Source organism: Triturus cristatus, chromosome 1_2 (assembly GCF_964204655.1).
Source record: "Triturus cristatus chromosome 1_2, aTriCri1.1, whole genome shotgun sequence".
Lineage (NCBI taxonomy): Eukaryota > Metazoa > Chordata > Amphibia > Caudata > Salamandridae > Triturus > Triturus cristatus.
This window is the reverse complement of record NC_140580.1, coordinates 458,820,706-458,964,884: the sequence shown is the minus strand read 5'-3', so window position 1 is coordinate 458,964,884 and position 144,179 is coordinate 458,820,706. Positions and strand designations below refer to the sequence as shown.

The window sequence follows — 144,179 nt, the reverse complement described above, 5'->3', positions numbered from 1 at the left end:
TAAAGTCATGACGGCCGAAGAGGCCGCTTCTGTGAGTTCTTTATAATAAGCCGTGGAATTCTTACAGGGGTCAGGTAATTGTAATTTTAGCGCGAGGACTTCACTCCTCTTCCAGGGGGTGTAAACCCATTGCTCCTGTACTCGGGAGTCTACACGAGGTCTAGTCACCACACCGTGGCCATCCGTTAGTTCCGGTATTTCAGGATGAAAGATAGGATGAACTTCTCGCATAGGATGCTGTGTGTCCCACGAGGGACACTTTTGATGCATCCGTTCTCGATAATTTAATAAAACCTCCACATTTCTATACACTTCAGACTTATGAGCCCGGTCCCGGATGTCATACATTACTTGGGGGGCCATCCCTCCTGGAAAACACTGTTCCCAGAGAGTAATAATACGTGCAGCCATGTGTTTCAAGGCATGTTGCTGCATAATGGGCTCATAGTCTCGAAGTGTGTTCCATATATCAGTTATAGTATAAATAGGCTGTCGCATCCACTGGGATGACTGATCCTCAATCATCTGTTTCTCATTCGGTCCTACAGCCGAACGGGTAAACAACTTCCGTGCGTCGAAATCCCCCGAAGCACGAAATGGAGTCAAAACAGCTGGAGATGGGGCCGTGCTCGCAGAAAGGGAAGCCCACACAGGGGTGGGGGGAGACAAAACAGCTGTGGACATAACAGAAGACGGCATGGTAACAGGCCATAAAGTAGCCGTCTCAGACACTGAGGGAGACAAAACAGAAGACGTTCCCGGAGAGGCAAGGGAAGAGGAAAGGACAGGGGCAGAAGCTGAAGAGGCCTGTACTAGAGTCGGGGGAACAACAGGATATATACGCTGCGGAGCATAAGGTGGAGGTGGACGAGTATCCAATAAATCCTCTATCTCATCCTCCACTTCAGTCCTAGCCACATAGGTCTTATCCACTTGCAATCTAAATTGTCTGTCTGCACAATCAATCCTTTGTTCAGTTTGTGCTTTATCATAAGCTATAGCTTCCTGCGTAATCGTCTGATTTTCTTTCATGCTACATACTTTCTCCTCCCGCATATGTCTACGCTTTGCTTCCTTCTGCCCCATGCTTAGGGAGTCAAACATTGACTGTCAGCTTCGTTTAGAAAATAATTAATCCTGCAGAAAATTGATCTTTTTCTCATCAAAGGACCCGGTTAAGGGCCATTGTAATTCCACATTATCTTTAGTATATTTATGCCATAATGTATTAAACAAAAGAGGTGTAATACCATGCTTTACATACATATCATAACTTGGGCTGCCCTCAGGCGGGGCAGGTTGACTTTCAGCCAAACGCGTATAATTAGGGCGGCAACAACATCCAAAACAACTCAATTTGCTAAAACACTGCATGGTGATTCTCGTCACGCGTTCCTCATTCGATCATGAAAATAAACTTCCAAACATGGCCATGTTCAAACATTTGCAAAACATACCACCTCACGCTCATTCAAACGTACACAAGACAATAACATATGTATACATACAAAGATATTCAAATTGACGTCTTTTCAAACAAAGAACAGAGCCCGTCAACTCCTGTTCATGGAGAATCAATCAAATTCAGATTCCAAGACCGACAGATACCAAAATCAAGCAGTCCAAAGACTACCAAGAGACCGTCAGACAGGTATAACAACAGACCAACCTACAGACCATCCCACAGCCTTCCTGGTTCACTCTTTGGACTATTCTGACTAAGCCCGCTTCATTAGTGTTGGACTTGGCCCTTTTGGCAGGCTCACCCCTAAACTTTTTGCCATTATCTTAGCTTTTTCCCTACGGAGTACTAGTGGTTTTAGGCCTCTAGGCGCTTTCACACTGTGTCCCAGTGGAAAGCGCATGCGCTCTGTGTATGGTTTAGTGAGACTGACCTACCCTCCCATAGGAATGCATGGAGAATGTGTGTGCCCATGGTAGTTCCTGATGCGTGGGGAGTGCAGGGCCGAGTTTGGTATGTGCGAACTCGTGAGAGTGAATGCTGCGCGATGATGTGTGCGGCGTCACTGTGGCTAGTGTAGAAGTGCCACTTCTAGACACTAGCATAAATGTGCAGTGACTGTCTGGCGTGTGATTGGCTGGTGTGCCTGGCTCCAGGAGTCAGGATGGGTCTGCCCCAGTGGTGAGTGGAGAGGTCTGCATGTTGATGAGTGGGAGGAGTACAACTGGGACCTGAATAGGGCTGGGCTTTCCCCACACAATGCTGGCTCTGCCCCCTGTGGTGCGACTGATGACCCTGGCCTGTTCTGTGAATAGGGAGAGGGGCTGAGCAAAACAAAGTGCTCAGGAACCAGTTGCATCTGGTTCGCCCCTTCCCTGCACCTGGAAACAAAGGTAACCTGTGTATAAAAAGGGGCTGTAACCCCAAGTAAAATGTTCTCTGCTGATCCTAACTGGAGGGGCCTGCTGCTGCTGCTGGGCGCCAGGAGAGACCGCCACTGGGGACTGCCTCCCTGCCTGGAGGGCCCTGTGAGCTGGCCCCTGGGCCCAGCCCTTGCCCCCCTGCCTCCTAGAAGAACTTTGCTCCTGAACCTTGCCTTCAAGCGCCTGGGAAGCGCTATATCTTTATTTGCTGGTGAGCGCTCTGTTTGGTGGCCCAAGAGGAGCAGCGCTGCTGGTGTTCCACTGCAGCCCCAGGCTGCGATCCTTTTTGAAAGGATGTGTGGGGATTCCCCCGTGATTGTACTTATTAACGGCACGGGAGCCCACCCCGCATTGCGGTGCTCGTTGGCGGGTGCCCACCCCGCTTATTTCCTCATCTTTAACGTTAAACTGAAGGCGAGAGCCCACCCCGCGCTTCGGTGTAAGGAGAAGAAAGAAGATCACCGCCGCGGCCGGGCGTACCAGGAAGTCAGGCGCCTGGTGTTGGGACGTGGGTGGGCTTAACCAGGAAGCGGACGGGAGCCTACCCCGCACTCCTGTGATCACCGCCGCGAAGAAGCAACCTCGGGATTCACCGCGGCAGCCCGGGGGAGGAAGACCAAGCCGGGAGCCGACGGGAGCCCACCCCGTGCTCCGGGGAACTGAGGAAGGCCGTCCAGAGAGAGAGCGAGAGAGCCCCCGAGGAGCGGGAGCTCTCTTGTGACTCGTACTGTCCCAGAAGAGTCCGGTGTGCCTGGAGCCTCGAAGGCTCCCCAGGAGAAGTACAGACCTGCAAGAGAAGGCGGAGGGGGCACAAGGCACCTTGTCGGGTGCCTGGCCCCGCCGCGTATCAGCCCCGTGCCGGCCGCCACCAAGGAGCGAGACGCCACTGCGGGAGACCAGAGGGAGCACCCTGGAGTACAGGTGAGGCGCCCTGTTGTGCACAAAGTCCCCGTGTGGCTGGGGACATTTCCTGGCGCCCCCAGCCTGTTCAGTGCCAGTGAAGGCACAGTGCAGTTCTGCCTCGCTGTTTCTGCTGCGTGCGCAGCCCAACCGAAGGGGGCATTCTCAGTTTAGAGCTCAGAGAGGCTCCAACGTTTAGGGCATTGTTACTTCCAGAGCCTAGGTGGCTCCAGTGCTGCATATGTTATTTAAAAGGCACAGTGGTGCCCAGGCTCATTTTCCCAGCTGCCCAGCAGTTAGTGGGCAGCTGCAATGTTTAGGTTGTGCCCTGTTGTTTCTGGTGTGCGCAGTCCAGCCCTGACTCTGTGGACAAAGGGCGTTTGAGCCCCTGAAAGGCCAAGTTGGCCTGGGGACAGTTTTCTTGTGTTGTGCCCTCTCCTAGGGTACATGATTATTTTTACATATGTACTTTTGTGCCTGTGCATTGCCTGTATGCTTATGTTCTAATTCTAACGTTGACCAGTAGTTACTGGTTGTGCGCTACATTTCAGATTGGTTCTACCTTTTAATGTGCATTACCTTGATGCTATTTTTATTTCTAACTGTGCCTATGCGTAGGAGAGGGTTTTTCCTAGTATAGGTTATGCTAGTGTGTTCATGGTTCCCTGCGTGACATATGCCTAAGGTGTTTAGGGTTACGTAGGGTGTACTTACCTTTTACCAGTGGTTACTGGTTGTGCGCTACATTTATTATTTGTTCTACCTCTCTACATTTACAATTTGGTGATTTGTGATGATTCGGACAGTGGTCCATGTGGCCCTGTCTTGTGTAAATAGTCCCCTGTAAATTCCGCCCAGTGCCAGTGGCACAGTGTAAATTGTGTGAATATTATCTAATGTGTTTATTATAATACAAAGGCTATTTTTTTATATATAACCTTGTGTGGAGTTTCTTTTGTGGTGGGCCTTGGGTGTTGTTGCTGGGTGCGCGCGCAAACGCTTTACACATTGCCTCTGGGATAAGCCTGACTGCTCGTGGCAAGCTACCAAGGGGGTGAGCAGGGGTTATCTTTGGCGTGTAACTCCCCAGCCCTGACTTAGACTGGTGGCTTCTGCCTGGCTTTGGCGCAAGCCCTAGCCAACCAGAAATACCATTTCTAACAATTAGCACCACTTCAGATGTGTTCCCAAGGCTACCCAGGTACAGCCACAGGCTTTTCCGAGAGCAGTCCGGCCGGGCGCGCACCGCACGTGCCACACCGGGCATCCGATCGGCGTCTATATTATTCACAAAAGGTCCGTGGAGCATCTATACGTGCAGCCACCACAGTGCTGCCCCGTCAGACCCTCAAGATTCTCCGTGGTACACTGACCACCAAATACTTACACAGTTAACTGCTTCAAAAGCACTGCTCAACAGTGCATGCCAAGAACATCAAAACAATTCCACTCACCTGGTGCACACAGGTACAATTGCGTGTTCTCCACTGCCAACTCCTGAAGACCAACACGGTCAGTTCCTGGGTTACGCCCGTAGGACTCCGGTGAAGGGTCACTAGCAGCTGGGGATACTCTGATCATGAGAGCGGAGTAAGTTCATACCAAAGATGGCTAAATTTCAAAAGGATCCTTTTTCCATCCACCCGCTCGACCAGAATTACCCCTTGTCCTTACCACCCGTTTACGGGGAGGACGACCCAGTCACGGAGTCCCACCAGAGTCGCCAACTGATGTACCATAAAATTAAACTAAAGGACTATACCTACCAATAGTCCCAATACCATTACCCAATAATCAGTCGGTTGGCAGTGAAGAAGATTCAATCATTTATTCAAACAAAATACTCTATAGAGGAGCCTCTCCGAACCTCACCCATCAGTTGCGCCGAGAAGACTGTTGGCTCGTATTCAAACATGAGGTTATATACTTTTCGGTTCAACACATACAATCACTGTAAAAGGAAAAACACCAGTTGGCCCTCGAGCTCCAGGAAAGGACCATATATGGCACACATCAGACCAGTACAAAGGCTTGACTATCTATTGCTGAAGAGGTCAGGAGGGGTGACTCCCTTTCGTCTTGGTGCCTGGGAGTGTAGACACGGCGCCTCCAGTAATACGCTTATCACCCCCAAAGCCAGATGCGACCTTGAGTCTTAGAACAGTCAAGTAAACAGCCTACCTTCAGCTGCTACCAGTAACTCAGATTAACTGGGGCCTGACAACTGCACGTGATCAACACGTGATCACGGCCCGTGCTCGAGCATATGTTCGGAAGATGGCATCTGTATAGTTCTCGGCCTACTCTTTCAGCAATAGATATACAGGGAGGAAATAAACGAGTTTCCTCCAAGCAAAAGCATATATATAAAACATGGAATGTACGTATAGATGCATCATGCTAATATAATATAGGTCCGATACTCCTTATATACGGGAAATTTACTTTTTTATCCCTCACCAACCCTAATAAGACTGGGCCAACCATCTATCTCTTATAAACATTTCTCATGACCAGATTATTGTGTGCCCCTAACTCGAAGCAATCAGTGGTTATTTTTTCTTTTATAAGAAGAAAGACCACTAACTTAAAAAAGGGTTCATAAAGAACTTAATTTCCCATTTTCATGTCTCACAATCTCAAACTATTGGGTGGCCCTGCCTCTAAGAATTACTTGGTTACTATCCTCTAAGAATCACAATGAACTTTGTTATCCAGAATTCCTCACAAGAGTATTATTAAACTAATGAGAACTGCAAAGTTTCTTGAGATGTACATTTTGTATAATTATTTAGTCTGTTACAAATTGTGTATCTAGTTGGCAGAGGTATGCACCATGTCCAAGTAGGGACCACAGTCCTAGTCAGGGTAAGCTAGATACCCACTAAAAAATAACCTCTGCCCACCATCTAGTAGCTTGGCACAGAGCAGTTAGGCTTATCTAAAGAGGCATTGTGTAAAGTATTTATGTACACACACACACACAAAGCAACACAATAAATACACCACATTAGACTCAATACAGGTTTTGAAAAATCGAGAATATTAATCTGAGTAAATCAAAACAAAACTGACAAATCCTATAAGTAGAACTGGAGTTATGATTTTTTAAAGAAGAAACCAAAATAGTGCTTAGAAGCCAGTAGCACTAAAAGGTTACTTGAGGTCACACTAGACCGAGGTAAATCCAAAGTTCAGACCGAATGCTATGAAGGGCAGGCTGGCTACAGGACCTAAACAGGTCCTGCTGACAAAATACCTTGGCTGTAGCAAAGCATTGTTGTCGAGAGTACAATGCACCGGTTCCGATTCATGCAGTTGGGCCGATATGTTGAAGTCAAGCCTCACAGTCGGGACCTCGGATCGCTGCCGTGTCAGGGTTGAGCCACAAAGGGATATCTTTGGATCAGTACTGTATCGGCATCGAAGGGGACTGAGTCGGTTCCTATATGCGCAGTGGTGATGCGTCGGTTTTGTAGCAAAATAGAGGCAGAACCCACTTCTGAGGTCCAGGACTGGAGGGGGCACCCCAGGCAAGGGTAGGACTCATGGATGGCAGAGTCCAGTAGCATCAGCAGACTAGCAAGAAGTCTTTTATGACCCTATGGCTTCTGAAATCAGGAGACAAGCCAGCAAGCCTTTGGAGTCGCTCTGGGTTCATGTGAGATGGGTCCAGTCCTTGTCCTCAGCAGGGTAGAGATCAGCAGGCAGCAGGGCAGCTCAGCACAGCAGTGAAGCACTAACTTAGAACAGTCAGTCAAGCAGAGTGGCAATCCTTGTAGCACAGTAGCCCTTACTTCTGGCAGAGCTTTCACAAGTCCAGTAATGTAAAGTCCAGTAATCTGGTATGGTCAGAGCCCCAGTACTTATACCCAAATGTGCCTTTGAAGTGGGTGCGACTTCAAAACAGCCCATTGAAGTGCACAGGTCCCTTTTATCCCAGACCTGCCTGCCAGGCTATCTCTAGGGGGTAGTCAGTCCTTTGTGTGAGGACAGCCTGTTCAGAGGTATCTGCAAGCCCCCCTTCTCTTAACTTCCCAGGAAAGCTATCAGAATGCCGATGAGTCCTCTGTCACACTCATCCTTCCTGTCTGTGTGGCTGTCTGGAGGGAATGCACAAGTGTAGCTTTTACCTAGCCCAGACGTATATTGGAGACAGGCTGCAGGTACACAGCGCTAAGCTAAGAGCAGAGAAATGTTCACTCTCTAAAAGTGGCCTTTCTGAAATAGTAATGTTAAATCCAACTCTACCACTAAAGAGGATTTATGATTTTCATTCCAAAGATATGAAACATGATTCAGCTACTCCTTTATAGTGAGTAATTGCAGCTTAAAGGTGATATAAGGAATTGCCAATGCTAGCCTATCAGAGGAGTAGGCATCACCGTAGTGATAAACGAATGAAGCTGTTTGCACTACCAAGGCATGTACAACTTAGAAGTACATGTCCTGCATTTTACTTACAGAGCACCCTGCCCTTCGGGCTAGCTAGGGCCTACCTTGGGGATGACCTATGCGTAATAAAAGGGGAGTTTAAGGGTTGGTAAGTTATTGTAAATGCCAAGTCAATGTGTCAGTAAAGTGCACCCACAGACCCTGCAATGGTAGGCCTGAGACAGGTTTGAAAAGCTACTTGTGTAGGTGGCACAACCTGTGCTGCAGGCCCACTATTAACATTTAGATTACGGGCCCTGGGTATATGGTATACCACTTTACAAGGGACCTATAAGTAAAGTAAATATGCCAATCATGTATACATCAATGTCATAATGTTTCGGGAAGAAGCACATGGGCTTTAGCACTGGTCAGCAGTGGTAAAGTGCTCAGAGTCCTGAGGCCAATGAAAAGATAAAGCAAAAAGTGGAGGTAAGCAGGCAAAAGGTTGGGGGAAGACCAGTTCTAAATCAGTAATTAGTGTCAATTCAAGCCGACTGTCTTCCTCATTAATATAGATTCATTCCATGCTACACAAAGCATTTAGATGTTTTATCTTCTAGCCAGCTGTAGATCATGGTTTACAAAATTTAGATGAGCACCTTCTTTGCAATATTCTTGAGCACATGTGTGGCAGTGTATGGTCATCAGTGATAATAGAAGCAGTCACTTATTACTATAACACATGTTTTGTCCCTCTTTTTTTCCTTACAGGACTTATTCCTGGAAATTTGATCATTCTGACAGATATATAATTCAATATTTTTTTTGTAGCCCACGTAGTTAAGATTATAGGCTAGAGTACAATTTATAGAAGATTCGCAAATGTCCTGATGAAAGCCTAGTGATGTGTTTGCACGCTAGAAAGGGAAACAACGTGTTCACAGTTTATCAAGATATGATGGAGGTGTCCTAAAATATTATTAGGCCCGTGCTCTATACCTCTGTACCCATAAGTCACATGTAGAGTAGTATACCATATACTATGGCCTGTAAATGAAATGCTACTAGTGGGCCTGCAGCTCTTATTTTGCCACCATTGTGCTTGGTCAGTGGAGTTGCGGCCACATTCCACGAACCGCTGTGTGGCGCAATTTTTTCTCGTGCATGTCTCACCAATGGTAAGTTAAGGCGAGCGAGATTTGACATCCTCTAGCGTGAGTTTCAGTTGCTAGGAGGGCACCTGGTGAGAACTCCCCAATACAGGCATCGCGACCATTCAAGGTCAGAAAGCTGCTGCTTGAGTAGAAAATCTACTCCAGCATCAGCAAAATCATCTACTGAAGCAGCGTCCTCCGGCGCGCTGTGTGGGCCATAACCATATATTTTTCAGCAGCACTGAACGAGCTCCCGGTGCTAAATATCAGCGCGAGCAGCGTAATGTGCCTAATTTTGCCTGTTTGTGGAACTCCACAGAATCTCGCAGAAGTTTCATGTAGTTCTGCGCACCCCTACTTAAGAAATATTCCATGTCTGCCATTGTACCCTGAATGCAGTTGTAAAGTGTTAACTGGACTTGGCATTTAAACCCCTTGCCAAGCCTTAGACTCTCCTTTTATTGCATACCAATCACCCATAAGGCAGGCCGTAGGAAGCCCTTAGGACAGGGTGCATTCTAATTAAAAGTTAGGAGATGTATTTTTAAGTTCTACAGGTCCTGGTAGTTAAAAACTCCTAAATTTGTTTTTCACCACTGTGAGGCCTACCTCTCTTTTAAGGTAACAGATATGTATTTCATGCTTGGAGTCTGAGAAATTGTACTTAAAAATACTCTTTAATGGGATAGTCTGATTTTAAGTTACAAATTTGCAAATGCCACTGTTAGAACTGGGGGTCTCTAGTAGGCTGAGGCAGTTGCCTTAGTCCAAATAGGGACCCTTGCTTCTAGTCAGGAAAAGGAGGGACACCCTCTTTGATAATCCCTGCTCACCCCCTGGTAGCTTGGCACGAGCAGCCAGGCTTATCTTCAAGGCAATGTGTAAAGTATTTGCAACCACACTCTCAGTAACACAGTGATAACACCACAAATCGACACCACACTGATGTATGAAAATAGCGGTATCTTTATCAAGAAGACCAAACGATAAAAATCCAACATATGCGTATTCGTAATATTTCACTTTGCCGGTTATTAGGCCAACAAACACTTGTAGGTTCTTGCGGTAATAATGAGCAGTTCATGATGTTCAAATGCAGTCCTAATGCAATGCTATGCAGTTCGTATTGTCAGACTAATGCAGTTCGTAATGCAAGAATAATGCAGTCCTCAATGCAAGTAATCAGGCAGTTCGTAATGCAAGAATAATGCAATCCTCAATGCACGTAATCAGGCAGTTCATAATGCAAGAATAATACAATCCTCAATGCACGTAATCAGAGAGTTTGTCATGCAACTATAACGCACTCCTTAATGCAAGTAATAACGCAGTTCGTAATGCAAGAATAATTCAATTCTCAATGCATGTAATCAGTCAGCTCGTCAGGCAAGAATAATGCAATCCTTAATGCAAGTAATCCAGTAGTTCGTAATGCAAGTTATGACGCACTCCTTAATGCAAGTAATAAGGCAGTTCGTAATACAAGAATAATTCAATCCTTAATGCATGTAATCAGGCAGTTCGTAATGCAGGAATAACACAATCCGTAATGCAAGTAATAAGGCAGTTCGTAATGGAATAATAATTCAATCCTTAATGCACGTAATCAGGCAGTTCGTAATGCAGGAATAACACCAGGCCAATCGACGCGATTAGCGCGGGCACCACGAGGCCCCAGCCACAGTCAACAGTCCTGAACTTCCGAGGGCGGCCCCGGTCCTGCCGGGCAGGTCCGGGCTGCTCGAGGACTCAGCTTGTCTAATGCGATGCAGCAGGAGAGAGACGGGAGCACTCCTGTACTCCTCCTGCTCCTCCCCAGGTCACACACGCTTGCGGCTCCCGACCCTTAGCCTTACCTGGGGGATGCGCTGCCTCGCTCTCTCTCTCTCCCTGCTCTTTGGACGTCCTGCTGGGTGCTCCCGATGACAACGCAGCTCCAATGCAAGGTGACGCTGTAGCCAGACAGGTTACGGCGCTGCCTTCTCCGTTGCTGACGATCTTGGGCAGATTCCTCTTGCGAACAACGATCACAATTACCTCACGACTTCCTTAGCTTTTATGAAATCCTTCAGCACGTTGCGGCTCGGGGGGACGGCGGTGATCTTGAACCGCAGCCTCCGTTACGATGACGGCTCGGGCCACAAACAGCTACACAGCAGCATGGACGATGATTCACTCTACGGGGGCACTGCAGTCACGGGGCACTTTCCAACCAGTGCCACGGACCCCACGGCTGTCTCAGGCTGCACATGCAAAAATCGTCGTTGAGACTTGGTTAGGCTTCGGGTCACACAGTCCCGGGGCAATGCTTACGAAGGTCTCAGGCTGCAATCGCAGATGCACACAGCGTTGCTGAGACTTACTTGAACTACGGGTGCACACGATCATGGGGCAATCCTCACGAAGGTCTCAGGCTGCACGAAGCACATGCACACTGCGTTGCTGAGACTCACTTGGACTCGGGGTGCACACGATCACGGGGCAGTTCCTACGAAGGTCTCAGGCTGCAAAAAGCACACGCACACAGCGTCACTGAGACACACTTGGAAACTTTGATGTTCCTGAGTTTCCACAACAGGGAGCCAGCTCTCCTCGGGCCCTTGAAGACACGTAACTTCGGGACACAGCACACAGCAAAGTCCTTTGAAGCATGGGGACACAGCACACAGCAAAGTCCCTTAGCTTCTCATTGGTTAAATCAGCAAACTGCAGGCCAGCCCCAGAACACACAGCAAGGGTCAGTCCTTCTCTTTAGTCTCTTCAGCTGTTCTTCCTTGGCAGAGGTTCCTCTTGACCGCCAAGTAGTTTCAATTCTTTTCAGTCTTGATCAGTCCAAAGTCCAGAGGTTTCAGCTCTCATAGTTATACCCCTAAATGTCTTGGAATTATTTGTGTTCAGGGGGCACTAACCCCTGTCCAAACCAGTTCTGGGTGCCTCCCTGCCAGTGACACCTTCTTCCTTTGATAGTGATGGTCTGGTTCCTCAAATCACACAGCAGAAGGTGGAGCCATTGTTTTATGGCAGCAGCCTAGGTCTCTTCACCTCCGGGGGCTACTCCTCCCCCCTACACTCCAGATGCAGGTCAGCCTGCTGCTGTTTCACCGACTCCTCCCCTGGGTCAAGACATTTCCCAGATCCTATCACATTCAAATCCAGACAGTCAATCCACAACCAGGCAGAGACACACAGAATTGTCAGAACAAAAACCCATCCACTTCTAAAAGCGTGGTTTCTAAACACACAATTAAAAAACCACCTTCACAAAAAGATGTGTTATTAAATTGTACGTTCAGGCACACAAAACTTCTCCTCTCCATCTTAAGCCTATGGGAAGATAGGCTGGAAACATAGTACACAGGCTTCCCCATTCTGTCCTATGGACAAGATGGCCTTGCAACAGTGAAAAATGAAATGGAGAGTATTTCACTGTCAGGACATGGTACACACCTCAGTACATGTCCTACCCTTCACAGACACTGCAACCTGCCCAGGGGGGTTCCTTGGGTCTACCATAGGGGTTTGTGATGTGCAGAGAAAGGGAAGGGTAAGGCCTGGCAAGTGGGTGCACTTGTCAGGACAACATGGCAGTTAGCAAACTGCATGAAGGCACTGCAGTGGCAGGCCTGAGTTCTCTCTCCAGGGCTACTTATGAGGGTGGCACAACTAGTGCTGCAGGCCCACTAGTAGAGTTTTCATTACCAGCCCTGGCACACATAGTGCACTTTAATAGGAACTTTACTAGTAAGGGACCCATACCAATTATGGAGAACCAATTACCATAACACTTTATACCGGGAGCACTTGCACTTTGACACTGTTCAGCAGTGGCAAAGTGCCCAAAGGATCTAAGTGGGCAACACTGTGTCAGAAAAAGGTCTAGGGGGGAAGGCAAAAAGTTTAGGGTACTTTAGTCAAAAAGGGCTAAGTCCAACAGCCACTTTTAGAAAGTTGTCATTTTCCTGCCTCAACCTATTTGGTGCCTGCAGCCTGTCTTGGGTCACATGACTGAGTGAAGTAGGCAGTTGACTTTGTACATTCCTCCCCAACAGCCGCACAAGAGAGGGACTTGCCACTCCTGCATGGTTCAAACAGCCAGCTTGGAGTCAGAGCAGGGGAGCCAAGAAACCTTAAGGACTTCAAATAGAATTCTCTCGAAACTTCTCCTACTTCAGAGAAGGCACCATGTATACAAAATGGACCTTCAGACCCACTCTTCAGTTCACTTTCTGGATTTTCAGAAGGACTCTTAGGAGAACTACCTGCTGCTGTGTCCTGCTGTGTACTCTACAGGGCTGCTTTGCTGCACCTGGAAGACTGCTTTGCTTCCTGTAGCCTGCTTCGAACCCTCAGATGCCAGCCTGCTGCTTGAGCCCTGCCTCATCACCTAAACCCAGAACAACCAAAGTTACACCAAGGGCTAGTTTGCTGGACTCCTGTTCAGAGACTCAGGAACATCTTGAACCAGCACCAGGAGCCAGCCTAAGTGAGTCCTAATCCCCCAAGTGGCGCCCCTCCATTCCTGGACCCTTGATGGTGGCTCTAAAGGTACCCAGATAGCCAAAATCCAAATTGGGACTTAAAAATGTGTTGGCTAAATACGGCTCTGAAAACCGAGAGGAGATCAGGCCCAACCTGCTCATCTAGCTGCCCAAGGGGCATCGCTGGTCGGCCCGACATTTTGTGGTAGCTCCTGCTACACTCTTCTCCACAGCAGCAAATCTTTTTAGTTGTCCTTTTCCAAAGGGGTACCTGGCCTTGTGGAACTCTCGTCGGCTACAGCCTCCCGCCTCGGCCGCTGGAGATTTTCGACTTCTAATAAAGTGACTAAGTCTGATCATAGATATCTTCACAGTGACTTCATCCAGTAGCTCCCTCTTTTTAACATGGAGATGGACCTGGTCAACATTGACACCCTCAGCAGGGCTGAGCTGCTGAAGCTCTGAAAGGAGATGGGGCTTAAGACAGGCAGGAAGGCTACCATACTGGATCTCCAGGCAGCCCTCAGAGCCTTTGAGGAAGTCCACAGGAGGCAGCCAACTCCAGAGGAGGATGATGAGGACTGGGAGGCAAACCTGAGTGATGAGGAGATTGAGGACCCAGACCTGGATCCTGAGCAGCTGAATAATCATAACTCACCCCCAGAGTTCACACAAGATGGGGCTGGGAGCAGTGTCTGCCAGGGTCTTCCCCAGAGGAGATAGAGGACAGAAAGGAGAAATATGAGCTTAAGCTGCAGCTGGCCAAGATTAAGCTGGAAGCAGAGCCGAGGAAGGCTGAGAGAGCCTTTGCAAGGGAAAGACTGATCATGGAGGAGTGGAGAATGGCTCTGAGTTCAGTCTCAAGAAGCTGGACATCAGAACCAAGCTGGCAGAGTCCAGCATTGTTGGCATTACCTTAGTGCCCACTGGAGAAAGTAGAGGCCCCATCCCTAAGGATCTGGTACCTAACTTTGTTGTGGAGGATGACCAAGACAACTGGGTTAAGGCATAGGAGGTTGCCATGGAGATGAATATAGGGCCTAAAGAAGAGTGGGGTGGCAATCACTGGAGCCATATTCCCAATGAAGACAGGGATGCCCTGTTAGCCCTAGGGTAAAGAGACAAAATAAAGTATCCTTTCCTGCAAGACGCCCTGTCCAGGAAACATAGGCTCACCCCCAGCGAGGCATAAGCAGAAGTTTAGGGACAGGTAGAAACTGCCCCAACAGATCTGGGTGGATTATGTGGATCACTCTAGCAAGGCCCTGGATGGTTGGGTGAAGGGCAGTGAAGTGACTGATTACAAAGGGCTGTATAACTCTTTGAAGACAATGTTACCATGTTTAGTGGAGAGAGCACAATCACTTTATTATCGGTTAGCACTCGTAAAGTGCACAGAGTCCTAGAGCCAACAAAAACGAATTTAACAAAAACAGGATGGGTGAAGGCAAAAAGTGTAGGGGTCACCTCACAGTGAGGGCTAATTCCAAAAGCAACCCCTCTCCATCCTAAAGCCAGGAGAGACTTGATGGGATTCCCTGCTTAGGTGATAGAACATGGACAATGGCACTCCACTGCAGAGGCCCGTGTCAGTTCTATGCCCCTCTGAATTCACTTGAATCCCTCTGGCTACACTCTCCTGAGCCTCTGAACCAACCCATGGGGAACCCTTCTACTCACCTGTTGACCTAATCTCTGCGACACCTAACCTTAACTTGCTCACAGATGCATCCCAGTAGTCAGACAGTGCCACCATGGCCAGCAAACTGATGTGGCCCATTCCAGTTCTTGGAGCACGCTTCTGGCCCTAAGCTACGCCCGTAAGGACAGTAATCCGAGGCCACTGACAGATGTCAGTGTCAATAGCCAGGCCATTGAGGGATGTATGACCTCTGAGGTTTCTCGGTAGGGGGGCAATACTTTTGCCAATCTCTTCCCTACCAGTTCAGGGGTGTTAGCCTGAGACTGGCCACTTGACTCAGGGTCTGTCCCTGGGGCTTTGTAGGGTTCCGGGTTTGAATCCTTCTCCCCCTCCCAGATGTCTGTTCTTCCAGGGTCCCCGGGCAGCTAGCAATCCTAACTCTTCCATCAATGGTGGCAACTCATTCCCCATAATGCAGTTTGTGGGCATCTGGGGGCTAACTCTGACCCTACTCTGGGTCAAATCCCTGCTCCACTCCAGGGATACCTGGGACATGGGGCAGAAAAACCCTGTCCATGGGTTTAGGTGGCTGGCGTAATGCTCGGGAGAAACTAACCTTTCCACTCTCAGGGTCTGGCTTGCCCCAGTTTCCCACACAACAATGACAGGGATCCCATTCACTTCCACTAGGCGTAAGTAATGACACTCACACTCAGGGATGACAAGCTCACCCTCTCAGTCTATCTCCCGGCTAAGCGAGATCATGGCATGGTACATCACTACTTACTCCTATTGCCACAATGGCCACACTTGTTGAGGTCCCACCAGTGGGTGGTTTATTTGGACAGAGAGAGCCCCCTTGATTGTGTCTTAACTGGGAGCACTTACAGCACTTTCCCACTGAAAACACAATGTGAAAGTGTGCATGCCTTCCTACACATGTTAGGAAGTGGTGCTTACCTCGTGTCTCCAAATATGAGTCCAGCCTGCCATTACAGGCTAGTATGCGCACTTGCTCCTATGGTGCTCCTAAAGTACGTGTCCAGTCTGCCATTGCAGGCTGGCATGCGCGTTGCACCGATGCTGCTCCTAAAATACAGGTCCAGCCTGGCATTGCAGGCTGGTGTGCGCTTTGCACAGATGGTGCTATTAAATATGCGACCAGTCTGCCATTACAGGCAGGTGTACACGTTGCACCGATGGTGTCTTAAATACGTGGCCAGCTTGCCACTGCAGGCTGGCGTATGCTGCACCAATGGTGCTCTTAAATGCGTGACCAGTCTGCTGTTGCAGGCTGGTGGGCACTTTGCACCGATGGTACTCTTCAATACATGTCCAGCCTGTCAATGCAGGCTTATGCGTGCAATTGTGTGCTTACTCAGACAGGCCTGTTGAAATCACTAACCATCCTGAGAGGACCTTTCACTTCTATCCTAGTACACTGAGGGGATGTCCTAAGGTGTGAAGCAAGTGAAAGGTAAAAGGCACGGTAGGTACACATGTGTATCCCCTTGCCATGTAATGAGGAATAACCCTGTGTGTTTTCGCTACCTATGAGGGTTGCCCTTCCCATTAGCCTAACATAGGGAAGTGGCTGATGGTACTTCAGACTGCAATAGTGGATCGCAGTGGAGCAGCCTCATGATGTTTCATATCATTGGATTTGCAGCGGCAACCCCTTGCCAAAGGTCAGGGTGGCTTTGGAGTGATTCACGTAGAAATGCCACTACTAGACATTAGGCATTTCTATGCTCCGAAACTCTTGGTGTGCCTTGGTGCTTGGCTCCAGTCCACACTGGAGGTTGGGAGAGCACATCTGGGTATTCCCCAGCAACAGCTATAAAACACTGGTGTTAAAAGTAATCAGACGTAGATATTTAAGATCATTTATTCCTTACAGCACGGCAAACATCCATCCCTCAGCGACTCCAGATGCAACTGAAGCACTCCTGGAATACTAAGCCTAAGCTCTTAACAGAATTTAGAACTCAAACAAAAGTAAGCATGTTGCATGCCATAAATAAGTGGTTACATGTATTAAAGCAACAGTGTATAGAAATAAGTGGAATGTAACACATCCCCCTTATTTAATAAACAGCAAACAAGGCAATGCAAAGATAAAAAAAACAAAAGAACAGAAGAACAGAAGAACATGATTCCAGGTTCATATGTACTAAATACATGGTATCAGACAAAATCCACATGTTTTTTGGAACTTGTCTTAGTCAATTATAAATTTAGACCCTTGAAGACTCAGTATAATTTCCACCATCATAATTGGAAATTCCACTCTGCACACAATGGTGCTTGTGAATCAGAAACTCATCTTTGTTGTAATCCTCATCAAAATTTGCACAATACCCATTGGGACATTTAGCTAAATGCTTTTAGCTCAAAAATTCTCGCAGCTGAGAACCAATCGAGGGAAATCTTCTCGATTGTGCACAACCTGGCATTCTCCGACAGAACCACTCTGAAGCCCACCCCTTCCCAGGAACTCTGTCACTCCCTAAACGATTTCTTCATTCAGAAAATAGCCACTATTAAAGCCAATATCCCTCTTCCCTCTCCTACCTTTGTGGACCCCCAGTGCCCTCCCCCCAAGGGACAACTCACCACCTTCCCTTCCTTGACCAAGGAATCCCTGACCTCCATAATTCCCCTTGTCAAATCCGGCTCTCCGTTAGATCCCTGTCCAGCCCACATCCTCCGTCACATCTTTACTACTTGCCCAGACCCCCCCCTTCACTTCCTCAATTGTTCTCTCTCCCAGGGCGTGGTTCCCAACCCACTTAAAACAGCAGTCATTGTTCCCATCTTGAAGAAGCCGGGCGCAGACCCCTCAGTCCCTGCCAACTTTCGCCCCATCTCTCTCCTGCCTTTCTTGGCGAAAGTACTCGAACGCCATGTCACCTGCGCTCTGAGCTCTTTTGTGGAGAAGTATGGGGTTCTTGCCCCCCGCCAGGCCGGATTCCGCCCCGCACACTCTACGGAGTCCGTAGTCCTTTCGGTCCTGGACAACCTCAGGGAGGGAATGGACACTAACCAGACCCAGGCCCTGGTCCTCCTCGATCTCTCAGTCGCCTTTGACACGGTTGATCATACCATCTTGCTTTCCCGTGCCAGGGCGGCGGGGATCGGGGGCACCGCGCTGGTATGGTTATCCTCCTTCCTGAGGGACCGCACCCAGGCAGTTCGCCTGGGTGATTTTTCTGCGGACTTTCGGAAAGTTCAGTGCGGGGTCCCCCAAGGCTCCTCCCTTTCACCTCTCTTGTTTAATCTTTACATCGCCCCTCTTATTTTCTCACTGCAGTAAATGGAGGACCTCCAACTCTGTTCTTAACTTCCAATCTATCATGATTCATATCCGAGACTGGATGAACCACAACCATCTGAAACTCAACCCAGACAAGACTAAACTGGTGTTGACGGGTGGCGCATCCAGCCCCTGGTCCTCCTTGTTTTGGCCCCCTTCTCTTGGCTCTCCAACGGTCCCCTCTACCTCAGTAAAAACTTTAGGCATTAATCTCAATTCTCAACTCACCCTTCACTCCCAGATTAGTTCTGTGGTTTCTTCTTCTTTTCTTTCACTGCGCACTATACGCAAGGTGTCCCGTTTTTTTTCTTTTGACGCCCTAAAACTGATCACCTTGGCAATGGTCATCTCCCGCCTGGATTACGGCAACGCCTTATATGCAAGTATACCTGCATATAGCTTAAGGCGTCTGCAGCTGATCCAAAACCAGGCGGCACGCCAGGTGTTTAAATTACCAAAGTCTCACCACGTCACTCCCCTCCTTAAGTCCCTACACTGGCTCCCTGTCCGCGCGTGGGTCCAATTTAAGCTAGCTTCCATCACCTTCCAAGCACGACTGGGCACGGCCCCGGCTTTTATTTCATCTGAGATCATTCCTTATGTTCCCTCTAGGGACCTGCGCTCATCCACTCAATCCCTTCTCAAAGTTCCGCGGTTCCGGAGGAAGAAATGGGGAGGATCGAAATTTGCGACCCTTGCTCCACTCTTCTGGAACTCCCTGCCTCTCGAGCTCAGAGCCTTAACTCTTTATCCGCAATTCCGAAAACAGCTCAAAGCTCACTTGTTTACAACATTTTTTAACTAGCCCATTAGCAGTTCTGTTTCCCTTTAACTCAGCTTCGGCTTCCATCGCCCTGATTCCTGTTAGTTGCAGCGCCATGAAACCGTCGGTGAACGTGCGCTTTATAAATAATTTTAAATTCAAATTCAAATTCATAGCTACCCTCCTCATGTTCCACACTTTCCCACTTTGAGTAATAACACTATTGATGAAGATTCTCTTGATTTGCATGGCTTAACCAAATTTGCCCTTTTATTAGCAAAACGAGGTTTCAAGATCCTGACCCAGTCCCCAACTTTAAGCTCAAGAATCTTTGTCTTTCACTTGTTATCATACCAAAATGTAGTTTTGTCCTGTTTCCTTTTGTCTCTCCTGGCAATGTCCTTTACACACTCTCCCTCTTCTCCATTTTTCAAACATTTTTCTTTTAACCACCAAGGATATACACTAGAAGCAGGGTCTCTACCCTTCAACAGTCTAAACGAACTGACTTCAGTAGTGGTATGTGGGGCAATGCGATATTGCCAAATTCTTTCTCTCAAAGCACTCAACCACTCACTTTTATGCTCAATAGCTTCTACCACATATCCTTTCAGAACATGATTAAAGCGCTCAACCTGGCCATTTTCATGTGGCTCGTACAAAGAGGTCATCAATCAATCAATCAGGGGAATTGTAAGCGCACTACTCACCCGTGAGGGTCTCAAGGCGCTGGGGGGGGGTAGTCCACAGATCTGCTTAGCTGAAGAGCCAGGTTTTGAGGGTCTTTCTGAAGGTGTTCATGGAGGGGGCGTGTCGGATGTCTGCCGGTAGCTCGTTCCAGGTCTTGGCTGCAATGTGAGAGAAGGAACTTCCGCCTGCTCTGGCACTGTGGATGCGCAGGGTTTCGGCAAGTGCGAGGTTGGAAGATCTGAGGTTTTTTTTGGGTACGTGGAAATTGATTCTGTCATTGAGGTATTTGGGTTCGTTGTTGTGTAGGCATTTGTAGGCGTGAGCGAGGATTTTGAAGGTGACTCTTTTCTCCACGGTGAGCCAGTGGAGTCTTTGTAGGTGTTGGCTGATGTGTTCGTGCTGGGGGATGCCGAGGATGAGTCTGGCAGCCGTGTTCTGTATTGTCTAGAGTTTGCGGAGTAGGGATTTGTTGATGCCGGCGTAGAGTGCGTTTCCATGGTCCAGTCTGCTGGGAATGAGTGCGTGGGTGACTGTCTTCCTTGACTCAGGGGGGATCCATTTGAAGGTCTTGCGGAGGATGCGGAGGTAGTTAAAGCAGCTGGCGTTGACGGCATTGACATGTCAGTTCATGGGGAGTGATGAGTCGAGTACGATGCCGAGGTTTTTGGCGTGGTCTGTGGGGGTAGGTGGGATTCCTAGGGAGGTCGGCCACCAGGTGTTGTCCCATGCTGAAGGTGTGGTTCCAAGGACGAGGACTTCTGTCTTCTCAGCGTTGAATTTCAGGCAGCTGTTGGTCATCCAGACTGTGACGTCTTGCATTCCTTTCTGAAAGTTGAGTTTAGCGGTGGTGGGGTCTTTGGTAAGGGAGAGGATGAGCTGGGTGTCGTCAGCTTATGATACGATGTTGAGTTGAGGCCGTGTTGTCGGACGATGGCTGCGAGGGGGGCCATGTAGATGTTGAAGAGGGTCGGGCTCAGTGATGACCCCTATTGGACTCCACAGGTGATTTTCATGGGATCGAGAGGAAGGGTGGCAGTCTGATCCTTTGGCTTCTTCCAGTGAGGAATGATCGGATCCAGTCTAGTGCTGTTCCTTGTATGCCGGCGTCATGTAGTCTGGCGACTAGTGTGCGGTGGGAGACGGTGTTGAAGGCCACTGATAGGTCGAGTAGGATGAGGGCTGCGGAGTGGCCTTGGTCCAGGGGGGTGCGGATGCCATCTGTGGCGGCGAGTAGGGCAATCTCGGTGCTGTGGTTACTTCAGAATCTGGATTGGGACGGGTCAAGAATGGCGTTCTCTTCGATGAATTGTGTCAGTTCCCTGTTGACTGTTTTCACTGCCACTTTGGCTGCGAAGGGGAGGAGCGAGATGGGTCAGTAGTACTTGAGGTCAGTGGGGTCGGCTGTGGGTTTCTTGAGCAGGGGCCTGACTTCTGCACGCTTCCAGTCATCTGAGAAGGTGCCTCTTTTGAAGGTGGTGTTGATGTTTCATGTAGTTCGGGTGCGATAGCGGCCGCGGCTCTGTGGTGGATATGAGGAGGGCAGGGGGCCCCCGAGTGGATGCCTTTCATGGTTGAGGCGGTGTCTTCGGTCATGATCGGTGTCCAGTTGGAGATGCTAGGCTTGCTGGTTGCTCTGGGGGGTGGGGGGGGTGGCTGTGGCATCTGGTGGATGGTCGACAAAGGTGTCGTAGAGGTTTTTTATCTTGAGGTGGAAGTAGGTTCCAAGCTTGTCGCAGAGGTCTTGGGACAGGGTGATATCTGTGGCTTCGCTTCGTGGGTTGGTGGATTCCTGGATGACACTGAAGAGTTCCTTGGAGTTGGTGGAGTTGGCGAGGATTTTGCTGTGGATGAAGTTCCTCTTGGTGGTACTGATTTGGTTTGGTAGTCCGTCATGGCGTCCTTGTAGGTGGAGTAGTTTTTGGTTGTCTTGGTGTTTCTCCAGTTCTTCTCTAGGCGTCTGCAGGTGCGCCTGGCTTCTTGAAGATCAGTGGTAAACCAGGCGGCTTTTCTGGGGCGCTGTTTGTTGGGGTTGCGTAGCGGGCAAGCTCGTCTGTGCAGTTGGAGATCAGCGGAGGTCAGCACATGTTTTATTGCACTCTATTGTCCGTGATCAAAGTAGACGGGCATTCTACCCTTGCAAACACTTCTTTAAAAAAATCTATTACTGCACCAGAGGTAGCCTGTGAAACAAATTTAACCACTGTCCATTTGGAGTGATAGTCAACTAGAACAAGTGCAAAGCGGAACTTATCTGGCTAAATATTAAAAGGGGCTGAGATGTCAAAAGCAATCTTCGGCCATGGTTCCCTTGGCCATTCTACAATTTTAATTTGGGAAGTATTCACCTTAAAGATTTTTTCACTAGACACACACATATCACACTCTCATACAATGTGATCAATGAACCTATGCATTCCAGGCCACCAGAAATAGTTTCTTACTAAACGTTTCATGGCCTACATCCCTGGGTGAGTCTTGTGTGCAACTATAAGAATTAATTCTTGTATACCTTTTGGAGGGACACACTTACCACCTTTAAACAGTAAGTTCCCGTCTATCTCCAATTCATCTGCCACATTAAATAATGGAAGTAATTCGGAACTTATATCTTTCTTTCTTAGCCACCCTTCCATCAAATACTTTTTAATGTTACCCCAATTATCATCCTTAAGTACACACTCTTCCCAATTACTTTCAGTAATTTCATTGAACTGCGCTGGCATCACATCATTGATATTAACCACAATATCACAATCTTTGACTATGGCTACCTCACTTTGACTCCAAGGTAGGTAATAACAAATCTGCAGATACACTTTTTATCCCGGTACATATTCTGTTTTGAAATTGTATTCCTGGAGCTTAGATGAAAGCCTAGCTATTCTTGCTGTGGAATTCCAACCTCCACCATAAGACAAAATATTTATTCATGATCCATCCTCGAAGTGAACTTGCTGCCCCACACATAAATGCGATAATGTTCAATAGCCCACATGCACCCAAGCAATTCCCTCTCAATAACAATATATTTACGTTCTGTTTCATTTAGTGTTCTTGACGCAAATACAACATTCCACTTCTCTTTTCCACTTTTGTGTGACAAAACACCTCCTATGATACAAACCATAATTATGTATTCCTTCCTCATACAGAACGGTTTTAACGTTGGTGTCCTGACAATTACTGACTTAATATCCTCAAACGCTTTCTGTTGTTCATTTGACCAGTCATAAGACACATTATGTCTCAAAAGTTTCCTCAAAGGTTCCTTCTTAGTGGCAAAGTTCTCTACAAATTTGCTGTAGTATTCACACACGCCAGCAAATGACAACAATTGTTCCTTATTAACTGGAGCTGGCGCATTTAGTATAGCATTCACATTTGATTTTTTGAGAATAACCCCTTCGCCAGATAAAGTGAGTCCTATATACTCAACAGACTTCTTAACCATATTGCATTTATGTGCCTTAAGGGTAAGGCAATGTTTTTCTAACCTCTTACAAGTGCATGTCATGTTCTGTTTCATTTTTCAAGAAAATTAGAATATCATCTTGAAAACACTTCACATATTGATCCACATCTTTGAATATCTGAAACATTACTCTTTGAAACACAGAAGCGGCAGAAGTCAAACCAAAAGGCATTCTTGTGTATTGATACAGACCTTGAGGAGTAATAAATGCCATCAATTCTTTTGACTCTTCATCCAACTCCATCTGATGGTACGCGGACCTTAAATCTAATGTTGAAAAAATCTCGGCCCCTTCCAGCATAGATACCACCTCATTTATATTGGGTACTGGGTGGCAATCCACAATTCTGTTAGAATTTAATGCTCTCAAATCTACACATACCCTCATGTTTTGGTCAGGTTTATGCACTAAACCAATGGGGGAAACCCATTCAGCTGATTCAATGGCTTCGATAATACCCTCGCTAGCTAATTTCTTACGCATGTTCCTTAATTCATCTCGAACATTAATAGGAACACCCCTCAATTTTTGTTTGACTGGAATAGCATTGCCATTTAATTTGATTCTGAGAGAGTAGTTTTCTAATATGCCCAGCTTGTCAGTAAAAACATTTTTGTACTTCCCAATAAGTTATAATTCTTTCCAACCATTGCCTAATGTAGAAAATGTGTTCTGTCCATTTTTCTTCACACAATAACACTGGTTCCCTAGAGCGGGGATTTAATATGATGCCTAGTTTCCATGGGTCTCTCCAACCCAAAACATTTACACCCTTCACTGCAATATATAACTTAATGTGTGCATACGTCTAGGGGTGAGGCGTAGCGGCTGAGAAGGAAAGCTACTTGGAGGACGTGGCGTGCACCTGGCTGTCGGATGTCAACAGAGAATATTTAAGTTTGCCGATTGACGCGGAGGATATCAAATCTGCTATTCTAGCTCTACCCAATGGGAAGGCGCCGGGGCCGGATGGCCTTATGGTCGAATTTTATAAGACATACGCGGATCTGGTTACCCCGTATCTGTTAGAGGTGTACGCAGAGGCGCATGATTCGGGAACACTACCACCGTCGTTTCGGCAAGCGCTGATTATAACGTTACTCAAGAAAGACAAGCCCCCAGATAAATGTGATTCTTATAGACCCATTTCCCTGATCAATATAGACGCCAAAATACTAGCCAAAATTCTAGCCATTAAACTACAACCCCTGATGCCCTGCCTGACTTAACCGGACCAGTCGGGTTTTATTCCTGACCGACCTACATCGCACAACCTGCGGACTATCTTTTCCATGTCTCATATATTGGAGCCGCGCATGTCTGCCGCGGCGGTCCTGCTGGACGCAGCCAAGGCTTTTGATTCGGTGGAGTGGAAATATATGTTTTTTATTCTTCAGCGTATGGGATTCCTGTCTATATTTATACAATGGATCAGGGTGTTATATGTGAATCCATCTGCTAGGGTGCGTGTTGGCGGTTTGACATCAGACCCATTTGATACTAAGCGGGGCACGCTTCAGGGCTGCCCTTTGTCTCAGCTACTCTTTGCGCTTATATTGGAACCGCTGGCGTGTGTTATTAGGCAGAGACATAGGGAAACATCACTAAACTTTAATTATCGCCCAGTTGCCATCTCGTTATATGCAGACGACATGGTGCTCTTTGTTCGCGAGCCTTTCGCGGTATTTGGCTCAGCTGCTGTGGGAGTATGTAAGATTCGGCCGCCTGTCTGGACTAGTTGTTAATTGGGAAAAATCTGTTGTTATACCCTTAACGGAGTCCACGACTCAAACTGATATGGACTTCCCGTTGATATGGTCCGTAGACCCAGTTAAATACCTTGGAGTCTGGATCCACCGAGACCCGGATAGAGTTATACGTGAGAATTACGGGCGGGCCTACACCAAGTTGGGCCAGCAGGTGGCTCTATGGGTAGCTCTGCCGCTCTCTCTGGCGGATTGTATTGCTTTACTTACCGCAGTTTTTGTATTTATTTACGAACATCCCGATTGTGTTGTCGAAGGTTTTTTTTAGCAGTCTTCGTGGGACCCTGCTCCGGTTGGTTTGGGGAGGCAAACATGCCCGGGTGAATTGGTCTGTCCTTACTAGCGATTATGATAAAAGTGGGTTCGGGGCACCTGACTTCTATGTTTACTATCTTAGTGCGCAGGCCCAATATGTGTATTATTGGATGAGACAGCACGTGTTTACTCCGCATGTCGCGGTGGAGACGCCTGTCCAGCTCCGTTACACAGCATGATCACGCATCGTACACGTGGCATTCCGAGAATGGAAATCAATGCGGTAGACACGACAATAGCTGTCTGGCAGGAGATTGCGCGACTGGCACATAAATTACCTATATACTCACCACCCATGCATATAGAACATCACTCCGCACTGTCAGTGACCCATGAGGCACCGTCGATGCGGCTGCTTAAAGAGGCGGGTTTTCAGCTGATGCGAGATCTCTATCCGGAGGGGTCGTTTCTTACACCGGACACTTTACAATACATAAGTGATCCTACGTTGTTGTTCAGATTCCCGCTGCACAGACTCAGACACGCGATTAGAGCTCATTATGACACCTACCCTCTTGAACCTCCTACACTGATGTCCTTACAATTCGTGCTCACTACCCCCACTAATAAAAAACTAGTCTCCAGGTTATATAGGTTAATAGAGGAAGAATGTATGAGTCAACCAGACAGAAGTTGGGAGAGATGGAATGCCTGTTTGCCTGCTCGGATATTGGAGAAAGATTGAAAGTATATACTTGACACTTGTCATGAATGGGAACTTGCGTATCATACATTTTAAATATATACACCAGGCGTATTGTACGCCGGCACGCCTATACCGATTTGGGTTGCGTGAATCTAGCTGATGTGTGCGTTGCGGCCAATCTTGCTTGGGGATGTCGGAAGGTGGCTGAGTTTTGGACACTTGTTGTGAGAGACATAAAGGACATGGCAGGCATAGAGCTACAGTGTGCCCCGCTTGTCTGCCTATTGTCTTGAGTTCCACATGTAAAAGGAGTGTGTGGTAGATTCGTACGATTGGCGCTACTTATGGCTAAACGACGTGTGGCTATTACGTGGGGCAGGAAGCGTAGTCCGAAAGTAGATCACTGGATCAAAGACCTGGTCTACTGCAAAGGTAACATGGAGACTTACGCAGAAGAGTTGCCCACGGTTTCTAGGCCAAAGGACATATGGGAGCCCCTGAGACAATTCCTTCAGAAGAAGGCAGCAGAAGTAGAGCAGAGCGACATGAGCCTGTTGCTGCGGGGTGGGGTGCGGGCGACACGGGGCTGCGGTCTGGGTGAATGGAGGGAGGATGCTCTAACATTTCATTGCGACTTTGAAGGTATCGCTCAGGTTTGATGTGAGGGTGGTTCTGGTCAGTATTATAATTTTATGTTTTTATGTATTTTGTTGGATTTGTGGGGAATTTTTTTGTTTACCACTATACACGCATAATGATGATATGATACATGATTGCATTTTTGATGTGAAAGTATTTTGTTGTCTTTGAAAATTAAAATAAAAAAAATAAAAAACTTCATGTGTGCACTACTTGCTTTAAGAGTCAAAGGAACATCAAAATACCCTTACATTTCAATTTTAGATCCATCAAAGCTTTCAGTCACAATGTCAGATGTCTGAATCTGATTACCTTTACACGCTTCACTCAATTTTTCCCTGTAATACTGTTGAGTGATAATCGTCCAAGGAGACCCAGAATCTACCATAAGTTCTAATTCTGCACCCAGGACCTGTACCAAACACTTTAGAGATTTCATTACCATTCCTTCATTTGAAAGGAGTTCATTGTTGATGATGGATACCAAAAAACCTTTTTCACTCTCAGGTAATTCACTGTGCTCAACTACACGTTTAACCTTGCTTGTCTCAGAAATACATGAAACCATCCCTCGTGTTTGATTAGTATTTCTCCTACTATCTCTGCACACATTGGCAATATGGCCAATTCTACCACATTTCTTATATTCTCTGTTTATGGCAGGACACACCGAGAAGGATGCTATATGGGATCTACTACCACACTTGTAATACGCATTTTGTTTTTCATATCTATCATATCTTTTACCATTACTACTATTATTGCATTTTGAATTATTGAATTTAGCTTGTGAATTATCATTTGTGTGGTCTTATGTACATTTAAGTGTACAAACTACTTCTACCCCTTCTATCTTGACAGTATTTTGTCTTATAGTTTGCATCCATGTTTCACTTTTTTCTAATGCTTTAGCTGTAGCAATGGCTTCTGCCAACTTTGGATACCCCATGACCCATCACTTCTCTTGTATTTTCTTATTCCTCAGATGCCCAATGATCTGATCTCCCATTATTCCAAAATTACAATGCGTACTCAGTGACCTTAACTCTGTTAAACAATCATCAAATGACTCAGCTTCTTTTTGGGCTCTCGTATAAAATTTAAATCTGTTCAGTGCAATATTTGTTGTGCGTTTGAATCTTTGTTCCATTCGTAACATAGCCTCTTTGTATACATTCATGTCATCTTCTCCTTCAGGTGTCAACACTTGTGGTAGAGCACTCAAAATTAGTTTCCCTTCTGAACCAAGACAATGTAAAAATATGCTTCTTTTCCTTTCTGCTCCCATGCGTTCTCCATCTATTGCCTTCATGTATGTTGAAAACTCGTCCTTCCATCGTATCCATGGTATGGGAGGATCACCTTTACTTTGCAAAAAAATTCCAGGAGGTTCAAACTGCATAATGTCTTAGTTTGTGTGTGTAGAATAATATACTTGCTTTAAACTCTTTCCTGCCCAGAACACAAAGAAATTTATTTTGTAATGTTGTCTGTTATTATATTCTTTTTATCAAAATTAGTTGAAAAAATAATCTGTGTTTTTTTTAACAAAATGCACTAAATTTATCTAAGCGTAGACTCACTGTTTGTGTGCCGTGTGAAATTGAGCTTCGCAGGTGTCTACATTTCGATCCTTGTTTCCGTTGCTATGGAAACATAATTATGGGTGAGCTGGTAGTAAATACATATTTCACAAAAGATGGCCGCCGTGTGACGTTGCACGTAAAGCTAATGCGTGTTGATGTCACCATGTGACGCGCATGCTTATTTGTTATGTGTTGAAGATAGAAGGTTGTGGGAAGACCTGCGTCCAAGGTTCTTCACAGGGAACCCTGCGTGAAGATAGAACATTGGACCAAGGTGAGCGGTATTTACTTTAAAAATTGCTCGTATCCCACGACGATTTACACCACATCAAAGTAATCCCAACTAAATGAGTCCAAATAGTGCACACCTGACAAGTGCCGGTGGCTGCGCTTACCTTCTCCGAAGCGCACTTTCCTTTTTAAAAAAAAACAAAAAAATACGAATCCAGAAAGCAGACAAAACTCAATAAAATCGTTTGGGTTCAGGAAACACTCCGCTCCTGTGCTGAAACTGTGACAAGAGTGGTTCCTCAGCTGTTTGCCATTTGTTAAAAGTAATCCAGACGAAGATATTTAAGATAATTTATTCCTAACAGCACGGCAAACATCCATCCATCAGCGATTCCAGATGCAACTGAAGCACTCATGGAATACTTAGCCTAAGCTCTTAACAGAATTTAGAACTCAAACAAAAGTAAGCATGTCGCATGCCATAACTAAGTGGTTACATGTATTGAAGCAACAGTGTATAGAAATAAGTGGAATGTAACAACTGGGCATTCAATTGGAACAACCGACCTCCACCATTTGCTAGCCTGGCTGCAGAGATTGTAGGAGGAGGTTTTGACACTTGGCTTCCAGAGCCAGATGGGGGCCCCACTAAAGATTAAGATCTTTGTTCCACGGCCTCATGGTGGACAGGATGGAAATTTAGACGAGACATATGTGGTTCACAGGGAGACTCTTTGAACCACCCCCAACTTCAAAGGCACACTCCAGTATAAATATTGGTGCCATCCTGCAGCAAAGGGTGAGATACGCTAATGGGGATGTGGGACTGCAGAACCTGTATCCATGTGGTGCATATTGCCAGAGGACTCTGTTGTGCACAAGGAGGATTACTGTAATTTAAAGGACTGCATGCCCTTTCTGAATACTGGCTGGTCTAGGCCGACTACCTGATGCTGTGTGCTCTCCAGGGGTTTGTCAAGCTTGCCTCCATTCTCTCGGAGGTCTCTGGAACATTAAAGATCTCCAGAGAGGGACCCACCCCATCTACCTTTGACACCTGAAGTACGGTGCCCTCTGAAGTTCCCTCATCGTCTACTGGATGGGCAGCATGGGTGTGGAACTAAGAATTGCACCTGGAGACCTAATCGCCTGGTGGTGAGCCTGTAGTCTGGCCTGCATCTAAGGCATGTGGCCCCTACATCGTGTGGACCTTGGCGCGCATAAGCATCTAGTTAGAAGTGAGTGGATTCACCGGTTGAGGGACTCAGTGTGGCCCACTTCGTGGATCATGCTGCATCTCTCTTGTGCGACACTCCGAGTGCATGCTCATTACGTGCGGTGTCAGATTCACTGGTTGCGACTCTTGGAGGTGGAGGCATAACCGTAGTAGTGCTTTATTGTACATCGTGAGGCATGCTGAACTTGCGCATGTGTATGTGTGACGGGAACTGTCTGGTGCGACCAATATTGACGTGCACTGGATGTTATTCTTCAATTCCAGGGAGGTTAGGAATTTGCAACTCTTTGATTGTGTGAGTCACCTGAGCTGTCTTGTGTGGCCAAAATTGTTTTGCACAGATTTTGCAACTCTTTGTTTTGTGTGACCAGAACGGTCTGTGCGACCTGTATCACCGCCCAACGAACGCTGTGCCCGGATTGCCTGGGTGCGACTCTGATCAATGTGTACCCAACGGGGTGCCTCCTCCTTCTGATAGGACCCCCTGCTTCATTCTCCATTCATCTACTGTTTCCTCATTTACACACTCAGCGCAGTGGACTAACTGTCTTCTTCTCACCCAGCCCACCCCTACAGCACTGTGTTGTGAGGTAGCATTGCCCGGCTTGGGCCTGGGTGGTGAAAGTGATTGATGGGGCTGGAGTAACACCTCCTAGAACTATCAAAAGCAGGTCAAGAGAATTTGTGACCCACCCTGTACTTTGCAGAACTGGGCTGGTGCCAGAAGGCCCTTGGGGACCCCTTTGGCATGACCGTCTATTGCCCCCGGCCCGTGTCTGCTCCACATCCTGTGGAGGAACTTCATGAGTGGCTGTCAACCCCTTTTGCCGACTGCCTCCTAATTGGCCTTGCTCCCTACCCCCACCTGCTTCCTAGGAGTGACAACAGCCACGTACGGCCCAGTTCCCGGAGGATGACAGGGGTGTCTCCAATCTGTGGGTGTAGGATAGTCGGGCTGAGTTGGAGGGCGGTGGGAGGCTTGGGAGCACAGGGTCTGCAGAGTGTAACCAATTAACTTGCTGGGTATCAGTTGCACCGCATTAGGGTGCTGAGTGCGTATGTGAGCGAGTGCTTCCATACGGAATTGTCTGATATCCACTGCCCCGCGTAGCAATGCGGAGTGTAATTGTGTGTGTGTGGGAGTGACAGTGGGGAACTGCCCGTGATTCATGACACTGGACGGCAGTTTACCCATACATTGATTTCTTGCCAGAAAAGCATTATGTTTGACATTGGATTTCCCCGCATGGCCTCGGCCCGCGGTGCTGCTGAAACGTGGTAAACTTTTGTGTATGTACCTATATCTGATTTCGTTGAGGCCCTGAGAGCCCCCTCGAACTGTGTGATATTAAAGTACAAGAATTGCTAGGGTGGACCTGGGGGGGACAAATTGTTGCACCGCATAAGAGTGGTGGTGGGTGCATATTAAGATCTTTTCCATGTGTGTATATATATATATATATTTTTTTATATTGCTTTTGTCATTTGAACACTGCTAGGCCTAGTACTAACAGTAATAATTCTGAATGTGATTTATGCCCAGAAATACATGATGTTCACGTTTTGTTAATTATTATGTGTGTTGAATACAAACGTTGTTTACATACATCATATGTGAAGTCTCTTTTGTGATGCTCAAGGTATTCATCGTGAGTGAGTGCTGTGCCATTGCTTTTTACATTGCCTCTGTGGTAAGCCTGACTGCTCAGTGCCAAGCTACCCAGGGTGAGTGCAGGTTAAACAGTGTGTGTAATCACCCACCCCTGATGGGAGTGGTAAGTTCTGCCTGGCTGGGGCATCGCCACAACCAACCAAAAAGTGCCAGTTCCAACACCGTCTTACTCTGAGACTTGTCTGGGTCATGTTTAATATCCCCTCACTGTTCTGGGGTGAACCTGAATCACCCTTCTTGGTTGGTCATCCCTATGTACTTTCTTGGAAACTCTGATTCTGACCCAGGGGTTCACCTCCCCAGCAAGCTTCCTGGGTCTATTGACTTGTTGTCCACAAGGTCCTGGTGCAGCTCTGTGAAATATATACTGAGCATGTGCTCCCTGAGAATAAAGTTTTAATCATTAGCCTTGGAGCTCCTCACCCATCCATTCAGTGCCTTGCTGGAGTAGTCCAAGAAATCCACCCAAGACTAATTTGGGAGTTTTTGACTGTTCCTGAACCTCTGATGGTACTTCTCAGGGGTCAGCCCAAATTTAGAGATATGATCTGCCTTCATGGAGTTATACCTGGTTTGGTCCTCTACTTATACTGGAGGCATATCTTTCCACACCCCACTACCCCAGTGCTCCTCTGAGTCTCCTCATAAGCAGAAAACCATTTAACTATGTCAACTCCCACCACATATTTGGGCACCAGATCTTTAGGTGCGCAGACCTTTTTCTCGCCTTCAGACACTATGTATGCTGCCTCCATTGCTGCTGGAATCCGTTTCTTTTGCCTTTCATGAGCCAGTCACACCATAGCAAATGTTCATCCATTTTAAGTTTAGGCATCTGTAGCGTGAACTCACTCTCTGCCTTCCTGTCTGCCAACTCCTCTAGGGACAAGCTATGTGAGGACACACTGCCTCCTGCTCTGGCAAGAACTTCCAACTCAGGAGATAGGTCATCCTAATCCCCCGAAGGCTGTGTTTCAGGGCTGCTGTCCAAGTCCTGCTCTTCCAAATCAATATCCTCATTTCCATCCTCTGTGGATGTTATCAACTTTTGAACCTCCGTCCAGGCCCTCAGAGATTTCTGAAGCTCCAGATTCTTGGTGTCCTTCTTTATTTGCTGTACTCTTTCCTTACAAAACTGTTTGAGCTCAACCACATTGTAACTTCCCAGGTTGGCCAGCTCAAACTCTGTTTCTGCAGTTATGGTCTCAGAAAGTCCATTGGAAATGAGAGTAGATTTGAAAAAAGCAAAAGAAGCCAATAAAGGAGAATTAAAAAAAAATATATGGTCTCAAATTATTTATATGGGATGGCAGTGTAAAACAAAATTACTGTATGGCACTGCACAAACACAAGCCCAAATCCCACCGCTGAACACCAGTGTAGGAAACTGAATTACTGGTTGAGGAGGGTGAAACCCTACTCAGGCAGCAGCCATGATACATGTCATATTGAAGTCACAAGCAAACCCAAAATTAACCAGTACTTAACCCTCAGGTAGCTTAGCACAACACAGTCAGGCTTAACTTAGGAGCATTGTTTGAAGTATTTAAACAGCACTTCAAACAGTAACACAGTGAAAACACAACAAGAAAAATCTCACATCAATTTACAAAAGTAGAGTAGAAATTAATAAATAAAACAAGACCAAAACAACAAAAGTCCAATGATTGGAACCGGAAATACACAATTTTAAGAGTTAAGTTGAAATAGTGCCTAAAAGCACAAAGCACCACTCATGGCTATCTGGTCGTATAAAATAGGGAGAAAGCTACAGCTTTGCCTGCTGAAAGAGTTACCTCCTCAGTCAAGCACAAAGGGTTCTGTTCACGGTGGGAGGAGCCGGGAGGAGAAGGGAGAGCATCAGAGATGGCCTTCAAAGTAGCGCGAAGGGCCTGCCGCGCTTCGCAGATGGCAGTTGCCGCAGTGCAAAGATTCTATCAGCGTCGTGGACGGTCGTGACAGGAGCTTCGAGTTGGCAGTCACTGTGGCGGTCGAGGCTGTAGCTCAAGGAGTTGCTTTCACCAGAGCTTCACATTGGTGATGTGCCCGAGCAGCAAAGATTTGGTACAAGCAGGTCTGTTCGCATTCTCGAAGAGCCCAAACTTCACGGGAGCTCAAATGAGGCCACACCAGGGTTCTAGGACCTGAGGCAGACCACTTAGGGGTCAAAAACCCACTCCAGCAGAGGCAGCAGGGCACAGGCAGGTCCAGTTGCAGGTCAAGTTGCATGTTCAGACAGCAGATCAGCTGGGAAGTGCAGGGAGCCTCTGGCATATGCTATGTACCTGTAGATCAGAATAGGAGTTCAGCTGGCTGATCCTTGGAGCCTGGAATGGAGGGTGCAGGTCCAATCTTCCTTCTCAGCAAGCAGGGTAGGAGGCAGCAGAGCAGCAGAGTAGCAGGGCAGCAGAGAGGCAGTCCTTCTGGTAGCAAAGCAAGATAGCAGTCCTTTTTCTGTAGTATCCACATTTCCACGAGTGTACTGAAGAATTGGTGTCTGAGATCCAATTATTATATGTGGTACCTCCTTTGAAGTTAGAGAAACTTCTAGAGGTTTCCTTTTGAAGTGTACAGGTTTCCTGCCTCCCCAGCCCCACCTCCAGACAAACTACAAGGGGTATGCAATCTTTTGGGTGAAGGCAGGACACAGCCTATTCATGGGTAAGTCGGTATTAGACTTGGCATCTTTTGGCGTGTTTCCCCTGAGTTTTTGCTTTCTGACCTCCCGGTTTTGACTCTGTTTGTGCTGGCTTAGTGTTTCTGGACACTTTTCTCTCTGCTGATCAGTGGTAAAGTGCAAGTGCTCCTGTTGTAAAATGTGTTATGGATTGGTGTTTCCGTGATTGGTCTATTTGATTTATGTGTCAGTCCCTAGTAAAGTGCACTGAGTGTGCCAGGGCCTGTGACTCAAATGCTGTTGGTGGACTGCAGCACTGGATTTTGCCACCCACACAAACAGCCCGTAAATGTAACTCGGGCCTGCCATTGCAGAGCCTGTGTGCAGTCTGGTACTGCCATGTCGACTTGGCATTTGCACCCACTTGCCAGACCCTAATCTTCCCTTTTCTTACATGTCAGTCACCCCTAAGGTAGGCCCAAGGTACCCCTGTGGGCAGGGTGCAGGGTATGTGAAAGGTAGGGCATGCCCTGGTGTGTGTGGCATGTCCTGATAGTGAATTACTGCCAATTTCGTTTTTCACTATTGCAAGGCTCACTGTTCTCCATAGGACAGAATGGGGAGTTTGTTTATAACATCTTATAAACATAACTGGCCCTGGGAACTAGGTAGGAAAATAAAATTTAGTATGCCTTAACTCAGAATCTAAAGATGCATCTTTTAGTGAAGGTAATTTTTACATTCTGGGTTTGAAAATACCACTTTTAGAAAGTAGGTATTTTCTTGCTCAGCCATCCAGCAGGCCTCTGCTGGGTATGTGGTTTGACTGTCTGGGCTTTGAATGACAGGGGCTGGAGAGCAGCAGTGGCTCCGGATAGTCTAGGTGGGTCAGGAAAGGGCTGAATAGACCTGGGCTGCATTTAGAGTAGGGGGAGGATGTTTCCTTTCACCTGAATGGACCTGGTCTGCCTCTGACAATGCTGTCCCCACCTCCTGCCAGGAAGAGGAGCTGGAGAAGCGGTGAGGAGGAACTACCATTTTGTTGAGTGCTTTGCTGTTTTGGCCTGCAGTGGCTGTTTCTGTCTTGGACAGTGAAAGGACTGGACTGAACTTTCTACAACTTCCTTCTTTGAGTATCTCCAAGGGCTTGAGGTAGAGCTTGCCCCCTGTTCAAGAAGTCTCGGGAACAGCAAAGACGTCAAGTCCTTCTGCCCTCAGCACTGGGGACTGAGTGTTTTGTGCTGCAACAGAAGGAAAAGCAACCTGACGCCGTCTATGACACCACTGCCGACTCCGTGTCCTGAAGGCACTGCAGAGTGCACCACCGCAACGCGACCCTGGTCTCACCAACAACGCCTGCTGACGTCACCACCGAGCCGCTGCTCGCACAACAACCTGTGGGCACCGCACTGCGCACCACGCCGCCGCCTTGGTATCCCCGATGACGGCGCTCCACGTCAAAATCGACGCCACTGCTTGCACCGTGGTTTGAGGGCACCACTTGTAGAGTTACACGACGCACCACCCTCATACAGCACCACAGCCTTGGCCTACCGATGCCAGTGCCATTGACTCAGTTCGTCAGCCGATGACAGCGCTTTAGCAAAGACGACGACGCTGCTTGTACCATGACCTGCCAGCACCATGACGAGCACCGCATCACTTCGCACTGCGACCCTCGTCTCACCGACGACACCATTTGATGCTGCCACCGAGCCGCTGCTCGCACCGTGACCTGAGGGCTTCGCACGCCACACCGCTGCACTTCGATGCCTGCTGACGCCAGCGCTCCTGACTTCAACCACAAGGAGTTCGATCTGCAACGCGTGGGACTTCTAGGGTCCGACAACTCCTGCCCGACCTCCGGAACCGACGCCAGTAGATGCCGTGCTTTCAGAATCTCGACGAGAGGTCGCCGACACCCTGCATTTCTGAAGGTACTGTTTTGCGGGTCTTCCCGACACTGAAGCTGGCCCACGATGCCCTGGTCAGCCAGAACTGTTTGGATTTGTTTGTTCGCGACACCATAATAGCCCCAGAGGGAGCTAGCGACTTCAAGGAACTGTCTTTCAAGGTTATTTTGATAACTGAAGATTTCTAAGCACTGTATTGTGGATTTTTTTTTATTGTTTTTGGTCTTGTCTTAAGTATGTAAAAATATTGTATATTTTTCTAAAATGGTGTGGTGTCCTTTTGTAGTGTTACACTGTATTACTGTTGGTTATGTGCAAATGCTTTACAAATTACCTCTAAGATAAGCCTGACTGCTCATGCCAAGCTACCAAGGGGGTGAACAGGGGTTATTTTAGGAGTGTAGCTCCGTTATCCTGACTAGGAAGAAGGGCCCCTTGTTGGACAAAGGTACCTACCTCTGCCAACTAAAGACCCCCATTTTTAACAGTGGGGCTGCACCTAACTCCGCCCTTCCATCCTGCCAACGATGACCCATGCAGGCACACCTAAGCTCTCTATTGTCTAGGAGGAATATACAAAGACCAACTGCCAACTACACTCAGTCATGTGACCCAGAGAAAGGCTGCAGGCACTAAATAGCTAGGGCAGAAAAATGCCAACTTTCAAAAATTGGCATTTTCATAATTGAAACCAAATATCTGACTTTACCATAAACCAAGATTTTTCATTACAATTCCCAAAACACCAAATATGAACTGTTTAGCTCCTACCATTTGGAAGTGACAGCTTATTAAATGTAATAAGGTAACTCCAATGTTATTCTATGGAAGACGTAGATGTTGCAACAGTGAAAAACAAAAGTAGGAGTTTTTCACGATCAGGATATATAAAAACTTAAAAGTACATGTCCTACTTTTTAAATATATTGGCCCCTGCCCTGTGGGCTATTGAGACTCTACCTCAGGGGTGACTTATATATCTATTAAAAAGGAAAATTTGGGCTTGGCAAGAGGTATATTTTGCTGGGACAAAATGACAGGTTAAAACGGCATGCACAGGCTGCAATGGCAGACCTGAGACAGGTTTGCAAGGATACCTAAGTGGGTGGCACAAGTGTAGCAGGCCCACTAGTAGAATTTAATTTAGAGGCCCTGGGTGCATGTAGTACCACTTTACTAGGGATTTATAAGTAAATTAAATATGCCAACTGGGGAGAAACCAATGTTATCATTTTTTAAGGAGAGAGCACACACACTTTAACACTGGTTGGCAGTGGTGAAGTGCACAGAGTTCTAAGACCAACAAAAACGAGATCGGAAAAATACGGAGGAGTAAGTCAAAAGGTTTGGGGGAAGAGCACCTTAAGCCTGACTGGTCTTACACACAGGATGTGGACTGTAGTCCCCTGTCGACAAGATGACTATAGCGTGCACTTGGTAGAACCCTCCAGATCCCAGAGCCATGCCCTGGTGCTCGTGGTCCGATTACGAGGAGGTCGGTGAGTGCTGATTGCCACAGTAAGCCGTAACAAGTGGAAGTGCTATACAAACAATTAGTGCAATGCATCATAACATAACATGACGTGAACCTCTTTGTACACCATTTCAATAATAACATAACACAAATAGTGCTTTACAATGAACAGAGAATGGGAGCATGAGATTCAACAATAGTTAAATAACAAGAAATCGATGAATATACTAAAATCTTTAAATGGCGACCTCATCCGAAGTGGTAAGTTTTGACCAAGCAGTGCAAAACTTGCTCAAGTGTAGCAGACATGAGCATTTCCACAAACAATGCCAGAACAGTGTGATACGTAAGTAGAAATATGGAGAAGTAAGCTAAGGTCAGGAAAAGCACAATTCACCAGCAAGGCCAAACAATGCATGATAAAAGCAGGAACAATCTTAACCATTGGCAGCCTTGTAGAGAAACACAAGAACTACCTTAGAGATGACTTCACAGACATCTGAAACAGAAGACGGCATACGTGTCTGCTTTCAATTTAAGTAGGCTACAGGACATCTTGAATAAGAGGAACTTTCATCTGAAAACCAAGGTAATGCTAGTTTAAGGTAAAGGTAAGGGTTGTAAACTAAATACCTACAAAGTGAGAATCAAGGCTCTAGGTCACAAAATAACATTTTGCTTACAGAATACACGCGGCTATTGTACACGCGAATATACTGCACACCAGATTCATAAGGAAAACAAATGCAAGACACTTTTGGTTAAACGTGCAACTTGGAGAGTGACTGCACATTGGCCAAAGCTTTAGTATTGTACAGACCTTTTGCTGCACCATCATGGTCAGCACTTTGACGCATGGCAATGTTGCAGTAATTCTGCATGAGAGCTTCCTCTAGAGGACTACTCCGGTTGAGACATTCCAGCATCCAGAGGTGTCAAGTGATAAAATATGATTAAATATGGATCCCTGATAAACCGTTCCCCGAAATGCTTTGCGGGATTTAGACAAATAGGATACATTCTAAAAGTGCATGAATCGATACCTTTTCTTTAAAAAGATGAGCAACAGGCACAATTAAAAATGTTGAAACGCTCTGTAGATTTGAAGGAATTTGCACTTGGAGGCTAAGCATTAAGTTGATATCCATAGCTTGAGATTTAGCGGGGCAGATATAACAAACATAATCTAGTATGAATGATTGGTGGCCAAATTGCGCAGACAACAAGAACATGCATTAGGAGCAAAAAAAGACACATTGCCTGATTATAAGTCTGGTAGTCCACAGACCGCCAGGCTCATGATGGCGTGGCGGTCCAGGCAATGCCGTACCGGCGGTCCGACCGCCCCATTACAACTAGGGCGGTCGGATCACCATTACATCACCGCAACCACCAAGGATCAGAGATCCCTGGCAGTGGCGCGGCGGTCTTATATGCCTGGTGGTGCCCTGAGACACCTCCAAGCATATTACAACTTTCCTCACCGCCAGCGGTCTCATAGAGGTTCTTCCTCCATTAAAGTGCTGGTGGAGAGGAAAGACTTCTTGCCCCTGTGCACGGGACTGCATGCAGAGGGCACATGTTTTGCCCCTTCTGTAGTTTTGCACCCCCAGTTCCAGCATGGCAACGAATGCATGACATGGTGTATTCCTTCCCATGCAGGGGAATGTGCACTGGGGCTCCCATGGGCATGCAGTTTAAGGCTCACCATGAGCCTTTAAACTGCCCCACCGCGGGACCGCCACGCCGCCTACCCGCCAGACCACAAAAATACTTTAAACTGGCACTGCGGGAGCGTGGCGGTAGAGTGCCACCCACTCTCGCATGTTCTTGCACCGCCAAAACTTGTGATCAGACCCATAGTGACTTACTAGAAAATACCATTACGCTTTTTATTTAAGAAGTAAAATCAAATTTTGAAGAGCTCCAACATTCCATAAAATGTTTGATCTTTACATTTTTTGTGAGAAAAATAAAATATTTCATGATGTGTGTATTTGCTTAATCTACACTTGTTTCTGTATTTATGTGTATTGTTTTGAGGTGCTCATAGTTGAAATTGCTTAGGCTGGGGTTCTTGGCTTGCAGAAGTGATTCAGTGCATGTCCCCAAGAGTCAAAAGGTTAAGAACCACTGGTCTGTGCAGTATCATACAATTTATGGACATCAACTTGTAAAATGAGTATGAATTTAATTTAAGACATAACTATGCACAGGTAGACATGCTATGGTGGGTAGTAGTAAAAGAGCGTAGTCTATATTTCTAAATCGTTGACTAGGGGATGCTCTCAGTGGTACGCCAAACAGGACATAAGAACTTAGGGCCATATGTAGGAAGCCAAATACCGGTCGGTAACGGCCGATTTTCGGTAATTATCCCGTTACCGACCGGTATTTTGGCATTTGCTATGTAGGGGGCATGTTTCAGGATTCGGTAATTTACCGAATCGGTAAAATTACCGAATCGGTAATTTTACCGATTCGGTACATACCGAATCCTGAAAGGAGATGTAGGTAACACTCTAATGAGTGTTGTGAGGGAATTGAAATTCGGTATTTAACACCAAATATAGGTTGGTGTTAAATACCGAATACATTGCAAAAAGCAATATTTTGCTGAAAAAAGAGTGCCATGTGGCAGACATACATGCCCTTAGGGCATGTATGTCCGCCACATGTGCACACATGCAGGAATCAGGGGTGCAACAGGGTGTCAATGTGACACCCTGCCACCCTTGAATGTACTCCCCCCATTACCGAATCGGTATTTACCGATTCGGTAATGAGGCATACCTTCCCATTGATTCCTATGGGCCTCCAGGTTATGGTTGGTAATAGACACCAATAGACACCAATAGGCCATGGGTCGCAGTGGCGCGTGCGCGCGCACCACTCGCGAGCTTGTTCCCTGTTGGTTTCGTCATCGCAGAGCGGGTGCTGTACGTGCCTAGTTAAAATAGCAACCTTGTAAAAAAAATAACGACAAAACATTATGGTTGGTTCTTCGTTGATTTGCAGAAGGCTCTGGTGAGTGGGGGACCCACACGCATTTCCAAGTTTCTTTACTTTCACCTGTGTTTCGGCTGGTGAATATTTGAGTGAATACTTATGTGCATCACTGACGCGTGCGCAGATCGCCTCACGGTTTATCAGCTTTGCAGTGTAGGTGCTCTTAATTACACAGAAGGAGTCTGTTGGCAACGTTTTCTTCAACGTGTGTACCTTCGAGTGCTTTGTAGTTTCGTCAGCTGATCCAGGATCCTTCTTCCGACGGCTGCGTGTACTGGTATTCCTTGAACCTGATTTTCTTTACTATCTGGAAAAATTTATTTCCGCAACTTCAAGCACGCGTCAATTTCCTAAATTACTATTGGTGTGTATGGAATTGGACCGTCTTTCATTGCATTGTTTCAATTACAAGAGAGCCAGTGACCCCTTCTTATGCAGCGTATTCTAAGTGTAAGGAATGGTACCACAAGTTCTTCTGAATATTCCTGGTGAATGGAAGGACAGCCCATACATGACAGCATACTAGTCTGGGACGAATTGAGTTCATACTGCTGTGTAATCTGCCGGCCCCCTAGAGGTGGATCGATTTTGCCTGGCACCTTCCCTCTACCCAGGGTGTAGCATTCCAGTCAAAGCTTCTGACTTTGACCCTGTAGCTGCTTGTGTTTGTAATTAGCAGTCTGGGGGAGCCAGGTTCGAGTCTCGGCGTGGGATCACCATCCTGTGATTCTGCGCAAATCACTGAACCTACCCTGCCTCAAATTATGAATGTGACCTACTCAGGGCTTTAATTGGGATGAAAAACCTGGGGTGTCACTCAAATGGGCGTCGCCAATGTGTTTAAGGGCGTGTCTTAAAAACAGTAAGCTAAAAATCTTTGCTTAGCATAGTGTGTCCCCCGACTTCTATTTTGCTGTTTCTGTCATTGCACCCAGATATATGATACAACAAGTAACATCATACCTACAACAAGTCAGGACTATGTTATGTTATGTTATGTTATAGTGTTTTTGTATAGCGCCTATCACCACCGGTCTCTAAGCGCTCACACAGAAAAGAAACATAACCTGCTGTCTCCTAGATCACTCCGCTGTCCCCCTAATTAGGGGGAAGATGTTGTCTTTTTAAACAGATAAGTCTTCAAGTTCTTCCTGAAAGACAATAGCTGCGAGTCTGTCTTCAGGCTAGCCGGTAGCTCATTCCACAATTGCGGGAGAAGTACAGATAGAGCCCTGCCCCCTTTAGATTTTAAATTAAATCTGGATTGAATCAGGTTGGAGGCCTTACCCGAACGCAAGGTTCTGCCTGGAATGTACTTCCTCAGGCGCTGTTTAATGTATTCTGGGGCTTTGCCAAAAATTGCCTTGTGAGCCATGCAGAGACACTTAAACTGCACTCTAAACCTAACAGGTAGCCAGTGTAGCTTCCGGAGAAGTGGGGTTGCGTGCAAGTTCCTAGGTAGGGAATAGATCAGCCTGGCCGCATCATTCTGCACCACCTGCAGTTTCCTCAACAACTTCTGCGGCAGGCCAAGATATAAGGCATTGCCATAGTCCAGCCTCGAGATGACTGTGGCGGCCACAATGGACTGCAGAGTGGGGGCTGATAGAATAGGTGCTAACTTTCGCAGGTGCCTCAGCACCCCCGTGCAAGACCCCACCACCGCCGAGACTTGGGGGGCCATGGAAAGGTCTATATCAATCTTTAGCCCCAGGCTTTTGACCACCCTACCAGGAATAAGTGTTGTACCTAGTTCTGGAGGCCAGAACAGGTCGCACCAAGGATTGACTCGATTTGTGATGACCAGCACCTCTGTTTTTTCCGCGTTCACTTTCAGAAGGTTATTGGTCATCCAATTTACAGTGAATCGGAGCAAATTCCTTACAGATTCCTGTGCTTCCCTTGTATCTTCCAGCTGGACCAATAGCTGGGTATCGTCAGCATAGTTAAAAGTTTGACAGTTCCTATGCATTAACTCCTCCACCAAGGGTTGTAGATAAATATTAAAGAGCAGGGGGGACAGAGCGGACCCCTGGGGTACACCCCAGGTCACATCACTTGCCTCAGATAGCTGATCTCTCAGCTGCACCCTCTGGGTACGACCTGTCAGAAAAGATTCGAGCCACTTGAGCGCTTGTCCTGTTATTCCCAGCTTTGCGATACGGGCCAGCAAGATGGTATGGCTGACCGTATCGAATGCCGCCGATAAGTCCAACAGAATCAGGGCTCAAGGTTGTTTATTGTCCGCCCTGATTCTTAGCTCATCAGTGACGGTGGCCATTACTAGCTCTGTGCTATGTTGGGGCCGAAAGCCCGCCAGCCTGGCATGGAGTAAACCATGTTCCTCCAGGTAGCTAGCCAGTGTGTTCAGGACATGTTTCTCCAGGATTATGCCCAGGAAAGGCAGCTGCGAGATAAGCCTGTAGTTCTTTAAAGCCTTGGTGTCTGCTCCTGCTTTCTTTAAGAGTGGAGAGACCCTGGCTTCCTTCAGCTGGACTGGGAGATAGCCCACCTCTAATGAATCGTTCAGTAGGCTCAACAGTTGAGTTTGAATACCAGACAGGGCCATTTGAAAGATTCTCGGGGGGCCTGGATCGGTACTGGAACCTGACTTGACTTGGCCGACAAGCTCAGCCAAGATCTCCACGTCAATACATAGGAAACTGTTCAACGTCCCTATCGACTCCTGACTAGCAAGGCAAGATGACAGCAGAGGTTCAACTGGGATCTCTGTGATGTCCCTAATAATGTTCTGTACTTTCTGAAGAAAGAACCTCTGAAAGGTGTCGCAGTCGGGTTGGTCACTAGCAGGAATCATCCCATCAAGCTGCGTTAATTCCCTTAGGATCGCAAAGGTCTCCCTTTGTTTATTCGTGGTCCCTCTAATCCTATTCTCATAGAAGGCTGACTTCCTCACCAGGATATCGGCCTTAAATTTTGAGAGAAGCATTTTATAGGTTTCTGATTCCGCAGGGCTGTAGCTAAGTCTCCACCTTCTTTCCGCCTTGCGGAGGGCTTGTTTTTTCTCTCTAAGTGAGGCATCAAACCACAGTGCTCCCTTTCCTTTTGCTCTGGTCTTCTCCAGCCGCTCAGGAGCCAATTTGTCCAGGGCGGCGCGGATCCAGGCCATAAGGGCTGTAGTATCGGAGTCTAGGTTCGACTCCCTCATCTTAGAAGGTGAAGTGGAAAGCAGCGTGGAGAGTAAAGAATCTGCCTCTATCTTCTTCCAGGACCGGACCTTTCTCCACAATTGACTGGACACTGCAGGTGAGGGGTCTCCTGGAACCCAGCACTTGATCAGGAAATGGTCTGACCATATACAGGGACTGGTCTCAGTTATTTCTCTCTGAGATATAGAGGACCAGATTAAATCTAGTGTATGGCCCTTCTCATGCGTTGGTTCCACTACTAGTTGCTGTAAGTTAAGCGAGGAAAGATTATTTTCGAATTCTACCTCTGTGGGGTCGGTAGGTACCTTATCCCAGTGGTAGTTGAAGTCCCCTACCACCATAAGGGATTTATATCTGGAGGCCAGATCCACCAAGAGTTCCAGAAAGGCATCATTGAAATCTGGCGAGCTCTGTGGTGGGCGGTACACAACCAGCAGCATGATACAGGAGGATTTAAGGGAAACTTTTATCCCCAGGAGCTCCGCACAGTCACAGATTTCAGCTACGACCTGTGTCACCTTAAGACTTTTATTAAATAGCAAGGCAACTCCCCCCCCTCTACAATCATTAGGGCGATTATACCATAACGCATCGAAATCCGGAGGCAAAGCCGCCAGTATGTCCGGCGTGGAGGAGGTACCTAGCCATGTCTCAGTAAGGGCAAGCATATCAATCTCGCCAGCAACAAGGAGTGAAAAAACTTCCAAATGGTGCTTTTGCAAGGAGCGCATGTTCAGCGTCGCAATTTTTAGCCCTCGGGACCTAAAGGGGTGTGGCGGACACTTGGATCGTTTAGGTTCGCCTTCTCCCTGCAACAAAGCTTCTTCCCGCAGCTTGGCTAGTGTTATAGTATCTAGCCCCGTATTACCTGACCGTAGAGCCCGAAGGGTATCCATAGAGTAAATATGAGGCGGACAAGGGGTTCTTGCCCCTGGGCCCGTCCTGGCGCGGCCGGCGCAGACGGGCTTACCTCTGGCGTTCCTCCGGCGCGCCGCTGCGCGCTTGCATTCTAGTCCCTTAAATAGTATATGGCAAAGAGCACTCTAAAAGACTAGAGCGCTACCCCCAGAGGCGTCTTGGGAGCGTCTCTGAGCCCACACACAAGATGGCAGTCGGGAGTGAGGCGGCACGAATTTCACTCAAATGGTGAGTAGTGTAATTTCATTTAATGTGCAGGCAATGCGAGCATGGGGGGAGTGAGGAGGATTAAAGTTAAAGATGAAATTATCACCAAATTCAGATTTGTGGAAATAAAAAATTTAGCAGCACAACAAATCACATTTTTAAAACGAGCAAAGTGCTCCGACAGTGTTTAAAAAGCAGCAGTAGTTCTAAAGCGGCAGCGTGACAAACCAATTCTTTGTCCGCGCGCAACCAACTAGTCCCCTAAATAGTATTTACCAAAAAGCACTCGAAAAGACTAGAGCGCTACCCCCAGAGGCGTCTTGGGAGCGTCTCTGAGCCCACACACAAGATGGCGGTCAGGAGTGAGGCGGCGCGAATTTCACCCAAATGGTGAGTAGTGTAATTTCATTTAATGTGCAGGCAATGCGAGCATGGGGGGAGTGAGGAGGATTAAAGTTAAAGATGAAATTATCACCAAATTCAGATTTGTGGAAATAAAAAATTTAGCAGCACAACAAATCACATTTTTAAAAGGAGCAAAGTGCTCCGACAGTGTTTAAAAAGCAGCAGTAGTTCTAAAGCGTTAGCGGCAGCGTGACAAACCAATTATTTGTCCGCGCGCAACCAACTAGTCCCCTAAATAGTATTTACCAAAACGCACTCGAAAAGACTAGAGCGCTACCCCCAGAGGCGTCTTGGGAGCGTCTCCCCACCCAGCCGAATATCGCGAGGCGGCCCTAAATCTCCCGTATTTCACATCTTTTCAGATTTTGTCAATAGTTGTCAGTTGCATAAGATAAATAAGCAACAACTATGGCTGGTATATAATATTGAAAAAGCTTCCAATTAAAGCCCTGGTGACACCACGACAATGTTGCTGCAAAGTTGTTAGAAAGAGCAGTTTAGTAATGTAGGAGTTTTTGAGACGCATACCAGGGAAGCTCTTGCGGCAGAGGAGAGGATGGAGGCTCCAGCTGGCCACGGTAATGGAAATCATTACCGCACAGACATTTGTGGTCAGTTAAGAAGCAGAGCTGCTCCACAAGGCGGAGGCCGGTTCAAAATAAAAGCTCTCTGCCCAGGTTTGCATCGGAGCACGTCTAAACGCACGCTTATATCGTAGGTGCGCCTTTTACTATTCATGTTACCGATTCATGAATTATTTTAATTATTAAATGCACCGTCATAGGGACATGGCGCCGTAATTTTGCATCGGAATCTGTACGTACAGGCCAGTGCAAGGGCAGCATCTGGCTTCCGATGTATCGGTGGCCCGCAAGAGTGCTGACTTATGCACCGTTCAAAGTTTTTAGGTTGTAGATGTTCAGAAATATAGTGGGACGTTTTATCGTGCTCCCCCACTTCTGTCATCTCATGTTTCTCCCCTTGAGTCTTCTTTCTGGCAGTCATCATCTCTTCCTATTTCTCTTTGCCGCATAAAACTCCCCATTAACTTCAACTTTAATTCTCATTCTCCCGTTCACACCGCCTCGCTCTCCCCCTCTCTGTCTCGCTCACGTCTCACCCTCCAGCCTCGCACAGATGCTCAGAATAACCCCGGAGGCCGTGATGAGGTCTGATCTGAGCCAACATGTAAGCAATATTGTTTTACTCTCTTGAATTAATGTTCTCTTAAATTCCTGCACATTTACTTCTAGCCAGGAATGGCTAAACCTTCTGTTTGTGGGCACCTTTTATCGCCTTATTTAATTATTCTGTGAATCGACTTTAAGAAGTTGCATACATTTCGAGTAACATTTGACCAAACAAATGTTTTAAAACATTCAGCAACCTCCCTAAATGAAGAAAGAAATCCTCTCAAACGTGCATGCACAATAGCGGTTCCGTGTTGTTGTGTGCCCTCTTGTGCCTCTCCTGGCCGGATAAGCAACAACGTGTTGCATTCCGGGACTTGCAGTTCCGCTTTTTGCATTGCAAGTATACTTTAAATAAATCCTAATGGGGAAAGCGTTGGGTAAAACTCTAAAGTGGCTGATGATGACACAAATGAGCAGGGCACCTTGGTAAATGTTCATTATTTATATGTTTTGAAGTTTTTTTGGTGCGCCTTGTATCAGTGTTCTGCTACGTCAGAGCACTAAATCATAAGCTAAACAGATTTGTAGAAAACAAGCATTGGGGAAGCTAATCGAATTGAAGTGCTATTGGGTTTGCCAATGATTGTTCGTGTACTGGGGAGCAAGCACAGACAAAAGCATCTGAAATATGAATGCATTAGGAAACAAGCATTTGCAGTGCAATAGGTCTCGCATTTACGTGAGTTTAAGCCACGGTTACTCATAGTGCGGCCCGCGGGCCACCAGCGGCCCGGCAAGCCTTCCTTGGCGGCCCGCGGACCTTGCAGACATCCTACCTGTGTTTAAAAAAAATATATATATATATTGTTAGCAAACACTGCCGGGTGCAGCAGCCCGGACTCTGAGACTCTGCTCTGAGGGGGCCGGGGGATTCCAGTGATTGTCAAAGAGGAGATGCAGGGGCCTAAGAGGTGAAAAAAACCAAAGCTCTATTAACATGAAAAATGGTCTTTTAAAGACCTGTGAAGTATTCGGGTGCGGCTGTGTGTGGTGCTGGGAAGCTGTCTCAGCCCGGGCTGAGGGCTGACACACACACACGGGGTGAGATGAGGGTGACGGAGGGAGGAAGAGGGAGACAGAGGGAGAGGGAGGGAGACAGAGGTTGACAGAGGGTGACAGAGTCAGGGAGACAGAGAGGCGCAGTCTGGGGGAGACAGAGGGAGGGAGACAGAGGGAGAGGAGGGAGGCAGAGGGAGGGAGAGGAAGGGAGACAGAGAGAGAGAGGGAGGCAGAGAGGGAGATAGAGGGAGGGAGACGGAGGGTGACAGAGGGAGGGAGGGAGAGGGAGACAGAGGGAGAGAGACAGAGGGCGAGAGACAGAGGAAGGGAGACAGAGGGAGGGAGAGAGACATGGAGAGAGACAGAGGAAGGGAGACAAAGGGAGGGAGAGAGACAGGGAGAGAGACAGGGAGAGAGACAGGGAGAGAGACGGAGGGAGGGAGAGGGAGGGAGAGGGAGGGAGGGAGACAGAGGGAGACAGAGGAAGGGAGGGAGACGGAGAGAGACAGAGGGAGACAGAGGGAGATGAGGGAGAGGGAGGGAGACGGAGGGAGAGAGACAGAGAGACAGGGAGGGAGACGGAGAGAGAAGGAGGGTGACAGAGCGAGGGAGGGAGGGAGGGAGACAGAGGGAGGGAGAGGGAGACAGGGAGGGAGACAGAGGGAGAGAGACAGAGGGAGAGAGACCGAGGGAGAGAGACAGAGGGAGAGGGAGGGAGACAGAGGGAGGGAGAGAGACAGGGAGAGATAGAGGGAGGGAGACAGAGAGAGAGACGGAGGGAGGGAGACAGAGGGAGGGAGACAAAGGTAGGGAGACGGAGGGAGGGAGATGGAGGGAGAAAGAGGGAGACGGAGGGAGAGGGAGGGAGATGGAAGGAGAGGGAGGGAGACGGAGGGAGAGAGACAGAGGGAGAGGGAGGGAGAGGGAGGGAGACGGAGAGAGGGAGGCAGAGAGGGAGGGAGACGGAGAGAGAGAGGGAGGCAGAGAGGGAGATAGAGGGAGGGAGACGGAGGGTGACAGAGGGAGGGAGGGAGAGGGAGACAGAGGGAGAGAGACAGAGGGTGAGAGTCAGAGGAAGGGAGACAGAGGGAGGGAGAGAGACAGGGAGAGAGACAGGGAGAGAGACGGAGGGAGGGAGAGGGAGGGAGGGAGAGGGAGGGAGGGAGACAGAGGGAGACAGAGGGAGGGAGGGAGACAGAGAGAGATGGAGGGAGACAGAGGGAGACGGAGGGAGAGGGAGGGAGATGGGGGAGAGAGACAGAGGGAGAGGGAGGGAGACAGGGAGAGAGACGGAGGGTGACAGAGCGAGCGAGGGAGGGAGGGAGACAGAGGGAGGGAGAGGGAGACAGGGAGGGAGACAGAGGGAGAGAGACTGAGGGAGAGAGACTGAGGGAGAGAGACAGAGGGAGAGGGAGGGAGACAGAGGGAGGGAGAGAGACAGAGAGAGACAGAGGGAGGGAGACAGAGGGAGGGAGGGAGATGGAGGGAGACAGAGGGAGACGGAGGGAGAGGGAGGGAAACGGAAGGAGAGGGAGGGAGACGGAGGGAGAGAGACAGAGGGAGAGGGAGGGAGAGGGAGGGAGAGGGAGGGAGAGGGAGGGAGATGGAGGGAGAGAGACAGAGAGAGAGGAAGGGAGACAGGGAGGGAGATGGAGGGAGGGAGGGAGGGAGACAGAGGGAGAGGGAGGGAGACAGGGAGGGAGCCAGAGGGAGAGAGACAGAGGGAGAGGGAGAGAGACAGAGGGAGAGAGACGGAGAGTGGGAGGGAGACAGAGGGAGGGAGACAGAGAGAGAGGGAGGGAGACAGAGGGAGGGAGAGAGAGAGACAGAGGGGGAGACAGAGGGAGGAGGGAGACGGAGGGAGGAGGGAGACGGAGGGAGGAGGGCGACAGAGGGAGGGCAACGGAGGGAGGGAGACAGGGAGAGAGACAGGGAGAGAGAGACAGGGAGAGAGAGACAGGGAGAGAGAGACAGGGGGAGAGAGACAGGGGGAGAGAGAGAGGGAGGGGGATGGAGGGAGGGGGAGAGAGGGAGAGGGAGGGAGGGGGAGAGATGGAGGGAGAACGGGAGGGAGGGGGAGAGGAAGGGAGAGGGGAGGGAGAGGGGAGGGAGAGGGGTAAGAGGTGTGGTCAGTGGACGAGGGCGTCTGCTGCAGGGACCTGTGTTCAACCTCATGGTCACAATCTTTTTTTGATTTAGCCACGCCCCTCACCCTCTGACCCCGCCCCCACCGGTGCGGCGCTCGGCCACAAACCATACTGTAAATTTGGCCCCGAGAGAAAGTATGTGAGTACCCATGGTTTAAGCTATTGGCATTGTAAATGACAAGGCCTTTTATTTACATTTTAAAAAACAAAAGCATAAATAGAAGTCATTGTCATTTACAATGCCAATAGCTAAAACTTATTTTATATGCACTGCTTAAAGCCTAAACAGGCAACTAAACAAGCAGTTACAAGTAAAGTCACCTTGCACAACAAAACACATTATACATAAATTGGTACAGCAAATGTAGTACCACCAACCTATATTTCTCATATGTTCATTCCTACATAATATTACTATATATTATCATAATACAAGCACACAAAATCCCACTCTATAAACTTTCCTCCACTTTACACAACTCAACACCACTCCACGCTACTACTCCACTCCACTACGCTCTATAATAATTTCCTCTACTCTATACTACACCACTTCACTATACCACACTACACTCCATAGGTCTACATTAACAAAATTCGAGCTAGTAATGTTGCATTATTTTTGCTACGCCAAAAATTCAAACTTTTACTAATGCGAGACCTATTGCATTGCAAATGCTTGTTTTCCCTTCTCGGTAGACTGTCTTCACGTGTTCCACAAGCACCTCATCCCCCTCGATTCTGGCACATGGACCAGTCTGTTTTCATGCACGCCCTTAATGAGGTAGGCGCAGAGCTCCGCAGGTGTCTGATGTCTCGCTACTGTGGAACTCTTCTAGCTTCAGCAAATTCCCTCCTGTTGTCCAAGGGCAGGGGCCGCGATAAAGGCAGCCATATCTTGCGGCTTTCCCATATCTGTTTATTCCCCTGTCCAGGTGCAGGGTGCGTTTATGGACTCTGAGAGCAGGATTCTCTGCCGATTAACTCTTGGCAGGCGGCCATTCTCTGGGCATGATTTCAATAGGACGGAACTTCTGTCTGCTTCGGTGCGTCTGTTCATCCGATAGTTTAAAAATGAACAGTTTTATTTGGTTTTCCTCTATTCCCTCCATCGACAAAATATGCGCACAATTTCTTTTTCTCCTTATATTTGTACGTGTTGTTACAATCTGGAATTGATTTAACTTGCATGGCAGGATTGTTTTGTATGTTGACCTTGTCTTTTAGCTGCTAGGTATTTGTGCCTAATTGACTCCTGCCTGCTTGTTCTCGCCTCTTTCATCTTATTCTTAATCAATAACAAATTCTGTGTCATACTTCGGTAGAGGGCTTACATTTTTACAAGGCGGGGATATATTCCTACCAAAGACACGATTCTGCCAATTCAACTAAGTATATATTCCCTAAAGGTCGATCGATGTTTGTGTTTCTGGTGCACCCTACCATTTATTTAGCTTTATTTAGTGCGGGTAGCTGGGATGCAGTTTCTCTGCCTATTTTAATCACTTGCACTGCTCATAAGTTAAATTCGACTGAAAGTGGCATGTTAGCCCCCACAGCTCCCACTTTCTGCTGCTTTATCTGTGGTACATTTTGTTAACTATTTTTTGCAGTTTTCCCTTTAATTTCCTGGAAATAAGGGTTCTGGCTGAAGGCATGGAGACCATTAATATCATATCTTGATACCCATGATGATAGTTGGAACTCCATTTCAGGACACATTTTGTCAATATCGAATGTGTCCAGACCAGAGGTTGAAGTGGGCATGGTCTACTGGGAACGATATTATAATGATTTTTTAAAAATTTGATCAAGATAGTTCCCACTCCTGAACAGTTAAAGCCGACCTTGAGTTGCTCCAGGCTGAAAGGAAAGGAGGGTGTCAGCTGTAAAGTAAAAGTGGAAGAGGGACAGACAGCTAAAAAAGAAAAAAGCCATCTTACCAGGGTACCGGCCATCTGAGAGGAACGTAAATATATGCATATAGTTAATGAGCCAATCTAAATACTGATTGGGTGCCCGTATAGCCTGTAATTGATGGTGTCATTTGATGCTTGGTAGTGACAGAATTATGTTGTTCATCCTCTGCAAACAAACATGCTCTGCATTCTCAGTGAATTACTACAAGATGTCAATTAGACCAAAAATATAAATTGGACAAATTCAAATCCATTTTGGGCCCTTATTACAGAAGTGCTCCTGGGGCGCCACGGGCATTTGTACCTTCTTTGTGCACCCCTGAGGCACTTTGGTATTACAGAAGGAGCTGCAGACACTTGTATGGCCCCTTATGTAATATAGATAGCGCTGGCCCACATGGTGCACCAGTGCTATCTCAAGAGGGTGCTCCCTCATTTGCAAGGGGGTGTGGCTCCCTGCAAAGGGATGGATCTTTTTACCTCTGCGCCTGTGCCATTTTATAGGCGCAGAAGTAAAGAAGCTGTCAGGAGGCGCACCGATAGTGCACCACAAAAAGGTGGTGCACTGTCAGTGCGCCCCTGATAGCAGCCCTCTGGAGGGGGTCAAGGGGGTCCTGTGGACCCCTAAGACAGCCCCTTGCAGGTGGGTGCAGTCACTCGCTGCACTCGACTACAAGGGGATTTCTGTCCCCCCTCTTTAAAGTGCAGGCGGGTTGCCGCCTGCACATTGAAACATGGAGCAGCTTTGAAGCAGCCACTCCGTATTTCACGTGATTGCACTGCCCCCAGGGCAGTGTGAGTTTGCAGCCGCCCGGAGGGCAGCGCATTCAACCTAATAGGGTACACTTTCCCTGTTTGCACACATCGCACCTGTTTGAAGATGCACTGTGGTGCAAAAAGGGAAAGTGCACCCTTTGCGTAATAGGGCACTTGATGTCCAAACCTTTCCATATGCCAGAGGTTGCTTGAAATTATTGTGGAAGATAAACAGTGTATTATGGTGTCAGAAAAAGGACTAGTTGTCTTTCTAAGATTCGTAGGTAATTAGATTCTCCCAGGAAGTGTTGTGATGTTATGTTCCTTACTCGAATGTAGTGCCAAGTGCAAGAGACCAGGGATAACCTTATGTTCAACTTTCATGCAATTTGCCATTGATATGTATTTGTGATAAGGCCAAGTCATTCTTAAAATTACAGTAATCCTGTCCCTTTGATTCCTTACTGGCCACTGCAGTCACACTAGGGGTGAAGGCTCAGTCCAGCACGTGGGTAAGTGAATTCCCCACTCAAGGCTCTATGTGCCACCAGCTCCTGGGCATAAACCCAACTGCCTACCTAACTGCTGGTGCATGTACTGCATCCCAAAATGATGTGTGTGTATTCAATCAGGGTGCAATACTTGTTCTTTGTTATGTTGTATTTCAACATCCTTTCTGTCAAAGAGCCAAGAGTGTGAGGCTCAGCCTGTGTTTGAAATCACTTCCGCAGGACAGGCTCAAGCTCTGGTACATGTTTGACTTCACAAACACCTGTGTGCAGCCACTTTTAACTTACACGTTTACACACAGTAATAATCTCACAAACCCATGTGTTCTAACATTTCTAGGGTTATGGTTCAAGTCCTCGTGCATATGTATCCCCGCTCACTCTAGTGTCTGTGTCTGGAACAAATTCCATGATGCAGGCATCTCCCACAGGAAGTCTCTGTATGTGGTTGCATGTCAAAATAACAAGTTTCAAAAATCATACTACCAAAATATTGTAGACAACCCCCAATGGGGGATGTATGACGTTACAACGCACACTATTACAACGCATGCACTTACAACGCATTTTTTACAACGCATAATCCATTACAACGCATGACATTACAACGCATGACACTACAACGCATTTTAAAAAAATACCTTTACAACGCACTACCATTACAACGCATACTACCTTTACAACGCATACCATTACAACGCATAATATTACATTACATTTAAGGTAAGTATTAGATAGTATAGGGGTAAAAATTACTATTCTAACTCCAGGGGGTGCAACAGTAGGGTAAGTGTTGGATAGTGTAGGGGTAAAAATTACTATTCTAACTCCAGGGGGTGCAACAGTAGGGTAAGTGTTGGATAGTGTAGGGGTAAAAATTACTATTCTAACTCCAGGGGGTGCAACAGTAGGGTAAGTGTTGGATAGTGTAGGGGTAAAAATTACTATTCTAACTCCAGGGGGTGCAACAGTAGGGTAAGTGTTGGATAGTGTAGGGGTAAAAATTACTATTCTAACTCCAGGGGGTGCAACAGTAGGGAAAGTGTTGGATAGTATAGGGGTAAAAATTACTATTCTAACTCCAGGGGGTGCATCAGTAGGGTAAGTGTTGGATAGTATAGGGGTAAAAATTACTATTCTAACTCCAGGGGGTGCATCAGTAGGGAAAGTGTTGGATAGTATAGGGGTAAAAATTACTATTCTAACTCCAGGGGATGCATCAGTAGGGTAAGTGTTGGATAGTATAGGGGTAAAAATTACTATTCTAACTCCAGGGGGTGCATCAGTAGGGTAAGTGTTGGATAGTATAGGGGTAAAAATTACTATTCTAACTCCAGGGGGTGCATCAGTAGGGTAAGTGTTGGATAGTATAGGGGTAAAAATTACTATTCTAACTCCAGGGGGTGCATCAGTAGGGTAAGTGTTGGATAGTATAGGGGTAAAAATTACTATTCTAACTCCAGGGGGTGCATCAGTAGGGTAAGTGTTGGATAGTATAGGGGTAAAAATTACTATTCTAACTCCAGGGGGTGCATCAGTAGGGTAAGTGTTGGATAGTATAGGGGTAAAAATTACTATTCTAACTCCAGGGGGTGCATCAGTAGGGAAAGTGTTGGATAGTATAGGGGTAAAAATTACTATTCTAACTCCAGGGGGTGCATCAGTAGGGTAAGTGTTGGATAGTATAGGGGTAAAAATTACTATTCTAACTCCAGGGGGTGCATCAGTAGGGTAAGTGTTGGATAGTATAGTGTAATATTATGCGTTGTAATGGTATGCGTTGTAATGGTAGTATGCGTTGTAATGGAATGCGTTGTAATGGTAGTTTTTAAAAATGCGTTGTAGTGTCATGCGTTGTAATATCATGCGTTGTAATGGATTATGCGTTGTAAAAAATGCGTTGTAATGGTAGTGCGTTGTAAAAGTTGCGTTGTAAAGGTTGTTCCCCCCCAATGGGCAGCCTGGCCTCACTTTGAGGCGAAACCACGGCAGGCAGCCATCCCTCCCCACACAGGGCCTTTAGGCAGCCAAGCAGGGGATGACCCCGTTATTTGGTATCATTATTCTTATTGTTTTCCTTTTTTTTAACCCCTTCGACGCTTATGACGGAACGGTTCCGTCATGCACGTCGGTTGGGCTGTGCTTATGACGGAACCGTTCCGTCATGGCCCCGCCCGCGCTCAGAACCTTCAGCACTGCGCGGAAATCCGCGCAGCGCTGAAGGGGTTAAGGCTCAGACATCGTGTTGCAGGGTTTGCAAGCTCTTGCATACTTGTTTACCTTTATTGAACCACATGTGAGGCTAACAGAGCCAATAGCAGGTACCTGCTCCACGGTTCATGAACCCTGGCTCATAAAACCCCAGCACGTTTCTTGGGCCCTTGCTGATCCTTCACCAGGGGTTCATGGACCCTGACTAACAGTTTGCACACAATGGAGCCACCCCAAGTTTCGCAAACCCCCTTTCAGGGTCGAAAGCATGCACTAACATGTGTTTTGAAATGTTTATTTTATGACATGGAGGTGCCTTTAGACCAAAGCCCATATAAGTCAGGGGATCAAGGTAAGCTACCCCTATTACTTCCCTCAGCTTGACGGAGCTGCATAAAACTTGTCATACAAAACCCAAATCGGTTTAAAGTTTTTTGTAAAGTTTTTTTGAGAATGGCCCCAAAGTTATTGTTGGACTTGGCCCTTTCTGCATACTTTTTGCCTTCACCCCCCTGTTTTCTAAACCCATTTTTGTTGGCTTTTTGGACTCTGCGTACGTCATCTCTGCTAACCAGTGCTAAAGTGCTAGTGTTCTTGCCTTTAAACATGGTAATTGGCTTATACCCAATTGGCTCATTCAATTTGCTTGTAAATCCCTAGTAAACTGGTACTGCTTGTTCCCAGGACATGAACATTAAATGCTGCTAGTGGGTCTGCAGCACTGTTTGTGCCACCCACTTAAGGAGCCCTTTTGAAAATCTCTTAGGCCTGCCATTGCAGCCTATGTGTGCAGTTTTAAACTGCTATTTCGACCTGGCAAAATAAACCTTTTGCCAGGCCTAACTCTTCATTTTTTATGTTTAAAACGTTTTTATTGAAACAAAAACAAACCATGGGGGAGGGGGATAGGAGGTCAGGATACATGGAATACAGTCAAAGAAAAAGGGTGCAACTCCAGAGGGTTGGCAATAAGTAGCGCAGTAAGTCAGGGGGAAAAACACAGTAAATGAAGGCTAGAAATACAAGCTATGGAACCCCGCCCGCGCATCCGACACCCCAAATCTAAGCAATGAAAGCCATCAGCAACTCAACAGAACACAATCCCCCCCCCCATCCCCCATCCTCCCAGTAACGAAAAAAAACCCCACCCCCCCCCCCCCGTCCTATGGTCCCGCACCAGAGTAATCCTCACCAGGAAGCCCCGCACCCCCCCCCCCCTCCATGGGAGGTCCCCGCCTCACATGTAAACTAGTCCGCCGGGGTCACCGGCGGCGTCAGCCTGAGAAGCCTAAGATACCTCGGGCAGGTGAGCTCCCGGAATTCAGTGGACAGCAGCGCTAGAAAGGGTTGCCACAGCTCTTCAAATTGGTCTATCTCCCCCGCAACCGTAAGCGACAGCTTCTCCATCCCCAGCACATGCCAAAGCCTATGCAACCAACCGGTGATGGAGGGGACGGTGGCTGTGCGCCAGTGGATTAGAATGTTCTGAACCGCAGACCCCAGCGCAATTGCGATCTGCCTACCCCTACGGGACTTCAGTGGGTACATTAGGTCATTGGGGAGGCCCAACAGGACATACGCCGGGAGTCGCGGCAGCTCTATCCCAAAGTGCTTATCCACCTCGTCCAGAACTTCCTTCCAGTAGGCGGTCAGCACTGGGCAATCCCAAAGAATGTGTGAAAGGGTACCTTCCTGCCCGCAGCTCCGCCAGCACCCCCTGTCAGTGTGCTTATGCATTTCATACAGTCTCTCCGGGGTGTAGTACCAGTATGTGGACACCTTAGTAAAGGTCTCCGTAAGGCCCGTGTGATATGCAGAGTGCCGCGCCCGATACGCAATTTTGTCCCATTCCTTGTGGCTGAGTGTCCTGCCCAATTCCCTGTGCCAGCGCTCCCTCCCCGGGTTGTAATAGTGAAACGGCGGGGGTTGTAGGTATTTGTACAGATCGGTAATTAGCTTAGCGTCGGAGGTCCGAGTAGCCAACCACCTCTCATACGGTGTAATTGGACGGGCGGCGGTGGCCCGCACCTGGGGCTGGAGGGCCCAATGCCGAACCTGCATGTAGCGCAATCTGTCCAGCTCCGTCAGGCCGAACTCCTGGCGGAGTTGCTGAAAAGGAACCACTCCTTCCGGGCCATAGATCTGGAAGAGTGCCCTGCAGCCCGCCTGCACCCAGTGGGAGAAAACCCCCGGCTCCATCCCTGGGGAGAAGTCCGGGTTGCCCACAATGGGCGTGAGCGGCGAAGGGAAGGTGGCAAGGCCCCGGGCCTCACAGACCGCGTCCCACACACGCAGGGGGACCCGCGTAACAAAGGAAGCGTAAAGATTAGGGGGGCGATGCGCGCGGCGCAGGAATGGAACCTTTTGTAAGGTGCGGCCCGCCACTGCCTGGTCTTGGAAGAGCCAATGTTTGTCGGAATCCCACCTGCTCCACTCCACCAGATAGCGTAGCTGTGCCGCCTGAAAGTACTTACGGAGGTCTGGAATACCGAGACCCCCCGCCTCCGGAGCAAGCGTGGAGAGGACCCTCTTCATGCGTGGCCTGCGGCCCTGCCAGACAAAGCGGGAGATGTCAGCCTGCATTTGTCGTATCCAGCCCACCGGGGGCTGGAGCGGGAGGGCCCGGAAAAGATATAGTATCTGGGGCAACACCGTCATCTTGACCGCCGCGATTCGCCCCAGCCAGGACAGCAGGCCTTTGTTCCAGCGGCCAAGCTCATCCTTGATCTTCCTGCTGAGGGAGGCATAATTGGCCGTAACCATCTCCGGTAATGTAGGCGCCAGTAGGATCCCCAGGTACGGCACCGTGGACGAGGACCACTGCATGGGGAAGAGCCGCTGAAGATCCCTCCTGGTATCCGCAGCCAGGGACACGTCTAACGCCATCGACTTGCTCATATTCATTTTGAAGCCGGCCACCCCCGCAAAGGCGTCCAGCTCCCGGAGGCAAGCAGGCAGCGACCTCCTAGGGTCGTCCAAGGTCAACAGGACATCATCCGCGTAGAGACTGACGGTGTGGACGTACTGGCCCATCCGGACCCCGACAGCATCCGGATTATTACGAATCCTCTGAGCAAACGGCTCCATGTAGAGGGCAAACAAGAGCGGCGAAAGAGGGCAGCCGCTGCCGCGTGCCGCGCTCGATGGCAAAGCCACCGGAGCTACACCCATTGACCCGCACCGACGCTGAAGGATGCTTATAGCAGTTAAATACCATGGTGCGGAACTTATCGCCGATTCCCAATTTCTTGAGGACCAGCTCGAGATACGGCCAGTGGACTCTGTCGAAGGCCTTCTCCGCATCGACGGACAGCAACATCCGCTCCCCCGAGATCCTTGAGGCCTTCTCCAGAACATGCGTCACCCGCTTGGTGTTGTCAACCGTCTGTCTGCCGGGCACAAAACCAGCCTGGTCCGCCTCCACCAGACCGGGGAGGTGTGGACTCAGCCTGGACGCGAGAATCCCCGTGTACAACTTTAGGTCGACATTTAAAAGCGAGATGGGTCGGTACGAGCCGCAGAGGGCCCGGTCCTTCCCAGGTTTCGGGATTACCGCGACCGTCGCCCTCAGGAGATCCGGAGGGATGGCTCCCGGTTCGGAGAAAGAGTTAAATAGCCGAGTAAGGACAGGGGCCACAACCGTGCAAAAAGTCTTGTAAAATAGCGACGTGTACCCGTCCGGGCCCGGGGCCTTGCCATGTTTCAGCCGCGCGATAGCGGAAATCACTTCCTCAACATGGATGTCCCGCTCCAGGTGGTCCGCCTGAGCCGGATCCAGTACCGGGAGGGTCACCGACTCCAAATAGCCGTCGGCATCCTGTGGCGAGGAGGGCTCCTCAGCATACAGCGCCTCGTAGAAGCCGCGGAAAGATTCCGCTACCTCCGCGTCCCCAGAGACAACCCCCCCGTCCGTGCCCACCAATTCTTTCACAATGCTACGCTGTTGCGCGACCCGGAGCCGGTGTGCTAGGAGCTTGCCACATCTGTCCCCCCCAGTGTAGTAGGCATGTTTCAAGCGTAGGGCGGCATACTCCGCCCTGTCAAGATCCAGAGCCGACAGGAGCTTCCTCGCTGCCTTCAACTGCCTCCACACCCTCGGCGTCCCCGTGCGGCGGTGGACCTGCTCAAGCTCCCGGACCTGAGCTGTCAGCTCATCCCTCTTCAGTTGCCGCTCCTTATTTTCAGCTGCAGAGATAGAGATAAATTCCCCCCGGAGGACTGCCTTCAATGCCGCCCACTGTGTCGCCTGCGAGGTGTCAGTGTTACTATTGTGGGTGAGATAGTCCCGTATGACCTCCCCGATGCGTTGCACCACCGACTTCTTGTGTAGAAGGGTATCCCGGAGGCGCCACACCCCCCGAGAGGGGGAGGCCGCCGGCCACTGGAAAACGCCGGTGACTGGGGAGTGGTCAGACAGGGTCAGGACCCCGATGTCCGCCGTCGTGGCAGCGGCACGCATCGGTCCACTCACCAGGAGGTAGTCCAGCCGTGAGTAGGTTCGGTGTGCGTGCGAGAAATAAGAGTAGTCCCTATCCGTGGGGTGCATGGAGCGCCAGAGGTCATGCAAGTCCATTTCCGCAATCCGGGCCCTCCCAGCCTGGGACAGTTCCCCCGTCTGCGGGAAGCGCTGCGCCGATCTGTCCATCACAGAATCGAAGACAATGTTAAGGTCCCCCCCCAAGATAATGTGGCGGTCGGGGGAAGCAGTGACATCCACCAGCGCGGAGTCTAGGAAGCGCTCTTGGTGATCGTTTGGGCTATAAACGGAGCCGACCGTAAATGCTATGCCTCCCAGGCGCATGCGATACGCAAGGAGCCTCCCCTTCTGTTCAGCACACTTATGCAAAACCTCCCCCCGAAAGGAGCTCGCTAGGAGAATGGCTACCCCCGCCGTCTTGTTCGCTGCCGAGGAAAAGAACTGGGTAGGGAACTTGGCAGAACGCATCCTATGGCAATCTCGGGGCAATAAGTGTGTCTCCTGCAAAAGGCAAATGTCCGCCTGCGTCCCCTCCAGCAACGATATGATCGCTCTGCGCTTCACCGGGTTATTCAGACCCTGAACATTAAGGGTCACTACCTTTAGGCCCGGCATTCCTCGCGGGGATCGGGAGCGCCATGCAATGGGCAGGGAATCAGCGGGTGGGGCGCGCGGGGCCGCCGCGCAGGACAAGCCAAAACAAAGCGGGCATAGACCACATCGGACGGGACCTTCCCAACCCCAAAACAACCCCCTCCCCCACCCCAAACACAACCCTGGCAACTAGCCACCCACAAACTCAAACACCCCATTGTCTCAGTCAAGCCCCAAGACGGGCAAGTCCGTAGAAAAGAACGAAGTGGACGTCCAGCCAATCACCTCCATCCGCTCCCCCCCCACCCCCCCGCCCCGTACCAAGCATGTAAAGAAGCTAAAGACATCTCCCCCCGGAGTGTGTGTTAGGCCATCAAGGCCACGCCAGAGGAGCCGGTCGAGTCCCCGGCCGCCGCCCTCAGAGCGTCGGCCATGTCCGCCCTGATGGTAGGGGAGTCCGGACGCCCCACGCTGGCCGCTGAGCGCCGCCTCGTTGACCTCCGCCGGTTCCGTCTCTCCGAGGACCTCCACGATGGCGTAGCTCCTTCTTCCTCCGCCGCCGTGAGCCCCAGGACACCACAAATGTCTGGCAAGGAGCGTAGCTGGTGTAACACCCCATTCCACCGAAAAATCAGGCGGAAGGGGTGACCCCAAGAGTACTGCGTCTCGTGTTCGCGCAAAAAGTCAGTGGCAATCCTAAAGGACCTGCGTTTCTGCAGCGTGATGGCGGAGAGGTCCTGGTAAAGCGCCACCGGCCGATCCCGGAAAGTCAGGGGCTGTTTCCTGCGGGCCTCAGCCATGATGCGCTCCTTCAGTGGAAAGTCGGGCAGGAAGGCCAGAATGTCCGGTGGAGGTGCCGATGACTGGCGCTGCCGGCCGACCCTATGCGCCCTATCAATGCTGATGGGAAAGTCCGCAGCTTCCCCCAGGATCTCTCGGAACAGGGCCTGCAGGTAGCCCCTCAGATCGGACCCCTCATCCGCAGTCGGCACACCACGCACTCGGATGTTGTTCCTCCGAGATCTGTTCTCAAGGTCCTCAGAGTGGGCCCGGAGCTCCACACACTGCTCCCGGAGGCGGAGAACGTCCTGCTGTAGGTGGACTATCTCCTCCGCTCGATGTTGGCCCTCCGTCTCTACCGCTTCAACACGTTCGCCAAGGCCCTCCACCTCCCTGCGCACTTCTCGGACCTCACTGGCCACCTCCCGCTTCAGTGTCTGGAAGTCCTCCCTGAGGGAGCTAAACAGTTCCTCCATAAAGGCCCTCGTGACGGGTGGCTCCCCCCCAGTCACATCCGCCGGAGCCCGGGAGGACCCCGGTGAGGGCTGCGTCCTGTCCCGCAATTGCTGGGCCCTGCCAAGCATGTCCGGCAGGGTACGGTCCCCTTTCTTCGGGCCGCCTCTTCCAGACATCGCTAGCTCCGCAGTCGAGCACAGATCCAGGCGCCCCAGGGGTGCTCAGCCGCCGGCAAGCACTCGACGTGGGTATCCCCCACGAGCGAAGTCGCTGCGTCACAGGTGACAAAATGGCGGCCCAGTCCGGTCACCGTCAGCCGCGGGAGCCCGTGCGAGACAACCAAGGGGGCCGCAGTGGGGGGGTCTCATCAGCACATCCCTCCGAGAGTCAGCCCAGCAGCAGCGGGGGTCACTTGCATCCAGCAGCCAGGACTCCGGCGAAGGCTGCCACCACTGCTCCTTCGGGGACAAAATGGCGGCAGGGCGGAGCAGGCCAAAATGACCAGGCCCGACGACACCACCGGGGCCCCTGAAGCACCCCACAGTCAAATAAGTTCCACCACCGGCCCCAGTCCGTCACGCACAGGGCCCAGATGGTCCAACCCCGTCAGGGAGTCCCCTGTACCTCGGCTAGGGGTTAGGGGCCCCCGCAGTGCGAGGTGTCGCCGTCACAAGTCCGAGTGCCGGGGCGCCCGTCTCAAGCCCTCCGCCCCGTCGGGTCCTCTCCCGCAAGGCTCCTTCGATCTCCGTCAAGCGGCGGGCCAGATCCCCTCCAAATCGCAACTTTCAGCACCAGGCCCAACCGAGGTGTCCGGACAGCACTCCAATGCGCTCCGCCCCTCGGGCTCGCCGTCGTCTCTTGAACTCGATCGAACTTTTTGGGGGGGTTCCCCCGAGGCGATCCGAACCAAAACAGCACCAATATGCACCCCTGATGCTCCGCCACTCTCCTCTCCCGCGCTGAGCCTCAGCAGGGGGAGAAAAGCGTAAGAAAAGGGCTCAAGCTTGGCCGGGCCGGAGGAGCTACGGGAGGAAGCGTCCGCTCACCCCGCCATCTTGGCCACGCCCCCCACTCTTCATTTTTTAATACATATAAGTCACCCCGCGGGTATGCCCTAAATATCCCATAGGGAAGGGTGAAGTATATTTGAGAAGTTGGACATATACTTTTAAGTTGTACATGTCCTGGTAGTAAAAAAACATTCAATTTGTTTTTCACTACTGTGAGTCTTACCTCTCCTATAGGATAACATTGGGTTAACTTATTATATTTAATAAATGATAACATTCAATTGGGAGCAGGTAGGGAGGTTGAGTTTGGTGTCTAAAGAATTGTAATTTAAAAATGACAACGTTGGATTTTAAGTCAACATTTTGAAAATGGCATTTTTAGAAAGTTGGCATTTTCTTGTCCTAACCATTTGGAGCGGGCAGCCTGTATCCTGAATCACAGGACCAGGTGTAACTGGCAGTTGGTCTTTGTGTGTTGCTCCCTGACAATGACACAAAGCGGGAATAAATGTTGGCAGGATGAGCCATCTCTTACTTGATGAATGGGAAGAGCTCTCAAACAAAGGGTTTGATACTAATCTTTCGTGAAAGCAGACAAGCTGGTTCCAGGGAAGGGAGGCAAGAAATTCCAAACACCTCTGAGGGTGGAAACCTCCAGAAACTTCTTCTACTTCAAAGTGGACACCAGCTATACATAGTGGACCTTCAAACCCAACTCTTCAGTACACCTCTGGACCTGTGGAAGAATCAGAAGAACTGCTGTGATGCTCTGCAAGAAGGATTGCTACTGTGATGCCCTGCTGTCCTGCTTCGAGAGTAAGAAGGCCTGGATCTGCCTCTTGAATCCAGGACCACCAGAGTGACTGCAAGAGCTTGTTGGCTTGCCTCCTGATCAGGACAGAAAAGGCTTCAGCAACCTTGAACAGTCTGTCTGATGTAAGTCTTGGCACCCAAGTGGCGTCATCGCAGTCTTGGACCCTTGGAAGTGGACCTGAATGTGCTCTGCCATCCCAGCTGTGGTCCTGTGGGAAAAACTGACACAGCACGATGCATCTCCTCGCAGCTCTGCTTCGAAATCAATGCAGCGCAACACTCCGACTGGACTTTGCATCACAGCCCGCAGTCTCCTTGGAGCAGGCCTTCACATCGCAAGCCCCCCATCAACGTCATCCTTCATGATGATGCAGAACTTTGCATTGCAGCCCCACAGTTTCTTCAGAACTGCCGCTGGATGAAGCAGCCTCGATGCATCCTCGACGCAGGACTGTGCATCACAAGTCCTTCATGGACAGCATCTTCGGCGACAATGCACAACGCTGCATCACAGCCCTGCAGCTTCCTCCGAACTACTGATGTGCAACTTATCCTTGGTACGAGATTTCGCAAAGCTCCGGAAATCAGGATTTAAGGTACTTTGGGCCAGATGTATGACCATTCACTTTAGCGAGTCGCAAATTGCACTGATTTGCGACTTGCAATTTCCAACTCGCTAAAGTGAATGTACAACAGTGTCTCGGACACTGTTTGCGATTCCCAATGGGGTCACAAATTGCATGCCTCATCAATATTCATGAGGCAAGCACAATTTGCGACCCCGTTGGGAATGGCTAGCACTCACAGGGATTGTAGCCTACTGGGGTCAGCAGACCACCATGTCTGTGACTGTTTTTTAAATAAAGCAGTTTAAAAAAAAAAATGCAGCCCGTTTTCCTCAAAGGAAAGCGGAATGTGTTTAAAAAAGAAAAATTAAACTTTTCAGTTTCATTTTTTAAAGGTTGTCAGTGGTCTCAGGCAGTGGTCCCTGAGACCCCTGTCTGCCTTTTTTCGCACACACTCACAAAGGGGAAGGGGTTCCCTGGTGACCCCTTCCAGTTTACGAGTGGTTTACCACCTACTTGAAGTAGGTGGTAAACTGCAAGTGTTTTGCAACCGCAAATCCGGTTGCAAAGCAATGGTACATACCATTTTGACTGGCTATTAGGAAGGGATACCCTTGGCATGCCCCTCCTAATAGCGACTTGCAAACGCTATTTTGCGAGTCAGTGACTCGCAAAATAGCATTTGTACATACCACCACCATTTTTTTGCAATCGCAAACGGGGTGATTTCCCTTTTGCGACAGCAAGAAATGGTCGTACATCTGGCCCTTTGTTCAGAAAACCTAGCTTGGTCCCTGTATCCGGCCTACGCTCCATCACTGTCAGCCTGACCTTGTGACTTTCTCCCAGTCCCGGCGTGACCAGATAACCACATTTGACGCTTTGTGCTTGTAAACACTGTTTACACTTAAATCTTGAAAAATGCCCACCCACCAAAGGGGGATAAATTGGATTAAGAGCTAGGCAACTGCATGTTCAAGTGCATAATTTTGGCCCATTTATTCAAATATTTTCCTGCCAAGGGCATGAAGGTGTCCTGCCTTGATCTTCAAATCCCCGCCTTGGTGGTCCGCTCAGTCCTGTTGCTCACTCAGTATTATTGCAAGAGTAGTGTCACAACGTTTGGGGATGCTTTGTGTTCCCAATCCAGCCTTGATCATCTTGTGCAGGACCTACTATAATTGTGAGCCATGCCAGCATTGTATCTGCCTCTACTTTACCTACTATGTGTGAGTAAATCTTGTGACTGATGCTCCCCTTTATGCCAAAGAAGCTTATCTTGTGGGTCACTCTGCTCTTCCGGTTCAGCTGCACGAGTGCCTGTCTGTTTTTGGGAGAGAGACTTGCACTGCTGCCACCTCTGCTACACCAGCTCTATTTATGATTTTAAATTGTTCTGCTGCTACACGTCCTGTACATATTCTGTGCAAGAGTATCTTCCACTGATGCTGCATGGTGTACCCCACACCACACTGCTACGCGCTGCATCCCATAACATGATAACCGCACCTTGGTGGTCATCAAGTATTGCATGGAGACATTTGCCACATTGGATCAAACAAAGACAAAATCCTTTCAACCACACACCCTACTCGGTGTATCGTGCTACCCATGTAGGCAAGTGCTGCAGCTACCCACATGGGGGAAGTAAGCACTATATAAATACAGAAATACAGTACCACTATCCGTCACCTGCTCTTGAGTGTGAAAATGGAATCCATAGTACATGCCCATTCAAATGCTGGTTTCTTTGCTGAGACTTCACACAGCTATGTGTACAACTCTCTTTAAAAGTATATTTTAATAGATGAAAATCTCTGATACGGCAGATTCAAAAGAACAGCAGTGGAGTTGAGAAGTTCTGGTCCTCAATGAGAAATTTGGGACTGAAGTTAGAGAGATTTCTGCAATTCATCATATTCAACAGCCGAATCTTCAGAGAACTTTGGGGGACATAAAGAACTACCTGACAAACTCAAGGAGAAGGGGGTTTGTAGAGGTGGAACTTAAGGAGGCCGGGCTTGGGTTCACATGTTTTGTGCTGCTGTGGGTCTCTCCAAGTGCAAAGCGGCATTTACAACGTGAGAATATTGAAAAAACGACATTGCAAACTTGTCAGTCGATGCAAATATGGCCCGTGCCAGATTTTTGCTCTGAACAATGGAAAAGTACGTAGGGAAACATAATATGGCAGAGACACCCTATTCCTTGAGTTTGTGTCCTTACTCAAACATTTTTTTTTTAAAAACTTGGGGACTGATAACATATATCCTCGATTTACAGGTAGCGCCAGTATATTATTACATTTGGGAGAAAACCCCAGAGTCGTCCTGTGTCATACATTTCTGTTGGCATGTATTGGAGTGAATTTCGGTAACAGAAACATTGGGACGTCTGAAGTGAATAATTTCTTAGAATATTAGAATAAATAAAAGCCATGTTCCCTTTTTTAGGCCCAGTTCTCATTAGGTTTTGAAGCTTCGAGTTGGCTCACTGAAATCACGAACAAGGCACGATAAATGTTGCCATGTGCCAGGAGATACACTCTCGTGACAGAGACGTTTTAAACCATTGGCAAAGTACCTTTCAGGGGGACCCCTGATAGAGTCAGATCTGTTTTGCAGAGTCTTTTCCTGAAGACCTTTAATGATTCTAAAATAGATTGTGTAGTGTCCTGCATATGTAATGTAATGTATTTTACACCTTCTGCTCAGCCAGTGCCTGTGCTCTGTGCTCAATAGAATGTTGGAGTCATGGTGTGCCTCGGAATGTTGGAACACAGAGAGGTGAAGTGTACAGATTGTTTAAAATATCGTTTCCCTTTAATTTATTTGTAATATGGGTGATGTGTCATTGTCTATTACAGACATTTTGTCGAGAAATTGTTTCATGCAACACCCATCAAAATATTCCTTTTGAACAAAACAGGAAATCACATATGAAAAATGGGAGGGTGTCAAAGAGATTATTTGCAGTAATGTTACTGAGGTACTGCTGTGTTAGGATACAGAAAACACACCTCACTATCCCTGAATATTAGATGTAAACACATTTCGAATTTGGAGGAGTGTGTCTGTGCACTGCCAATGACCTGGCCAAAGAGGGCGTGTAAGAGGTGACATTGGATCATAAATTTAAAGCTGCTCTGAACAGGGGCCCCCAAAATATGTTTGGCCCAGGGTCACCCAAAATCCTTAAAATGTCCCTGCCTGGTGAAAATCCCTGACGTCAGTAGCTCTGGTCCTGAGCAGTCGACTGTCTTCTCTGTGCTCAGTATTTGAAAAAAAATTGGCAAATAGCTGGCTGATGAAGGGAAGAATGGAGAGATAGGTGGTCAAATATTTGTCCCAAATCTACTAAAACACAGAGCTGATTATGTTAAAGGTTGAGACTGAAACTCCGCTTACTGAAGTGACGTATGCGTACCCAATTATTTCACAATATTATTTAAATATTTTGGCTATCAGTGAGCAAGACATTCTTTTGTGTCTCAAGGATGTTACCAGCCAGTAATGTTTATGCTTTTCAACATAAAGCATATTAAACATGCTCTTTTCTTGCAAAGAATTTTGGTGTGTTTTGGGACTTTCTTTCTTGTCTCTACAGAAAGCAAACAAATACATAGCTGGCCACGAAAAAAAAAGTCAAAGGAATACGTCAAAACACTTCGAAATGTATTCCATGTCACGTTAATGATGGTTTCAGGCCGAGGTTGGGATGCATTAACCCCTTCCCCGCTCATGACGGAACCGCTCCGTCATGAGCCACGGTTGCCGTGTGCTCATGACGGAGCGGTTCCGTCATGCCACGACCGTTGGCGGCCGCTCCGCCCACGCGGCGCTGTTTCCCCGCCTGTGCGGGGGGACAACGCAACTGGGCGGAGTCATGACGGAACCGCTCCGTCATGAGCACAGCTCAACCGTGGCTCATGACAGAGCCACTCCGTCATGAGCCACGGTTGAGCTGCCCCCCCGCACCCCCCAGCGCTGCGGCGGAATTCCCGCCGCAGCGAAGGGGTTAAACAGCTGAACCACTTCTTCCTCAAATTTCACATTGGGACGAAAGAAAAATCCAAGATGAGTTCACGTTATAGTGCATAGAGTATTGCATTGCTTTCCCAATTGCGCCTCAAAGTTTTGAGATTGTATGCCTATACCATGGAGATCATGGTACGGAGCAAACACTGATGATGATGTGACAAGGGAGCCGCAAACTGGTGGAAGTCTCTGCAATATACCTATATGTTACCTATTCCCTTCTGATAGGTATACAATCTAATAGTACAACCACAATAACACCGGTGACAAGAAACATTAGGGGGCTGAACTGCCTCAAGAAATCCGGGCAGACACTAGCATATTTGAAGAGACACTCGATAGGAAACCCATCTGACAGATACAACAGAGTCCTGTTTTGCTTTGGAATGGGGCACGCATAGATACTTTACTTCAAACAATATGCACAGTTGAGGATTGGCAATTCTAATAAGGTCCCACTTCAGACTCTTAGCCACAATTGCTGACACAGAGGGCCAATATATCCAGGGTCAGACTGGCCTATAGGGCATCAGGCAGTGCCTGACTGGCTGGTCTGAAAGACCAATGTATGGACCATTTTATGGCTGTTTGTGGGCCTGATTTATGGTCTGCTGAGGCAGGTTTTTATTGTTTGTTTCCCTGATATTAAAACAAACATTACCTGCAATAAGCTGAATACCATGCAATTTTCCATACCTTGCAGAATCCATGTATGCTACACTGTGCCTTTACAAGTGCAAAGCTGCCCCAATTTGCAAACATTGGACACTTTTTTAGCTATCTGATTCACTATTATGGGCCACTTTTATGGTGGTGCCAGGCCTATTTCTGTTCTAGTTCGACCCTGGATATATCATATGCCAAGGTATGACTGGAAATGAATGATTACCATTGATAGACACATATGGGCCTAACACAGATACTCCTTCCTTTTTTGAGTTAATGCAATGGTGTGACACTCTAGAGAGTCATACTGTACAGTGGGGAGGGGACTACAACACTATCCTGAACATAAGCGGAGATAAATCAGTTGCATCCTTCTTCTCCCTCTCCGGAGCAGCGGAGGCACTACAATGAATAATGTGTAGTAATTCACTAGTGGACGTATGGTGTCACAAATATCCTGACTGTAGAGATTTTTGTGCAGAGACAGAATATCGAATAAAAAATATTGACTTGCACAAATATCGAGTGGCAAATATCGTAGGTCTGAAATATCAACATACAGATTCACTTGGTCAAGAATATCGATTTTAGGTAAGTAATATCGATGTAAAAAAAATCGAAGTGTTTAATATCGTTTGCATTTTTTTTATATGTATGTTGTATTTTTTTGTTTAAGAATTGTTTGTATTTTGAAAATATGTGTTACATTTTTAGTAGTTATTCATTTTTTTTAATTTGAATTTTGCGTTTTTAGTTCCGTAGCGGGTTGCGGGCTTATAGGGGAATAGGGTGGGAAGTAATTTAATTGTATTAAATTTAGTGATTATTTTTATTTAGTAATATTTGTTTTATTGAGATGTTATAGTGTTAAATGTGTAATTTTATTTTGTATGAATTAATTAATAATTGGTTGTTAATTAATTTAAAATAATTAATTAGTAATTAATTATGGTAATTGTGTAATTAATTTTAGGTGTGTGTTGTGGTGTTTATAGGTGTTAAGGGTGAGAAGTAATTTATTTTTAATCGATGAATTAATAATTAGTTGTTAATTAATTATAATTAATTAATTGGTAATTAATTATGGTAATTGTGTAATTAATTTTAGGTGTGTGTTGCGGTGTTTATGGGTGTTAAGGGTGGGAAAACAATTATTTTTAATTGCTGAATTAATAACTGGATGTTGAATAATTTTAATTAAGTAATTGGTAATTAATTATGGTATTGTGTAATTAATTTTAGGTGTTGTTTTGCTGTTTATAAGAGTAAAGGGTAAGAAGTAATTTGTATTTAAATATTAATATATAGTTATTAATTAATGTTAATTATTTGATATGTGTTTTAGGTAATTGTTTAATTTTGTGTCTGTTGTTTTTACTTTTAAAGGGGTAAAGGGTGGGTATTAAATACATTTTAATTACTTTATCATTAGTTGTTAATAGTAATAGTTTTTAATTTATAAATAAGTTTTAATTGTGTTTTATTATTTTAGAGTTTGATATAGGTTTGTGTTGTGGATATCATAGTGTTAAAGTGTGTGCAGTCAATTAATGTTGATTAGTTTTTTTTATTAATAATATGTTTTAAATTGATTATTAACTATGTTAGTTTTGAAGAAAAAATTAATTAGAAATGCTGAAGTGTTTTGTTATTGGTGTGGTGTTATAGGGTAGGAAATACAATAAATTAACTTATGTATTAATTCATTTATTATTTTGTAAATATTTTCTAGTTTAAACGAATTGTATTTTATAAATGTAGTTATTATTTTATGTTATATATTATTTGTAGGTTTTTTATTTGTAATTATTATTATGATATTTTTAGATTTTATATATTTAATATATTTGATTTTTTATTTCTAACTATTGTTTATTTATTTTTATATTTTTTTATATTTTTTAATGTTTTTTATTTTTGTTTTAACTGTTTGAGTGTGAATAGTAATTTTGGTCTCTTCGCTATCTAACACTTTCTCTACTGTTGCACTCACTGGAGTGGGAATAGTAATTTTTACCCCTCCGTTATCCAACGCTTTCCCTACTGTTGCGCTGTTTGAAGTAGGAATAGTAATTTTTACCCCTTCGCTATCTAGCACTTTCCCTATTGTTGCGATGTTTGGAGTGGGAATAATAATTTTTACTCCCCCGCTATCCAATACTTTCCCTACTGTTGCATTCTTTGGAGTGGGAATAGTACATTTTACCCCTCCGCTATCCAACACTTTCCCTACTGTTGCGATGTTTGGAGTGGGAATAGTAATTTTTACCCCTTCACTATCCAACACTTTCCCTACTGTTGCGATGTTTGGAGTGGGAATACTCATTTTTACCCCTTTGCTATCCAACACTTTCCCTACTGTTGCACTCTTTGGAGTGGGAATAGTAATTTTTACTCCTCCACTATCCAATACTTTCCCTACTGTTGCATTCTTTCGAGTGGGAATAGTAAATTTTACCCCTCCGCTATCCAAAACTTTCCATACTGTTGTGATGTTTGGAGTGGGAATAGTAATTTTTACCCCTTTGCTATCCAACACTTTCCCTACTGTTTCACTCACTGGAGTGGAATAGTAATTTTTACTCCACCACTAGCCAATACTTTTCTTACTGTTACATTCTTTGGAATGTGAATGGTAATTTCTTCCCCTCCACTATCCAACACTTTCCCTACTGTTGCACTGTTTGGAGTGGGAGTAGTAATTTTAAACCCTCCGATATCCAACACTTTCCCTACTGTTGCACTCTTTGGAGTGGGAATAGTAATTTTTACCCCTCTGCTATCCAATAATTTCCCTAATGTTGCATTCCTTGGAGAGGGAATAGTAATTATTTCTACCTCCACTATCCAACACTTTCCCAACTGTTGCTCACACTGGAGTGGGATTAGTAATTTTTACCCATGCGCTATCCAACACTTTCCCTACTGTTGCACTGTTTGGAGTTGGAAGAGTAAATTATACCCCTCCGCTATCCAACACTTTCCCTACTGTTGCACTCTTTGGAGTGGGAATAGTAATTTTTACTCCTCCGCTATCCAATACTTTCCCTACTGTTGCATTCTTTGGAGAGTGAATAGTAATTGTTCCCCTCTGCAAAACAACAATTTCCCTACTGTTGCATTCAGTGGAGTGGGAATAGTAATTTTTACCCCTCCCCAACCCAACACTTTCCCTACTGTTGCACTCACTGTAGTTGGAATAGTAAATGTAATTATTTTGCTATCCAACACTTTCCCTACTGTTGCACTGATTGTATTGGAAATTTTAAGTTTGTGCTTTTTAATAGTCTAATGTTTTAAATATTGTAGAATGTAGTTTTTTAAAATATTAAATTATTCATTTATATATTATTTGTATACAATTTGAAAGTTTTTAAAATACATTAAAGATAATAGTTAATTATTTTCAAGTAAATATTTATGTATAAATTATGTTTGTGTGTTTATTTTTTTATTAAGTTTATTTGTTATATTTTGTTAAAGTGTATATTAAACTGAATTTATTTTGTTAAAATAATATTAATATTGAATATATTGAATACATTATTTTATTTTATATATCTTTTTAAATCGATATTTTTGCATTCTATATTTTGTTTAGCTATTTTTAACATCGATTTTTTTGTAATCGATATTCTATCAGTGAACCAGAGATTTTACATTGTATCCCTTGGTGCACAATGCACAGTGATGTATAGATTTCTGGTTAACAACAAAAGTAGCTTGTAGTACATATATATTAGGGCCACCAAACTCCCTAGGACATTATCCAAAAATTACCAAGCGGTACTGTAGAACTCACACTCAAGGGATTTCTCACTTGGATGTTCCCTTACTAGAATCAGGCCAATACTAAAGAAGCCGACGGCCGACCAAAAAGTACTCTTAAACCATCGGCCCATTTCTTTACTTCCCTATTTTGGGAAAATGCTGGAGTCTCTTGTGAATCAACAGCTGGTAAACCATCTTGAAAGCCACGGACTTTTAGATTCCTCTCAGTCCGGCTTTAGAACAGCGCACAGTACGGAGACAGCACTGATAGAGGTTACTGACAATATTAGACTAGCTCTAGATAAACATCAATCAGTTATCCTCATCTTGCTTGATCTGTCTGTCGCCTTTGACACCATCTCTCACAAGATTCTTGAACAATGGCTTTGGGAGGTTGGTGTCAGAGGGAATGCTCTTAAATGGTTTAGCAGCTACCAATCAGAAAGTATAACTACTGTTCAGATGGGAAACATCACCTCTTGTGAGAGACCAGTAAAGATGGGTGTCCCACAGGGCTCTATTTTGAGCCCCACCCTTTTTAATCTTTACATGACTCCTTTAGCTGAGGTGATCAGATTATATGGTTTTGATGTCATATCCTACGCAGATGACACGCAGATTCTGGTCACCTTAGGCCCAGACCCCAATGATACTAAGCAACGTTTTAAAAACTGTCTGATCCATGTTGATAAATGGATGAGTTCAAACCATCTCCAGCTTAATGGGGGCAAGTCCGAGATCATGCTCTTTGGTAAAGCTAGTGACCATTGGACGCACGACTGGTGGCCACCTAGGCTGGGCTCGTGTCCTGCTCCAAAGAACGTGGTCCGTAAACTAGGATTCTATATGGACGACTGTCTAGCCATGCGGGGTCACGTTAATCATGTCGTAGGCACCTGTTTCGGTGTTATGCGTAGCCTACGAAAGGTTTTTAAATGGCTTCCCTTAGAGGCACGAAAACCCTTAATGCAATGACTGATCCTTAATAGAATGGACTATGGCAATGCTTTATTGCTGTCAATAAATGAAGATCTTATAAATAGACTTCAGGTTGTACAGAACACGGCTGCCAGATTAGTCTTCGATCGCCCATATAGATCTCCTTCTGCAGCATGTTTAAACACTCTTCACTGGCTCCCAGTGAAAAAACGAACCCTTTTCAAAATACTATGCCTAACTCATAAGCATATGTATGGAACCAGTCCACAATACTGGCTGCCAAAGTTACGCTGGTATCAACCGTCCAGGATGCTGCGCTCTAGTGATATGCCACTGCTGACCCCCCTCAGAATTCACACTATTAGGCAAGGGGGTTGAGCGTTTTCTTCTTTGGCACCAGCATCCTGGAATAAAATGCCTTTCTATCTTCGCAGTACTCCAGGACACAGCAGTTTCCGCAAAAAGTTGAAGACCTGGCTTTTTGGAAATTAGATCTAGTCCGTCTATCAGAGCTGTCTGCAACCGCCATGAGACTCGTGTGAGTGATATGTGCGTGATACAAATGTTCTTGACTTGACTTGACTTACAACGCTCGCTTGAATAGAGGTTTTAGGGACAAAATTCGACAAGGAATTGTGGAGTACTTCACCTTGAATGAGAGGTGAGTGGACTGTGTCTCCCTGCTATTGGAGGCATTTAAGGCCAAATGAGAGGCCTTTGTATTTCAAAACAATCTGGAACAGTGGAATTGATACAAGACCGACTTCATATTTTGAAAACTGAAGAGGCTAGAAGAGGATTATTCTCAGACTCCTGGTACCCGTTCTCTAGTATTGTTTCATAGAACTTCGCTGCAATTTAGAGAAGGGGTGGGCCGAGAGGTTAGATATTTACAAACATTTGCCTGTGCTTGGCACCATGGGGTGAGAGAGTGTCCTATCTGCATGCTAGCTCAATTATTGATTCCTAGAGGGGCATACAAGGATGTAAGGAGTATAACTAGTGGAGACTGAAAGAGATGCACACATGTTTAACACTAAAACTGAATGCATGAATGTATAGATTGTGTGCTACATTTTCGATAGCCACATACTAACATATGCCACATGTCTTTGTTACAAATGATGCTGGGTGTGCCCTCTCGCCTCATCCCCTCACCACCTTCTGACATCTAACCACAGTAAATCAACAGAGGTATAGTAGATGGAACACAAATAATCTAGCTATTATTGAGAGCATTTTTTGTATCTTCAAGTTGTGCTTCAGATGTCCTGGCCATACGGGATGATCCCCAGAAGTAGTGTGTGAGATCATTGTAGCCTGTTGCATGTTGCACATCTCCTTGCGATGGGGCTTACAAGCAGACCTTAGCCCTGAAGAATGGCCCCATCCAGGTTCCAATGGGGGACACTAAACAGAGGTTAGGGTCTGTAGGAGTGTAACTGATTAATTTCAGATGAGTTGCGAGTTTGGCTGCTGCATCACGGTGGTTAGATAGAGATGAGTCAATAATGAATTGAGGATTGCATCACTGTCCACATATACCATCCTGAGACACCACTGTTGCAACACCATGATGTCACATTTCAACTTGCAAGTCTCAGTGTAATATCCATCCATTAACACATCAAACACTTAATCATCTAGTATATTTTATACATATTTTCATTATTCACACTTACACACTTGCAGTGTCAAGTCTCATCATAACACCCCACATGTAGTGTACGGAAATAATATGTAACACTTGTAAGATTACATCTACTCATATTCACATGCATGTACTTCTATGTAATATTATTAAATTACCTTAACATTCGGACATCCCTGCCAACCTTGACAAAAGCAATGGGACATACGCAAATAGCAAGCAAGAAGGACCATTCCAGAGCTATCAAAGGATCACCATGCAATTCTCCTTCATTGTGCTGCTCCTTTTACTACAGATTTCTACTAAATACCTGAGGATCAAGATGAGATTGTTTTAGGAGAATTTATAAATCATCGGAGATGTGGGTCTCCAGGAGTGTCCTAGGCTCTACCTAGGAACCTGTGTCACTGATGAGCTGAGCAGCACTGTAAGAAATGGGGTTGTTCGTTAATGGGAGGTTTCACTGACCTTAGGCAACAAACACAGTCTTTGTTCGTTGAAAAACTAAAGTTACTAAACAAGCATGAGCGCAACCTACTGGTAGCTATGCACAGCGAGACAGGCATAACTTAGGGACAATGAGTGAGTATTTATGCAGTATCAAAACAGTAAAAAAGTCAAAACACAACACAAGAAAAATCCTAAACCAATTTAAGGAAATAGAGTACATTTAAGTAAATTAAATATCATCAAAATGACGAAAAGTTAAAAAAAGGGGTGCCAAATATATGGCTTTTAAACTTTTAAATAAAAATTGTTCCAAAAAGAATTAAGCGGCAACTTGAATGGCAACGGAGTACCCTCTCCACCAAATTGAGGGTCCGTTTGCCTGATTTACAGACCTGCAGACCTTAAATATGTCAGCAATAAATACTACTCCATCTCTGTCACTGATATACTCCTCCAACAGCCTGACAGAGTAAGAGCCATCAGAGATCTGGCAATTTGATTGTCCACGATTTTCACTGCCCCTTACTGCTAGGTTAAACATGGCAGTAAGGGGCAGTGAAAGCTGCAAAATGACCCTCACACTATGGGAAACAAATGTGAGGCCATTCATTTTTTTTATTTTCAAAAACAATGTCCCAGTTTGGGATGTTGTTTTTTGAAAATACAAAAACATGTTAAAAGTTTGACTGATGGTACCATCCATCAAACTGTTAATTCATTGACAGGAACATAGTCACAACAGTTCCAGCCAATGTTAAGAGATGTCTGCTGGGCTGGCACACATCTCTACATTGGCAGGCGGAGGGCCCTCAGTATGGCACTCTGCTATACAGATGAATGTACCTCTGTCTGCCAAAGTCTAAATCAGGCCCTAAGTCTCAAAAATGGAAGTCCAAAATGTTCATTGGAGCAAGGTGGCAGTCTTGTAGCTGGGGAGGGCTCCAAGAAGTCAGATAGTCATTGGATGAGGTCCCAGTAAACCAGTTGTTTTTTGGCGGGCAAGCTTGAAGCATGAGAACTTCAAGTTTTATGCTGAAGAAAGATCTCTCGCCGACCTGATATTTTGGTGCCTTTGCCCGTTCAAAATGTCTTCATTTGCACATGGTCACTTTTTTGGAGGTGATATTATTCCAGCAGGGCAAAGCTGCAGGTTGTAGCCAACGGAGGACTCCATGGATACCTTCTCAGTGAGGTCCTACTGAATTGGGTTTGCTGGTACAGAAAAGTTCTGAGCAGCAGAAACAAGAATCGCTAGCCCAGCGGCAACATACCATAATCAGGTCAGCTTGGTGGATTGCCCTTGTCCTCTGGAGGTATTTGGAGCAAAAAAGATTCTATATCCCAGGTTCTCAGAAGTGATTGGAGAGGTTCAGCAACACAGCCAAAGGAGATGATTTTTTAATTGCGGGGAATGGCCCCTTGGGCAAGGGACGCTCCCCATTAGTGGGGAAGTGTTTTGGCTGTTTTCTGACCACTCCCTGGGCAGAACAGACATTATTTAGTCTGATGCAGCCGCGGCCCGTGGAGGGAGTTCCGTGGGGCGGTAAGGCGCAGGGTGGGGGGTTCTAAAAACCGGAATATGGATAATTGCAGGTAAGTAAACAATTAAATAAATAAAACAAATTTCGGAGCACAAAATGCGATGCAGCGCGCGCTACGAAATTCGTTTTATTTATTTAATTGTTTACTTACCTGCAATTATCCATATTCCGGTTTTTAGAACCCCCCGCCCCGCCTTACCGCCCCACGGAACTCCCTCCACGGGCCGCGGCTGGTCTGATGTACACCCAAGGGGGTGGAAAACCAATAGACACCAGGGAATATGTGTGCTAACTGGAGTTAGGCTGACAGTCTGCGTGTACTGGCAGTTGGCTGGTGGTGTGCGTGGACTGATGCTTGGCTGGTGGTGTGTGCAGAATGGCGTTTGTCTGGCCGTGCTCGTGGATTGGCACTTAGGTGGCGGTGTGCATGGTTGGCAGTTTGAGTGGACTGGTGTTTGGCTGCCAGTGTGTGTGTGTGTTGTGAGCAGCAGCAAGTCACTACAGACACACCCACAAACCACCACTGAAATGCCAGTCCATACATTCCACCATCTTACGGGCAGTGTGATTGTTGTGTCTGAACTGGCATCTGGCTGGTGGTGTGTGTGGGCTGGCAGTGTGTTGGTGGCTGGTAGCCAGTATGTGTACTGATTTGCCTGAGGTGTGTTTATAAGTTGTCTGATGTTTGGGTGTATGGTGATGTGATTGGTGTGTTAGACCTGTTGGCGTATGAATGTTTTGGGTCCTTGATTGGTGTAGTGTGTAAATGTAAATGTTGTATTGTGTTGGACCCGCAGCTGGCAGAGTGAATGTTTTTCTGTGTCTGACGCATGAAAGGTGTGTGAATGGATGGTAAAGCGGTTGGTGCCTTGACGTGGCTTTACAGCTCACAAGCTGGAAGTCAGTGGTTCTCTATTCCGATGTTAAAGTTATTAACAATGACTTTTCCGGATTGTATTTCGTTAAGTCGTTGTTGAATAACGGTTTTTTTATGAGCCATTTACTTACCCTAGTGCCAAATGCAAACAGTATGTATGTGACTGACTAGTGCATGGTGTACAATAGTGTTTTAGTGTTGTTTTGCTTTTTACTGTCAGTGCATAATCTGCCTGCAGTGAACACCTTCTGCCCTCAAACTTTTTTGGAAACTGATCACTAAAGAAATAATATGTGGTATATGTTTTGTGTGGATCTCACAAAGGTTACTTACTCAGAAGTCCTTGTAAATTTGATTCATTGACAAAAACATATTTGTTCCTCACATTTCTGTGTTCTGTGAGAAAAAGTTGTGGGATCACTGGGTCAGCACAAATTTTCTACCACTCAGTGTTCCCCCAGTTCTCCCAATAACAATGCTACCTCCCTTCTGTGGGTGGGCTAAGTGCTCATGACAGGTAAGGGCCCAAAACATATGGGGTGACATCAAAATGATCTATCACAAAACGACCTGGTTTTCCAAGCGGGACACCTGCGTTTTAACTTCCGTGCTTGGCGGCCATCCACGGAAACCTACCACATCCAGACTTTTCTGAAAACTAGACAACTGGGGGAGTCCAGGGAAGTGTGGCTTGTGTGGATCCCCAATGTTTTCTTACCCAGAATCTCCTGTAAACCTCAAATGTAACTAAAAACTCACATTTTCAACATATTTCTGTGTGGGAAAGTTGTGGGATCACTGGGTCAGCACAAATTTCCTACCACCCAGCATTCCCCCAGGCCTCCAGATAAAAATGCTACCACAATTGTAAGGGTGGGCCAAGTGCCCGCGAAAGGGAAGGGCCCAAAACCTATTGTGGCAACATCAAAATGATCTATCTCAAAGCGACCTGCTTTTGCAAGGGAGGCACCTGCGTTTTTGGTCCAGGGCATGGCAGCCATCTAGGGAAACCTACCAAACTGAGACATTTTTGAAAACTAGACACCTGGGGTAGGCCAGGTAGGTGTGACTTGGGTGGATCCTCAACATTTTCTTCCTGAGAATCCCCAGAAAACCTCAAATTTAGTTAAAAAGTTACATTTTCTGCAAATCTCTTTGTGGGATATTTTTGGTATCACCGGGTCGGCACACATATCCTACCACCCAGTGTTTCCCAATAAATGTTGGGCCCTTCCCTGTTGTGGGAACTTGGCACACCCACACAAGTAAGGCACAGTTTTTCTCAGGAGACTTAGAGGTACGCTAGCTGGCAGGAAATTTGTGGCTGAATGCAGATTCCAGGACTTTTCCTCACAGAAATGCAAGGAAAATGTGGGTTTTTTTGCAAAGTTTGAGCTTTTCAAAGGATTCTCGGCAGAAAAACATTACAAGTCACCCCACCATGGACTTCCTTGGGTGTCTAGTTTACAAAAATGTGCTGGTTTGGTAGGTTTCCTTAGGTGCCGGCTTTGCTGGGGCCTAAAATCCACAGCTACCCACACTGTAAAAAACACATTGTGCTTCAGCGGACACTAAGACTAACCACACAAGTGAGACATTTGGGGGAATGCTGGGAGGTAGGAAATTTGTGGCTGCCCACAGATTTCAGGAGTTTTCCTCATAGAAATGAAATGAAATGTGTTTTAGGCAAATGTTGAGGTTTGCAAGGGATTCTGGGTAACACAACCTAGTGAGAGCCATGCAAGTCACACTACCCTGGAATCCTCTAGGTGGCTAGTTTTAAAAAAATGTATAGGTTTGCTAGGATTCCCTATGTGCCGGCTGAGCTAGGGCCCAAAAACCACAGCATGGCACTTTGCCAAAAAAATGGTCAGTTTCCAGAGGAAAAATGTGATAGGTCCACATTGCGTTTTATGTCGTTTCCTTTCATGGGCATTATGCCTACCCACACAAGTGAGGTGACATTGTTTTCAGAAGACATGGGGGAATGCTTGGTGGAAGGAAGTTTGTGGCTTCCCACATATTCCAGAACTTTCCATCACAGAAATATGAGGAACGTTTGTTTTTAGTCAAATTTTGAGGTTTGCAAGGGATTGAGGGTAACACAACCTGGTGAGAGCCACAAAGTCACCCCATCCTGGTTTACCCTAGGTGTCTAGTATTCACAAATGTATAGTTTTGCTAGGTTTCCCTAGGTGCCAGCTGAGATAGGGCAAACAATTCACAGCTAGGCACATTCTAAGAGAAAGGGTCAGTTTTCAGTGGAAAAATGTGCTGTGTCCATGTTGCGTTCTGGGCCATTTCCTGGCATGGGAACTAGGCCCACCCACAAAAGGGATTAAAAAATGTTATCGAGAGATTTAGGGGAATACAAAATAGTAGAACAAATGTTATTACCAATTGCCTTTCCCTGCATTTGCTTCTTCCAAATGTTAGACAGTGTATAAGAAAGGAGTCTTTTTAGAAAAGCCCTCTAATTCATATGCTAGTATGGGTACCCACGAATTCAGAGATGTGCAAATAACCCCTGCTTATAAACTCCATGCCTTGTGCCCATTTGAGAAATACATAGGTTTCTTTAATACCAATTTTTCACTATTTATATTTTACCATATGAATTGCTGTATAGCCGGTACACAATAAAAAACCATTACAAGGTGCAGCTCAGTTATTGGCTCTGGATAGCTTGGGGTCTTGGACACACTACAAGCCCTATATATCGCAGAACCAGAAGGGTCTAGCAGATGTAACCGTATATTGCTTTTGAAAATCTGCCATAGAAAGAAAAAGTTACAGATAAAAATATAGACACAAATGGCCGTTTTTCCAACTGAATTTTAAATATTTATTTATTTCAACTGTTACTTTTTATAGGGAAAACTAGAAGGATTTACACAAGTGACCCCTTGCTGAATTCAGTATTTTGTCTAAGTTTCAGAAATGTATAGCATTTTAGGATCCACCATGGGCTTCACGTTTGTTTCCAACACTAACTAGAAGGAGACTGAAAGCACAACAATTAGGAAAAATGCCAAAACTGTGTTTAAACATATATTTTTCTGATTCAAGTCTGACAGTTCCTGAAAGCTGGGAAGCTGATGATTTTAGCACTGCAAACCTTTCCTTAATGCTATTTGCAGGAACAAAAATAGATGCTTTCATCTGCAGCAATTTTTCCCTATTTTTATCAAAGAACCCAAAATGTAGCTGTATTTTGGCTAGTTTCTCGGTCTTCTCCTGGGTACCTTTAGAATCCCCAGGATGCTGGAAAAAAGGGCACATATTTGGCATGGATACCATATGTGGACAAAACGTTATGGAGGCCTGTTAGACCTGGCAACCTTGGCGTGGTTTCCCCTGACCTTTTGCCTCTACCTCCTGTATTTTTGACACTGTGCTGGATTTCGATTTTGCTGGTTTAGATGCTTTGGGCACTTTGCCACTGCTGATCAGTGCCAAAGTGCAAGTGCTCCCAGGGCTGGTGATTCAAATGCTACTATTGGGCCTGCAGCACTGATTGTGCCACCCACATGAGTAGCCCTAAAATGTGTCTCAGGCCTGCCACTGCAGTGCCTGTGCACAGTTTGTCCACTGCCATGTTGTCCTGGCCAGTGTACACACTTGCCAGGCCTGACCCTTCCCTTTTCTTACACATTGGACACCCCTATGGTAGGCCCAAGGTACCCCCCTGGGCAGGGTGCCATATGTGAAAGGTAGGATATGTACTAGTGTGGGTAACATGTCTTGATAGTGAAATACTGCCAATTTTGTTTTTCACTATTGAAAGGCTATCTTGCCCATAGGATAGAATAGGGAATGCTTTGTAACATGTCGACCTGCATATCTTCCCATAGCAGCAAGATAGAAAGGTGGAATCTGGTATCCCTGAACTAAGTTTGGAAATAGCACTTTTAGAAAGTGGATATTTTCTTGTTCAACCTTTCTGTGTGCCTCTGCCTGTTTGTGGATTGACTGTCTGGTTTGTGAGGGACAGGGGATGGGGTGGCTCCAGGAGGCTGGGTGAGTCAGCACTAGGCTGAATAGACCTATCTGCATGTAGAGTGGTGGGAGGAGTAGCACCTCGTTCTGAATAGGGCTGTGTCTGCCTTCCACAATGCTAGCTCCACCTCCTGTGGTGCGTCTGATGGCCCTGGCCCACACTCACAAAGGAAGAAGATGTGCACTGGCAGAGTGCACCCAGAACTGGTTTTGACTGGGTCCAGGACCCCTCACACATGAAGAACAAAGACTTTTGGGGTATAATTATCTGAGTTAAACCCATAAACTTTAGACTAGGAAAAACTTTTTGCTCAAGAAGGAATCCCTGCCAAAGAAGAACAGCCAGGTAGACTGAGGAAAAGTGCTGTCATTGCTGTGTGTCTAGGAGCTGACTTGCAGTTGCTGGTATTGCTGAGGAAGAGGACTAAGGGACTTTCTGCGGTGTGCTGTGTCCCCCTTGCTTGAAGAGGAGCTGTGCTGAGTGCTTTGTCCCCTCTGAAGTGCACCTGTCTCCAAGGGCCTGAGGATAGCTGGTACCCTGTTGAAAACTCAGGGATATAAAAGTTTTGCCAAGGACTTCTACAACTCGCCCTACATCATGCCCCGCTGTCCCTACTGTCCCTGGGGCTATTTGTGTGTCCCCAGGACGTCGTTGGTGCCGCTGCGAAGCCCGGCTTGCTGGCACGCTTGTCTGCTCTCCACAAGTACTGAGAGCACTGCGTGCATCACCGCCGCCGGCCTGTGATCAAGACAAAGCACTGAGGGTCGGTATCTCTTCACCACCTGCCCCCGATCGCCAGAATTGTTGTCCGTTTATTTGGGAATCCCTGCCGTTTCTCTAGCTGCTTGCCCGAGGCCAGGTCCATGATCAGAAAGGAGCTACGTTGCCGTGAGAACAAAGCCGGAGAGTTGCAGAGTAACCGGGACTCCCACTACTACGTCACCTAGAAGCAGAGCGGAAGAAGGAAGTCCCGTCTCCACCACAGCCGTGCCACAGGAGGAGAAGGGCTCCCTTCGGAAGTCCGCAAGGAAGGAGGAGACACCGCAAGAGCAGCCCCAGTTAAACACTCCCAGCCGCGCTGTGTCTGTGCAGGCCGGGAGCGGGTGGAGAGCCGGCGGGGGCTGCGAGTGACTGAGCGGGTGCGCAGCATTGGCTGTTCGTACCGCGGTGGCATCTGTGATCTAAAGCAGCATTCTCTGTTTTGGTTTTATCAAGTACCGCGGGGGCATCTGTGATTGAAATCAAACATTGAAAAGCAGCATTCCCTGTTTTTACAAAGAACAGCGGGGCAACATTTAAGGACAGCGTCCTTTTGGTTTCATAAAGTGCAGCGGGGGCAATATTGAAGGACAGCGTCCTTTTGTTTTTACCGAGGGCAGCATTCCGACTACGAGCTGTGGGACCAGAGCCCGCATTCCACAGCGGGGGAAGTCCGTGGCTCACGAACCGGACTGTGCAGGCGCTCGCAAAGGGATTAGCGCTACTGTTGTGAGATAATCAAGAGGTATAGTCTCTGCACCCGCTTTCTTTAAGAACTGAACTGGTGGGCCCACGTTTTTGAAACTAAAAGAATTACAAAAGAACCTTGCTAAAAAAGAGAACCTTTTCCAAAGAAACATTGCTAGAGAGAAACTTTTTTTTTTGTATGTTGGTTTTATGTTGAGTCTGCCTAATCAGATAAAGAGATTTATATTTTCATAAATAACTTGTGTGGTGTCCATTTGTGGTGTTTCACTGTGTTACTGTGAGTGTTGGTACAAATACCTTACACATTGCCTTGGGGATAAGCCTGTCTGCTCGTGCCAAGCTACCAAGGGGGTGAGCAGGGGGTTATCAACAGTGTGTATCCCCCTTACCCTGACTAGAAGCAAGGGTAACTATTTGGACAAAGGTACTTACCTCTGCCAACTAGAGACCCCCAAATCTAACAAGGCCTAAGCCAGAACTTTCCCAACTAGCCAAAAAAAGGCTTGCATTGGGAGGGGAAAAAAGCTAACAGGTGAAGGGGTTTAATATGTGTCATCCACATTTTAGACTCACAGATCGATAAGGAGTATGACAGTGTTGAGATATTTCTGAAGCAAGATATTTCCTGGTAGAACTATCTTTATTGTGGTCGATTCTAAATCCCCTCAATATTTTTAATTTGTGTGTTTTACATAACTTGTATGTTATGGTTTGGACTTTGTAAACCATGCAATCTGTTTTTAAGAAGCACCAATATTCTATTAGTTGCCATCTGGGTGATTGTATTAATGGACTCTAGAATTATGTTTTCTCGTGCTACTGCAACCAATAGGACGGATTTAGGGGTCGAGCATGGTTTTAGAGAGCCAATAGAGGACTACAGTATAATTTCTCAATCTCTCTTCTACATCATTTTGTTACCATTGCATTTTCCAACTGACAACACATTTCTAACCTGAAAAAACTCTCCTACATCTTTCACTCCTTCAAAATCATAACTTGTCATAGAGCGCTCTCGCAATGTACTGCCATAATTTGTCTGCCTCTCACATGTGCGTATTTTTCAGATACTTGTGAATTTATACTTTTATATGTGAAGTTTTCTCACTAATAGATTCAAAGTCCTCTGACATCCTTCACAACTAAGTACACAACACATAACAACAGTACAAATAAAAAAAAAAAATACATTTACATTGAAGCAAATCTTTAGATAACTAGCACTTCTATAAAATATTCTGTACATGTTAATATGCCTCTGAAATAAAACAATACTCTCACTATGAATATGATGAGCAGAACACATCTATCTTTGGATTTGCTTTGGCACAAATAATAAATATCTGTGAAGTATTACTGTCTAGGTCTCAGAAGCTTTGGGGAATATTTTAGCGGGCACCGACAAGAGGGAGAGGACTTAAAAATACAGAAGCAAACCTTTAACACATATGCCTTCATTGCGCTCCATTGTCACTCTCATTTGCTTGCTTTCTATTCATTAGTGTGTGTGGCCTTTCCATCCTCTTCTTGTGCTTTTCCATCCCGTAGAGCACTTTTCTGTGTGGGGAACTCCGCTATGAGTGTGGCACTCTTCGCACATGTAAGTATACGTTTTAGTAGTAAATTTGGGAGAAACAGAGGAGACTGGCTGGAATATGGTGAATACTTACAGCTAGAAAGTGTAGGGTAGGATTCAGGAAGGAACACGCAGGCACCCACAAAAGAGTAGGTCCAGTGCTTTTGACAAACTGCCCTTCTTTAGATACTATAGCTTAAAAAGTCCCTAAACAGTGGTAAATGTATTCCAGCCCAGAGCTGGAGTGAGTCTAGCACCACACAAGACGAACAACGGGTACTGCAACACCCTTCCATAGAAAATAATAGAGGTTGGGGCAAAAAAACAAGGTACAGCAATTAATGGTCAAATAAATTACACTATTGTTTAATTATATTATTTTTAAATATTTGATTGACCTTTTACAAATGTAAAAATGAATTTAACATTAAATCTCTATTACGACAAAATTCAGACTGACATAATTTTACTGATAAAACCATGACGCTGAACATCCTGTGATTCTGGGCAAATCACTTAATCTCCCCGTGCCCCGTGCCTAACAAAAAAATAAATGAATGAGTCCTCATGTAATACAACTGGTGCTATGTGAAGCGCTCTGATACCCGATTTGGGTCAAGTTTGCGCTATATAAAACTCTGTATCCTTCCACTGTTCCCTTCATATTCGATGTTTTTTTTCTTTTTGTTGAATGCACTACTTTTTTCTTTTTTGATGAAGGGCTGTACAGGAGTGTTTTTATTCCAGCTGTCTCCCTTCTGTGCTTCTGCCCCTCTGCCGGGCTCGTTCATGTTGCTCTTTCGTTGGCTGTGTGCTTCTGCCCCTCCTCTCTCATGTGTGATACTCTTGTGTGCTTATCCCCGCTTTGCTTTTTCACTCATGTGACTCACCCACCAGCTCCACATTGCACTCTCTCATATCCATTTGCCCACCGCATGTTTCTATCTTTTCTTTTGCTTCCCAACTACCTGCACTAATTTATTTATTTATTTTATGTTTATTGATCTAACTCGGATCGGCAAAAAGAAGGAAAAAAACATGCCCTCATGCATAGGGGGGAAGCCTACAAAACAACATGGATGGCCACATATGCTATTTTAAAAACCTTTTTAAAAGCCATGCTGCACAGCATTAGGGATACAGTGCAGCATGACTAAAACCTTTGGCTAAGTCAATAGGTCACAGAGGTGAAAACTATTGGATTTGCCAATGCTTGTATTCAATTATGTGCACATGAACAATGGCAGCTCATTTGTCCATAAGTGAAAAATAAACTTTTTTAAGAAAAGGTAGTGAATTAAATCAGCTTCTATTTTAAGAAGGTCATGTAGGTATTTGGCAGGGTAGTGTGGAACATCCTGTGGCTCTTCAGCCCTAAAATAATGCACTGGCGATAATTTAGTGCTGAACTGCAACAGGTTTTACCACAGCAGAAAGTAGCACAGTGCACGCTATCATCTGCGAGTTTAACGTTGGCCAAGATACCAAAGAAGATTGGATGAGATTGAGAGATTGATAGATTAATGAACTGATAGGTATTATAATTACATCTTTGCATTGAAGCCCATGGTAGGTATGACTATGATCTGAGGTTTGCCCCATAAATTTTCACCGATGTACCGGCCATCTGTTTATTTGTGGGGCACTCTTTCTTTCAATTTATGCCTGCCGCTCATATAGTGTTTTCATGGATGGGTATTACAATGTAGACACCTTACCGATAAACTAGGGTCAATTTATGATTGTCTATAAATACAATACTCCTCCATGTGTTTTATAAATTTAACATCAGGGATTGGGCGGTCAGCAAAATTTAACAAAATATAATAAATTAATCCTATATATTTTTACAATGTAGAACTGGCTTCGAAATTCCATAGGGTTCAGATAAGCGGGGCTATTAAATGAGCGGGCCGTTTTAAACTCCTTTAGATAAACTAAGTATTTGTACCATCACTCGGGTAATGAGTTAAGTACAAAACTTTATTATTTACAAAACGTCAACAAAATGTGGACCCTATCTTTAGGTTCATATACTTTACGGTTGCCACTTTAAGAAGAGCGGGCCGATTTAATTATAGAAACAAAAGTCGCGTACTTCTGACGTAAGACTCCAGGTTTTGCCGGAGTTCTCGACATATAAAAGACGCCACAAATAAACAGTGGACCTATGGGTTACTCACCCGGTAACGAGAGATACGGGGAGACGGCACGACATCCTAGAGGATCAGATAACGCTGCATTACGATTAGACAACGCCGCATTACGAAGGTAAATATAGGACGGATAGAAACTTAACGTGGGTTTTGGGAGAACGGTTTTCTCTTTATTTGGTTAGATATATTCTCCGCCTTACAACTCGGGCTCCAAATATATTTGGTGGTACATATTTATACACATTCCCGAACCTGTAGGAGGGGGATCACAAACTTTACTTTCTAACATGTTCTTGAAAATAGGATTATAAAAAGCTCCCTTGACCGGACAAAATTAATAATGATCATCATACTACAATACCCTGGATCCCTTTGGATCACATATTTAGAGATAGATATTTAGCGAACCATATAAATCCCAAATGATATTAGACTTGTGATCTATATCCGCGATATGTTGACTATAAGACACTTAATTAATATTGCAGGTGCATTTTTGAAATATATCTCCGAGGAGTCTGCGTTGGTTATTGGCAATCCTGCAGTATCTATGCGGATTTTTTATGAATCATTTGGCCGGATCCTATTGGGCTGAGTTCCCTATACTCCGTATTAATGTGCAATAATTGAGGTAAGCGGGAAATCCCTTACGACCCTATTCAGATAAAACTTTGTCGATATTAGGACTGAATCTAATAGTTTTCTATATTTCTTATATTTTCCATTAGATCCCTATAGTTTCAACAAACAGGGACTCCAAGGCACTTCATTAAGAATATACACGTAACAGATAACATTCATATATCTGTCTTTTCAAGTGGACTACACCCGCAGTGGGGGTACGTATTACCGTTATTCTTCATGTAATACAAACACTGTGGTATGAATGGACATAAGGTTTCATTGGTCAATTCTGATGCATCCTTGCATCTCCATGTTTTGGCTCTTGTATAGGAAACCTATAAAGAGTTTGTATGACCGGTATGGGTATGAATCTGAGAATCGGGGGATTCGTCTCCGGTGGCCGCATGTACTCATAGACAAAGACTAGATTGGGCTCTATGCCCGATAGGTGTGTGTTAGTAGCGGGATTCCCGTTTTATCAATGTAACACTTGATATAGAAGTCGTTTAAAATTCTATTGTTAACTTTAGACGATGTATGTAATAATGTATTTAGATGACTTACAGCAGTATGACTACAACTGTGATTGTTGTTCTTAAAGATTTAAAAAAATATATATATATGATAAATCATTTTTATGGTTTTAAATGAGCTTTTTCTTTTATTGCTTTATTAGGTTTTTAAATTGTTTAGAAATATTGGAGAGTTTTTATCTTTGTCCTGAAGAAGGTGGGATCTTAATAAGAATTTACCACCGAAACGCGTCGACGCCTGTACAACTCAGAATTGGTCTAAAATCCAGAAACTGTCTCATATTTGGATCTACTGTATAAAGAATAGACCTGTGATACATACATATTGATTTACACTGGAATTACACCATTCTGTGATGAATATATTGATTTCACACCATATCCTTGCTCTCTAAACATATATATTTTTTTATATATATTTTATATTTTTTATATGTTTATGTATTTTATGTTGAATGTCTGTATGAACTCTATTATAGGATTGCAGATATGTGGATATATCGTTATTAATAAACTACAACACTAATTTCAATTCGATATTGTTTCTTTGTCTTTGAGATATATGCGGCTATTGTTTTGGGTATTTCAGACCCTTAGTTGAGTTTGTTTGCATGTTCTGAGTGAACTTGATACGATTGTGGTCTAGGTGGCTACACATACCCAAGAGAATTTCTCTTTTTACATATTTGTGGTACCCTGACTCTTGGGCAGTGGGGTCCCTCCCATATTTTTTACTTACACAAGATTACTGTTGAGCCTGTAAACACATTGAGCCATATTCACGTGGAAAAGTAGAGGCGGTGTCCTACAACGCCAGCTGAGCAACCTTTAACACTTTTTTGATTTTCTCAACACAGATGTAGTTGCATGCCTATAAAGCCACATCAGGGGCAGGTTTCAAGGCACACTATTGTACCTGTCATGTGACTTTTTAAGGCTGCCTATTCCCCAGTGTGCATTTGTACAAGGCCTGCGCATAAATGTACATAGTGTACAATTCTGCACTGTGTGAGAAGCAGTCAGATTTACAAAAGAAGATTTTTTTTCTTTGTTTCACCCTCGGTCATTTCAGCATATTTTATGGTCGTAGAGAAGGAGTAAGACCAGCTATTTTACATGTTGTTAGAAATAATGATTTAACTCTATTCACTGTTGTAAGGCAATCGAGTTGGCGTATTTTCTAAATGTTTTCAAGCTAAATGCAGCAAATCATCATTGGCTCGAAATCAAGACCACCACTTAAAAAAAAAAAAAACAATTAATTGAATAGGATGTGAGTCACTTTCAGGTGCCAAAGTGTTGTTGTTACAAAATACTTCTTCCAAGTGGACTAGAGATGTGGGGAACTTGCTTCTGTGGTGAGAACAATAATTGCAGTTTCCAAACCCTGCCAGAGTTCCAAGGACACAGTTCTGCAACTCCTGGAATAAACACCCCGGACATTAGTCAGCTTTTCTCCGTTTGAAAATGATGCCAGAAGTAATGGTTGGTTGGCTATAGAACATACTCCCTCTGTTCAAACGAAGCTTGGGGAATAACAACATTTGATATTTATTTAATATGGTGCAACGTTAAAATATCGGTGCTGTTTGTATCTCTGTTCAAATTGCCCTCAACAAGATATACAGTTCTAGAATGCACAATCCCTCTTATGGCTGTTCTGGTGGCTCCTCTGTCAGACACACACTACAAAGATGTACCAATGTTGCCACTCTGTGGTTACCTCTGTTTAGAATTGTGATGTGGCATGGGGAGCACACATGGCATGACGTACCCCTCGACCTTGTGAGTCTTCAAGGAGGACGAGATGACTGGGTTCGAAGGTTGAGTCCATTCATTTCAATGAAGATGGAACATTTTTATGAGGACGTTTCTGAGGGTGGGTGGTCCTCTGAAGTTAATGGGGGGCACTTGGCTTGTTTTGCGTGTGAAAATGAGTCCAAGGAGGGTGACAGCTTCTAAATGAGGCTGAGTTTTGATGCAAGGCTAGGAATCCTCATGTCCTCTGTTAATTTATAACCAAGGAAAAAGAGAAAACAAAGGAAACTTGCACACAGATTAGGGCACAGGACACCTTCACAGCCCACAACAGGAGAGACCCCATTGCCCTCGCTTATGCATAGGATAACTCTAATTTCTGCAGATGCTGCTGAGTGGCATTACGACACATGCGATGACTTGGACAGATGGACAGAATCAGCAGCACTGACAAACGGAAGTGAGGGTCTTCACTGAGCGGCTTACAGCATCTCACTGGGAAGCAGATACATAGGATGCGAGGGGCTGACAAGGGTGACGCATGGGGTGTGGAAGATATATCACTGACTTATTTGAAAAGTTTAACGTTTGCTCTTTTGTGGCGCCTTCAGTGTGCTTTTCTGCATGCACTGTAGTGTTTACTAGTGTTAGTACCTCTGATCTGAGGCAAGGTGTAATATGTTGGTGAAATTATGATCAGTCTACGCCGTAATGCTTTCACTGCCTCTGACATGGACATGGGTTTTGTGGAAGTTATAGGTAAGTTAGTAGTGAGGGCAGCGTTAGAGAAATCATGGTGAGAATGTGAAAAATCATCACCAGAGGTAAGCAGTTAAGTCCTGTTGCTGTATTGGTTACAGTTTTCGACTTGTTTCAAAATGTTGTTTTCCAGAAGGTTCTTTCGGAGGAGATAAATAGACATAATTTTCTTGGATGGTGTGGACGTGTACCTGACTTGGACTACCACTATCATTCTTAACGGAACTGAAATAGTGTGGTAATGTTAATATTGTACAATGCATCATCAGAATTGTCATAGAAAGTCGGTGTCAAGAGTGATCTCACTTCAAGTGTCTGGCAGCCTTGCTCAACCATCTTATGGATAAATAAATGAACAAATACATAAAAGTCATTTAAAAGAGAAACCTATTAGGCACATACCTCATTTCCCTCATATCACAGTCGAGAGGGATAATAATGGGTCACGCTCCACCCAGAATTCATACGTTCAAAAAGCCCCGTTGAGAAAATTCAATTCATTAATTAATCAGTAGGTCCTGACCCTCCCTCACTGAACCTACATGAGGGAATAGGAGTAACTGTACTAATCCTCCAGGAGTTCCTTCGTGTATGTGATGGATTTTGCTGCTTAAAGATCATGTGTATTCATGATTATGGGTGCAGCATCTATGTGCAGAAGGAGACTCCTTACGGGAACTAATATCAGTGACTCCGGCACAGCTTATTCAGTGCCCCGGGCTCCTCACCAATAGGGAACTCCTGTGTCTGTGTGATGAGGTCAAAGGGAATGAGACCGATTTCATTTTTTCGTTCGTTTGAGCCTGTCTGTGCTTTGTCAGTCTCTGTTCTAGCTCTGTCTTATTCATTTCAGGTCAGGCACAACTTCCCTGTTTGCACCCGGCACATCTACTTAAAGATGCGCTGTGGCGTAAACAGGGAAAGTGAGCCCTATTATGAAGAATGCACTGCCCTCGGGCAGGCCTGAATTCGCGCTGTCCCCAGGGCAGTGTATTCAACAGAAATATAGAGCAGCTGTTTAAAAGCTGTTTAAAAGCTGCTCCTTGTTTCTCTGTGCTGGTGGCAACTCGCCTGCACTTTCAAAAGGCATTAAAGATCCCCTTGCAGGCAGGTGCCGTGACTGACTGCACCAGCCTGCAGGGGGATGTCTTGGGGGTCCATGGGACCCCCTTTCATCCCTTGAGAGGTCTGTCCTTAGGGTGTGCACTCACAGTGCAGCACCTTTTTTGTGCCACAGTGTCAGTGGGCCTCCTGAGGACAAATTTGCTTCTGCACCTGCAATGGTAATATGGTGTGGGCGCAGAGGCTAAGTGATTCCCTCATTTGCACAGGGCCACTCTCCCATTCAAATAAGGGAATGCCCTCTCTTGATAGCGCTGGCACTACATATGCACCAGCACTATCTGTATTACAATAGGGGCTGCAAAAGCATCTCTGGCCCCTTCCGTAATACTAAAGTGCCCTGGGGGCATGCAAAGCGGGTACAAATGCCCATTGCGCCCCATGATAATTTATGTAATATGGCACCTACTGTGGTCGGGCACAAGATAGGTGCAATTTAATTTCTCTTCTAGACAGAGTCAGCCTAAATATTGTTAGATTCATTATCTGCCCTTTCAAAACATTACTGTCTTTAGTTCATGCCCAGGCATGCAACAACGTGGTCCCCTGAAAATAGTGCCAAGCAACAAACAAACTGCAGCAAACAATCTGCTCCTACAGTAGAACTACATAACTTACTACAATGTGCTATTCACAAACTGCACTTTCATAGTGACTTACACTTTTGACTAAATTGACTAGTTTTTTTTATTCACAAAGTGCACTTTTGTAGTAACTTACATTTTAGTTGTAGGAAACTTGCTCAAAACTGTAAACTTACCCAAAAGTGTAAGTTACCTTTGTGAATCAGTCCTGAGGTGTTATTAAATTAACCAATTCAATGTTCACCTGCCTCCCATAGGGAAACCATGGGTCCTAGAGAGGGGGACACCTGTTTTTTTTATTTTTTTTACATCATTTTGTCAATTTTTACCTGTCTCCTCCCGCTCCCATAGGTGGCCAATGATCCTGGACGGACACTTACTGTTTATTTATGAATTTATTAAATTGGTGTCTGCCTCCCTCTTGCACCCAGACGATCACCATGAGCCCTTGAGGGACACCAGGTATGTTTGTATTAATTTAATCTATTTTTATAATATTGTTACGATGATGAAGACTGTGATGACAACCTGTATTGCAGTGAAAAGTCTGGCCAAGTCTCACTCTCTTTCCTATGTTTAATGTCTTCAAGTGCAGAAGAGGATATTGACTGAGACAAAGAGAAGTCTGTGAATTAGCTGATACAGAGTCTACAGACCTCTCTGCTAACTACTTCTGCTTGACAAACAGTAGAAGAATTAAAGAAGTACTCCCCAAAGAGGGAAACACCTTCCAAGAAACCAGCCAATAAGGAGAAGTTGTCTGTTGTCCCTAATGCCATCAAGGCCTTGCCCTTTTTTCCAGCAATGCAGCATACTTTCTGCACCCTTTTCTGTGCAGGAAGACCCCGAGAAGAGGTTTCCCACTGAATGAACCATGCTACCACCAAAACCGAAGCACATGTATCTCAGCCTTTCAGTGACTACAGTCATAGCTGAGAGCAGCTATTTTACATGTTGTTAGAAATAATGATTTAACTCTATTCACTGTTGTAAGGCAATCGAGTTGGCGTATTTTCTAAATGTTTTCCAGCTAAATGCAGCAAATCATCATTGGCTCGAAATCAAGACCACAACTTAAAAAAAAAAAACAATTCATTGAATAAGATGTGAGTCACTTTCAGGTGCCAAAGTGTTGTTGTTACAAAATACTTCTTCCAAGTGGACTAGAGATGTGGGGAACTTGCTTCTGTGGTGAGAACAATAATTGCAGTTTCCAAACCCTGCCAGAGTTCCAAGGACACAGGTCTGCAACTCCTGGAATAAACACCCCGGCCATTAGTCAGCTTGTCTCCGTTTGAAAATGATGCCAGAAGTAATGGTTGGTTGGCTATAGAACATACTTCCTCTGTTCAAACGAAGCTTGGGGAATAACAACATTTGATATTTATTTAATATGGTGCAACGTTAAAATATCGGTGCTGTTTGTATCTCTGTTCAAATTGCCCTCAACCAGGTATAGAGTTCAAGAATGTTCTGGTGGCTCCTCTGCCAGACACACACTACAAAGATGTACCAATGTTGCCTCTCTGTGGTTACCTCTGTTTAGAATTGTGATGTGGCACACATGGCTACCCCTCGACCTTGTGAGTCTTCAAGGAGGACGAGATGACTGGGTTCGAAGGTTGAGTCCATTCATTTCAATGAAGATGGAACATTTTTATGAGGAAGTTTCTGAGGGGGGGTGGTCCTTTGAAGTCAATGGGGGGCACTTGGCTTGTTTTGCGTGTGAAAATGAGTCCAAGGAGGGTGACAGCTTCTAAATGAGGCTGAGTTTTGATGCAAGGCTAGGAATCCTCATGTCCTCTGTTAATTTATAACCAAGGACAAAGAGAAAACAAAGGAAACTTGCACACACATTAGGGCACAGGACACCTTCACAGCCCACAACAGGAGAGACCCCATTGCACTCGGCTATGCATAGGATAACTCTAATTTCTGCAGATGCTGCTGAGTGGCATTACCACACATGCGATGACTTGGACAGATGGACAGAATCAGCAGCACTGACAAACGGAAGTGAGGGTCTTCACTGAGCGGCTTACAGCATCTCACGGGGAAGCAGATACATAGGATGCGAGGGGCTGACAAGGGTGACGCATGGGGTGTGGAAGATATGTCACTGACTTATTTGAATAGTTTAACGTTTGCTCTTTTGTGGCGCCTGCAGTGTGCTTTTCTGCATGCACTGTAGTGTGTACTAGTGTTAGTACCTCTGGTCCCACGCAAGGTGTAATATGTTGGTGCCATTATGAACAGTCTACCCATAATGCTTTCACTGCCTGTGACATGGACAAGGGTTTTGTGGTAGTTGTACGTAATTTAGCATTGAGGGCAGCGTTAGAGAAATCATGGTGAGAATGTGAAAAATCATCACCAGCGCAAGCAGTTAGGTCCTGTTGCAGTATGAGTTGCAGTTTTCGACTTGCTTCAAAGTGTTGTTTTCCAGAAGGTTCTTTCGGAGGAAATAAATAGACATCATTTTCGTGGATGGTGTGGACGTGCACCTGACGTGGACTACCCTTCCTTCCCTCATATCACAGGAGTCGAGAGGGATAATAATGGGGCACACTCAGCCCAGAATTCATACGTTAAAAAAAGCCCCATTGGGAAAATTCACGTCATTAATTAATCAGTAGGTCCTGACCCTCAATCACTGAACCTACATGAGGGAATAGGAGTAACTGTACTAATCCTCCAGGAGTTCCTACGTGTATGTGATGGATTTTGCTGCTTAAAGATCATGTGTATTCATGATTATGGGTGCAGCATATTCAGTGCCCCGGGCTCCTCACCAATGGGGAACTCCTGTGTCTTTGTGATGAGGTGAAAGTGAATAAGACAGATTTCATTTTTTTGTTCGTTTGAGCCTGTCTGTGCTTTGTCAGTCTCTGTTCTAGCTCTGTCTTATTCATTTCAGGTCAGGCACAACTAGGCCTGTATTACCGAAACGGTGCGCTTTCCCTTTTTGCACCCGGCACATCTGCTTAAAGGTGCGCTGTGGCGTAAACAGGGAAAGTGAGCCCTATTATGAAGAATGCACTGTCCTCGGGGCTGGTTTCCTCGCAGGAACTTGTAGTTCGTTTCTCATCCCCTCAGCTTCCCTAACTCCCCCCCCCCCCTTTCTATGTACACAGACTCGTTTGTGGTACCCGGCGCCCGGACTCCTTAAACTGATCCCGGTAGCAGCCATTACTGTGATACCCGGCGCCCGGACTCCTTCAATTGTTCCCGGTAGCAGCCATTATTGCCGATGACTACCGATTGCCAAACATCTCCGTGGTAACTATAAGATTTTTCCTTTACTGCTTACTTGACTTATCCTCACATTTAGGCTTATTAATCGCGTTCCCCTCCTTTTCCCTTCCCTCCCCTTTACCAGGACCCAGATTATACGCTGATTTATGCACGCCTTTGTTCCATCTTCAATCGGATTCCTTTTACCTGTATTACGCCCAGGTATTCCTTTCTCTATTCCCTTGGGTCATTCTTTACTATGGGTTTTTCCTTCAGACCATTATTAATCCTACTTTTTTTCTTTGCCCTTTACAGCACACACTGTAATTATGACCATTGTCCTGATGATGGCCTGGAATCAATCAGGCTGAAACGCCGTCGACTACTCCCAGCAAAGAATTTTTGGCATTTTTTGTGGTCAATCTAATTTGCTCATTGAAAAACCAGATTGTATATATTTTTGCCTTGATCACATTGTTATTATATTATTTGCGCCGTTCACGCTGTCTTCACCCATTGTGTCACTGCGCCGTTCACTATCACTAGCACGCCCAGTGCTCACTTGAGTGTTTTGGTCATTTGCACCTTTATTGTACTGTAGTGCTGTAATAACTACCTACAATATACATCCATTTCTTATTTCTTTGTGGTCTCCCTTCCTTTTTTCCCCCCTTCCCTTTGTGATTTATATCACTGATTTGGTACTTGTTATCTTTTGAATGATATCCAGCTGAGACGTTGTTGTTTTGTTATAAACTATTGCCCGGTCTCTGCTGGGAAAACGGGCTTACTCCTGTTTATTGTCCCTCTGTCCTCGGGGCAGTCACGAACTCATGCTGTCGCCGGGGCAGTGTATTCAACAGAAATATGGAGCAGCTGTTTAAAAGCTGTTCCATGTTTCTCTGTGCCGGCAGGAGCACGCCTGCACTTTCAACAGGGATTAGACAACCCCTTGCAGGCGGGTGAAGTGAGTGACTGCACCCGCCTGCAGGAATATGTCTGGGGGGTTCCTTGGGACCCCCTTTCATCCCTTGAGAGGTTTGTCCTTAGGGTGTGCACTCACAGTGAAAACCTTTTTGTGCCACACTTTCAGTGAGCCTCCTGAGGGCATATTTGCTTCTGCACCTGTGTTGGTAATATAGTGTGGGCACAGAGGCAAAGTGATTCCCTCGTTTGCATGAGCCCATGCCCCCTTTCAAATGAGGGAACCCCCTCTATTGATAGCACTGGTGCTACACATGCACCAGCGCTATCTGAATTACAGAAGGGTCTGCAAAAGAATCTGCGGCCCCTTCTACAATGCTAAATTGCTCCGGGGGCACGCAAAGCTGGTGCAAATGCCCGTTGAGACCCAGGACACTTTCTGTAATACGGCCCCTAGTGTGGTAGGGCACAAAATAGGTGCAATTTAATTTCCTTTCCAAACAGAGTGAGCCTAAATGTTGTTAGATTTGTTATCTCTCCTTTCAAAGCATTTCTGTCATTAGTTTCTGCCCAGGCATGCAACAATGTGGTCCAGTGAAATTCGTGCCAAGCAACAAAGAAACTGCAGCAAACAATCTGTTCCTACAGTAGTACTACATAACCTACTACAGTGTACTATTCACAAACTGCGCTTTCGTAGTGACTAACACGTTTGAATAAGTTGACTAGTTTTTTATATTCACAAACTGCACTTTTGAAGTAACTTACATTTTAGTAGTATGTCTCTACGTCCATTATTTTCTATATGAGGGCATTGCTGTACCAGTGGATGGCCATGTGTAGTGCTGGACTTACTACAAAAATTACTATAAAAGAACAGTTTGTGAATACCGAAATAGTAAACTTACTCAAAAGTGTAAGTTACCTTTGTGAATCAGGGCTAAGGTGTTTGTAAGTTACCTTTGTGAATCAGGGCTAAGGTGTTTTTATATCTATTCAATGTTAACCTGCCTCCTATTGGGGGACCAGGTGCAGAGACAGAATATCAAATAAAAAATATTGAGTTGTAAATATCGTTGGTTAGAAATATCGACAGCAAGAATATCGTGGTCAAGAATATCTACTTAAGGTAAATAATATCGATTTTAAAAATATCGAAGTGTTTAATATCTTTGCAAAAATATAGATTTTTAAAATGTTGTTTGTTTATTAATGTTATGTATTTTAGTATATATTTTATATGTATGTGTTGTATGTTTATGTGTATAAGAATTGTTTGTATTTTTAATATATGTGTTACATTTTTAGTAGTTATTCTTTTTTTTAATTTTAATTTAGCATTTTTAGTTCTGTAGTGGGTTGTGGGTTTAGAGGGGAATAGGGTGGGAAATAATGTAATTATATTACATTTATTGATTATTATTTATTTATTAATATTTGAGATATTATAGTGTTAAATGTGTAAAGTAATTTATTATTAATTAATAATTGGTTGTTAATTAATTTAAAATAATTAATTGGTAATTAATCATGGTAATTGTGCAATTAATTAGGTGTGTGTTGTGGTGTTTATAGGTGTTAAGGGTGGGAAGTAATTTATTTTTAATTGATGAATTAGTAAGTGGATGTTAATTAATATTAATTAATTAATTGGTAATTAATTATGGTAATTGTGTAATCAATTTTAGGTGTGTTTTGGTGCTTATAGGAGTAAAGGGTGGGATGTAATTTGTATTTAATTAATTAATATATAGGGGGTCATTAGGATGGCGAGCGGATCGCCACCTCCGGCTCGGCGGTAGCGATCCGCCCACCATCTCAACTAGATTTACCCCCGCCATATTATTTTGGCGAGGGTATTGCAGCGGACGCAAAGTGTGTCCACCGCTTTTCTGCCAGTCAGCAATCATTCCGATTGCCGGCTGGGCGGAGTTGGGGCATAATATGGTGGCGGTGCCGGCACCGCCATCCATATTATGATGTAGGGTTTCACAGGCCTTTCCATGGCAGCAATAAAGGCTGGCGGGGAATTGCTTTGGGGGCCCATTGCTGGCCCCCGGGGTGGTGGGGGGCTGCTCTTGGAGGGTACCTATGGTACCCCCTTTCATTGCCATGCACAAGGTGGCAGGTACCGCGTGGTGCCTGCCACATTGTTCATGGCAATGCACAACATTCCAGTTTGGCATTGAGGCCAGTGCTGCTTATAGCAGCACCTGCCCCAATGTCAAAGATGCGGAATGCGACCGCCAGGGTGGCGGTCGCATCCTAATTGGCGGTACGGGACCGTCTTTTTCATCGGGGCAGTAAACCCCACTTAACACCAGGGAGTTTATTTTAAATGAAATGGAAGCAACCCCTTGGGCAGGGGTTGCTTCCGGGGGCAAATCTTTTTTAGATGTGTATTCTGCCCCCTGGGGTGAATTGGCCCGTTTTTTTTTGGTCCTTTCTGCCCCCAGGGTAAGGGAGCAGAAAACCCCACAAGGCACCAGGGATTTTGTTTTGTGTGTAATGGAAGCGACATGGTTGCTTCCAAAGGGGTAACATTTGGTTAATGCTTTTTCTGCACTCCTGGGGACGGGTCTGTCCCTTTTTTTGGGCCTTTCTGCCCTAGGCGGGAGGGGGAGGCAGAAAGCCCTGCTAGGCACCAGGGATTTATTTCTTTTGCAAGAGGGCACGTTTCTGTCTGCTGTTTTCTGTCCCACCTTGGGGACAGATCGGCCTGGCAGACAACCTCACCCGATCCCTTGGGCAAGATCACACCCCATTTATTTCAGGCCTATTTGAATGCCCATCTGGCAGATTGACCATTTGGGTAGTGACATAGCGTGTTATAATTCTAATTGTTTTATTTCTTGTGAATTGCAGTTGTAATGCTTTCTTCTCTTTTTTTGTACTAGTTCAAGGCTTTTGCTCTTTAGACTTTTCCACGTTGCGGTTTTGTTACTGGTGGGTCTGCTGTTTGTGTAGTTGCATGTGTTTGGTAAGAGACATTTTTTTTGTACAATGTAAATGAGTTTCATTTCCCTACATGAATGTGTTTTTTGCAAATGGTGTAATAATAGCAGTATGTTTGGCTTCTGTTTTTTGAGTGTTAAAATCTTTTTGCATTTGTGCTAGATGTGTATTTTGTTGCCTTGTGAGTATTTGGTTTTGTTTTTTTCTTTCTGGTGAGATATCATTGTTTTTTGCTGTGTCTCTGCAGAGTAGGTGCTGGTGAGTGTTGCTGACTCTTGAAAGTGAATCATATAGTTTTTGAGTATATAGATCTTTGTGATAAAGGCACATATTTTTTTTACTTACTTATTTTGCACAGTGTTGGTTGTTGTTGACTTATTTGTGCAGTCTCCTTTCTTAGTAAGGATAATGGCTAGCTGCAGGATTACTGCTCAGCAGGTTGTTGGTATGCTGTTTGAGTCTTCCTCTGACCATGGTTCAGAGACTGACTCTGCATCTGAGGCAGAGGAGGGAGTGGAAGATTCAGGCAGTGAGTTTTCTCTCCACATGGAATCATCGGATGATGAAGCTACTCTCAGTGCGGATGAAGCTACTCTTAGTGTGGATGAAGCGCCTGTTTTAGAGGAGGACATTGATGTGCCGATAGTGCGGCAAGAGGCATCTGGGCTGCAGCCTGGGGCTGCAAGGCTTCCAGTTAGAAGTGATGACCTCTAGGTTGCCCTAGGCGTGGTGCAGCTGGCATTGCCAGACTTTACTGGTGTTCCAGGGTGTAAAGTGAATACAGAAAATGTTTTGCCAATACTTTTTTTTCAATTGTTTATGGACGATGTATTTTTTGGCAGAGATTGTTAGCAGGCTAATTTGTAAGCCGAACAGTTTTTGAGGGACAACAGTGCCAACCTTAGGCCCCACTCTAGAGCTAACCGGTGGACTCCCACAAATCTGGAAGAGATGAAGAAGTTCTTGGGTTTAACTTTTTTATTGGGCTTGCTAAGGAAGCCATCAATGTCTTCATATTGGTCTACTAGTCCCTTGATGGCAACGGCTATATTTCCGGCAGTCATGAGTCATGATATGTATTTGCTTCTGCTTCGGATGCTGCATATTGTTGATAATGGTTTAGTGTTGCCACGAGATCACCCAGATTGTGACTGTCTTTTACGATTCGGCCTGTCATTGATCACTTTGTAGATCGATTTTTCTGAGATCTATGCTCCAGGGAAAGAAATAGCAGTGGATGAGTCTTTGGTCTTGTTCAAGGGCCGTTTGGTTTTTAGGCAAAACATTCCTAGTAAGAGGGCACTCTATGGAATTAAGCTGTATATGCTGTGTGACAGTAGGACTGGATATGTAAATTATTTCAGGAATCCAGGATGAACCCCCTGGTTGTCTGTCCACTTTTGGAGTGACTGAGAAACTTGTGTGGGAACTTGGTAGAGGACTTTTTAACAAAGGTCACCATTTATATGTAGATAACTTCTACACTGATGTGCGGTTGTTCAGGGAATTGGCCAAAGTGGACACTGTTGCTTGTGGCACAATCCACTCTAGCCGTAAAGGTGTCCCAAAAGAACTTGTTTGTCAAAAGCTTGTGCGGAGACAGTGCAGTGCGTTGCGTTGTGAGGAACTTCTAGCTGTGAAGTTTTCTGACAGGAGAGATGTCTACATGCTGACTACCATCCATAATGAAAGCACTTCACCTGTGACTGTTTGGGGTCAGGTTGCTGAAGCGCGCAAACCTGTGTGCACTTTAGACTATAATAGGCACATGGATGGGTGTTGATAGAGTAGATCAGAGGTTGGAACCTTACACTGCTCTTCGAAAAGCTTACATTTGGTATAAGAAGTTGGCTACCCATCTTTTCCACTTGGCAACCTTTAATGCTTTTGTTGTATTCACGGATTGTTGTCCTGAGTCAAAGATGACTTTTGCTGTTTCAGGAGTCTGTAATAGGCAGCCTTGTTGTAGTGGAACACGCAAGTGTTCCTAGAGTTGGAGTGGTGGAGGATGTGGCTAGATTGAAAGATCAAAAAATCAAAAGGGGGGAATGGATCACTTGACCTGAGTAACCAGGGTTTGCGATATTGTACAATGTACAGATAAAAACCCTCATTCACGTTAACAGGTTCGAAAAGCGGTATATCTTGATTCTCCGATATGTTGTTAATAACGTGACAGCATAATCATAGGGTTAGTTATATGCTTCCTCCACCTGGAGGTTGAACCACTGGTTATTTCAGTAGTGATCAAGAGATAGGTGATTGTGTTGAAGTGAAGTGAAGTGAAGTGTTATTAAAATCTCGTATAGCCAGAGCGTACTTCTAATCAGACTGGGTTCTAGATAATTAAAAAATCCTGGCATGCACAGGAAGACTAGTAAAGTTATGGTCTAGTGCACTGTGGGGTGTCCATAAAAAGGTCGACATGTTTCAGCCCTATAAGTTGCCCCTGGGGGTCAAGTGGGCTTTCTTCAGGACCTAAAAAGTGAAAGGGAGGCCGTCTGTTGTTGAGGTCTCCTGCGAAAGGGGGATAAGTTAATCCACTTGATAATTGTTCAATTAGAACCTGTATTGGTTAAAAAAGGAGGGGGGAGAAAGAAAACACTTATAGTTTCGTTCTCGCTGTGCTGTCTTTCATTTAGAAGAAAAATGCATGTTAGGAAATAAAGAATGCAGCAACTAAAAAATGGCAAATCTTTAAGGCATTCGTTTTCACTATGTTATGGCAAACTCTACCCTCATTTTGCAAGTTGAAAAATAAAAATAAAAATAAAACCCAAAGGTTAAATCCATTTTATCGTATGGAGGTGAGTATACAGAAGTATATCAATAAAGGTATAATTACAGTATTGTAAACTCGAGGAATTCATCATAGAGAATTTCAAGGGAGAATATTTGGTCTTTGCAGTGTTTGATTAAACTGAACAGCGATGTATCTGATTAATCTGAACAGCGATGTTACGTAGCCTTAATTGTATTCAAGTTGTGAGCCCTAACCTTATGTATGACTAGATGTGCGCAATGCTCGATACGGTTACAAAGTGCTGCAAGTGCAGCGCCAGCATCGGATGTTCTTTGATCAGAAAGAGCTATGGAAAAGTTAATTGGTGGATGAATTGGGTTAAGATGTTATAAGTCCACTCTGGAGACTAGAGGACCCGCTATTATTAGGCCGTTACAGGGTGGTCACATATCCGCCCCACGCTTATGGTTGTATCTCCATGTAGATAGCGTAAGTAGCGATGTTGTGTTGTACATTAATGGCGTTTCGTTAGTAAAGTTCGATTGTCAAAGTTCACGGTTTAGTCTTTGACGTGATCGTTATTGTGTGTGTATGCCAGACTTTACGGTTGAACGCTGTTCAATATCACCGTTTATTAACTGCCCTTAGTTTGTGAGAGAGATAGCGTTTAGTACGGTGAAAGGGTGATGATAATCACTGCGCGTTAATAAATACATGCGGTATGTTAGTAGCAGCGCGCACAGTATATTCCGGCAGTAGAGGGTGCCGTGCACATCGTACCTTGAATCACTGATTGCGGGCTTCATCGGGCAGTGAGAAAGCCATGTCTGCTCTTAAAAGACAAGGAAATAGACTTTTCAAAAGAAATGTTAAATGATACGTTACAGTTGTAGGCGTCCTCTTGTTCTTCTCTCGTACCTCAGTGGCAATATAGCACAACTTGTGCTGGCTCTTCCTCTAGTGACCCAGTTGTGTTCTGGGTGCAGACTAGTGGATTTAAGTTGTGGTGTATGGAGAGAGAAAGAGGACTATGTGTGAAGTGGTGTTTTGTTCATCACTGGGCAAGGCAGAGGAATGTCTATAGATTTCTTGGAAATATAAAATATCACATTTGGTGAAATGGCAATTGTGCATTTAAGAGGGGTAAGATTATACATTCTTAAAAAATATATATTCTTAAAAAATATATATATATAATATATATAAGAGCCTCATAAATGTAGATGAATTGGATCTCCGTTATTTAAGGAACAGTTGGAGATTTAATGTCTGATGCTAAGCCACGGAATGTTATCATTCAGCCCTTGTACATTCGTTTTGAGACGGTGAACCCATCTCTGCTCTTTTTCAAAGAGTACCTGTTCTGCGTTGTGATTTTTTGTTGTCAGGGTCTCTAGGATCACCCATTGTAAGTCATTGACTGTGTGTCCCATTTCTAGGACATGGGCGCTCATTTTTGTAGTATTCTTCTTGCACTTTACATTGCTCTTATGTTCGCATATTCTCTGCTTCACTTTGCGACAAGTCATTCCTATGTAGCGTAATGTGCAAGGAAAAGTAATCATGTAGATTACATGTGTCGTATTGCAATTGGTGTGGAGTCTGATTGTCCATTTCAAGTTTGTCAACAGTTGTATGGTTTTTGTGGCAGTTGTTAAATGACAAACAGAGCAGGAACCGCATGGATAGTGCCCAGTCACGGGTGGATTATTCCATAATCTTGATTGAGGTTCATTTCATGTTTGTGGTGGTGGTCTCGTGTGGACTAGCATATCCTTTAGGTTTCTCGTTCTCTTATTGGCAAACCTGGGTTTCGCTGCACTTGGCGTGAATGTGCTTCCCATTGAAGTACCGTGACGTTGTAGGTACATCGTATTGTTGTATTCAAACAAATGCCAGAAAAGGGCAAGAAACCAACAGAGAGACAGCCTCCTTGAAACCACGGGGAAAGAACCAGAAAAAGACATGGTCACTTGTGTCAGTACTTATAGCATAGCCTTAAACAATATTTAAAAGATTGTAAACAAAAATTGGCGAATCTTGACCTCTGGATCCCTAAATTGGCTGAAACCCAGGTTTGGACACGGGACCACGAGGACGCCTACAACTGTAATGTATCATTTAACATTTCTTTTTACAAGTCTATTTCCTTGTCTTTTAAGAGCAGACAAGGCTTTCTCACTGCCCGATGAAGCCCGTAATCAGGGATTCAAGGTACGATGTGCACGGAACCCTATACTGCTGGAATATACTATGCTACTAACATACCACATGTATTTATTAACGCGCCGTGATTATCATCACCCTTTCACCGTACTAAACGCTATCTCTCTCACAAACTAAGGGCAGTTGATAAACGGTGATATTAAACAGCGTTCAATCGAAAAGTCTGGCATACACACACAATAACGATCACGTGAAAGACTAGACCGTGAACTTTGACAATCGAACTTTACTAACGAAACGCCATTAATGTACAACACAACATCGCTACTTACGGCATCTACATGGAGATACAACCATAAGCGTGGGGCGGATATGTGACCACCCTGTAAGGGCCTAATAATAGCGGGCCCTCTAGTCTCCAGAGTGGACTTATAACATCTTAACCCAAATCAGCCACCAATTAACTTTTCCATAGCGCTTTCTGATCAAAGAACATCCGATGCTGGCGCTGCACTTGCTGCACTTTGTAACCGTATTGAGCATTGCGCACATCTAGTCATACACAAGGTTAGGGCTCACAACTTGAATACAATTAAGGCTACGTAACATCGCTGTTCAGATTAATCAGATACATCGCTGTTCAGTTTAATCAAACACTGCAAAGACCGAATATTCTCCCTTGAAATTCTCTATGATGAATTCCTCGAGTTTACAATACTGTAATTATACCTTTATTGTTATACTTCTGTATACTCACCTCCATATGACAAAATGGATTTAACCTTTGGGTTTTATTTTTATTTTTAAACTTGCAAAATGAGGGTAGAGTTTGCCATAACATAGTGAAAATTAATGCCTTAAAGATTTGCCATTTTTTAGTTGCTGCATTCTTTATTTCCTAACATGCATTTTTCTTCTAAATGAGAGACAGCACAGTGAGAATGAAACTATAAGTGTTTTCTTTCTCCCCCCCCCTTTTTTAACCAATACAGGTTCTAATTGAACAATTATCAAGTGGATTAACTTATCCCCCTTTCACAGGAGACCTCAACAACAGACGGCCTCCCTTTCACTTTTTAGGTCCTGAAGAAAGCCCACTTGACCCCCAGGGGCAACTTAAACGGCTGAAACGTGTCGACCTTTTTATGGACACCCCACAGTGCACTAGACCATAACTAGTCTTCCTGTGCATGCCAAGACTTTTTAATTATCTCGAACCCAGTCTGATTAAAAGTATGCTCTGGCTATACAAGATTTTAATAACTCTTCACTTCACTTCACTTCGACACAATCACCTATCACTTGATCACTACAGAAATAACCGGTGGTTCAACCTCCAGGTGGAGGAAGCATATAACTAACTCTATGATCATGCTGTCACGTTATTAACAACATAGCGAGAATCAAGATATACCGCTTTTCCAACCTGTTAACGTGAATGAGGTTTTTATCGGTACATTGTACGAATATCGCAAACCCTGGTTACTCAGGTCAAGTGATCCATTCCCCCCTTATGATTTTTTGATATTCAAGTAAAGAAGCTGAGTGGATCACAAATCCTTCTTTCTCCCACCTTGTTGATTACAATAGATTGAAAGATCGCCATTTTCCTGATCACATTCCTCCCACACCCTCCAAAGACTTTCCCAGTAGGAGATGTAGGGCCCGATTCACAGAACTAACTTAAGACAAAATCCTAAACTTACTACCATTTTGGTATTCACAGAAGGCACTTACTCATTTTGGTATTCACAGAAGGCACTTACTCATTTCGGTATTCACAGAAGTTAGGAGTCCTAACTTTAGGACTCCTAAATGCCTTCTGTGAATACCGAAAGTCTTAAAATTAGGATTTTTCTCAGTTTAGTAGTAGTATAGTTAGGACTCCTAACTTTAGGACTCCTAAGTGCCTTCTGTGAATACCGAAAGCCTTAAAATTAGGATTTTTCTCAGTTTAGTAGTAGTATAGTTAGGACTCCTAACTTTAGGACTCCTAAATGCCTTCTGTGAATACCGAAAGTCTTAAAATTAGGATTTTTCTCAATTTAGTAGTCCTAAATTTAGACTTAGGACTACTAAATTGAGAAAAATCCTAATTTTAAGACTTTCGGTATTCACAGAAGGCATTTAGGAGTCCTAAAGTTAGGAGTCCTAACTATACTACTACTAAACTGAGAAAAATCCTAATTTTAAGACTTTCGGTATTCACAGAAGGCATTTAGGAGTCCTAAAGTTAGGACTCCTAACTTCTGTGAATACCGAAATGAGTAAGTGCCTTCTGTGAATACCAAAATGAGTAAGTGCCTTCTGTGAATACCAAAATGCTAGTAAGTTTAGGATTTTGTCTTAAGTTAGTTCTGTGAATCGGGCCCCTTGAGTCTGTTGGCGAAGAGGTATTCGGAAGGAGACTCATATGTACTGCCCCGATAGTCCTTCTAACCCTGCGCTGTGTGTGCCTGCTTGTTTTAGAATGTGCCACATGCAAAATAATTTTTGGGAGCATCCATACGTGGTAAAGTGAACTGCCTGGTGTCTATTGTTTTATATTTTTTGTTCAGTTTCAAGATTGGCATTTGTGCAATGTATTTAGTTTCAGATTTTGTGTTAGTAGATTTGTATCTATTTGCAATTTGTTTGTGTTTTCTGTTTTGTATAAAAAAAATCCTAAATGTGATGGCGGTGTGTGTAGGCTGACACTTGGCTGGTGGTATGAGTGGACTTGCGCTTGGCTGGCGGTGTGCGTGGACTTGTGCTTGGCTGGCAGTGTGCGTGGGCTGGTGCTTGGCTGGCGGTGTGCGTGGACTGGAGTTGGGTTGGCTGGTGATGTGCATGGACAGGCACTTGGCTGGCGGCGTGCGTGGACTGGTACTTGGCTGGCAGTGTGCCTGGACTGCCGCTTGGCTGGCGGTGTGCGTAGACTGGTGCTTGGATTGCTGTGTGCATGGATTGGCGCTTGGCTGGTGGTGTGCATGGACTGGCGCTCGGCTGGCAGTGTGTGTGGACTGGCGCTTGGCTGGCGGTGTGTGAGTAGTGACTTGCTGCCGGTCACTACACACACTGCTAGCCAAACGCCACTCCACGCAATCCATGAGCTGGTGTGGGCGTGTGAAAGTTATGGGCCCTTTAATGGCGCTGTCAGCTGTTGTGAGTGTTGTAATGTGCTGGGCCCGCGGCTGGCAATGTGAATGGTTTTGTATGTATCACACGTATGAAAGGTGTATGAATGGCCTGTAAAGAGGTTGGTTCCTTGTCGTGGCTTTACAGCTCACGAGCGGTGAGTAAATGTTTCAGTTTCCCTTCCTTTCAACTATTAACAGTGCATTTAATTTTTGTGAAATCACTGGTTTATACAATTGTATATACTGAACCATCACTCACTCTTGTGCCAAATCCAACCAGTATGTATGTATGCTTGAGGAATAGGTTGTTGTGCAGAAATATTTGTCTTTTCTGTCTTTCTCAAGCAGGGTGTACCTTGTCCCTTTTTGTGAATGTTGTAATCTGTTGGTTTCATGCCTGGTTGGTGTGAATGGTCTTGTGTGTATCACATATGAAAGGTGTGTGAATGGCCTGTAAAGCGGTTGGGGCCTTGACGTGGCTTTACAGCTCACGAACTGTGAGTCACTGGTTCAGTTTGTTGTCCTTTTAATTATTGACAGTGCATTTCATTTTTGTGAAATCTCTTGTTAATAAAATTTTATATACTGAACCATCACTCGCACTCGTGCCAAATCCAACCAGTATGTGTGTGTGTGCTTGAGGAATAGATGGCTGTGCAGTAATCTTTGTCTTTTTTGGTCTCCCTGCCAAGGTGTACATTCCATCTAAGAAAAACCTACCAACTGTAGATATTGTCGTAAACTAAACACCCATGGGAGTACATGGTGATGTTTCTCTTGTGGATCCCCAAAAGTTATCTTACCCACAATGTCCTGCAAACCTCAAAATGTGACTGTCATATATTCCTTGCATTATTGCACCAAGATTTTCACGCTGCAGAAAGAAACAACAAATTTCCTACCCCCCAGCCTTTCTCCAAGTATCCCAATAGAAATGGTACCTCACTTGTGTAGGTGGGCCAAGTACCCGCGGCAGGGAAGGGCCCAAAACCTATTGAGGCGACATCAAAATTACCTATCACAATCCAACCTGGTTTTGCAAGGGGGGGTCCCATGAGTTTTTGGCTCTTGGCTCGGCGGCCATCTAGGGAAACCTACCAAACCCACACATTTCTGAAAACTAGACACCCGGAGGAGTCCAGAGAGGTATGGCTTGTGTGGGTCCCCTAAGATTCTCCTACCCAGAATCCCCTGGAAATCTCAAATTTAGCTGAAAAAATTCACTTTTTTCTCACATTTGTGTGGGAAAGTTCTGTAATCTGCGTGGATCCACAAATTTCCTCCCACCCAGCGTTCCCCCAGGCCTCCCAATTAAAATGGTACCTCACTTGTGTGGGTAGGCATAGTGGCTGCAACAAGAAATGGCCCAAATCGTACTGTGGAGACTTCAAAATTACCTATAACAAAACTACCTGTTTTTGGGGGAGGGGGCACCTGGGGTTTTGGCCACAGGCTCGGCAGCCATCTTGGGAAACTACCAAACCCAAACATGTCTGAAAACTAGACACCCAGGGGACTCTAATGAGGTATGGCTGGCGTGGATCTCCAACGTTTTCCTACCCACAATGCCCTGCAAACCTCAAATTTAGCTGGAAAAAACACATTTTCCACTTACTTTTGTGTGTAATCACCATGCCAGCGCAAATGTCCTACCCCACAGCGTCCTCCTTAGTGTCCCGAGTAAAATGATACCTCACTTGTGTGGGTGTCCAAAGCAGAATTGGCAAAAAAAATAGTTTTTTTTAAATGTAGCGCTTAGAATTCTCGGTGCTATACCCTTAATCCCTATGTTTTGGGCTCTTCCCAGTCACAGGCCCTTACCCCACCCACACAAGTGAGGTATCATTTTACTTGGGAGACTCAGGAGAACGCTGTGGGGTAGGACATTTGTGCCAGCACGTGATTCCACACAAAAATATGTGGAAAATTTGTTTTTTTCAGCTAAATTTGAGGTTTGCAGGGTATTTTGTTTAGGAGAACATTGGGGGATCCATGCAAGCCATACCTCATTTGACTCCCCCGGGTGTCTAGTTTTCAGAAATGTTTGGGTTTGGTAGTTTCCCAAGATGTCCGCCGAGCCCGGAGCAAGTTCAGAGACCTCTCTGCTAAGTACTTCTGCTTGTGATACTAAGTAACAGTAGCAGAATTAAAGAAGTATCCCCCAAAGAGGGAAGGTCCTGCCAAGAATCCAGACAATGAGGAGAAGACGTATGTTGTCACTACTGCCATCAAGGCCTTGCTTTTTTTCCAGCATATTGTTGCACCCTTTTCTGAGCATGAAGACCCTGAGAAGAGTATTCCTACTGAATCAACAAAGGTACCACCAAAATCGAAGCACATTAATCTCAGCCTTTCAGCGACTGCTGTCATAGCTGAGAGCAGTGAATCTGAATTGTCCCAGCAGCAAACTGAATCTTCACAGCAAACTGAACAGCAAGATAGAAGCAGAGCAGGAAGTTGATATTGCTGCAGAAGTGCAGGGGGTTGTGACAGCTCTTCCCTTGGACACATTGTCTTTACTCTCTTCTCTGAGAAAAAGGAGCACTCCCTCATTTTCTCCAAGCCCCTATCAGATGATCATGACAATTATTGGGCCCGAGTCCTGCCATGGGAGACAAAGGAAAAAGAAGGTTGCTGAAAACCTTTGGAGTGACGAACATGGACCAGTGATTGTTCATGCTGAGAGCGACAGAATAAGTGCAGATCACTTCTATTCAACCTGCTCCAATTTATGTACCACCAACCCAACCTACTTTCTATTTTTAAAAATCCAAGGTCTGCAGCAACCACCATCTTACTGTATCTACAGCCCACCCTAGGAAAAGGCAGCTGCAACTGCCTAGCTTCACCACAAAAAAGCTCTTCTTGCTTTGGCTCTTTAAGAAAGCTCACCTCCACTGTTTGGGATTTCTTGACATTTATGTTGCATGAGGAACACATTAGAGATTGCACAATTTACTGCAAACCAGTGTGTCATGGGCAGCTTGGTGGGCAATCCAGTACTGAGAGCTGACTGGTCTTTCTGAAGAACTGAAATGCAATCATATGGGAACAGCATCTGAACATGATATATGATGCTGAGAGAGAAGAAATCATCCATCAGAAGTAAGTGGTGGTGAGGAAGAAGAACATGGCACCATCATGTAAAGGGGCCTTAACACTCTTAGGGCCTGATTACAATCTCGCTAGGAAAGCCCTCCTTACGACTTGGATCTGGAAGGCTTTCCCAGCGAGACGTGCTCCGGGAGTCCGAACGAGCGGGTATGATGCTGCTGCATGCTTACGAACTCGGTTCGCTCGGACTCCCATTGAACTCTATGGGAGCCCGTGTGCAGATGCGTACACAGGCTCCCCTAGCAGAAAAGGTGTGGGTGGGTAAAAGCGTACACCCTGTGGTGGGCACCCCATGGTGCCTGTCACACTGTGCATGCCTGGATCAGGGGGACACATGGGCACACCCCAGTGACACAGTCGGCAGCCCCCGGGTGAAGAGTGGCCTGCTATTGGACCCCGAAGTACACTTCCAGCAGCCATTTTGTCTCGCTGAGACTGAGGCGAAGCGGCTTTCGGAATTGTGCATTGTAATCGCTTGGTCGGAATTCGGCTCCATTGCGCGGCACGATTTGGCTACGAACCAATCGTACGGAGTGGTTCGGGTCCAGAAACGATTCAGTCAGCGCTTACACGATCTTCACATCTTACTACGTTGTTCAGACCTGTTTATGATTCAGTCGGAAACAAGGGCTACGAATCGGATCAGGCAAAGCCAAATCCGATTTGGAGGTCTTCTGAACGACATTGTAATCGAGCCCTTAGTGTGAAATCATTATCTGCAGTGATCTCTGCATGGCTCAAGGAAATGAGGGATATTGTAGCCATCTCAAAGCATTAGAGCAGCCTACATGTGACCCTTGAGGTGGTGCTCTTGTCACAAACAATCTGCCAGAACAAGCCACTATCAAATATATGACATTTGAAAGCTGTCTAAATGTTAGCACTTGATTTCCTCCCTTTTTCTTTGGTGGATGGGAGGAGCTTCTTGAATTTGTGGAGACCATCTGTCCAAAATGGATGGTCCCAAGCTAGACAGGTCCCAAGCTGGACTTTATTTTTTCAACTTTTGCCTTGCCAACGCTGCACCATCAAGTGCTGGAACTGGTTAGTGAAGCAATAGAGAAGAGCACTGCTCAGTCCAGCCAACTCACGACCAACAAGTGGACCAGTTATCAAGCCACATGTGCCTCACTTCTCATTGTATCTTCTTAAAGGGGGATAAGCAAAGGCTAGCTGCTAGTCTCACCATTACTGATGCTTTTCAAGTCATTTGGCTGCATGCAACTGCGGCACAGTTCTCCATGGAGAAATCACATTAGGATGCCAAAATGTACTAACACACTCTATGAATTGCTTCAACCCAGAGGTCTCAGCATTGGATTAGTTGTCACTGACTTTGGCAGCATCATTGTCAAAGCCATGGCTGACAGTGGATAATTCTAAGTCCTATGTTTAGCTTATTGCAACAACTTAATTGTGCATGTAGCAGGAGTTGCACTCAATTCAGCCATTTCCTCAAAGCCCGGCAGCAGGGTGAGAATCATTTAACCTGCTAATAGAGCCCCTGTAAAAGCCTTCATACAGGAGTTCCCAGCCTGTTGGAGCTCTGCAACACCTGTTTGAGAAGTGCAGTTCTGTTAATGATCATGTACTACAAAGGAGAGGGTTTGCAACCAGCAATACCATGGCAATGGAGGTTGACAAACTGAGGTTAATGGAGTACCTAACCCTATTGTTACTGCCTTTTGAGATTTTGACACAGGACATCTGCAAGTAGGATTGAACAATGAGCCAAGCCATTCCATTTTTGCACTGACTGCAGGGGCATTTATAAAAGGTGAAGCAAACATACACAAATGTCAATGAAGAAGCAGAAGCTTTGATCAATAGCTTAATCATTTGAGTGATCAATTCAATTTCAATTACTGTTTATTCTGTTACTTAAAACCATAAAAGATACAAGGACAGTAAAAGACTGGACAAATTGAATACAGTACAACATCTGCCGTTAAACAGTGACAAAATAGCTAAAGATATCATAAATTAATTCTACAATCTATACCTAATCATATATAAAATTATAAAATATATAACAATATCATTGGTTCATAATACAATCTAAACACATTGATGATTAAAACATAAGGATTCAAAATAAATTAATCCACTGTTAATATAAAAGAATACATTCAACTAAGTCCTGGTGGCCTAAAAATACCACTGTTGTCATTAGGGTTGGGTAGAATGTTTCAATTCGCCTGCAGTATTGGTGGAATTTGGTGACTCCATGGTACTCTTGTATTCCGGAGTTCTGGACAAATTCAGCAAATTGCCACATGGCGGACTTTGGTCCTGCGAAGCTGCAGAAATACAAGCGTGAACAAGATTTGGTGTCCCTGCACACAGTTTTCTCACCCGGGTTAGATTTTCTTCTCGCATGGTGCTGCTCACACTGATTTTTCCGTGCTGCTCGCGCTAATGGCACTACATTGCAGCGCGAGCAGTGCAACATGCATATTTCTACCTGTTGGTGGTACTCTGTGGAATCTTGCTGTGTTTTTATGTAACTTCACAGATTCGGCTCAGTGAAACTCCGTGATTTCCACCCACCTCTGGTTGTCATAACATTTACATAGCCTATGTATCTCAAAGTCTCCCAGCCTCAGTTAGAAAACAATCCACATTCAAACACATAAAATTCATTAGACAACATTTGTAAAAAGGTCATGGGCAGGTCTTCCTTAGGAAAATTGTTTCCCTTTCAGTAGAGGTGAAATTCACCACTGTTGCAAGGCCCTACAATGCTCACAGAGCATTACAAAATGCATAGTGTCTTGGTCAGAGGAGTCACAACTACATGTTCCTAAGTATTCAACTTTATTCCAACCATGAAGCTCTCCTAAAAGGCAGTACACTAAATGTAATCTAAATCTAGTTTACAGAAATCAACGGTGCTGATTTGTGACCACTGAGAGGTATGGTTTGATGGTCTTGCATGATTTCAATGTGTCATAGGCTCATCTCCCTCATCTCTTTCTTTTCTTGGCCTAAGGATATGTGATGCCTCTTTACCCATAGTAAATCAGCACAGACGATCCGCTCCATAACCTTAAATAAATCTGGGCATCCTTAATCAATCAATCAGTCATTTATAAAGTGCTGCATTTCACCCATGAGGGTCTCAAGGCACTGGAGTTGCTAACTGCTTCATGGTGATCTGTTAATTCGAACAGACAGGGCTTGGGTCTTTTCCTGAATTGTCAGAGTGATGGGGAAGTCCTGGGGTGCAGGGGAAGGTCATTCCAAGCTTTGGCTGCCAGGTGTGAGAAGGAGCATCCTCCGCTGTTGCCTTAGCAGCTCCATGGGGTGTCTGCAAGGAAGAAAGAGGCGGATTGTAGGTGTCTGGTCGATTGGTGCTGATATATGCTGGTCCTTTGTTGTGCAGGGCTTTGTAATCGCAGATTTGATATACCTTAACCAGAGAATACTACCACCCCTGCCCAGGTTCATACAGTCCTTCAGAATGGGCTGATTCAGCCCCAGCTGATAACGAAAGCCATCTCAGCAGGGGTCGCAGGGTGAGCAGGTCTGCTATATATCCTGGTTCTTCATGCAAGATGTAGGAGGGAATGGATTGGGGAACAGTTTATAAATGCCTCATAAACTTAATTTATATTACTTCCAGCTCTGTAGCCTCTCTGTATCCCTAAATATTGCTGCCATAGCTCACTGTGAAAAAGCATTTAGATTTTTACTAAAGCCTTGATGGGCTTCACACCCAGCCTGGAGGGAAAATCAAACAAGACATGGCCACCCTAGCTATTGAGTATCATTTAGCTTTCACCAGTGTTACCCAAGAGCCTATTTCATCAAATAAGATGCTGAGGTGGGAAAAAGCCTTTACCTTGGTAATCTCATGTCCCTCTGCAATATATTTCTCATGTCCCGTACTCCTAGGGCCCATATCCATTAATTGTGATTTGTTATAGTTGGTGTTTAGGCCCGAACTGTTTATAAAGGCAACATAGGACTTAAGGAGCTGCTGCAAGTCAATGGCGGTCCCCGTTATCAACACCGCACCATCATCATAGATTAGAGGGGGGATAAGGTTGGGCCCCACGCGTGGGAATATCTCTAAAACGTGCACATTAAGTTGGTCACAAAATGTTTATATTAAATATGAACAGCAGTTGTGCCAAAATGCACCCCTCCCTTAGCCCCCGCTGAATCTTGAAAGGTGTGGTACAACTTTCAACCCGATCATATCTTACTACAGCAGTCAAGTCCCTGTGTACTTAGTGCAGAAAGTCCACTATGTCCCTATCACCTTCCATGTTAAGGAGCATTGCCCGTAAAAGTTTTCTGTTAACTCCGTCAAAGGCGGAAGTGAGATCCATAAAGGCCATATGAAGCAATCCACCCTTAGCAACTGTGTATTTCCCTATTATCATCTGTAGGTTTAGTTATTGCTAACTTTAATTCTAGGAGTTTTTGTCAAGGCTTCCAACAAATTCTGATGGGCCTCCGAGCATTTGTGGTAAAACAATTTACAATTAGATTTCCTGTTCTTAACAACCGGGTAGGTTAAAAAACATTGCAGTTTGTGTACAGACCCTATTATAGACAGGTAATAATGCCTCTGGGTGAAATGTGGCCTCTAGACAGATATTGATGTCCTGTCCACTAGTGGTAGTTGAGTTAGCTAGAAAATACTCTGGGACCTCCATATTCTATTTCAGTCTGCAGCCTTGTTGGGTGGACTTTACAGCCTGATTCGCTGGACCTTTTTAACTCAATGCTTCCTTCTCTTGCCTCCACTCTATACTAAGAGGCAGTGGGTTGTGATCATTATGATGATTCCAAGTAACATTAAACTGTTTAACAAAATTGACTAGGTAAGCAGAAATAAAAATGTAATCAATAGTGGATGTTATTGTTCTACCTATAAATGTAGAGATGGTTTCTACATCTCCCGGCCTCTTCTAATGCAAATCTGTAAATACCAGGTTGTGATCAGCTAAAATAGAGCTGAGAAGGTCACTTATCATCAATTTGACATGGGTTAGAACAAGTGTATATGTTAAAATCCCCTAGTAAGACCAGTGTATATGGAGGATGTTGCTTGTCAGCATAAGCATTCATAATTATCGCTGGCCGTTGTTAATATGCCTCACATTAGCAAGGGAGCTGCATTTTAAGCAACTTTTGTTAACAAAATTTGAAAAAAAAACACCTATAGTCTTAAAGAGTAATGATGTACCCACCTCCGAAGCATGTGATGAGGGGCCCCTGTGTCTCCCATATCTGACAAATATACATTAGCCATGAGGTGAACGTGTCCCCTTGAATTGTTGTTAGTCCCCTGCGCTGCAGGGCCTTGCCATACACCCCTAGTCCTTGTGTTTTGTAACTGGTGCTCATGTAAAGTGCTCCAATACCTTCGGGTCGAGTTCGCACTATATAATACTGTAAATAAAAAAAAAATAGGACCTGCCCCCATTTTTGCAGGCACTGTAGATGTTATTCAAGACTCAACAGTATACACATTGACACAACTCGAAGTAATATGAGAACGGATTCTTCTTGCTTCTTTATTACTAGCGAGTGGCGCACTGCAAGGGGAAGAGTGCTGTTCCTTAGTTTGATCTGTGAGAGGGACTGAGAGAAACCTTTACTGGAGGAACATTCAAGATGGTGGGTTTGTGTGAGAACCCAAATAATATTTATAATGTAGATTGATTGTAACAAACATTCAGACCTACCAACCTACAAAATAAACTTACTATGTGAGAGGAGGGAACCAGGAGTGCGACGGGCCTTGGGAGGAGGTGAACCCTTGAGCCCAATACCGCTCCATCCATGAAAGTGCATCTGAGGGAGCATGGCTATCAAGAAGGGGCCTGGACTTTTTGTGTGTCACTCTTCCAGAGGTTATGCATAGCAATTAACAGTGGCAAACTGATTCTTGGACTATAATCATGGACATCCTTTAGGGGTCCCAGCTGCAACCCCTGGCTTGCTCCTTGTGACCCCTGACACTGACTTTGAAAACCCTGGCCTGGGAGATCATAAAGGCAGTGGCAGGAATTTTAACAGAGGCGGCTCCTCCGCTAAGGCGAGGAGTGTTGCTCCACTGCTTTGAGAGCAGTGCATAGCAAAAATAAAAATGGTACTAACGGAACGTTATTATCATTCTATTTTTACGTTTCTGCTTAGCTGCAGGGAGGTGCGGCGCTGGACTGGCCGGAGCAGGGGCCAGGGGAAGGAGTGGTGAGAGCACTCTAAAGTGGGCATGATGGTTTGGCCGGACGCCTTGGGCCGGCCAAACAGTCATGCGCACTTTGCATGTTCTCCACCGGCTGTATTGCACAGCCTGAGTGAAGAACCAACAAATATGATACCTGCCAGAATTAATTCAAGAAAGGCCCTAACAAGGGTCCTAATGATAATAACAAACCATCGTGGCAGATGGACACAGGAATTATGATAAAAAGGACACAATTACAACCAAGTTAGGTTTTGATCAAGCAAATCAATTAAATTTATTTTTCTATATTTTTAAATACCATTTTGTTATATGTACAAATATATCTGACAATGCATCAATCCAAAATTCGAAAAGATATCAAATTTCTGTCCCACAACTCTCATCCAAAACACAACAATCATACTGTCATACACTACACAACAACATAATCTAATATGTCAAGACACACAATTATATTCAAAAGGTAAAAAAGGCATCAATATGATGAGTCTGCCACATATTAGTTATGGTAACAAAAAGGCAGTTAGCATCCAGAATGTAGGGGTAGTGGGGTTCCAGCTACCCAGTAGCCTTAAATAGCGCCTGAGTGAAGAACACGCCCAGCGTCTCAGTCCCTCTCTGAGCGCCGAACCAGGGCCCTCAGACCAATCACAACGCTGCTGTAAGGCAGTGTCGTGATTGTCTGGGTGAGTCTGGGAGCCTGGGTGACAAGCGACCAGCTGGTAAGTTTTCTTTCTTTTTTTTTCTTTTCTAAACCCCCCACCTCCCCCTTTGCCCCACCACCATTTCCTACCAACCACCACTTAATTTTAAGAGAATTGTGCCCTACTTACTTTTTGTTGCTTGTCCAAAACTGGGATGTTTTCATTTGTTTGTATCCTCAGTGTCTCTGAAAAGGATTTTTGGGGACACCCAGGGTGGACACAAATAAAAGTGGTGGGGCCACCTGCAGCGTGCTTGAGGATTATGCTTATGTGTGATATAGTTATAGTTAGGACCGTGTTTCCATAGGAAATCTGAAAATTCTATTTGGAATAACTTTGGCGCCGATTGACGAATAATCGCGAAATTTTCAAAATAGGTGGGGCGCTCCGCTTCTACCCTGAAAGTCTCGGGGGTATTCGTCAAGCGGGGGCTGAGAAAAAAGGGGGTCCCAAAACACGTTTTCCCCATGCATTTTTCCATAGGGACCTTTAGTCCAAGGTACAGCCCGAACGGCTGAACAGAATTACCTGAAATTTGGCAGAGAGGTAGTCCTCAGGTCAGGGATGTGCCTTTTGCATATCTGGAGTCAATCTGTTCAGTAGTTCCTGAGAAAATTGCAGTTAAAAGTACATATATATCTATAGGCGCGCACCGTGCGTGCACGGTGCGCGCACGGTGACGTGCGCGAGCGCAATTCTAATTGGTTGTTAGATGTCAGTAAACATTCGAATCGGTCGAACTCAGGAAGTGTCGGCCGCCATTTTGTCTCTCGCAGTCTGAGGCAGTGAAAAACAAAGGTGGAGAACGTGAAAAGGGGGCAGGGTGGACAGCTCCTGACCCCTAGCCTTTGTCAGGGGGTCACTGAAGGACCCCCAAGGGTGAATTATTTTTTTTTTTTGCGAAAAATCACGGGGTGCGCGCACCGTGCGCGCACGGCACGAACAATGCATGCGCATGTGCAAAGCGCAGGGTGCGCGCACGGTGCGCGCACGGTGCGCGCACGGTGAAAAACCTGAAAAAAAAATATTAATATATACATAACTTAGCATTTAAAAAACCGTACAAATTCACTTAAAAAACCATAGGTTTCACACACGTTATAGTTAGGAATTAGCATTTAAAAAACCTTGCAAATTCACTTAAAAAACCATAGGTTTCACACATGTTATAGTTAGCTGGACATTTCCCTCGTAAAAAACCAATGAAATTCCCCCGTTATAGTTAGTGCAGGCAACTATAACTCACGCGACCGCAATCCTCTGCTGATGACGTCAGATATTACATCACTGATTACATATGTTTCTTTCTGAAAAATAAATATTTGTAATATATGTATAGCTAAAGATTAATGGAAGAAGACATGGGTAAATAGGTGTCTAAATACAGTGATGTAATATCTGACGTCATCAGCAGAGGATTGCGGTCGCGTGAGTTATAGTTGCCTGCACTAACTATAACGGGGGAATTTCATTGGTTTTTTACGAGGGAAATGTCCAGCTAACTATAACATGTGTGAAACCTATGGTTTTTTAAGTGAATATATATATATATATATATACAAACAATCCCGCTTCCTTAGATGCTTCCAACGAAGATGTATATATATATGTATTCATTTATTATTTTATGTATGTACAAACTAAAGGTTCCAAAGCAGATACAAATGTATCGCTGCACCCTCCCACACGAACACATATAAATATATATGTTTATAATATATTATATGTATAAATAATGTAATATATATATATATATATATATATATATATATATATATGAACAGATTTACACCAGACCTACAAAAGGCACTTCCTTGACCTGCGGACTACCTCTCTGCCAAATTACAAGTAATTCTGTTCAGCCGTTCGGGCTGTAGCTGTGTCTAAAGGTCCTATGGAAAAATGCATGGGGAAAACGCGTTTTGGGACCCCCCTTTTTTCTCAGCCCCCGCTTGACGAATCCCCCCGAGACTTTCAGGGTAGGAGCGGAGCGTAGCGCCCCATTAGTTTTGAAAATTTCGCGAGGATTCGTCGACCGGCGCCAAAGTTATTCCAAATAGAATGTTGCGGATTTCCTATGGAAACAGGGTCCTAACTATAACTACCTACTGGCGACTGCCAGTAGGTAATATATATATATATATATATATATATATATATATATATATATATATATATATTCACTGAAAAAACCATAGGTTTCACACATGTTATAGTTAGCGGAAATTTTACTGATAAAAAACCAATGAAATTCCCCCGTTATAGTTAGTGCAGGCAACTATAACTCACGCGACCGCAATCCTCTGCTGATGCTAATACTGTATTTAGACACTTATTTGCCCATGTCTTCTTCCATACATTTTTAGCTATACATATATTACAAATATTTTTTTTTCATAAAGACACATATGTCATCAGCAGAAGATTGCGGTCGCGTGAGTTATAGTTGCCTGCACTAACTATAACGGGGGAATTTCATTGGTTTTTTATCAGTAAAATTTCCGCTAACTATAACATGTGTGAAACCTATGGTTTTTTCAGTGAATTTGCAAGGTTTTTTAAATGCTAATTCCTAACTATAACGTGTGTGAAACCTATGGTTTTTTCAGTGAATTTGTACGGTTTTTTAAATGCTAAGTTACTTTACGCCATTCGTGGCGTGCGCGCCCACTTAACGCAGTTCGTTCCGTGCGCGCACGGTGCGCTTCGCGCACCGCGCGCCCACTTTACGCAGTTAGTGCCGTACACGCAAGGTGGGCACGCGGTGCGCGTAGCGCACCGTGCGCACATGGAGGACATATTATGCGCTTCCTTGTGATAGGTAATCTGTTAAATTTAATTTGTAAGTGATGACAATAATACGCCATGCACAGAGAGTGTTTTTTTTTTTTTATTAAAATTTTTAGCGTAAGCGCACCGTACGCGTACGGTAAGCGTAATCGGCGAAATTTTCAAAAAATAAAAATTTACCGTTTTTGGCCTTAGGGGATCTTTGAGGACTCAACTAACATGGCTATGTGCATGGGCGCTGTCTAAATAGCCCCTTTATATGTTTTTTGCCTTTGTTTACAGCCCCCCCTCAGAGTGCGAGAGAGAAAATGGCGGCCGCCGCTTCCTGGTTTCGACCGATTCGAATGTTTACTTAGATGTAACAGCCAATCAGAATCGCGCTCGCGCACGCCACTGTACGCGTACGGTAAGCTTACGGTAAGCGTACCGTAAGCTGGCTCAGATATATATATTGATTTAAAGGCTATTTTCTCAGAATCTACTGAACAGATTTACACCAAACCTACAAAAGGCACTTCCTTGACCTAGGGACTACCTCTCTGCCAAATTTCTAGTAATTCCGTTCAGCCGTTCGGGCTGTAGCCCTGTCTAAAGGTCCTATGGAAAAATGCATGGGAAAAACGCATTTTGGGACCCCCCTTTTATCTCAGCCCCCGCTTGACGAATCCCCCCGAGACTTTCAGGGTAGGAGCGGAGCGTAGCGCCCCACCTATTTTGAGAAATTCGCGAGGATTCGTCAACCGGCGCCAAAGTTATTCAAAATAGAATGTTGCGGATTTCCTATGGAAAAGGGGTCCTAACTATAACTACCTACTGGCGACCGCCAGTAGGTAATATATATATATATATATATATATATATATATATATATAGTACTAAAATGGACTTGGATCTGCTTAAGACACCTGTTACATTATTTTATTAATCTTGCACTTAATGGTTCATCTTTCATTTATTGTTGCTTTTTTTGAGTTCTGTGGTGTTGCTATCTTAATGTCATTATGTCAATATGGTCATATGGCAACACCTTCTCTAACATCATCAGGGTCAAAAAGTAAAATGATACCACTTCCTGTGATGTCATCACGAATGATGCCACTTCCCCTGCCCCGGATATTTTGGTGAATACATGCCAATAGTTACAATTTTAAAAAAATGTTGTTAATTAGAATAAAAAAACAATACAAATAAGGATTAGAATGTTGCAGTGGATTTTGGCGAGGAACAGCTTCTGAGGTAATTCCGCCATTGGTTCGGCACCGTGCTTGTGTGCACCAATGCAGCACCTTGTACTGCCCTACAAGGAGATCATCTCCCTGTCTCAGAAAAAAAAAAGGGAAACACAACGGTAAAGTGGAGGATGGTCGTTAAACTGCCATCTCTTTTGCTGTCTGGCTACCAGTGATGACAGTTTTCAGTTGTGCATCCTAGTGAAAATTCAGATATTTGCTGGGACCTTAATTCATATATGCTTCTTTTATTGTTCTAAAACATACTATGCAGTCTAATCCTTGATGCTTCGATTGTGCACAGAAACACTTCTCATATTTAAAATTTATAGAGAACATTTCTTCATGCATTCTTCCAGCATGGGTTTATGATACAAATATGCCTCAGTCATAATTGTATCCTCAGGGCTGTGCTTACTTTAGTTAGGTTGTAACCGGATTATTTTACAGTGATCTCGCAATGCAGAGAAATGGGAAAGGAAACTTTACAGACTACAGAAAAGGGAAAAGAGGAACTTTGCAATGCTTGCAGACAAAAAATATAAAAAGCACACACCTCAAAGTAACACATAAACACACATGGAAAGTTTTTTATGCAAGGTAGTAATATAGAAGGTCTTGCTAAATTGTATTTATTGGGACTAGAATTGTTCCCTCAATGAAAATATAAAATGTCCCTCATAACAAATTTCTTGCAAAAAAATTGGAATCAATCATAAACGCAGTTTGCCACTCCGGTGTTTTGAGCTGGATGGGACAGCCAATACCCATTATTTTTCACCATCCGAACGTGGCCAAGTGATAACAGACAACATTTGCAAGAGAGCATCAGATTGGAAAAGGAACAATATCTGTCAATGAGGTGAAATTCATCCACCCATGATTCCTCATTTGAAGCTGGAAAGTTCAGCATCATAGGGCAGCAGGTTTTGCCTGGGGCAAAATTACGGAACAGTCGGCCATATGTATGAACATCGGGTTGTAAAATTCTGGTCACAAATTGTGACCAGCATTCTTGTTGCAGTAAAGATTTTTAAGAACCCACCTATGTAATAATAGGTCTGTTCTTAAAAATCCAAATCGTGGTGGGTCACAATCTGACCTACCTCATGAATATGGCTAATTGGGACTCACTATGATTGGAGGCTATTCAGTTGTGTAGGAAAGATGAAATGGACCTGGTGCGAGCAAGGAAAATTCCCCGTTTCACTATTGTTGGGGGTAGTGAAATACTGCAATAATTAGGACTCAGTGGGCCTCTCAGGGCTCTGAGCCCCAGTGCCACTGCACCTGCTGCACTAATGGTAGCTATGCCTCTGAGGCCGTCACAGGGCTGGTGGTTTGCTAGGGCATTTAAATAAGATATTGTTTGTTTTAAATGCAGTTTCTTTCCATAAAAAAACTGGGGTTGCATTTAAAATTAAGTTTTCTTTTTTGTTTAAAGTTTGATTAGGAGTTTGATTAAGATTCTTAAACTTTTTTTTACATTCCCAAAGTGGAAGTTGCGGAGGCATTGTTACCTCCTTTAGAGTTTTGGTAAATATTCAGGGGCAGATTTACAAGAAAGTGACGCATCTGTAGAGATGCGTCACTTTCCCTGCGCCAACATGCCAAATCCTTGCGTCACCGTGGATGCGCCGTATTTACAATACGGTGCACCATGGCGCAAGGATTGACAGATGCGTCAGAAATTCTGACGCATCTGTTGACAGATAAGTCACGCATTACTGGAGTCGTGTCGCAAGCACGACGCAACTACAGCAATGCTCAGGGGTGCCCTATGCCTAACATGCTGCGTCACTCCTTACGCCTGCTTCAAGCAGGCGCAGGGTTTTGACACATCATGGACGTAAAAGTGACGCAGTGAAATCTTGTAGATTTCACTGCGTCACTTTTATGGGGCTTCCTGCGACGGAAAGCCCACCCTGCATATATTAAACCTAACGCAGGTTTAATGTGGTGCAGGGCTTCACAACGTGACGCATCTCCCTAGATGCGTCACGTTGTAAATGGGTCGCAACTTTTACGCTGCGTCACAGAAGTGACGCAACAACAGTGCAAAAGTGACGCAAAGGGCTTGTAAATCTGCCCCTCAAAGTTTGTGATCGGATTTTGGTCACAAACATTGTTACTTCGATATTGACCCAGTATTTAAAAAGTATACTTACAACATGCCTTTTCCAGATACCGAATCTGTATCCATTTACATCCCATTTTAGGAGTCAGAGAAACTTTTCTAACTCCTACAGTAAGATTAGTAAATAGGAAAAGGCATTTTAAAGGTCACAAACTCCGAATTGGAGCATGTGAGACAGTTAAGAGGCTTAGTACAGCTGGTCCAGTATTCCTGACATACTTGTAAGGAGAACCTGTAAATTCATTGATTTGAATAATGAAACAAATTGCTAACCTGCACTTCATGGCACCTTCATAGATGACCAAGATTTATTGGAACCTATGAGCTCGAAGACTTTAAGAATTTTGAGAACATCCTTTGAGTGTCTCCAAACATTTCACAGATCATGGTATAGTAGCACTGAGGGACTGGGCGCTAAAAGCAGCACTAGAAAATGTGTTCATATATTTCCCATATTGTGTTTTTAGCATTGACAGCGAGATTGACCAAGTCACAGAGGATTTAGGGGGAGGCAGATTATATATGTGTTGTCACAAAATGTGATGTATTCCGTATGGGCTGTTTGCCAGGCTTGAAAGCTGATGAACCCACCGTCCTTTCACCACAGAAAGCAGCCCCTGAATCTTCACCTACCAAAGGGGGTTCATGTGTCCCTTATTGCCAGACCAGCCATATAACTTCAACAGAATCTGAATGCCCATGCGAGAACAGCACTTTTCAAATTAGTTTGCCAAAAGAACATTGTCATCCTAACACAGGCAAAAACACAAATTGGTGAGGTGAGGGCACAGTAAATAACACATAGCTGCCCTGTATGTTCTTAATGTAATCGATGAAACAAGGTTGCTATATTATTAATTTTGATCAATGTTTAGGTTCTATTCTGCACTGTCCTTTGTCTCAGCATTATTACCATAAAGGTGAGAGGCGAGCCTTTCAGTTACGAACCCTCCCGTGGGTCGTGGGGACATGCGAGAGCAACGTCTCTAAACACATATCTTTTCCCTTGGGAAAGGAAATCGGAATTCATTAGGAGAGTAAACGAAGTCTTCAGTCAGTTAGTAAAATGTTACATTGTGTATGTCTGAAGCAAGAAATTGTACTTTTCGGTTCCTACTGTTGCAAACTAGAATAGTTTCACTCAAGAACATTTTTTTTTTCATTCCTCTTCCGGTAGCTGGCATGCATTACATTTTCCGCCAAGAAGCAGTTCAGATAAAAGGCATGTAGGAGCGAATACAATAAATAATAACTTCACTTTTATTGCTTTTAGAATTTACATAATTTTATATCAGTGTCACAAAGTAATAGCTGTTTTATTTATAGTATTATTTTAGGAAGAAAAGGGATATGTCAATTTATGCCGTCTGTGTCTAAAGTAGGTCCAGGAGAGTCAGATTCACGCCAGATTTTCAGGATATCCATGTAAGAGAAATTTACGAACAGGGAATCTCAGTGAAACTTTTTTACCTATTCTGCGGTAATTGTGACATGAGTCCTGTCCTCGTGGATTTACAATGGACTCGCCTTTATTATGCTTTTACAAGGACTACAAAACTAAAATGATTTAAGGTGTATTTCGCACTTGAAGCTACAATTGTGCACCCTCCTTATTATCACTAACCTCCTGCAGTTAAAAACCGTGACTCGTACACCAGGTCATACAATAATTCTGCATACATGTAGGGGGAGATTTACTAAGATTTACGCCGTTTTGGGTCACAAAATTGACGCAAACCGGCACAAAATAATTTCCCCCCCAATTACTTTCCAATGCTAAACGTGTTTAGCGCTGGAACGAACAGTAAAGTAATGCGAAGCAACCCATAGCGCTGCTTTGCATTACTTAGCGCCAAGGGGGTGTACCATTGGTGGAGCATTGGCGTTCCCATGCAACCACCCATGGTTTCTCACCCTAAACCCAATTTACAAAACAAAGTAAACGGTTTAGCATGAGAAAACTGCACCCTTTTTAAAGTAGGTGCAAGGAAGGAGAAATGCTTTTATTTCTCCTACCTTTTCCGACTTTGCATGTGCTGCACTGTACAGCACGCATGCAAAGAGGGAAAATGCTTCACGTTACTCTAAACATAGTATTTTATTCTAGGATTCCCTTCCAGTACAAAACCTATGCTAGACTCACAGACACATCCTTGCACCATGACGCAAAGGTGTCTGCATGGCACACGGCAGCTGATTTCAGTGCTGGCGCAAGGGAGAGGGGAGGAAAGTGCCTTATTTCAGTAAATTGGGCGCTCTCCTCCTCTTTCCTATTCACGCAGCCCAGCATGTGCAGCTGCTGCAGTGTGCAACGTGAAAACATGGTAAATCTCCCTCTTAGTTATGTCTCATGCCATAAAGCACTTTAGTGCAGGCATTTGAATGTTGGGCGTGGGACATCCAATCGCGTTCTTCAGAACACAAGCCAGATCTTAACCATCTCTTGTATTCATTTTATGCCTTAATAGAAGTTTTAGCAAAATCCGCAACTCACATTAACCATTATACAGTGTGCAGTAAATACATACAAAACAGAATACAATAAAATCTTTTAATCAACCAATTACTACAGTGAAGTAATTTAGTTTTTTAATGTACATGTTCTCTATACTATACTATACTAGAAAGTAGAAATCCCTTATTATCTAGCTGCCTGTAGCTTTTCTTGCATTTCCTTCTCTGACTCAATGCAGGCCATGTGCATTTAGACATTGTTTACTGCAAACACAACACACGTGTAAGAAATTAGATTTCTGATTGACTTAGGTGTGCACCAAAGTCAAGCAGCAACCACAATCCTAGTTAGTGTAAGGTACCTGCAAACCCTAAATTAACCTGTTTTCACCCTCTGGTAGCTGGGCACAGATCAGCCATGCTTAACTTGAAGGCCGAAACTTGTTTCACCTCAACAACACGGGTTTATTTTAGGACGGGATACTACATCCCATGTGAATACGGCTATAGCAGCGTTTGATATTGCCAAAGTTAGAACCACCCCACTCGGTATGATATTATTAGATGCAGAGAAAGCATTTGACCGAGTGGGATGGGATTTTCTCTGGGTCACACTATCTACATTTGGCATTAAGGGTAAATTTTTACATATGATCAAATCACTATATCAATATCCTACAGCTAGGTTAGCTTATGCAGGTTTACAGTCTGATATGTTTCCAATTTCGCGGGGTACACGTCAGGGTTGCCCTCTCTCACCTCTTTTATTTGCTTTATCAATAGAGCCATTTATATTAGCACTACAATCGCAAACTCGGATCATACCTTTTATACATAACTCAAATGAACTAAAAATTACGGCATACGCCGATGATATAGCTGTATTTTCAACGGATGTTAAAACCGCATTAAATGAGGTGGTTAAAGAAGCGGAAAGGTATGGTTTGGTCTCTGGCTACAGACTTAATTTTAATAAAACTCAAATAATAATGAATTACAAAGACGTTGGAATAACGACAGGGATATGCAACACGGCTACCTACCTAGGGGTCAAGATAACCACTAGAATAGATAAAATAATAGAAATAAATTACGAGACTCTTCTTAAGGAGACTGCAACATTGCTCAAAAAATGGCATAAGGTTCCTATAGGTATTGGGGGCCGTATAAATATAATCAAAATGAAAATACTACCTAAATTTATTTATTTATTTCGGTCTATTCCGCTAAGATTAAATATGTCCTTTTTTAAACGATTAGATGGTATCTGCGGCAGTTTCATATGGGGTTATAAAAAAGCCCGTAGGGCTATTAGACTACTTAAACTCCCATATAATCAAGGAGGTCTGGATTTTCCGGATTTCAAATTATACTTTTGGGCAGCTTTTATCAAACGACTGAGAAGTTTAATACACCCCGTAGGATGTAACGCACCCTTTTTCTTTAAGCTTATGCTCGGCAAGGAATACGAAATGTTTCTGTTCAGAATTAATGATCCAAACTATTTTAAGAGAGTCAGATTCAAGGTGGCACGAGATGTTGTCAATATATGGTTTGCAATTATTTCTAATTGTAATACATCATTTTATCACGATAAGCTGCCCATATGGGGCAACCCAGGTTTGCCAGAATTCTTTCAAGATATGGAGGGTAAACGCTGGGCTAGCCTGGGCATAAAATACCTGGGCAATATATATGATCACAATGGGTTTATGACTTTTGAAAAAATACAGACTATATATAAAATAACGCCAGGCATGCAATTTAAATATTTTCAAATCCGAGATTATCTTATCCGCAGAACGCAACTGACAAACATCTCAGGTTCGCTTATATGGGATTATATGCATAAAGATAACTCAAAATCAATAATTAGCACTGGCTACAAAATCTTATGCTCATTTAAGCCAGACGACTGTAACAGATTAGCTGAGCGCTTGGGATACAGTGCAGGGGCATCAGTGACAGCTAACACCATATCACGTGCTCTCTCTAGGCTTAATAACTCTGTATATTCTTCTAACCTTAGGATACAACAATTCAAAACAATCTGTCAATTATATTACACCCCAGAAAGAATATCAAAATGGTCCTCCCATGGCTCTTTTAGCGAACGCACAAAATGCCCAAAGTGCAATCTACAGTCTGCTGATCTAAAACATATGTTTTTTTAATGTTTTGCACTAGAGAGGTTTTGGTCAACGATAACCGATCTGATTTCTCAAAAATTAGGGAGTGTAGTGACGATCTCAGCAACAGAGGTATTAGTTGGAGCCCAGAGTACTACAAGCAGATATGAAGATCTAATCTCAATACTATTGGTTAGCGCAAGATTAACAATCGCTCGTGCATGGATTTTACCCACACCTCCATCGACCATTGAATGGTGGGGATTAGTTAAAGAAACATATGATATGGAACTAGCATTGTGAAAAACGAGAGGGACGAAGGCACTATGTAAAGTAAATAAGATATGGGGTGTACTATACTGAAAATGTTTGTAAAAGGGGTCCCCTCTCTCCCCCCCTTTCCCCCCCCCCCCCTCTCTCCCCTGCAATGAGGGCTAATAGATATATAGGTAGATATGAAGGATAATATATTCATATAAATGATATAATTACCTGTTCCAATGCTTGTACTTATTTGCCTAAAACTTATTGAATTGTATAATATGTATTAATTTTTCTTTTTCTTTCATGTTGGTAATAAAGAAATTTATTAAAAAAAAAAAACAAAAAAAAAAAAACTTAGTTTAATAATAAACATCGTGTTTTCCAATAAAAAAAAAAAAGTAAGGTACCTGCAGACCCTAAATTAACCTGTTTTCACCCTCTGGTAGCTGGGCACAGATCAGCCATGCTTAACTTGAAGCAATATGTAAAGTGTTTGTGCAACACTTCAAACAGAAAAGCAAGGAAAACACCACACAAGAAGATTCCCAGACCAATTTAGAAGACTAGAGGTTAATTTAATTAACAAAATAAGACCAAAATGACAAACATCGAATAAGTAGACCCAGAATTAACAATTTTTAAAGAATAAACTGAAGTATAGTGCCTAGAGGTATAAAGCGCCAACCAGGGATATCTGCTCGCACTATACCAGGTTGAATTCAAAAGTTCAAGCAGCCGTGATGAGGCGTGGGTCGGATACAGTCCCAGATTAGTCCAGCTGAAGGTTTACCTTCTCAAGTTTTTTGCCAAGACTTCCGTTCACAGGAAAGGAGTTGACCAGAAGTAAGGAGGGCATCACTGGAGGTGGTCAGCAGGGTTCAAAGAGCCCACTGGGTATCACAGTTAGGTGGGCTGGAGCCTTGAGGCTGAATGCAGAGATACTTGCTGAGTCAAGAGACACACTTGTGACTGCTCATGCTGGATTTCTGGGCAAGTGGCGTGGTTCCAAAGCAAACTGGCTCATTCACCACGAGCCCAAAAGCTTGTCTCAAAGAGCAGAAAGGCAATTTCCAAGGTCTCAGGACCTGAGAGGCACCTCATGGGGGTCAAGAGCTAATTGACGACGGGTCTAGGAGTTGTGGGTAGCCTCTTATGTCCCTGAGGCTCAGATCAGGAGGCCAACAGACCGTTGAATCACTCTGGGATCTTGGGTTCATGGTGGATTCCAGGTCCAGTTATTCTTTCCCAGGCAAGAGGGCATCAGGCAGTAGGTCAGCAAAGCAAGGCAGCAGGTCCTTCAGAATAGCAATCCAGCAGAGTGGCAGTCCTTTCCGCAGCACAGCCGGCCTTTTTCCTGGCAAAGTATCCATAAGTCCAGACGAGTACTGAAGTGGTGGCATGTTAGGTCTTTCTTTTACACACAGTTGTGACTTTGAAGTGGGGAGACTTCAAAGAGATGCCTTTGAAGTGCACAGATGCCCTTCCTTCCAGCCCAGGCTCCAGACTCACTACAGGGGGTTATGGAGCCCTTTGTGTGTGGACAGGACACAGGCTATTCGGAGTAAGTGAGGCTCCTCACTCCCATCCTGTCAGGATATCTCTTCAGGTCAAACTTAAGCTCTCCTTGTGTGTGACTGTCTAGGTGGAATACAAAAAGCCAAGTTATGACCCTCACCAGACATTTGATCAGAGACATGTTACAAGCACCAAATGGCTAAGGGAAAAAAATGCAAATTTTCTAAAATTGGCGTTTTCAGAATTGTACTTTAAAATCAGACTCCATCATAAGTTAGGATTTTAAATTAGGATTCCAGAGACACCAAACATGAACCAGTCACATCTTCCCATTTGGAAATTATGCTTATAAAATTTAATAAGTTAATCCCGAAGTTATCCTATGAGAGATATAGGCCTTGCAGTAGTTAAAAACGAATGTAAGTTTTTACACTACCATGACATATAAAACTAAGAAGTACATGTTCTGCTTTTTAAATACATTGCACCCAGCCCTCTGGGCTGTCCAGGGCCTACCCTAGGGGTATGTATTAAAAAAGAGGGCTTGGGCCTGGCAAGAGGTTTAACTTGCGAGGTCGACATTGCAGTCTAAAACTGCACACACAGACACATGCCTGAGACATGTTTAAAGGGCTACTTAAGTGGGTGGCACAATCAGTGCTGCAAGCCCACTAGTAGCATTTAATTTACAGGCCCTGGGCTCATATAGTACACTTTAATAGGGACTTGTAAGTAAATTACATTTGCCAATTGTGGACATGCCAATGATACCATGTGTTAGGGAAAGGGCACAAGCACTTCAGCACTGGTCAGCAGTGTTAAAGTGTGCAGAATCCTAAGTCAGCAAAAACGAAGTCAGCACAAACACGAGGTTTGAAAGCAAAAAGTTAGGTGAAACAGCTCCAAGGATGCCAGGTCTAACACATATCCCCCCCAAGCTGGAAGTGGGGAGAGCTAGCCAACCCCTTGGGAATTCTCTTCACTAAGGTGGAAGAACCTGGAAAGACCTTCGTCAAAAGCGTGGTCTGTTCCAGGACATTGTTCCACTGTAAAGTCCATTCCCTGTATGGAGATGGACCACCTCAACAGGTTGAGATTCTCACCCCTCATCTGCATTAACCTTCTGAGGGATCTGTGATCTGTGTGAGCCCGAAGTGAGTACCAAACGGGTATAGTCTTAGCTTCTTCAATGCCCAGACCACAGCAAAGGCTTCCCTCTCTCTTGCACTCCACCTCTATTCTCTGGAAAGTAACCTGCTACTGATGCAGGCTACTTGCTGATCCAGGTCCTCTACATTTAGCTGTGAGAGCATAGCCCCTACGCTATGCTCAGAGGCATCTGTCTGTGCAATGAATTCTTGGGAGAAGTCAGGGGCCTTGAGCACAGGTGCTGTGCACATGGCCTGCTTCAGGCTGTCAAAAGCATTCTGGCATGCTTCTGTCCAAATCACCTGATGTGGCTGCTTCTTGGTAGACAGCTCTGTCAAGGGGCACCAATGGTGCCATACCCCTAGACGAATCTCCTGTAATATCCAGTGAGGCCTAAAATGTCTCTCACCTCTGTCTGGGTCTTAGGGGTTCCCAAACCAGAACAGTTTCAACTGTGACCTGGAAGGACTTCACCTTGCCTCCTCCCACTTGTTTACTGAAGTATACCACTTAATCCTGCTGTATTTAGCACTTACTGGCCTTGATAGTCAGGCCTGCCCTCTGCAGAGCCTGAAGCACTTTCTTGAGGTGGCATAGGTGGTCCTCCCACCTAGAACTGAAGACCGCAAAGTCATCTAGGTAGGTGGCACTGAAGTTCTCCAACCAAGCCAGCACCTGGTTGACCAACTTCAGAAATGTGGTAGGGATGTTTTTCAACCCGAAGGGCATTACCCAAAACTGGAAGTGCCCTTATATGGTAAAGAGTGTAACATCTCTTTGGCCCCCACAGTTAAGGCAATATGCCAGATGTTAGGTCAAACGTGCTGAGGAACTTGTCAGCTCCTGGTTAATCTTTGAGATCATCAGCTAGGGGATGGGGTGTGCATCAGTCTTGGTGACCACAATGAGCCAATGGTAATCCACACAGAACCTAAGTTCAGGCGTGACACCTAGCGGGGGCAGCCTTGGGAACCAACATTACTAGGCTGGACTAAGGGATGTTTGAGGGCTCAATAACCCTTAACACCAGCATTTTGGAGACCACCTCCTTAATGCTGGCTCTCATTTTGTCAGACAGCCTGTGAATTTTGTTCTTTACAGGCATGCTGTACCAGTATCAATACTACCATATAGTGAGTCCTGGTGTAAGGGAGGAAAAAGAGGCACTCTGTTGGTCTAGGGACAGTGTAGGGGAGAGTCTGACACCCTGCACTGGCCCATCCTACTCCTTAAAAGAAAAGAAAGGAGGTTGGTGAGATGTTCATTCTCCTCTTCCATCCCATCATCAATAACTAGGAGCAGGGTTAGCTTAGACCTCTCAAACTGAGGCTTGAGGCAACTGACATGAAGGACCTTCAAAGGATTCCTGGGAGTATTGAGGTCCACCAAGTAGGTGACATCGCTCTTGCACTCCTTCACCTCATAAGGCCCAGCCCAGCGGTCTTGTAGGACCCTGAGCTCCATGGTATCCATCATCCACACTTTTTTTACCAGGTTGTAACCTGGTCTGGGTGGAGTTTGCGGAGTTCTGCTAAGCAGAACTCCATGAAAGAAACTCTGCTGCACTATGCGGAGTGCCGGCACTATTGTTTACGTAGCGATGGGGATGCAGAGTGTGTCCTTGCGCTCCATATTGTGCACACACAGCACCACGCAGTTCTCAAGTGCGTTTTCACGTTCTAAATACCACGCTAATGGCACCATGCTGTCCGCATGGGCACATCCATCTTGTTTTTCTGCTCACTGTTATGGTGTGGGAAACAGCTGTTACAGGGTAATGGCATGCGTTACAACGCATGCCATTACCCTGCATGCCGTTGCATCACAGGTGTGTAGCAGGGGGTAAAAGTTGTTGGATTTAACTCCAACATCTTCCCTACTGTTTTCACACACTGGAGTTGGAAGAGTAAATTAAACTATTCCAACTTCCAGCGCACCCTCAACAGCAAGTCGGGATAAAGATTTGCGTTGCAACGGCATGCGTTGTAAAGTCATGCGTTGTAACATCATACGATCTTTTGGTGCTGACCTAAATCTTAATCTCTCTTTAATCTCTGTAATCCTTCTCCATTAAAATGTATCTACCCCCAATTTTTTTTTTTATATTAGTGTGTGTGTTTTTGTATTCTACGTTTTTGGGAAATTGTTTTTGTGTTTTTATAACATTTTGACTTTATTTCCCCTTACTTCCTTATTTCGTACTTCTTTCCTTCCCCTTCTTTTTCCTTCTTTTTTCTACCCCACCCCGCACTATGGCAGAGGGATCGCTTAATTGCGGGTGGCGGTATCGCTCAGGTGTGCAGTTCTGGGCGATCTTTGCAGAGAAGGAGGTGGCAGCACTAGTTTTCTTTGTGCAGTGCCACCTCCCCTCCAGATTGGCAGTAGGCAGCAGGCCCAGTAGCGGATACCCCTGCGGGAGTGTCATCAGTGCTGGGGATGGTGCTCCGGTGCTTGTGGCATACCAGCCAGGTTCGGTGCAACGCCCAGCAGGTGACGCACCACTGGGTGTCATTCTGGACTGGTAACAGGACCTGCTCTACAGGCTATGCGTCAAAATTCTGGGATTCATGAGTATTAATTATTTATTGTGTTTATGTTCTACAATGCAAAATAAAATATTTGCCGAATAGCATGCTGTTCACACTCAGAAGTAAGTTAAGTTTTGTTTACCCTGGTCTATTATTGTATGATCCAGTTTCTTGTTTCTGCTAGGGAGGTCCTCAGCGCTATCTAATCATAATTATTGGTGCTCGCTTTGGATGATTAATTAAGAAGCCATTGCAGAATGTTCTCCTGTCACTATATTGAATTAGTGAGTAGCGCGTTCTCTTTGTGACTTTGTTTATGTAGCTCGTACAGTTCCAAGTTATTTATTTCACAGTGATGTGTAGCATGCATCTATGCATTACAAAATAGAGAGACTGAGTTGGTCCATCAAGGGGGTTGAGAAATGGGAATAGAATCAAAGATTATTCACTGCGATCCATTGGTTCCAATTGAAGTTTCCGTTAAGAACATTTGGAATAGGGATTTCAGGATTGATTAGTATGGACACCACAACAATGGTCGATAGACTCGAATCAAAACTAGTATTAGAATAGGTGATCTGTTTTAGAGAAGTAAAATGTGACTGCATTTGCTTGTCATAAAAAAAATGTGTGGAGATTATTAACTGAATCACGAGTCTATTTGTTTTTAATCTTCTCATTTTATTACAACAGCACCCAAGGGCAAGAAGAAGGACGTTGTTGAGGGCCTGGGAGAAGCTGGTCAGCCGGCGATTACCACCAGGTCCACTGTCAAGGGCTCTGCTGACACCCGAAAGTCCTATTGTTTATTATAATTATTTCCCTAATGTTGGGTTTTATGATTGTTGTGGATTTAGGGTACAATGAATCTTGGGGTATTGGAATGTTGGTGCAGTCTGCGTGAAGATTGCAGGCACAAATAAGCTAGTATTATAAATAAAATTCACCATGAATGTTTGTTAAGAAGGCTTTCTTTTTCCTGCTCATGCTCTAATACAATTGAGTTCATGAGAGAGTGGCCATGGTCTCATGGAACCCCCAATGTAGTTTGCTGCTGTCTCATTCTTGTATAGTTACAGTATACCAGCAGTTTCCCATGACAGTGCAGCATGGCTGGAAAAGAAGGATGAGGTCCCACTCCCATCGCATTTGCCAACTAACACCATATGTCTTTCATTGACCATTATTCCACCCCTGACTTGGTTAACTTTGTGAACTAATCAAATGCTCAGCATGATATTTTTGTCAGGAGATACTGCAGTGCCAACTGAACTGTAGTGCTGTATTGAAGTTGAATTTGGGGTGGCCTATCTGGCATCTAAAATATGTATAATGTTTTATTCTAGCCACACAGAACACCAGCGATGCAGGCTCTAGTGCCGCTGCAGGAGGAGACCGGTCAGTTGAAGGGGGAGAAGTGGTAGCACAGATAATTTCTTGCAATTACTATACTCCCTAGCTAGTACCAGGGTATTGTCATCAACATATCACCGTGAAGTGAGCCCCCACAGCTTTATCATCTACAGCTGTGGTTGAGTTTTTAATGTCCTCTTCTATCTGCAAAACCACACATAAAGAGCACTGATGGCTTGAGGGAAACATGAACAGAAGGTTCAAAGAAAGGAAGTGGTATATGAGTGAAAGGGTGGGTGGGTGAAATGATGCGTGGGTGGGTAAAGGGATGGATGGGCTAAAGAATGGTTTGAAGAAAGGATGGCTAATGGCTATTGAATCGATGGATAAAGGGATTGGAAATTTTGGTGAAAGACTCGATGAGAGAAAGTAAAGCTTAATCATGGTGGCTATGGGTGAATTAGAATGAAAAGATGAATGCATTTTTGGATTGTTTGGATGAATAAGCAAGGTAGGGCCGGGCAGAGCTCATGGAGTTGTACTCCGTGAAATTCCGTGGAGTGACATAAAAACTCCACTTGATTCCATGGAGTTCTGCTCACATGAGAAGTTCCTATATTGCAACTCATAAAGGGGCCATAAATCTAAAAAAAAAAACCACTTCATATTCAAGTGAGGCAATCAGAGAGATAAACTAAGTTTACAGCCTTTTAACTCAGTTACATCTCCCTGTAATGCTCCGCCCAATCTCTGATCACCTTAAAAATAGCAATTGGATTCACATTATAGTAATTTGTATAATGCCAGCAATTAAGCTAATATTATATTTGAAAGAGAAAAATGCCAACTGTGGGAGTAATGGAATGAGCGGTAACATGACCAAATGGTGCAGCCACAAAAGCAAAGCAGTCACAGCGGACTCCACTCACCCGCACTTCGAGTGATTATTCAGTATGTCTCTTGTTGCAGTCTACTCTTCAGTCGGTTGCCGCCATGTCCAAGCAAAGCCTTCATCTCAACCCATCTTTGGCCCTCTGCACCCCCCTCCAGCCCAGGCCTCACCTCCACACCTCATCAGATCTACTCCGCACTGCCTCCGGTCAATGCCTGGTGCTAGTCCCTTTTTCTATGTCTCAGCTCACCTGAGTCACCTTTCCTCCTATTCACCACAGTCCAGCGCGTAGTCCTAGCACTTCTCTCTCTGCAGCAGTTGCAGAGGTAGGGTATCATCCGGCAATGACAATGTAATTAAATTAAATGCACAGATACCAGTCCCTTTTGCCCTGTCATTAGTGTGTGTAACCTCAAAAGCTTGTTGAGGGCAGCACAACATTAATCATTAAAGTTGCTGACACAACTGCAGATTTTACATAGACTATGACTTTCTGGATGAGCTGCAGGTGGTCACCCATGAGCCCAGGCCCAGGTCCCCCCTTTCTGCCCTTGTTTCTTGAATGTCCAGTCCACATCTCTCTGCCCCATGTCTCCTCTCTGCCTGCGGTTACTTACAACTGTAGCATGATGGGAAGGCGAGAGGAGACGGAGCAGAAGATAGAGTGTTGCACTCTCCTCACACCAAAGAGAGGAGAGAAACTAAAGCAGCATGGCCACAAGGGAACCCTGCAGACTCTGCACATTATGATATAGTTGGGTGGACGGACAGCAAACTCCGCTCCCCAAAGGATAGAGGAGCTTGTCAGAGCGGAAAATCCTCAGGGTCAGTTTGTTGCTCAGAATGATCCACCTCTTGATATTCCCAAGCAAGACTATGTGTTACGGCACAGGTCAGTTGGAGGATCAATTGAGGGAAGGAAAGGAAGGGAACAGCAGGAAGAGAGACCTCATAGAGTATGTACACCACAATACATCAATGAACCATAGAATACAACTCCATCTACCTGTAACACAAAATACACATGCAGCTTGAAGCATTCTACATATTCTGTGGCTTCGGGGTAGAAACATCAATCCCTTCATCATGGTTGCTGTGTAAGAATATATAAAAGAACATTCATAGAACGTAGAAATACAGTGTATATCTATATAATCTAGGTAACGGTTATCACCAAAAGAAACCAGTGTATTGCTTCATATGATGACATACCCTTTCTAGACTCCAATAGATTTCACAGGGGTTGAGTGTAGTCCCATACCACTCCTGAAACCACCCCTGTTAAATAGAGCCAGAAAAATAGCAAACATATAAATCACTTTCCAGGATTGCAGAATATCACATTTATCCATAAAAGACATGCGTGATTTACTTAGCCACAAAGCTACCAGTGGTTATAATTCACCAACAAATCATAAGCCCAATAAGTGGAAGGTAATAAGCGTTTACTCTCCACCTGATGCAAACGAATAGTATTTCCACCGCAAGAACCACAGCCAGTGGTTCACCAATGGCGAGAATTTCACAGAGTTGTCATGCCATGCATGTGAGGGTTATTATTCCGGCTGCATGAACCACAGGTAGTGGTTTGCCAACAGCGGGAATCACAGAGCGTTCAAAAAGGCGTGCAGGTGGGGAGAGATCGGAAACCCTTCCTCCGCATGAGCAGTTACGCTCGCCAATGGAAGACAGGAGGTTTCCCACCCCGCACGCTAGGAACAAGTGACTAAGGTTCACGGTGCAGAGCACCCTTACCAGACCACCGGGGAAGAGCAATCCATTCGCCTCGAATCCGGCACCAGAATTTCTGATATTGCAGCAAGTTCCCTACACTCCTTTATGGGCGGTGCTAGACTAAGCAGTGTGTCGGTGCACACTGCATCAAGGGAACTGTAGTCCAAGTCTTCTTCCGCATATTTCCTTTGCCGAGCAGCAAGAATTGCTAGCGCACAGCGCAATTGCGGTCCTGGTTGACCACACTAGCGCGCTCGAAGCAGTGCGGTCATTACAGAGCGTTACCAAACTTCGTGCTCCAAGCGGAGCACGAAGTGGCAAAAACTCAACGAACTCCGAGGGCGGAGCGGAGTCACTGCCCACCCCTACTAAAAAGGTCATATCTTAGATAACTGCTGCCCCTTTGCCCAACTTTCCCAAAATGCTGAGAATCTCCTATGCTGCATCCATGGTCTATACTGCAGAGAGAAATGATAGAGGTGCGAGGAGGAAAACATACAGGAATAATCATACATAAATATATGGAAACGCAAGTGCACTTCCTCTCTAGACCCTCTTCGGGTAAAGGCAGAGATTGGGTTGGAAAGAGAGATTTGTGAGCTGGCATGCGGAAGTATGTCTTGATGGGGGAGTGATACTCAGTTGGGTTGAGGTTGGCTGAGATTGACTCCTATTGTTCCACTATTTCGATCATCTTTATCTATCTGATTATTTTGTTTGTTGGAACAATAAAGCACACTAAAGGCAAAATATCATAGAATTGAGCATTTATTGATCTCTGGTATCCCAACTGCTGGTAACTGCTGTTGGTGATATTCCAGTGCTCCAACACCTAAGCTTCACCTCACATCACCATAACTTGATTCCCTATTGTACATCTGAAACTCTGTGTGTAACAAACTCTGTGCAAGGGGACTTAAGCTGGGCATATCTCTTGCTGAAGTATCCGCTACAACCCCATCAGACATAACTGCTGACACTAGCATCCAATAGAAAGAGTCAGGTGAACACAAAGGCATACCATAGAAAAAAAATGCCTTCCCAGAGATAAGACAAGAGTTATGACAGATGTGAAAAGTGGCAAGTCGAATCTCCTAGTCCCCAGGCTCATATGTTCCCAAAACAAGGGGAGGGAAAAAAGCTCAGTCTAATACCTTAAAAGCAATTTAAGTCCATCTCCATAGTCTGAGATAAGTAGCCCTCTAATTTGAAATATCTCAAATATCATATATTCCCAGCGACTGGAAATGGATCAGGGAGAGCGATGTCATGTACAAAGAAGTTAGAGAAGTCAATTGTTTGAGTGCTCCTCTTAGTTCTCGTCAATTACTTTACCTCCTATATTCTATATGTTATTTGGGCTGGACAATACTTAAAACTCAATAGTGTGGTACAACACTGAAGCAGGGTGTGGCTGTTGTTATGCACTACTATTTTTTCATAAGAAGTACCAAGCAGTGCATTCCAGAAAGAAAAGAGTACATAGAGGACCAACGTGAACTGATGAACCTCACACGAAAAAAGGTTTTAGATCAGTGGTTCCCATTCATGTTGTAGAATGGGAACTTCTAACAAATGTTGCAATCATTTAACATTTCCTTAAGGACACTAAATATTACCCCATCTCATATGTTTCCCATCTAACAGAAAGCCCGCAGTTCTCTTTTCTTTAATGCTAACCTACCTCCTTTAAGTTGCTTGAGCAGAGACTTTCCCATAATCAAACACCCTAATATATTGTTTCTCTTTTCATCAAATCAAGTCAAACCCGTTCTAAAATATTAACAAATTGTTCGTGAATACTTTTTTAAAAACCATGAATGCAAAAAGGTTAGAAATGTTGCTAAGGATACAGGACGCAGGACAGAGGGTGGCAGGGAAAGCTGAGGATGTCAGTTAGAAGGGAGGATTTACTCTCAATAACATAACATTTATCATTTGAAAAGTATGTCCCCATATATTATTGTCTGCATTTTCAGAAAAAAGACAGCAGTCTTGAATATATCATGTCCGAGTAACAATACCACGTGACACTATCAATCAATCAGGGTTTCAAGGCGCTGGGGGGGGGTGGGGGGGGGGTGCTGCTGCTACTGGTCAAAGAGCCAGGTCTTAAGTTGTCTCCTGAAGGTCAGCAGGTCCTCGGTTTGTCGTAGGTAGAGGGGAAGGGTGTTCCAGGTCTTGGCATCGCGGTGGGAGAAGGACATGCCTCCGGAAGTGGTTCTATGGATGCGCGGGACCGTGGCCAGGGCGTGGTCAGCAAAGCGGAGTTTCCTGTTGGGTACGTAGAAGGAGAGTCGACTGTTGAGATAGTCTGGTCCGGTCTTGTGGAGTGCCTTGTGTGCGTGGATCAGGAGCTTGAAGGAGATTCTCCTGTCGATGGGGAGACAGTGCAGGTTCCTCAGGTGGGGGGTGATGTGGTCGCGGCACGGGACATCGAGGATCAGGCGTGCAGAGGCGTTCTGGATTCTTTGCAGTCTGTTTATGAGCTTGGACGAGGCTCCGGCGTAGAGGGCGTTTCCGTAGTCGAGTCTGCTGCTGACTAGGGCCTGGGTGATGTGTTTTCCTTGTGTTTGTCTGGATCCATCTGTAGATCTTGCGGAGCATGCGGAGGGTGTTGATGCAGATGGAGGAGACTGCATTGACTTGTTTGGTCATGGTGAGTTTCGAGTCGAGGATGACTCCCAGGTTGCGTGCGTGGGCGGTGGGGGCCGGGGGGGTCCCCAGTGATGCGGGCCACCATGAGTCGTCCCATGCTGAGGGGTTGGACCTGAGGATGAAGATCTCTGTCTTGTCTGAGTGCAGCTTAAGTCGGCTTTCCTTCATCCAGGCGGCGACTGACTTAATTCCTTTACTTGTGTGCCTGTGTGCTTAACGCTTACCTGGGGCAGTGGCGGAGACTCGCTGGTTGCTGGTGGGACGTGCGGACTGGGCGCCTGTGTCCGGGCTTGTTGCTCCCTCCCGCGCCGTGAACGGACTTCATCCCCCACAATTCCCGGCAGGCTTAACGCCCCCTGACACACCCACTTCCGCGCCCGGAGGCGCTCAAATCGAGGAGGCTCCCTCGGTGGAGCGGGAACCTGCGAACTTTACTTGTGTGCCTGTGTGCTTAACGCTTACCTGGGGCAGTGGCGGAGACTCGCTGGTTGCTGGTGGGACGTGCGGACTGGGCGCCTGTGTCCGGGCTTGTTGCTCCCTCCCGCGCCGTGAACGGACTTCATCCCCCACAATTCCCGGCAGGCTTAACGCCCCCTGACACACCCACTTCCGCGCCCGGAGGCGCTCAAATCGAGGAGGCTCCCTCCGCGTCGCGGGACGCGCGCGGGCGGCGCTGGGCTAAGCCCGGGCAAAGGGCGGGCCGTCTGTGGCCGTCCGGGGCAGGAGGAGGCAGGGCTGGGCCCTCCCTCTGAAACTTGGCACCAGGGCATCTGCCCCATACCAGGTACTGCTGTTGATTTATTTATATCGCTCCTTGCTTATTGCTGTGGATTCGGTCTGTGTTTGCGTACATTGGTCGTAATCTGGATATTGTTTGCGGTTGCCGCAATATACCTTGTCGTCTGTCTGCGGCTGGGATCCCCTTTTGACATTTGAAAAATTGCAGACAAGAGAAGTGACACCAACTGCAAATGAGATTTTGCGAGTAACTAACTGTGCCTTATTATCTGGAGTAGCGTCGGTTAAAGGCCGCGAGACTTTGCTGGCTTATACCCTGGTAACTTGGCCACTTAGGTATCAGTCGCAGTTGATTATCAACCACGTTCAATTCACTACTATGTCAGGCTCAAAGAGAGACAAGGTGGTTACGGGGGCAGGCTCCATGAACAATTTCCTTGTCAAAATGGTGAATAAAATTAATGATGACAGAAGGGCTTCCTTGGGCAAAGTAGCTTCTTTAGACTACGACCCCCTTCCAGCAAGAGCAGCTACACCGGAGGCTTCACCAGAGGGGGAGAAAATATCGCTGACTGTATGTTAGGAGATCAAAACGCAAGCAATCCAGCCAGCGTAGTAGTAGCTTCGATCCACCAGGACCCTGATACTATAACGATTGATCCTATAGCGCTTGAGAAAGTATGTTCTGATTCCGAGGAAGAGGTGGATGTAACGGAAGGAAGTAAAGGAAAGAGACCTGTCAGAACATGCAGAAAGCAGCAAAGTAAGAGGGGGGGGTAAGATCATCCACAGGAGAAGAGGGGAAAACCACCTGCCTGATAGTCTCATCTCCCCTAGAACCAAAGCAAACGTAGAGAATACAAAGGAACCCAGTATCACACTGAGCCCTGAGCAGTTTGGTTTGCTAATTAAACGCATAGAGGCCGCTTTTGAACTAAAACTTAAGGATTCCATTGACTGCCTTGCAGCCAAATTGGATACCGCGAATGCGGAGCTTAAAAGACTAGGAGGTCTATTGGATCAACAGTTGGCCAAACTATCTAAGGCGAACCCCCACTCCCTTCAACTAGCTCAGTGAGTCCAAATGTTATGGGAAAAAATGCCACAATAGCCCCCAACCCACCTCCTTTGTTTCCTCAGGTTAATTGCACGGTAAACAACCTTACTGTTTCCCCAGCCATCCGTCCCCCATCAGTAGACCCGGACGTAGATCAGGCTGGGTGCCATCAGAGAGCTGGTCTCTTATACAATACTAATGCAGCACAAAGTAGGCGCAATAATTCTATTAATCTGCCCCCGGATTGCGCCCCCTATGTCGTTGTGTTAGCCAATGTTCCGGTGTATAGCTCAGGCGCTTCCGAGCCACAAGAGGAAGCGCATGATTCCCTTAAAAATAAAGTGGTGGCGTGGCTAGGTGCTAAATGTGGTTTCCCTACTAAACGTGCTGGAGACATTATTACGACGAGGAGAGTTAACTGGATTGGCCCCTCAAGGAAAACATGTAGAGGGGATTGTGTGGTCGTGAACTTTAAATACCCACAACATGTGGCCACTGTCCTCCTACGGGCAGCATCTCTGATGGAGGATAGTAATGGTATCCGAGTGCGCCCGCTAGGGTATTTCTATAACCATGACTATTTACCCTCTCTGCCCAGACAAAGACTAAATCCATTTACCCCGGTGGGGCCCAGATTGGCTCATCAAAGTTCGTTTCAGGGTCGAGATAACCTCTTTACCTTTGATCCCTCCATTACAACTTTTAACAGATTCAATGCGCTCTCAGGCCTCGATCTCTGTGACTGACGGGGTGAGGGAGAGGGTACAGTGGACGATGTCGTAGTGGACCCAACACCAACGGTCCATGTACCTTCTTCTGATGCGGTCAACAACAGTTTAACAGAAATCATAATTGATAAAGGGGACACGGTTAGTCTGTTATCCTGGAATATTGCTGGGTTGCGGTCTCAGAAGGGAGACCCTAATTGGGAAAAATTTGTAAAGCGCCACGATATCATCGCCATGCAAGAGACGTGGGACTTGGAGTGCGATTACTGGCTAGACGGTTTCACATCTTATTTCGTACCTGCTTTGCCTTCCCCCGCAGGCCGGAACAAAGGAGGTCTTTTGACGTTGGTATCGGTGAACATTAAGGGCAAAATTATCCCGATAGATTGTGCCTCCCATAGTTTCCTCATTTTGGAGTTAACATTAGAGGATGGCTGCAAATTGCTTTTGGTTAACTGCTACAATGCTCCGAACAGTCATCCAGAATTTATGCATTTTACATGGCTATCAGACTTCTTAAGTTTTTACAGAGACAAGCAATCCACTTTGTGTCGATTTATTTTAATGGGTGATTTTAATGTTCATTTGTGCTCACACTGTGTCCTAGTGGAGGAAGATGGGCCAGATAGCGTCTCCCCTCCTCACCTAGAACATACACAGAAGGGTCTGGTGCTTGAAAATGTATTGCGGGAAAATGAGCTGTATGAATCAGAATTTTATGATAAAAGTACACGGGTGGCCACTTATACGGGAAGGGCTAGCGATTCGATAATTGATTTTATTTTTGTCTCAAGAGGTTTTCTGAATTATGTGATTTCATATAATGCAATTGCTATGCCTATGAGTGACCATAATCCTGTGGGGTTGGTGCTAGCAAATAGCTCCTTCTTGGAAAAATCAGCTGTCTTCCATCGGACTATATTGCCTGTAAAGGATAAGGATCAGGGGAGAAGAATTAAATGGGAGATGGTTGTACCGGACAACTTTTTCCTAACTCTATCCTCCTCAGTTTCTGAAGAACTAAATGTGTGTGCCAATCCGTCAACTGGGAGCAAGGAGGTTATATCTTCCTTTGAAGGTATTTGCCGGTTTGTGTCTTCTAGTCTCACAGCCAAAGGGCAGGGGGGCAAACATAAACCGGCTAAAGGCTGGTTTGACAAAAATTGTAGCAAAGCACATAACTGCCTTAAGAAAGCCCTCAATACTCGCCCAAGGGACAAGGCTTTAGTGGCGCGATTAAGAAAGGATTTTAACACGGCCACTATTTTGCGTAAAAATGAATTAAAGAGCAAAGCCTGGGAGGATTTAATGGATAAAGCCACCCTAAAAAACAGTGCTGAGTTTTGGACAATTATTAATTCCCCATTACTTTCAGGGGTCCAAAACTCAGTGCTGGAATTAAACATATCAGAGGAGGACTGGCTTCGACATTTTGGAAAAATTTATGATAGTAATAGGGAGCTGGAACCTTTCACAATCCCTATTAATGAGATCCCCCAGGAGCCTGTGAGATTTGATACTAGTGAGGTACTTAGAGCTATAGAGGAGACAGCAGGACGCAAGGCCCCGGGCCCCGATGGTGTGCCAGCGGATATGTTTAGGGCAAATCCGCTGTTTTGGGCCAATATCTTAACAAGAGTTTTTAATGCCGCTGTTGTAGTGGGATTCCCTCAGACCTGGTCTTTAGCCACAATTGTGCCAATATTCAAAAAAGGGCAGAGAGGAGATCCAAA

The 144,179-nt window shown here is 45.2% G+C and overlaps 1 long non-coding RNA gene across 1 annotated transcript; it reads left to right on the top strand.

Annotated features, from left to right (window-relative positions):
* Positions 1–46,061: 46,061 nt before the first annotated feature.
* On the top strand, positions 46,062–134,205 carry LOC146867490 (uncharacterized). Its single transcript, XR_014966097.1, has 3 exons — positions 46,062–46,171; positions 92,276–92,386; positions 133,980–134,205. It is a non-coding gene; the product is annotated as an uncharacterized LOC146867490 (long non-coding RNA).
* Positions 134,206–144,179: the final 9,974 nt, after the last annotated feature.